The sequence below is a fragment of the Schistocerca americana genome, chromosome 1, assembly GCF_021461395.2.
Source record: "Schistocerca americana isolate TAMUIC-IGC-003095 chromosome 1, iqSchAmer2.1, whole genome shotgun sequence".
Lineage (NCBI taxonomy): Eukaryota > Metazoa > Arthropoda > Insecta > Orthoptera > Acrididae > Schistocerca > Schistocerca americana.
This window is the reverse complement of record NC_060119.1, coordinates 955,400,857-955,545,035: the sequence shown is the minus strand read 5'-3', so window position 1 is coordinate 955,545,035 and position 144,179 is coordinate 955,400,857. Positions and strand designations below refer to the sequence as shown.

Below are 144,179 nucleotides of genomic sequence, written 5' to 3'. Positions count from 1 at the left end.
CTTCAAATCGTTCCGCACGCATACTCCCAGATATTTTACAGAAGTAACTGCTACCAGTGTTTGTTCCGCTATCATATAATCATACAATAAAGGATCCTTCTTTCTATGTATTCGCAATACATTACATTTGTCTATGTTAACGGTCAGTTGCCACTCCCTGCACCAAGTGCCTATCCGCTGCAGATCTTCCTGCATTTAGCTACAATTTTCTAATGCCGTAACTTCTCTAAATACTACAGCATCATCCGCGAAAAGCCGCATGGAACTTCCGACACTATCTACTAGGTCATTTATATATATTGTGAAAAGCAATGGCCCCATAACACTCTCCTGTGGCACGCCAGAGGTTACTTTAACGTCTGTAGACGTCTCTCCATTGATAACAACATGCTGTGTTCTGTTTGCTGAAAACTCTTCAATCCAGCCACACAGCTGGTCTGATATTCTGTAGGCTCTTACTTTGTTTATCAGGCGACAATGCGGAACTGTATCGAACGCCTTCCGGAAGTCAAGGAAAATGGCATCTACCTGGGAGCCTGTATCTAATATTTTCTGGGTCTCATGAACAAATAAAGCGAGTTGGGTCTCTCACGATCGCTGTTTCCGGAATCCATGTTGATTCCTACAGAGTAGATTCTGCGTTTTTGCAAAAACAACATGATACTCGAGCAAAATACATGTTCTAAAATTCTACAACAGATCGACGTCAGAGATATAGGCCAATCAATCAAATTTAAAGGAACTCTCATTCTTTCCACTCGAGATCTACCTCTCCTCAATCCTCCCTTAGCCGTTGTGATATCATCAACCTTCTAGGGTTTCAGGGGGGCGGGGTTGTAAAACTAAGTTGGTTGGTTCAAATGGTTCTGAGCACTATGGGACTTAACATCTGAGGTCATCAGTCCCACCGAGCGAGGTGGCGCAGTGGTTAGACACTGGACTCGCATTCGGGAGGACGACGGTTCAATCCCGTCTCCGGCCATTCTGATCTAGGTTTTCCGTGATTTCCCTAAATCGCTTCAGGCAAATGCCGGGATGGTTCCTTTGAAAGGGCACGGCCGATTTCCTTCCCCATCCTTCCCTCACCCGAGCTTGCGCTCCGTCTCTAATGACCTCGTTGTCGACGGGACGTTAAACACTAATCTCCTCCTCCTTCTCCTCCTCATCAGTCCCCTAGAACTTAGAACTACTTAAATCTAACCAATCTAAGGACATCACACACGTCCACTCCCGAGGCAGGATTCGAACCTGCGACCGTAGCGGTCGCGTGGTACCCGAGTGAAGCACCTAGAACCGCTCGCCCATACCGGCCGGCTGTAAAACTAGGGACAGAACAATCAACCTAATGCATCGTAATTTCACGGCATTAACTTGTTTGGTCTCTCAGTCGATTAGGGTCTTCTATTGAGTTTTATCTGTGTAACAGGGATACATGAATGACCATAAAATTTTTCGACCTTAAAAAACTAAAGAAAAATCACATTTGTGCTCTGATTGTGTTACTGGGTGGACACACACACAATACAGATAACGCGCTATTTATGTGGCTGCAAGATTAATAACATCGCTGTAGGTTTACAATGGAGAGTCTGTTCTATCTAGTTACCATTTAATTCGTACTTGAGTAAGAGAAAATTTTCAGTGACTGCCAGTTCAAGGAGGACATTTTAACATCCAGTCTCTCGTAAGATAACAATAGATAAAGGGTTTTCTTACTGGCTTGGTGTGGCGGGAAAGAATGTTAAACCGTGTATTGTACTTCTTGTTCCGGCCATCTTTCTTCTCCCGTCGTCGTTATGTACTAATATAATGCTACTTCCTGTATGTCAATCTTCTCCATACTGCTGTACGTAACACCTTTGATCTATTCATTGGACAGAATATCAAGTTTAGATATATAGCCACTACTTAATTCATGTCTGACAAATTCCTTTCTCCTTTTTTCGTTTCCTAAACTTTGACAAACATGTCGAAACGACGGTCTGAAGGTTGACAACGTCGTACTTAGCTGTCGCGTTTCACCATATCAGTAAACTGTATCCAACAATTGTTATGGTCTCGTAGCGTCCAGTAGTGTTCATCTCTTCTACATGGGTTCTTATGTTGTAATTTATAAATTCCCTGATTTGTAGGCTTATGTTTTCTTTTTTCCTCGTTTGTCTTAGATTTTCACCTTCATTCATTGACAGAGCCCTTCCGCCCACTCTCTCCCAGTGTTCTGGTTATGCGAGCTGCATCTTCTTAATGGTTAGCGAAGATAATCCGCCCATCAGAAAAGTGAAGAGCTGTTGGGCAGTGCTGCTACATCTACTGATATCCCTTTCTTCTACAAAAATAACAGCTGCTTGAACATATATTAACTTTGGAACTACACCTAATTAGGAAATAAGTAATCTACCGCAATTACCAATAGTATAAAAAAATTAAAAACGTAGCTCAGTGGCTCAGCGTCAGACCACAAACTCGGAAGTCCTTGGTTCAGTCCTTTGTCGTAGTGCTTTTCCTCTCATCACTTCTTTCATATCTGGAAATGATTTGCATGTGCGAAAAATGCAAAGATGCACCGTCTCGGTAGATTCTGTTAAATTGCACGGCACCTCGAACTGGCTAGAGAAGTCATTTCAGATATCGTAGGAAGACAAGATCATACAGGACAATGCACTGCTGTGTTTACAGCATTCTTCAGGTTCAGAACAGCTTCGCCTTAAGATAAATAAAACACATATTCCCTTATAAGACTATCTGTTAACGAGCTTTTTAAAACGAAAAGAATAATATTCGCTGTGCTCAGTCGTTGCGTACAGCTGGATGCAGTAGTGTTACTCAAGGATTGTAATGAAAGAACAACTTGGAGGAACCGATGAGAAATTTTGTGAACCCGCGCGTAATTCAGAAGAGGTAAGATTTCCGATCTACGATGAAGTGTTCTCCTGTAAGTTTCCTGAGATCTCTCATGTCTGCAGCGAAGAAGAGGTAAGAATAAATATGACGATAAACGAAATATAAAATGAAGATTGTTTCCATATTTGTCAGTATACTGTAGGAAGGCCTTGCAGTAGTATCTGCTTCCTTTCAGGAGGAGAAAATATTCTTCTGTATCAACTGGTAGAACACGTGAAATAAATTTCGATTGAGGTTTAGTTAAGTAAGAGGTGACGAGGCCCCAAAGTAGTGGAAAAGGGCAACAATTACATCAATATTTAAGAAGGGCAACAGGAGGAATTGTATAAACTATCGTGGTATTAGTGTGATGCCATCCATGGTGAGAGTCCATGGGCGTATTCCAAAAAAAGAGGATAGTCGAAGAAATAACTGAATCTGAAGAACAAAATCGATTCAGATCTGGTCGCTCCTGTACTGTTGGAGTATTTACCCTCAAAAACCTAGTGGAGAAAAGGACAGCAAGGGGCCTTTCAACCCGTCTTGTCTTTGTAGACCTCCAGAAAGCCTATGACAGTTCCACAGAACAAGCTATGGACAAGTCTAATTGATAATGGTGTGTCACCGAGCTATGTGAAAGCTGTCAGACTCTTCTACCAAGGTTGTACGGCAATGGTTAAGGTGAGAAATAAACTATCTCGAGAATTTGAGGTGACAAAGGGACTACGCCAGGGATGCACACTTGCCCCTACACTCTTTAAGATCTACCTAGAGGAGGCGCTAAAATCATGGAAAAGGAAATGAAGAGGAATGGGTGTCCCTATAGACGACCAGATCGTGTTCGCTCTATTTTTTGCTGACGACCAAGTGTTAGTAGCTGGAGATGAGGAAGATGCAAATTACATGCTCCGCAAATTAAAAGAAGAATATGACAAATGGGGTCTTGTCATAAAGGTATCTAGAACAGAATATCTGAAAGTGGGAGAAAATACTGTTACCGACTTACAGCTCGGTTCTGATACTGTTAAAGGGTGTCAAAATTTTAAGTACTTGCGAGTGACACTGTCGTCCAATGGTAGAAGTATGGATGATGTAAACAATAAAATAGGCCAGGGCAAGCGAGCCATAAAATAACTAAATGGTATTGTCTGGAACAAAAGCATAACGCGCAAAACAAGACATACCACCTACCACACAATTATTGAAAGTATTACAACATATGGCGGAGAGTTGTGGGAACTAACTCAAAGGCAGAGAGATCGCCTGCTGGCTGTCGAGATGGATTTCTGGAGACGGAGTTGTGGATACTCCAGACTTGACCATATTAGAAATGATAGGATCAGAGAGATTATGAATGTCAAAAACACAATGCTAGACCACATAGAAAGGAAGCGCCTACTCTGGTATGGTCACTTACAGCGTATGCCAGACACAAGATCGCCAAAACGGGTATGGAAATGGACTCCACATCAAAGAAGAAAGCGCGGTAGACCTGCGAGATGCTGGAAAGACGACGTCAAAGAAGCAATGGCGGCCAGAAATCTTAATGAAGGAGACTGGAATGACCGTGAACGATGGAGATAGGGATGCGAGAGGCGGCGGCAGCCGTAGAAACCTCGCTCATAAATATATTTTCTGCTCTTATTTGATTTAAAAGAGCCTGCGGAAGGAATGCACCAAATCTATCAAGATAAAAGAGGGCACAGTTTGACTAAGTTACTAATATACACAGCGAGTGAATAATCACGCGGAAAATAAGTTGCAAATCTATTTCAGGTTGGAACGGTGGAACTCTCGTTCATAGTTGCATGGAAACTTGCTGTTAAAACTGTAGGCAATACTAAAAGTATGGGAAGCATGTATTCCGCACGCAGCTGCCCGACTATTTGTTCAGATGTTTATGGTCGTTAAATTGCGCTACTCCGGAAGTCTGAGCGTGCATACGTGGCTTTTCTTATGACTTTCGTGTTCTGTACATTTCAATAAATAACAATTAAGAAAGCTTATATGATTAAACTACTCCTTATAATACCTCTCGAATATCACTAAACATAGATTTGACATTCTGAACTGCTTATGATACATTACCGGTCTTTATACAATCTGATGATCGCAACGTAACACAAATATAGTAGAAAAAAGAGAATTGAAGGATCGGCAGTAGTATGACGACTAGAGCTAGGAATTTTATGAGGGGACATATACCAGGGGCGTTTAATAAGTAGTGCAACAGTTTTTTTCTAAAAGCAGGTTGATTTTATTCAGAATCAAAATATATCCTATTGAAACTTCCTGGCAGATTAAAAATGTGTGCCGGACCGAGACACAAACTCGGAACTTTTGCCTTTCGCTGGCAGATGCTCTACCGACTGAGCTACCCAAGCAGGACTCACAACCCGTCCTCACAGCTTCAATTCTGCCAGTACCTCGTCTCCTACCTTCCAAACTACACAAAAGCCCTTCTGTGAACCAAGCAGAACTAGCACTCCTGGAAGAAAGATATTGCGGAGACATGGCTTAGCCACAGCCTGGGGGATGTTTCCAGAAAGAGAATTTCACGCTTCAGCGGTGTGGGTGTGAGCTGATATGGAACTTCCTGGCAGATTAAAACAGTTTTAATGTGCCAGAAAGTTTCCGATGCAGAGTGAAATACTCATTCTGGATACATCCTGTTATTCCTCACTCTTTGGGCTACACAACCCTATTTATCAACTTAATCTCAATTCACTGCGATGGTCCTACGCCACCTTACTGGGAGGGCCTATATGCCCGCATGGTACCACTCTACTGGTCGACGTACGAGCCAACGTCTTGCTGCAGCAGTAACCTCCCGATCACCCATGTACTGCTTTCCCGCTGACGGCATCCTTTATTAGGCCAAACAGATGAGAGACCTCGCGGGTGCGCACACTTGAATGAGGTCTTACGTTGTCATGGAGAGGAAGTTCGTTTGCATTTTTGTGCCGACGAACACGCTTAAGCCGTTTGTTTAATTTCCTCAGGGTGGCACAAAATACTTCAGAGTTGATCGTTGCACCATGAAGGAGGACATCAAATAGAATAGCCCCTTCAGAGTCCCAGAAGACCGCCATCATGACCGGCTGAGGGTGCGTTTTTGAAGGTATTCCTCGGAGGTCAGGTGGCGTGGTGCCACTGCATGGATTGCCGTTTTGTTTCCAGTTCCATGTGATGAACCCACGTTTCGTCGCCTGTGACGATGTTCGACAAACATTTGTCACCATCAGCCTCGTCAGGTGCAAGCAATGCTGCACAGGTGGTCTGTTGCTCTTTGTGGTCTTCTGTTAGGCGGCAAGGTACCCAACGGACGCCTATGAATATCTGCGAAGGTTTCCACTAAAAGAAATTCAGTGACAGCTGTATGCTTGGAACGAAGCTCCGCTACAGGCGCCATCCTGGAGGCTACGTATAGCTCTGCAACCAGTCGAAACTTCGTAAAACTATAGTGGCTGAAGCGAGAATATTCCACGATGTCGCACAACAGATTCCGCATTTTCTTCAACTGAAATGGGCCGAGAGAAAAAAAAGTGTTGCATTGCTTACAGAGCGCCCCCCGCACTTTGCGGTAAGACTGACATCTTCCTGAAATACATATAAATGCTTGTTATGGAAAACCTAAATGAATTGCTTTATTTAATAAGTCATATTTATGCATATATGGCCATTTCTCTCTGATAGAGCATATTTTAGTGAGTAGGTGGCAATATTCGTTACACCTTTACTCTTACAAGAAGAACTTTCCTCGTGCAATTTCTTTCTTCCCTGTTGCATTTCTGCCGGTCGGAGTGGCCGAGCGGTTTTAGGCGCTACAGTCTGGAACCGTGCGACTGCAACGGTCGCAGGTTCGAATCCTGCCTCTGGCATGGATGTGTGTGATGTCCTTAGGTTTGTTAGGTTGAAGTAGTTCTAAGTTCTAGGGGACTGATGACCTCAGAAGTTAAGTCCCATAGTGCTCAGAGCCATTTGAACCATTTTTGTTACATTTCTCAGAGTTGCACATTTCATTTTTTTTTCTGGAAAATGATAAAAATCTACCTTCTTCTCCTATTTCGTTTTAACTCACAATATGCACTTCACCCTTACGTAACTGCGATTTTCTGTAACCTATAGTTACTCTATTAACTGCTTTTTCCATTCTGGACTCTGGACTGCAGACAACTAGTTTCTTGCGTTACTGGGTTGGTGCCTGCAACTATTACCATCAGAACTTCAACGTTGTGAAACGGTTGTGAGCTGTGAGGAAGCCGCTTTAATTGGACTAACACAAGAATTAATCCATAACGCTAAAATTTCAGGCAAACTTTCGTACCTAAAAACAAATTTCGGATTTATTTCTGCTGCCATAACAGCTCTTGAGCATTCAAAAGTGACACTAGTGAGGCGGACAGAAAAAAAATTGTGAATAAATTAGAAGCTGTTCATCGTAAAGTGAGAAAATAAGATGGGAAAGGCGTTAGAAAAAATATCGATTATCATACACTGTGTTCCATTTCAGTGATTTTGTTAGGTGAAACATTCTCTTTCAATCATTTATACGATTAAAACGATACTGTCCATTCTAATTATGCTCTTCTTGTGTCAACTGAAGTAAAAGTTTTTTTTGGACATACATGGCTTTCTTAGCTGACAATAGGGAAGACTTTTATTCGAAAATTTGCAGAAATTATTCATTGTACATTCCAAATCACAGCTCATAAGTTGAAGTAAAAATGAGGATGTACGAAAAACACATCATAGGTTAACTATTTTCTGATAATGTCAAAAAAAGCATACTAGAACATCAAATTCAGAAGTTCAGTTTGCTTTCTCCTGCGCATTTTATTTTTAAATATATAGTTCATTAATATAAAACGACTTAATTATTTACTTTACAACAGAAAAATGATCTCGTTTAAATACTGTTAAGTCATGTTTTTATTTTGTAAATATTTGGTCTTAAGAGCATGTTCTTTGTGCATATTATGGAGATTTTTAGGTCATTAAAATACTAGCCCTAATCACGACACATTTATAGAGAGGGTCAGAAGTAAACGACATTAATTTTGGTAACAAGAAAATTAATTTTCAGAATAGTCTTTTTTCAGCTGCAAGTGGCTCTTCAGTCATCAGCAGTTTACAGAATGATGTCTTATTGTTCGGTGGTAAAACTATAGAATGCCGTCAGCCTCATATTCAGATTGTGACAAAAGTTGTCATTTGAAGATTTATTAGCACCGGTTCATTTGCAAGTTCTATTTAAAAGGCTCTCCACCAGCCTCCAAGGCAGCTGTTCGTTTCACACCAGCGCTATCGCTGTGTAATTCTTATATCACATGCCGTAGAACGCTTTCACCGCTACACACATGCTTTCTACTTGCTGCTTCAGTTTCTACTATTAGCAGAGTACTGCCGTGCACTAAGGAAACTTTAGCAAAAACCACTGAAACGGGCTTGTTACCCTAATTATTATCATGGCGTCTAATTATGACAGCTTTTTTCACTGTACAGCCGTACATTTGACTTCAACGAAGTAAACTTGTATAATTCAACGACCACAGAAAGAGATTATTGTTGGATTACACTAATGACAATAATCTATTCACTACTACGAGAACTATACAATACTTTGAAGTATCCGTCCTAGGTGACAAAGTGGAATACCCACATAAAACAGATGTAGGCGAAGTAGATGCTAGTCTGACATTAATTGGTCGAATTCTAAGGCAATAGCCGGCCGGAGTGGCCGTGCAGTTCTAGGCACTACAGTCTGGAACCAAGCGACCGCTACGGTCGCAGGTTCGAATCCTGTCTCGGGCATGGATGTGTGTGAAGTCCTTAGGTTAGTTAGGTTTAAGTAGTTCTAAGTTCTAGGGGACTGATGACCACAGCAGTTAAGTCCCATAGTGCTCAGAGCCATCTGAACCATTTTTTTCTAAGGCAATATAATTGACCCACGAGGAAACAGTCAACAAAAAGCTGGTTCGATCGAGTTTTAATTTTACATGTCAGTCTGGGATCTTTACCGAGTAGCATTAATAATGGAGCTGGAGAAAATCGAAAGAAGAGCAGAGGGTCTCCGGGCGGGATCATATAGCAAGCCCGTGAACGTCACGAATCGGCTAATCAGACTCGTGAAGCAGAGTCTGCCAAGAAGCGTTACGCAGCGCGGAGAAGTTTATTTTTGTCATTCCCACAAAGTACGTTCCATGAAGAGTCAAGCAACATATTACCTCATCTCATATACATCATGAAATGAGGTGACGGGAAAATCAAAGAATCCCGAGGTCTTAATATGACTCTCTCATGGAATAGTAAGAGGCAGTAACACCAAAGTGTCCCCTCCCAGCCCCATAAGTTAGTTTGCTGATCACAGACGCAGATGTAGGTCACAAAACTCGTGTTTAGGAGACAGTGGGAAATAGTATTTTAATAATACTGTCATGTTGGCATTAAAGCCTATTGGATGCTAGGAGTAAGTCCCATATATAAATTTTGAGCAGCTGCGACAGTTAGAAAGATACATTATTTTCGGAATACGTTTTTTTTATTTCTTTCATTTTTCATGTGTAGTTCTGTCTCTTTTTGTGACTAACATACGATCCAGATACTTCTTTTGACCAATCAACGGTTTTTTCCTGTGTCCATGAAACCATTCTTACCGAAAACCTAGTGTACATAACCCGTCAATCCAGACCTCTCAAACGAAGCATGGACCTCACCACGGTGGTGTAGCTTTCTTGCCTCAACGACACATACAGCTTCATCAGTTAAAGCTCATGTAGAAGCATAAAACTATGAGATCTGATGTTTTGCCAGAGTTGCCACAGGACTTCAATGATCAATTGAATGGAATAGAGACTGTCTTGAAAAGAGATTATAAGGTGAATATCAACAAAAGCAAAACAAGGGTATTGGAATTTAGTCGAACGAAATCAGGTGATGCTGGGTTAAATTAGGAAATGAGATGCTAAGAGTAGTAGGTGAGTTTTTTTTTTATTTTTGTAGCAAAATAACTGTTGATGGAAGAAGAAAAAGGGGGTATATAAAACGGATCATGGCAATAACAAGAACATCATGTCTGAAAAACAAAAGTTTGTTCTCGTCCAATATCAATTTTACCGTCAGGGAGTATTTGCCGAAGGCACCAGTCTGGAGTTTAGTCTTCTACAGAAGTGAAAAATGGACGATAAACAGTCTAGGCAAGAAGAGAATAAAAATGTAGTACTACAGCGAACTCTAAAGATTAGATGGTTGGATCGGACAACTAATGAAAAAGTAATACACTGACTTAATAAATATGTAGCATAAAATGGCTAAATGAAGGAACTGGTTGGTGGGACATATCCTAAGACATTAAGGAATTGTCGATTTGGTAATGGCGGAAGTGGGGGAGTGGGGGGAGGAGGGGGGGGGGGGAGAAGGGGAAACCAATGGTTGTCTGTAACGAGCAGGTTCAAATAGGCCGTTTACTCTATTTATGCGGAAAAGAGGAGGACAGACTAACATGGAGAGCTGCAGCAGTACAAACTCGGACTAAAGATCACAATAAACTAAAAGACATCCGGAGGTAACATTAAGTACACACTTGAGGAGAAGGTGTCGAAACTGTGACGTGGTGGGGAAAGTTGACGTATTTGTGATGTCTTCAATATTTGAGATACTGAGAGCGGACACTTGGACTTCCAGCAATAGGTTAAACACGGACCTGGCTTGGCCACGCGGCCGTTCTTGCGACTGCGAATTTCACGGCATAAAGCGCCGTTGCGGGAGCAGTGACCGACCCGCGGACACTGGGACAACGCCCGATGTCGTCAGCAAGGCCGCCCAATGCGAGCAGCGTGGCGCCAGGGTCCGCTGCCCGGTCCAGCGCCCGGGGCGCAGAACGTGCGCGTGCGATGCGTAAAGCCCCTTTAACACGACAGACTTTCTGGTCTCAGCTGACTACTCGAGACAAGAGTGTCTACTTCAGTGGCCCTGGCTTTTTATTCCTGTACTGAGTCTCGCCTGCTTCGAACGGTCTGCCAAAAGCAGAGTTCGTACACTGCCAGAAGCAGAGTTCGTTTGGTTTGCAGATGACAAAAGTATTGCAATAAATAGTATGTCGAGTGTAGTTCTAGAAAGATCTGCTGATGATATTTTCATGGATATTAATCAATGGTTTAAAGCCAACTCACTGACATTAAACTTCGAAAAGACTCACTATATGCAATTCAGAACCTGTCAGAGGTTTCCACCCAGCATATGCATAAAGTATGAAGAACAGCAGATAGAAGAGGTTGACAGTCTTAAATACCTGGGATTACAATTTGATAATAAATTCAGTTGGGAGGAGCACACCACAGAACTGCAAAAACGCCTTAACAAATCTGTATTTTCAGTTCGAGTGTTAGCAGACATAGGCGACATAAAAATGAAAAAGCTTCCATACTTTGCTCACTTTTATTCCATAATGTCATATGGTATAATATTTTGGGGTAACTCTACAAGTCAACCAAAAGTTTTCAGAGTCCAAAAGCGTGTAATACGTATTATATGTGGAGTAAATTCAAAGACGTCCTGTAGAAACCTCTTCAAAGAACTGGGTATACTAACTACTGCCTCTCAGTATATTTACTCCTTAATGAAATTTGTCCTAAATAATATATCTTTTTTTCCAACAAACAGCTCAGTTCATACATACGATACCAGGAACAAAAATGATCTACACAAGGACTTAAAAGCACTTACTTTCGTTCAAAAAGGGGTCCACTACTCAGAAACACTTATCTTCAATAATTTGCCAGCACACATAAAAAATTTAGTTGCAAATAAAGATCAGTTTAAAAGGAGTCTGAAAGACTTAATAGTGGCCAACTCCTTCTACTCCACTGACGAAGTTTTTAATGGAAACAAATGATGTATTGTATATACTCATACCATTAGTATCGTTATTTCAGCTTAAAAATGATGTATTGTATATACTCATACTATTAGTATTGTTATTTCAGCTTTAAAAGCAATTGACATGTTCCACATCCACGACGATCTCCTCAGCACGGATCTATGGAACGAAAAAGTAATCTAATCTAATCTTCGTTTACGCGCCAGCGCCAAAATCTCGCGTATTGTGAGAGCTGTCCGCTGTGCAGTATGGCACCGTAACGGTGAAACTGAATTTATGTGAGACTATCCTGTTTCCAAAAATATAGAAATGCAGTAACAAAATATTGAAACAAGCAACCACAGTAGAGTTTATCAATGTGCACAGCGGAATTCATAGTGTAAGTTCTTGTAAAATGGCGTGTGGTAAATTCCTTACACTGCAGAGCAGTGAAAGACTAGGAAATGTGTCATTCAGACATTTAAGAACATACCGGTGTACGTTTATTCCCCCAAGAAAATATACAATTGCAAAATGCAAACACATCAAACAATATCCTGAACGCAGTAAACAGTGACTTTCTGCCTCATCCTTTACATCTTGATGTCTTGCTGGCCGGCTGAGGTGGCCGAGCGGTTCTAGGAGCTACAGTCTGGAACCGCGCGACCCCTCCGGTCTCAGGTTCGAATCCTGCCTCGGGTATGGATGTGTGTGATGTCCTTAGGTTAGTTAGGTTTAAGTAGTTCTAAGTTCTAGGGGACTGGTGACCTCAGCAGTTAAGTCCCATAGTGCTCAGAGCCATTTGAACCTTTTTTTTTTGTATGTCTTCCTAAGTGCCAAATAATATCGAAAATTTTTCTCTGTAATACGTAGAGACGTTGTTGGTTTCAGATATTCCGTCTTTCTTTTTTTCATTCTTTTGCTGGTGCCTTGTCCCGCGTATTCGCAAGGTCGGCACTGTTAAGAACGAATTTGGCAAGGTTAGTTTAAGGGGTGGCCGGATGCCCTTCCTGCCGCCACCCCGTACTCCCCAGGACAGAATTAGTGTACCCCAGCTGTCTGCGTCTAGTGTAACCTATGGAATAGTGCGAACGTGTTCACATGGCTGCGAGTCGTGTAACTCAGGTGGAACGTGGGGTCCAGCCCGGTATTCGCCTAGCGGGATGTGTAAAACCGCGTAAAAACCTCATCCAGGCTGGCCGACACACCGGCCGACGTCAGTAATCCGCCAGGCGGATTCGATCCGGGGCCGGCGCGCCTACCCGACTCCAGGAAGCAGCGCATTAGAGCTCTCGGCTGACCTGGCGGGTGGTTTAAGATATTTCGTCTATCTTGTAAAAAACACCAGTGGGAAAAAATGTCAGGACCTTGTGTAACTTTTCAATATGTTACCAAAACAAACGAAACAACACAATAAAGATTAATTAACGGAACACGAAAGTACAAAAGCCATTTCTATAACAGGAGTGAGCTCAAGCAGAATTGGTTAACTTTTGATTTTAGTAGATGCAGCCAAAGGCCTTTGTTTCTAAGCACGAGGAGTGTGCAGCATACTCGGAAATGTACAGGGCTATTATAATTAAAGTTAAACTTTCTGTGGATACAGCACCACTGGTCAGAATGACGTCAAATTGCAAAGGAAAATTATGGGAGAAGAGAGAAAATCCATGGCAGAAGAAAAAGAAATAGTTACAAAATATACCAATAGATGGCGCTGTAAGCATCATAATATAATAGTGGTCGACTAAAAATGGCAAATGTATCATACAACTATGTATAAGGTGTACGATTGACGCTAAACAAACTGTACTACTCAGTGTGCATGGATGTACAGGTGTGATACTGTTAGTTACGTAAGCCCATCCACCACGGAAAGGTCATATGAAATCAGATGCGAAAAATCGCTTTTTAATTGTCCTGATGCACAAAAAACGTCAGTCACATCGGTTTTTAACTGCCCTGAGCCCAAAAACCGCATAGAAAGCGTCAATCAAAATCAAATCGGATTATTAATTTCCGTGTGACTGGTGCGAAACATGTTCAAAATGCTGTCCACCGTTTCCTACAACAACTTGAAATCGAAAAACAGCATGTTCCACAACTGATCGAAATGTTTCCGGGTCACGTTCAGAATGTGTTGCGTAATGCGTGCCTTCAATGCAGCTAAGTTTGCAATGGGAACACTGAACACAACATCTTTAATATAGCTGCACAACCAGAAGCCACACGGATTAAGATCCGGTGACCGAGACGGCCAGGCTGTAGAGAAATGGCGGCTGATAAGTCTAGCATTTCCGACATGGCGCTTCAGCAGCTGCTTAACTGGATTTCCAATGTGCGGACGTGCGCCATCTTGCATAAAAATGATCCTATCCACACATCCATGCTGTTGAAGAACTGGAATGACGTGGTTGCGCAAAAGACACACACAGCGCTCACGAGTGACGGTACGGGTAACAGGACCGGAAGCACCTGCCTCTTCAAAAAAATATGGCCCTATGATAAATAATGCCGAAAAACCTGCACCAGAGAGAGATGTTTTCAGGATGAAGTGGTACTGGTTGATTTGCGTAAGGATTTTCCGTTGCCCACATTCGACAATTCTGTGTATTGGCATATCCTGTCAGATGGAAGTGCGCTTCGTCTGTCCACAAAATCTTCCACGGCCGATCATTTTCCACTTCCATGCGAGCAAGAAATTCTAAAGTAAAGGTCTCTCTTGCTGGCAGGTCAACAGGAAGCAGCACGTGCACATGAGTAATTTTGAATGGATAGGATGTTTCGTAGGATTATACCCACCGTGCTCACGGGTATGTCCAATGTTCGGGCTGTCCTCCGTGCGCTACACGTTTGCACACCACCACTCGTCTCCTCCTGCATTGCTGTGGCCACTACTTCCACTGACGTCGAATCAGTTTGTTTCCTCCCTCTACCAGGTTGCACACCAAAACAACCAATCTTTTCGAATTTCCAAATCATTTTCTCCAGACCCAAGGCAGTCATCGGACCAACGCCTTTTTTCCAACCCTTCAGTCTCCGGAACTTCTACAGAGCGACGTGTGTACAGTCATCATTCTTGTAATACAGCTTTACAAGCAGAGCGCGATCCTGCACTGAGACAGTCATGACGAACTTCGCAGACACAAAAGGAGGAAAACCGTTTACCCGGTGTGTTTATACCAACTTCAATGAGTCGTGCGCATTTGTTTCCATTTCCGTGCACAGTGTTTTCATTTACGTATTCTGACATATACGGCGCCATTTATTGATCAATTTTCACATTTTTTAATTCTGCCATACTTTTTCCCCTTCTCCGATAATATTTCGTTGCAGTTAGACGTTATTCTGACCAGTGGTGCTATTTCTACAGCGTTTCGAAAGTTTAATTATAATCACCCTGTAGAACTTCACACTCAGCACAATCTATAGATCGTTGACGACATAGACACACTCGGGCCGTGACTGGTTACTGATTTGCAAGTAGGCACAACAGGTGCACGCACTGTGAGTGTCGATTTTGACCAGAAAGTCGCTCGGGTAGAACGGGCTCCAGAAAGGGTACCTTAATAGTGGCCAGCGCGACAAGTGCTTAAAATGTACTCAGAATCTGCAGCAATTACAGCAGAGGCATCAAAGAGAGAAAGCGCTCCCACACTGCAAGACTAGAACTGCCAAGTGATCTACGCTCTTACACGCTAGTGAAGCTTGGAGGGGGAGGAAAGTGGTCACTGTTGAGTGGCCGATGATGGTACAGCAACTCTCAAGGAACTGTCAACAAACGGTAATACTTTGACAACGCTGTGTTAATGAGTTTTGGAGGCCGCAGCTATGTGAAACCAAACACTAATCATGAAAATTAAAAGGTGTTGAAATAGAAAGTAGTACATTAAAGCACACAGCTGCTATATCTAGCAAGCAAATATTGTGACCAAACGATTTAAAAAATCTTCGAGAGATTGCTTCATAGAAAGCGTCATTCAAAAGAAGTAAACTGGGTGCGAATCGACAACCTCTAGCCACTTCTAGCGAAACTCGCCTTTGAGTCTTTCGAATTATGAAAACGATCGCTGCGAATCATAGTCTCGCCAATATCACAAAACTCCAACTTAAGATAACGATTTCGTTGCTACCATGACGTAGACTGTCCGACACTCAAAAATTATCAATGTTATAGAAACGGCATTCGTATTAGACGTATCCGACAAAAGTATAACTTTATAGAGTGGTAAAAATAATGTTGGCTTACAAAATAATCATTTTTAATTATAAGGTAACACTAAACTAGTAAATACATTCCGAAACAATAGATTTCTCCATAAAATCAGAGAATGCAGCAAGAATGCGTTCGAATTTGTACATTCTATAACTCTGTGGACAACTGCCATAATCTTTTATTGATATCATGTAGGGTAAAGAGACACAGACTGAAGTACTGAATTGTACTGCTGTAAACTAGAAGATTCAGTTGAGTGAAAAGATCGTTCACTTATCTGTGAGAGGGTAATTAATTTGTTCCTTCTCTCTCTCTCTCTCTCTCTCTCTCTCTCTCTCTCTCTGTGTGTGTGTGTGTGTGTGTGTGTGTGTGTGTGTGTGTGTGCCGGCCGCGGTGGTCTCGCGGTTCTAGGCGCACAGTCCGGAACCGTGCGACTGCTACGGTCGCAGGTTCGAATCATGCCTCGGGCATGGATGTGTGTGATGTCCTTAGGTTAGTTAGGTTTAAGTATTTCTAAGTTCTAGGGGACTGATGACCACAGTAGTTGAGTCCCATAGTGCTCAGAGCCATTTGAACCATTTTTTGTGTGTGTGTGTGTTTGTGTGGGTGGGTGGATGGGCGGTAGGAGTCTGGAGTGAGGGGGGGGGGAGCAGTGGTAATTGACTGTGTGCTTATGCTAGAAAGAATAGTAGACGTAGAGAGAGAAAGAGAGAATGCGGGAGGAAGGGAGAGGAAGAGAGAGAGAGAGAGGAAGAGAGAGAGAGAGAGAATCGAGGCAGTTTACAGAAAACTCTGGACTTACTTTGTCTAGGAATATCACACGGTTGCATTCTGTTCAAAAATGGCTCAAATGGCTCTAAGCACTGTGGGACTTAACATCTGAGGTCATCAGTCTCCTAGACTTAGAACTACTTAAACCTAAGTAACCTAAGGACATCACACACATCCATGCCCGAGGCAGGATTCGAACCTGCGACCATAGCAGCAACGCGGTTCCGGACTGAAGCGCCTAGAACCGCTCGGCCACAACGGCCGGCGGCATTCTGTCAGTAACTTGCAATACGCATTATAACATACCCAGTCAGATAAGTGACGAAGAGTGATCGCTTTGATATCAGATTCCTGACTTTTTTTCTTTTCCTTATAATCTATTTACAATATAGCAACATAGACAAGCACGGTAAATCAAAGGCCTATAAATCAACGCTTCGAAGTGGAAAGCATAGTCAGTATATGAACTCAGGTACAAATATTGGCCAACACTCTCTAATGTATGATGGAAGCAGCTGTGACACTATACTGTTAGCCTGTTCCCCGCATTTGCATTAACTATGAAACGCTGAGAGAAGGATAAACAGGTATTCCAGGAACTCCTTCAACAACACATTGCAAGACGTCTAGGAATGTGTTTTTCTCTGTCTCTTGGACCATGAAAACACCGCTTGTGAATAAATTAATTTAATGTACCGAAAAATATTAATTTTTAATAAAGCCATATTTGTTTATATCAGAACAGCATACGAGTACAATATTTTTTTTAAAAAAAGCTCTGTTTTAAAACGGATTAAAGGTATAAAGTGATCTCTCCTCGGCCCATATGGATTCCTGGTTGCAGTCCAGAAAATTTGTGTTTGTCAATTTTTAATAGCTTTAACAGTACTTGTAAAATCTGAAACGAAAAACGTGGGGCGTGAAAACAGATAATTGATGCATGAATGGTTCACCTAAGCCACTAACAATTTTTATTGCAATGGAAATTATATGAATTATTGTGTGATTTTTCTCAACGACAGCGACTCTCTACACTCCTTACTGTTAGCTACTGCATGCGCCCCACGTTTTTAGTTTTAAATTTATGTAAGTAACTATTTTCTGCTTTTTATTCTTATGTGTGCAATTTTTTAACAGGTTTAAAATATTACAACATGTAATGTGCTACATTTCATCTTTATTTCACCTGAGTCAAACAATATATTGCTCTCTCGCACTATATCTCACGGAAAGACCTTGAAGCGAAAAATTAGGCTGGATAGAGCTCACGTGAAAGCTTACCAGCAATCTGTCTTACCGAGAAATATTCTCGACTGGAGCCGGAAAAGGGAAAAATAGCAATGGTACACAGAGTACCCTCCACCACACACCAGACATGAAAGCGAGTTAATTTTGGATTTTCATTCAGTTCTGAGCTGGTTCATCGAGAAGCTAGTTTAAAATCAATTGTAAAATTTGTACCGAACAGATAAACAAACAAGAAAGCGACCTAATAAAAATATGATAATGTTGCAAGCTTATACAACCGAAAAATCTCCTTTCTGAACCTTGACAGACGCGATAAGTAAGGACAAGTACACAGACGTGCAGAACGCTAGCGCAATTCATGATCTTTATAGCGCAAGGCCCTTTTCTGCGAGGCCAAAAGGAGCGCGACAAGGTCAAACATTCCGAAAGAAGCTTAAGATATCAAGAGCATTGCTTCATGAAAGTAAATTCTTAGCGCGGAAGAAGCCGTCTCTGTCCAAGTAAATACAAAGAAACGGTGTAGAATCTGTTATACTCCACCGTAACATGAAAAATTCGTCCCGTAATTAGACATACTAACAAATCAGCTTACGTGGGCAATATCAAATTAAAGGCAATCAGTGATATTCATCCTAATGTAGAAACTATCAAGTCATGAATTTACCAGGCCGTATACCTCGGCTTCCACAATAGTTCCAGTAGCACTACAGCACCGCCAGTTGATGATCGCTGATTTGATGAAGAATGGCAATCCATTTTTTAGTCCTACACAAACCAATTTTTTTCGCTATGTGGTGGAGTCGACATTTTAACTCTGTAACGACCACGGCCTTATATTCACTATGTGTAAAATCAGTATACCGGCTAAGGCCAAAACTTCAAACTTTCCATGTGGATGACACTTGTGATTACACAAAATCTGAATATTTTCGGCAGGTTTTCTTATATATATGGTTCGCTCTTTCAAGTAAAGACTTCATTTGGGAATCGTTCTTTTAGTTTTTCTGTTGATGTCAAAGCAAGTTATTATGACATAATTCGTCAGTGAATTAAAAAATCAAGAAACTGTATTGGATCTCCTTTACATAATAGTAATATGCCTTCCGGACTACAATACAGATTCATCATAAAGCTACAATCTGCAACAACAGCCTACAGAGGTACACGGCGAAAGATTCATTTCAAAAACGACCTGTAAATTGTGGCTAACTCATTTTCCGCTATATCGTTTCTCGAGATTATAGCGCCAAATATAGGTTCTGTGGTATTTTGAAGAATACGAGAGAGATAAATGGAAGACTTCGAGTTTTTGAGATACATCATGAACAGAGAACCCTCAAAATCAAATGTTTTGGTTGCAGTTCCGATTCGGCAGATAGACATTATAAAGTTTCGAACTATTCTCCTCGACAGCAAGAAAGATCCGTTCTGGGAAAAAGCTACGGTGTTCGTATGTTTACATATTAGCAATGTGGCTTCTGCATTAGAATCCAGATCCATGATAGAGCTACACCACCTTAACGTTGGTGGGGAGGTTTGCGTGTCTTAGTAATCCACTATGCCAGGGCTTCCCAACCTTTTCAGCAGGTGGACCCCTTCTTCAGTCGAAAATCGATGGCGGACCCTAGACAGTCAAGAGCACAGTAACTTTCAATTTCAGAGCGAAACCCATGGGAACTGAAAGCTTCTAAATACAAGTTTCATGTTCCCAGTGATCCCCCCCTCCCCCCCCCCCCCCTCCCACCCGAAGTATGAATAGTCTTTGGTTTAGAGATAAATGAAAACAACTTGAAGGTCAAAAATCGACTTATGAAATAGGTAGTGCACTGACAAAGCAAATTTAACATTTAATGATGCCTAGATCCGCATACGTACCAGCGAGTGCTGTGATTGGTCGACAAAGCTCGCTTCGCCATGCGTAAAAGTTTTCAGCGCATCTACCACCGTGAGTCAATAACCCCCCTATTATTGCGAAACAGTCAGAGAAGCCGCATTCTCCGACACTAAACTGTGTATGCGTTATCATTTAGGAACCGCAATGGCTGCTTGGGAATACGACCTGAAGTAAATGTACACATGTTTTTCACACGAAAAGAAAGTGATGAACTCGAATTTCACATTTTTATTCAATAATTTTACTCATTATTTTACACGATTTGGTGAAGCGTGGCCACAGACCCCCTAAAAAGAGCCCTAAGGGGTCCGCAGACCACACGTTGGGAAGCCCTGCACTATGCTATGCTGGCGGGAGCTACGCTCCTGGTAGGGTCACCCATGCCAGACAGGTCAGCCGATGACATTCCAGACAAAGAGTAGTTCCCCCAAGGGGGCCCCCGCCTTGGGAGTATGTGGGTGGCAATCACATGGGTCCTTAGCTAAGTCTGACATTACTTCCACTTACTTGTATCAGGCTTCTTCTGTTTTCTTTCCTATCCGCCTCCCTTGGCCAACTCTTACATTTTGGACCCCAACTATATTAGGTTTAGAGGCCCAAGGGTGTTTTTTCTTTTCTATCTCCAGCGAAGAGAGCAGGGAAGGCTCTAGAGGCGTAGTGAATCCTGAAAAGAGATCCTGCCCACTCAGGGCAGAACACTGGCAGCCCCACTACTGGGCTAACCCTGCGCAACGCCTGTAACGTGGCCAGGGGACATTTTACCCCCACAAAAAAAAACTCACAAATGTGCCGCGGAATAGGGTGGAGCCCCATAAGTCGAAAATGGCTAGGTACACTGGTTTAAGACTTGGCACATGGATTATTAAAAGTCTGTATAGCCCTGGAGCTGTTAAGACAGTAGTCTCTGAACTAGAACAGTAAAGAAATGGACGTTACTGCATTACAAGAAACAAGATGGCTAGGGGAAGGGATATTACGTGAGAAGAAATCAGTAATCTTTTATGGAGGTTCTGAAGAAAATGGTAAGCATGAACATGGAACGGGATTTGTGGTGAGTGAGCGTGTGATAGGGTTAGTGAAGGCATTCAGTGCAGTCAGCAACAGGATATTGTGTCTAACTATTAGACATAGGTATGGCGACCTCACTCTTGTGAATGCATAAGCACCAACAAACGTAAGTGATGAAGAGGAGAAGAGTGAAATCTATGAAGAACTGGAAAGAACAGTGTAGAGCATTGGGAGACTTCAATGCCAAAGTGGGACAAGAAGAGATGTATAGACCAACAATTGGAAAAGAGAGTTTAATGCGAAACCAAATGAAAATGGCCTGCTGTAAATCAGTTTTGCGTTAAGTCTGTGAGCTCAACATCTTTGCCCCACAAAAAGACCCACAAAGGCACCTGGATTTCCGTAGATGGTAGCACCGTCCGTGAGATAGATCATCTACTGATAGATGAGGCCACTTCCTAGTCGTAGCCAAATTACGGTTACAGCTGTGCTACAAAATGAAAAAGAAAACATGGCCAAAAGACAGTTTGATATTGAGAAGCTTAAGGATCCAGAGATATGACTTCAGTATAACATTAAAGTGCGTAAAAGTTTGAAGTATTGGCATCAAACCACGCTGATGAAATAAGTGGTAGCAAGCGATGGGAAGAAATAAGAACCTCTGTAACTGAAGCAGCTTAAGAAATTCTAGGATAGAAAAAGGTAACAATTAAGAAGAAATGGTTCAGTGAAACTTGTGAACAAGCTGTGAAGGCCAGGAAGAGAGCAATGGCGGTGCGCATGCTGGACAGACAACGTGCAGAACAACAGGAAGCACTCAAGACCGTAACAAGAGAAACAAATGGGATCATGAAAACAGAAAAAAGAAAGGTCATGAACAATATGACTGATGAAATCAAAAAGGAAAATACAATATCTGACAGCAGGTAAACGTTGCAGATGTTGAAGCATGTGAGGAATGGTCACAGAATCGTAGCTTTAGTTATTAATGATGAGGATGGAAATGTGCTAACAGACAAGAAAAAATTCTGAATATTTTGAAGAGTTATTAAATGCTGAAGATCCATAGAGTGTCTTTCCACATGAGAGTAATACAGAGGATGAAGGAGAAGCCGCAAAAATTCAAGTGACTTAACAAGATATAGAAAGAGCAATGAGTAGACTAAAGAATAATAAGGCACCAGGAGAAGATAGGATGAAGGCAGGAGAAACACTTCAGAAAGAGCTATACAATCTCATAAAAGAAATATGGGAAAAAGAGGAAATCCCAGAAGAGTGGAAATCAGCCGTCATTATCCCACTGCATAAAAAGAACAGGAATACGAGTTGCAACAACTACAGAGACATTTCTCTGCTAAGTGTACCTTATAAAGTTCTGCCTTTAATAATACTTGAAAAACTTAGACCATTTGCAAAAAATATCGTAGGAGAGTACGAGGTAATGCTTCCAGGAAGGACGATCGACCATCGATCAAATTTTCACCATGAGGCAAATCTGGGAAAAGTGCTAAGAATTCAACCATAGGTTTCTGGTGGCGTTCGTGGACTTATGAAAGGCCTATGACAGTATCCACAGATTAAGTATGTACAACATCCCGAGAGAGCTTGGTACACCAATGAAGTTAATAAATATGGTCAAGGTGCGCACAGCGGAGACAAAAGTCAGTGTCAAATACTAAGGGTAGATGTCCAAGGAATTCCATATCAGAACGGGTGTGAGACAAGGTGATGTTATTTCACGACTGATATTTAATCTGGTGCTAGAGAAAGTAATCCGATAAATGAAAAGAGAAAACGAAGGGATGACGCTAAATGGTAGGACAGAATTATTGGGTTACGCAGACGACATAGCAGAGGAAGAGCTGGCAGAATCTCTAGATGACCTTGCGCAAAATGCATGTAAGATCGGGTTATGGGTCAATGCGGAAAAGACTGAGGTAATGGAGGTATCAAGAGAAGCCCCAAATGACATCCCATTACAGATAGGAATATGGAAATTTGCTAAAGTGGAAAATTTTAAATACCTTTGTACACGGTTCAACAAGCGAAATAATTAAAACAGGAAACAAACCAACGTATTGTGAATAGGTCTAAAACTTATTTCAGTCTAAAACAGATAATGCCATCCAAGAATCTGACCATGATAGTGCCAGTATTGTTGTATGGGGCTGAATCGCTAACCACAACAAAGAAGGATTAAGAAAACTTGTTGGTCTAAAGAAAAATTGTGAGAAGGATCTTTCGGTCTGTCCAGCATGGGAGCTCGTGGAGACGTAGAAAAAAACGAGAATTATATGAGCTGATGAGACAACCGAACATCGTTAAAAAACTGAAAGCGCGGAGAATAAGCTTGGCGGGCCACATTGCTAGTCCAGCCACCCCTCTGGCAAAAGCCGTAATATGAGAAAACCTGATGGTACCCGTCCTAAACGGAAGACCCAGGAAGCCATGGGAGGATGAGCTACAGAAAGAGTCCGTGACAACTGGATCCAAAGTGCACAAGATTGCCATCTGTGGAGGAGCATTGTGAGGTCGGCGCTTGATCTACAGGGTCCACGATCGCCGATTTCATTATGATGTTCGTATGTTGCACCCAGCATTCAAATGTCCATCACGAAAAGACTTTGCTACAGGCAGAGGCTTCGATTTTTTATTTTATTTTATTTTTTTTCACAATCTGCACACACCTACCCCACCGGCAAACAATTCAACGTGAGAATGAAACAAACTAGAACCTGTAATTGGCGTTGACTAGTAACAAGTATGCCCAGAGCAATTTGAAATGAATTAGTTGAACACTTCCGTAATTCACCGTGAAACTAACGTGTGTCGTCCTGCTCCCCGTTTCTAGCTTATTGCCTGGGTACTTTGTTGCGAAGTAATGTATGAGCGCGCACACATGTATATGTGTGTTGGTGGGTAGGTAGGTGGATGGGTGAGAGGGAGAAGCTGCTTGCTACTTGCATTCTTTTCTAATAAATGGAAACACAGCCTGAACACAATTTCACTACCGGTTTCGATCTGCCATGTAGATCATCTTCAGGTCTGGTGCAGTTCGCAATAGTAGTAAAAATTTGTTTTTTTGTCTGTTACAGCAACTGACAAAAAGGCATTTTTTTCTGTCTCTTATCTGAGGAACGTACATGGCAAGACACAAGAATCAGCTTCACAAGTGTGAAGAAAGCTTCAAGCTCTAGCCTCGTGTACAAGTGCAAGGTAGCTAATTGTGTCATTCGATAGATTCCTCGTTCACTTCCAGGTTTAGTAAGATAATACTCATACAATAGGCAACTCACTATTCTATAAAACTCAGGGGGAAGATACGAGGCGTGTTTTTTTTTTTTTTTTTTTTTTTAAGTAAGTACCGTTTTGAACTTAAAAAAGACGTGCTAAGATATCCCAATAACGTTATTTTTACATGAAAGCCTGTGCCTTAATCGAGTCATTGACGCCATTACAGTCTGATTCTTCCCTGTTTACGTTGTGTACTGAGTGTTTAAGATGCCTCCGGTAATCGTGAGTCCCGCCGACTGTGAAGCACGGGCTGTTATACGATTTCTTAGTGCTAATGGCCTAAAAGCGATCGATGTTCATTGTGAGATCTGTGCAGTTTACGGAGAAAACATTATGAGTGATGGCATGGCAAGAAAGTGGGTGAGAGCATTAAAAGATGGCCGCACAAATGTGCATGATGAACAACGGAGTGGGCGTCCTTCGGTCGTTAATGAAAGTTTGGTGCAAGAAGTGGACAATAATGTGAAAGAAAACAGACGCTTTACGATTTCCTCCTTGCGGGATGACTTTCCTAATGTTTCTCGTAGTGTTTTCTATGGCATTGTGACCGAGCACTTGAATTTCCGAAAATTGTGCGCACGTTGGGTACCGAAAATGTTGACGGATGTACACAAAACCAAAGGTTGACCGATACCACAACGACGGTGATTATTTCTTAAGCCAAATTGTTACGGGCGATGAAACATTGGTGGCCTTCGTCGCACCAGAATCAAAGCAACAGTCCATGGAAGTCGAACAAGGGCATCGTTTTGCTGCAAGACAATGCCCGTCCGCATGCGGCGAATCAGACCAAAGATCTCATCAAATCTTTTCGATGGGAAACTCCAGATCATCCTCCGTACAGCCCCGATCTAGCGCCCAGTGACTGTCATCTGTTCCTGCACTTTAAGAAACACCTGGGCGGTCATCGTCTTCAAGACGACGACGAAGTCAAAACAGTGGTGATGCAGTTGTTAAAAAGTCAGGCGGCGACTGCTATGAGGAGGGTATTCAAAAACGGGTACAATGTTATGACAAGTGCCTCAATATTGGCGGAAATTATGTAGAAAAGTAGATTAAGGTACAGGCTTTCATGTAAAAATAAAATTATTGAGATATCTTAGCACATCTTTTTTTTAATTTCAAAACGGTACTTACTTAAAAAACACGCCTCGTACAATTTTTAATAAAATTTTGCTATTCTTTTGCGGTTTGTGTTAACTCTCGACGATTTTACAGCAGGTAACGTTGCTCGTAACTCAAATGCTCTAATGGCACGATAATGATCTACGATAACAAGTGGAGTGGCACTTTTATCTTCAAGCACACTCGCTACAGTAGTCCCGCCAGCGGTCATTGACCGCGGGAGGGCGCAGGCGGCCTCCTCGCACGGGCCGATATCAGCAGTATCGGGACGATCATCTGTGACGAGGACGGCGGATGAGATAACCGTGGCGGCGTCCTCGCACTTCCCCTTCCCTGTCACAGCGGCAGCGCCGTCCCTCACATCGCTCCTAGCGGCTAACGTCCGAGTCGCAGGCTGCACTGCTGGCGGTGAACTCGTGTTTATAAAAGGCTGACACCGGTGACAGGGGGCAGGTAGGTGCCGACTCTGCAGTCGGCGTGCAAGCGAGCGAGCGTACGTGGGTAGCACAGCCTTCCCAGTCCGTAGCATGGCCGATGCGGAACAGCAGCTGCCGCAGCAACAAGTGCCCGGGGAAGGGCAAGAGGAGGAGGAGGTGGACCAGCCGCTTCCTGCTATCGACGAACCCTTCCTCCAGGGTGTGCTGCGGAGCCACCTCCGGGACGACGGACTCGTCGTGGACAAAGTCGATGTCGGTCCGGGCAGTGGACCCGGGGACAACTACATGAGCACTGTGTACAGTGCCGTAGTGCGTGGCAAGACGGGACGACTAGAGGGTGAGTGGCCGAACGCAGCGACGCGCCTGTCGATCGCATGGGCTGTGTGTGTGTGTTTGCAGACGCATTGCCTATAGATTTGCTCTGTGTTACACTTACGCAAATAAGACACCAAATGGTGGGCGGAAGTCCGAAATGCTCATTGCTGTGCACATTTAGCTAACAAAAACATGTGCATTAATAATATTATGTGGTTGTCCCCAGCCATTTACATACAGCTACAGTCAAGGATAAATAAGAGCCAATATAGATCACAGTGTTGCTCGTGCGGAACTGTCAAAGATCCTGACTGTACCTCTTGCCAAACAGTCGTAGCTTACGTGTCCCATTTACAGGCTAAGTTTGTCCCATTTGCAGGCTAAGTTCAAAATGGCTCTGAGCACTAAGGGACTTAACATCTATGGTGATCAGTCCCCTAGAACTTAGAACTACTTAAACCTAACTAACCTAAGGACATCACGCAACACCCAGTCATCACGAGGCAGAGAAAATCCCTGACACCGCCGGGAATCGAACCACAGTCTAAGCGAAAGACAAAATTCAGTAAAAGTACAAAACTGTCAAAGTTGCACCGAAGTTTGTTTTCATTTAAATAGCGACCAGTTTCGGACTTAAGTCCATTGTCAACCCATCTACATAAGTCCTACAGTAACACCATGATGTATGTACGATGCGCACATTGCTTCTATGAGTGGCTAGGTGCAACGCACCGATAGACTGTGGTGTTTAAACAGTACGTTGCACTTAGCCTTCGCAAAAGCAATGTGCCAGCGTGCTCACATTGCCTTATGGTAAGACTAATTTGGATGGCTTTATAATGGACATAAGTCCGGAACTGGTCGCAATTTAAAGAAAAATGAATTTCTGTACTACTTTGACGGTTTTGTAACTGCCTGTTTACATCCAGCATACTGGAAGTGAGTGAAAGCAAAATTATTCTCGAGGAACCGTGCAAGGAAGTTGTTTCTGTTTAAACACCAAACCTGACAGCAACAGTCCCCTCTTAGCTGTACGTTTTTGCGCTTCCGCGTTACTCGTGCCTCTCGTGTGTCAGGCGCTATCTGCAAACTAGCTCCACCACATTCTCATGTAACACGTAGTTTGACGTCAGCTAACCTATGCAGGCTGAAGCGGGTCAGAATAGTATCGAAACAGGTCTGACGGTGGCTAACAGCACTTAAACCCGACCGTAAAAAGTTGTTATAGCCATAAAGAGTGGCAATTTTGTTAGACTGCTGCAGACAGTCCTCCTTTATTTCGCCTTAAAACATCGAGCATGTCAAACACTGCTTTCCATTCATTCACTTTCTCGTAAATACAGTGAACGACCTGACTTCTATAGGCTAAAAAACAGTTTTTTACCTGCACGGGAGTTGTCGTGCATTTGCAATAGCAGCATGACAAGAAATTGTCAACGGTTCACAGATAGAGGGTCAGAAACCGCTCTCTTGCCGACAGTGTTTCCGACATTTTCATTTCTCGTTATCAGGTATCAAACAGTATCAGTTAAAGTGATAATCAATTGATTACATTCCGTTTTTCTATCGCCTCGAGACTGAATATTTCTCCGTGCATGGGAACGCATGACGTAGTGCAACTGACATTGTTTGTCGTGCCAAGACTGCACTTAGAACGATAGTGCGTTTCCTGCGGAAGCCAAAGTTATAGATTAAATTACCGCTAGCGTACACACTTATTATCGCAGGCGTCTTCTCTGTAACATCTCATGAGCGTATGTGTTAATATGAAATGCCTGAAACTATGGAACTCGCCTGCCTCGTCTGTTTTAATAGCATCGACCAAGTACGGTCTAAAACTGTACATCCGATTTTATCAATGGAGAGGAATATACCCACAGATATTTTGTAATGAATTTGTGTGTACTGAGTGCCGTAAACTAGAAGTTAGATTTTTATGCGACAGCTGTAACAGAATAAACAAGTGTCTTACCCTAAATCTACTCGGACGAAGATTATTGTTGCCAGTACGGGCCTGCTGGGAATGCAATACCATCATAAACGAACATCCTAAGGGTATGTTGTTATACGTACTAAATAAACATACCTAAAACGCGGGATACTGAGCATTATTTGTCACAGAGACTAAAGTATCAGTCTTCTTACTCTGGTAATCCGGAAAGTATAACTTGTCACCGAACGGGGTGCCATTTACGTTATAATGAAGTACGGTAGTATCATTCCTTTTCCTACTGAACATCATGATATTTGCATAATTGTATATTATCTTCAATTTAAGATCTGATAAGCCATAATGTTTGTACAGACTGATGTGTACGGAATCGTAAACAATCTTGTACTTCGCATGTTAAAAGCAGGGCGTGGCAAATGGTAATATGTATGTGGACTATCGTAATTCTTTGGTCGTCGCAGAACGATTTTGTAAAAAAATTTCTGGCTTATTGCTGACTAATAAAGTCTGATTGTCATGTCCTTTTCTTACAAAGTTTCTTTTCATGAAAATTTTACTAACGACATTGTAAACGCTTAGGCGGCTGGAATTTGTAGAGAAAATTAGTGATCAGTTCCAGGGGTGACCGTATCAGAAATTCTGTAACACAACACTGAAACACCGGCGATTTCGGTTTTCGTTCCAGTTTGGGTGGAATTTCAGCAATGTACTTATTACAACAGCTACCAGAAATGTCTCTTTTTGACAGGAGTGGCTTTACAGCACGGCCACACACAACTTACAGAAACGTTGTCTATGATGTTGTCTATGATGTTGTCTATGCAAGTGAACCTTCTTCCGTCTTTTTTCTGAATCTAAAATTAAATCTGTTTAAGTAAATCGGAAACTTGATATGTTATGTTTAACAAGTAGCAGAGTGTTGCATAACCATGTGGTTAAGACTCAAGCTAATAATTGTTACTAGACATACAATGATATAGAATGTTCAACCATATTGTCTTCTGAACAGAGAATAACGTTCCTCTGTTTTTACAGTATAGGTTGCGACTTTTAAACTTCACTCACGGCCGTGTTATGGAAAAAAATTGAAAATATTTTAAGAAACAAAAAATTAAAGCTTTGGCAGACGTAACATTTGATGGAAACTCTTTTTAATCTGCATCGTATTTCATAACTTAGAAGTCTGGAAACTGGGCAGAGGTTACCGGCTCTGCGTAACCTTTAGCATTTCACTGCTTTCATTTTAATAAAATTGTTTAGCCAGTTGCATATGATTTCAGAGTATCGCAGTTAGTGCGTCGAATGAGCTGTAAATCGTTCCACACCTCTGGGTCTACAGTAGCCGCGAGCATTGTTGTTTGTGCGATGGATCTGATTAGTTATTTCATAGCAGGCAACCCCAAATCAGCTGAACTAGGAGTACTTTCAACGTAAATTCTATTCGCCATAAAGAAACTAATGAAAAGTAATAGTTATTGAGTATGAAAATTTTGTGAATAAGACTTTTCCGCTACCTATTCTTTAATAACGTGTACCTTAGAAATATGTACATATGCGGGAGAAAATGTCGTAAAACTTTCCACTTAAACAAGATTGTGTTAGTGTCCATACCATACATACTGGAATTCAGGAAAGAAAAAGCAGCTCTGAAACTTTGTTTTAAGCGAGGAAAAGCGACGGTACGGTAGTATTACGAATTAATTCTTCCTATAACTCCTCATTCACTTTGGCAACTAAGATTTTTCATATAAACTTTGTCGTGGCAATACGACAATAACAGCGGAGTCATACAGTGTCTATATACTTGTATTCTAAAAATCGAGTAATTGAAATCGAACGAAGACTAAATCTCGAGCTTTTCATTTGATAGTCTCATACACCGACCCATAAGTGTGTGGTCCTGCTTAGCTACTTTTAATGGTTTCTTAAACGAAATTTCAGCATCATCCATAGGATCTGACAATGCAGCCAGAAATTATTTAGACAAAGATCAAAGTAAAAAAAGAATGTATATGTAATGAGTACTGGGCACCATGATTACATACAAAGTTTTTTTTTAGTATGTGTTGGATTACAGTAAAGTTTAAATAGGTTGAGGCACTGGTCTGAGAAATCTTCTTAATTAGTCGTCTTATAAATATATATACATTCTTTTCAAGAACTATTTTACGATCCGGTTCTTGTTATATAACATGGGACGCGAAAAGTTTCATTCTCATTTCAATCTTTATTTGCTAGAATTTTCTTTAGAGAAGGAACTACAATTTGTCGTATGCTCTATCTATTTCAGCAAAATTCTTACTTAAGGCTCCTCCCGCAGTGCTTAATTTTGGCACAAAAGAAATATACTCTAATAATTATGTACTGTCTAGTAAAACTAATCAGTTATTGAACGTTATCCTAGATTTCTGACTGAAGAAATCACTCAAGCAATAATATGTGACGATTTATTAAAGATATTTCTGTGTAATTATACTATACTTGCTAAGGATCAATCACATGTTTTCTTGTAATCGTTGCATCGAAAGACTAGATATTTACAGTAGATGCTAGTTTCACCTAAATTTCATGCTGAGAATTTTCCAGCAGTTAGACTGAAGATAAGAAGGAAAAACAGCGCACTATATTTGAAACAATAAAGTTTATTCACAGGAACCTGTCATTTCACTGCGTCTGTGAAAGTGTGAGAACGGCATCCACGGCTACAAACCAAACCAAACCAAAAGAAATAAAAAAAATCATTACCACGAGAACGAATCATTGAAACCTAAATAGAAAGACCCAACGCTCCCTCACAAACAGAAAAAACTAAAAACCAGGAAAAAATAATCGTAATAAAATTCAATAAGAAAAATAATACTTAGTAAGAACGATATACTCCAATCTTAAGAGAACCATCAATAAGTGTTTACGTTTAGAAGAAAAAAATGTAAACACCAGCATAAAATAATCACTGTTAATTTCTCTCCACTGAACAGCATTGTGGAGAAAGAGGTACCTTTCCCAGTTTCCCTCAATGCCATTTGCAAGCCCAGAAAGATACAAAGTAGTGACATCCTATGCGAAACAAGTCTCCTAAAGGCGACTTTACGCATGTTATGAAGGATTCAGGTCCGGCTAACATGTAAGTCATCGCATATGGTCGATGTCCTTCCTCTCTAGTGCTCTAACCGGCCGATGTGGCCGTGCGGTTCTAGGCGCTTCAGTGTGGAACCGCGTGACCTCAACGGTCGCAGGTTCGAATCTTGCCTCGGGCATGGATGTGTGTGATGTCCTTAGGTTAGTTAGGTTTAAGTAGTTCTAAGTTCTAGGGGACTGATGACCACAGATGTTAAGTCCAATAGTGCTCAGAGCCATTTGAACCATCTAGTGCTCTAGCCACGCAAGCCGCGTGTTATCGTTCATGTAAATTGGCAAATTTCATTGAAGCCTAGGGAAACCGAATCTGTCGGCTAACTGAGGAGGTACAGCAATCGACCTCGCCAAAAATACAAATAATAGAGAGATCACTATTGCACGATCACGTAATTGTCATATTGCAATAGCTCTGTGCGATGAAAAGTGTGCTGCACCCTTAGCTAAGCAAAATCGCCCGTTATAATTAACCACGATTCAGCTGAAATCATTCTGGCTTGTTGACGCTGGTATCGATCATTATTGCCATCAAAATACTATTCTGGCAGGTAATGCGGACAGTCGTGATTCTTTGATGACCGCCAATCCGACCGATAGTCCAGTTAAAGTGAATAACAGTGGACGCCTTGTAGCCATTCATCTAAGAGATCATTCACAGTACGCCGGAATATCGCACAAGAACTGCCGCTTCTCACAATCTCCTGCAGCAGACACTACTGATAATTCTACTAAGATAGCGTTCCCAAGTGTGCCGTTAAGGAAAGTTCACTTGTCACTACTCACCACAAGTAATTTCATGTAAATATAAGTTCTGACGCTATGCAGAACGCAAAAATCTCTTCGTCAAGAAAATTAACAGTAAATTCTTCTTATTTGCTGGTGATACAAATAGTACAAATACAATTTTCAAACTATGTTATGCGTCATGTTTGGAGATACATATAAATTTAGAATAAAATGTAGCTCAAGGGAAAGTGTACACATTTTCATATGTCGCCCAAAAAATTATACTCTAGGGAACAGGTATCCTGTGAGTGGAGAGACTGAGTTGCCCATCTCAAAATAAGCGATAAGTGTGGATCTTTAACGTAGCGCCGGCCACGGTGGCCGAGCGGTTCTAGGCGCTCAGTCCGGAACCGCGCGACTGCTACGGTCGCAGGTTCGAATCCTGCCTCGGGCATGGATGTGTGTGTTGTCCATAGGTTAGGTAGATTTAAGTAGTTCTAAGTTCTAGGGGACTGATGACCTCAGATGTTAAGTCCCATAGTACTCAGAGCCATTTGAACCATTAACGTAGCACGTAGTTTGTCATGCATGATCTTCCTGAACTGTCTTTCTGTTTTCTGTCATTACAACATGCAGAAGAAAATTCTACTATATTTCATGCTCTTTCCGTTTTTCTGCTGTTAACCCTCTGTGCTCATAAAGACCGTTATCGAAAATGTATTCAAAACGACTGAGAGAAGTGCACTAAAAAAGAATACCGGACCTCAATATTTACGTGCACAGAGGGTTAAATCCGCTGAAGTTTTCTCTAAAATTATGCCGGTTAGTCAGTACACGACTTTGTACACTTCGAAGAATTTTCCATTTATTGGACCGAAAGCAATTCCATATGCTAACCAACGTGTGTTGATTAAGACAGATTTGCAGCAGCCAGGAGGTACTTGACGTACCAGATTTGTTTTAGAAAATTTCATGTTCTCTCAGAAGGTTCAAACTGTTTGCAAGTGAGTAGCACATGTTTAATGGACTACTAGAAAATGACACATTTAACAGCTGCCATGAATTTGCCTGAAGCTGATCTTTTGTGTTAGCCCACGTGCTGTTCCTTGTTTCCCGACTCAACAAGCGACTTGCGTAATAATTATGGCTGTTCCTTCCTGGTTTCACAACTTTGGAGCACCAAATCATAAGGATACATATGTTAGTCCCACATATCTCTTCCAGGGTGACGTGGGTGAGCACCTGAGAATTATTACTGCACCTATGAAAGAGAGTAACGTGATGCTGGCGCGATCACCAATATACGTTGAGGAGTCCTATTCTCACAGCCACCAACAAATTGACTGTGTAGTTTCTTTGAAGCACCTGTTTTCCTTTACTCTTTGTAATTGATTTCGCAACCATTTAGTTACAAGCCAGAGGTTCATGTTCGTGCTACTGACAGAATTGTCTTCGGCCTCAGGTCCGCTTCACTGTAGGAGCAAATGAAAATATTTCTTTTCAAAGATGCGTTATCGATAGAAAATCTTAGTAAAGTTTGAAATACTGGCTGTCAGAATAACAAACTCCACGACAAAAAAATTCAAAAACGTAATTTCGAACCGATTGTCTGAAAATTTCTAACTGATCCCGGTTTCGCAGTTAATGTGTATCATAAAAATTTCCTATATTAAATCATAACACACACACTACAACAGCAGTAGGATGAAAATGGTATATGAAATATTATAATAATAATAATTATTATTATTATTATTATTATTGTAGTAAACATGACAAATGACTACTACACTGGATCATTTTACCACTAGTCGAGCACTGTGTGATGCTTCGCTGGATAATTCGTACAGAACCCAGTAAGTCGGCTTTTTGTAGTTGTCAGATGTGTATTTTATCAGTGTCAACGCATTGCAAGTATCCATTAACATTTTTAGCAGTGTTTCCAGTGTGCCGAGAACCAATGGGAGCACTTTCATTGGTTTACACCAGCATCTCTGTTGTTCGATTTTTCAAGTCCCGTACCTGAAATTTTTGAAGCTATTTCTCGTGGACTCTGCTGCTACCTGGGATGTCAATGTCAGTGATCTACATTTCCTTATTGCATAAAGTTATGATGTCAGCTGTATTGTGTTCCAGAATTCGCTCTATCTAAATTCGGATGTATCTTCTCCGTGTTACCTAAATAATCCTTTACTGTTCGAAGAAAACTGATAACAGATGCAAAGTGTCATTTCCCGTATGACACATACTTTCACCTCAAAACTGGTTTTCTAAATCCGGTAAAATGTTAACGTTGTGTGTCCTCATTGAATATTCTAGTCGTTCACTTAACTATAACGTCCAGGCGTTCGAAGACAACTGCATAGCTTAAGAATAGAACTGCGTATGGTGTTATATCGCTATTTTGAGTAGAGTTTACCATTTTCTCGAGTAGCTCACTTGGTGGCGGGCATTTTCCTCTCTGGTATACAGTTGACCGTGTCACGTTTAACTTACAGTGTAATCTTGAAAAATAAAATGTTTTTCAAACACGGATGGAGTTAACACTGAAAACGTTGCTACGTTTAGTCCACTGCATCAAATAATACGCCATTCAGCGGAATTCCAGAAGACTTTCACTAAAATTTGTGATTGTATCTATGGTATGTTGCTTAGAGAATACCTATTAGCGACTTATTGTTTCATCACTAGAAGAACTGCCTCTAGTACGCTCTATAGCGTAACTATAGGAGGACGAGAGAATTAAAGGGAATGGCATAAAATTCCAGTATAAAGCATCCACTTTAGTTTGCCACAGATATCATGTGCGCTCTATAAAATGAATCGTGTATCTCATCAAATGCTACTCTCGCAAAATACATAAATGGCAAAGATTTCAAAAGTTTCGCGAAGCTATTCCGTGAGCTGTACAACGTAAGACAGAAAAATGTGGACTAGAAAGATGTTACGTTTCATCTGCTAAAGAAACACTGATAAAAATAATTATTTTCAGAAATCCACCGTAATCCCATTGTAACGATTCTGAGGATTCGTGACTGTCGAAACCTTTTAGTATTTCCATATTTGGTACGCGAAAAAGAGACACGCAACGTTTAACATCCGAGAGTTCGAAGTACTTGGTGTCAGTCAGATGCGTAGACTAAGCGGAGGTAGTTAGCGAACGACCCAACAAATTAATTCGTCTTTGTCTCCTGCCGTGGCATCGATCCACATGAAGCATAATTTGTCATTAATTCACCTGAATAGTCCTAAAACCCTTCCTGTTATTAACAAAAAACATAGTATTGATAAGTGATACGCCGCGCGCACACACACCGGGCTTTTTCCAGAGTAAAGTATGTCTCTAAGCACTTATTGTTAATAGTTGATATTCTTAATTGCTGAAGGAACATTAGAAACACAGACAGAATAGACAGAAAGGACAAGTTCAAGATCCTGCTTTTAGAATCCAGTAGGCATTCTAATTGCTCATCAAAAATGATTGATTCATCTACTGAAGGAAACATCGGCTTATCGTAGACAGATATGTGCCGTAAATCTCTGATTTTTCCAAAAAATTATCAATGGTACTCGTTACCAAGGTCTATCTCGTTATACTGCTGCAATGAAGGACAAGCTACATCACAATATTTGATCTGTGGATGCATTTTGATGTAATCCCTAGCAGATATTTATTCCTATTTTTATAGTACTTAACAAGACTATACTTTTTTAGGATGTATTATGTTTTTTTCTCACTTTGGTACTCTACCCAGTGCTCAGACCGCAAATAGAAATGTCGAAAATGAAATGAAACGTGGTCTCATTGTTAAATTCGTATTTCTATAGAAGTACAGTAAAATACGTGAGATTTCTACCGTGATTAATTAAATGAGAGATGGTTTTCGGTCTCAAAAAAAAAAATGGTACAGACTAAAAATGGCTCTATAATGCGGAAAGCAGTTTTTGAACAAATGGTTCAAATGGCTCTCAGCACTATGGGACTTAACATCTGAGGTCATCAGTACCCTAGAACTTAGAACTACTTAAACCTAACTAACCTAAGGACATCACACACATCCATGCCCGAGGCAGGATTCGAACCTGCGGCCGTAGCAGTCACGCGGTTCCGGACTGAAGCGCCTAGAACCGCTCGGCCACAGCGGCCGGTAGGTTTTAAATAAATAACTGCTTTTCACAACTTGCAGTCGATTTTAGGCGATCATGTTTCTGCACAGATGGAAATCAGCTAACGTGGCTTAACTGGCATGTTTTATTTGTAAACTAACTCTTATATACCGGTAAAATTAATTACTAAAGACATTGCATATCAACTACTTCGCAACAAAATTGTTCCCTGCACTAAGCGTACACAGCAGCGGATAAACGTTGTTGCGAGGTAGGAGCGGCAGCACCGCTTTGGCTGCGTTAACGCTGCCTCCGACGTGCTTTGGACGCAGCGTAAGCCGATACATCACTTTAATATGTTAATGCGGCCAAGCCTTGAAGAAAATGCGGCGGGAGGTCTCACGCTGTCTCTGCCACGTGTATCCGTTTCGCAATGTTATGGTACGTGCCGACACGTCCGCACTACGTGGACTGAAAAGCGTTATTATTCTCTCTCTCTCTCTCTCTCCCTCTCAATACAGTAAAATGCCAACAATATTTTTGTAAAAGTAGTGGATTCCACATTATTGTTCTCTCTACAGAGAGAGGCACCTTGTTTCCTTATCAAACACATTAACCCAAACAATATTTTGTGCAAGGTGTGACCTTATATCGTATACTTGAGGCTTCTTCCTCCACTGACAGTCTACATCGTGTTGCGCCACCACTGCAACTACATTAGTAGTGGTCATTGTGGTCATTAACATAATCCATTCGAGTAGAGCCCCAGAGAAGATCTTTACACTGATATGACAACAAGTATCAGTGATATTTAGTGATGCGTCATGAAAGTTTTTCATTCCCCAGATGAATTCTCAAGTGGACAACACTTCACTTAGCTGCTTCCATAGGCTTACCTCTATGGAACTCATCGTTTTTACTCAATTGGCGTCATTTAACTTTCTAACTTTAGATGTATGTAATGACGTGTCTAACGACATGGCTATAAATAATCTAACCACAGAGAAAAAAGCATTTAAAGTCTGTCGGTAGCGTCCCATGTAGCGAGAACTGACTTCGACACCGATAAGTGAATACATTTTATTGCCCTGTTACTGACTTCATAGTGAGATGGTTCGATAGTTGGAAGTGTTGCATGTTGTTTATTCCCTTGGTGTGTACCACAGCTGGCTAATGCAAGCTTTTCTTGGAGTAAGAAAGGCTCTTCGTGGACACCAAGTGCATGGTACGTATCAGTCGAAGTTGACCTGATCTGCTCAGTAAGCTTAAAGTACCCATATCATATGATGGAAGACTATCTGAAATTGTCACCTTAAAAAAAATAGTTGAACAGCAGCTGCATCTTCACTTGAGGAAAGTGTTTAAGACAAGACAGACTGGCTAGAATCCACAATAGGCCAATATCTCATAACATCAACGTCGAAACGAGTCATAGATCTAAAGATCTACTACTGCGGCTGAAAATTGTAATAAGCCTGTTCTAAACTTCTAATATTTTAATTGTAATAATATTTAAGCAGAGGAAGCAGAAAGCGGACGATACTACCATACTAATAATCCAACGGGTTCATATGTTTAAAAACACCTAAAAGGCGATTTAATATCCTAAAAGACTCATTGTAAACAACTAACAAGCCACCTCTAAGTCGTAGTTAATATGCGATAAGCACGTCTCTGAGCGTAGCGTTGGACGCTTTTGGATAGGCCCTTCTGCCTCGTTTGCTTTTAAAAAGATCTCTGCTACCGAAAAGCAATGAGCATCAGATTTATTCGGAAATGTCCGTGTCCCGTCCTCACATATTCATACATTGTCTTATGCTAAATTCCTCTTATAAGCACCTCAGACATGTAGAGAACACCGAATAGCAACTGGTGTGAAGAGGTACGTAGCCAGAACATGCGCCGATTGTACAACAAACAATTTAATCGATCCCAGCGTTAACGTGATAGGAAGCGTCAGAGGACCAAGAAAATCTTTCCAGAATGAAATCAGCCGAGTGTGCGCTGATATGAAACTCCCAGACTGATTAAAACTGTGTGCCGGACCGAGGCTCGAACTCGGGGCCTAGCCTTTCGCGGGCAAGTGCTCTACCAACCAACAAGCCATTCTTAGGTAGCACAGTTGGTAGGGCACTTTCCCGCGAAAGGCAAAGGCCTCAAATTCGAGTCTTGATCCGGCACACAGTTTTTAATCTTCCTAGAAGTTTTAAGAAACAATGTGTAGAATTACAGTTTCCATGTAGATTTCAGGAGTGAGCTTGTTACTACATTAGTTCAATGTACAGATGTACTAACTACGCGAGACACTGCGGTTGCCGGCCGAAGTGGCCGTGCGGTTAAAGGCGCTGCAGTCTGGAACCGCAAGACCGCTACGGTCGCAGGTTCGAATCCTGCCTCGGGCACGGATGTTTGTGATGTCCTTAGGTTAGTTAGGTTTAACTAGTTCTAAGTTCTAGGGGACTAATGACCTCAGCAGTTGAGTCCCATAGTGCTCAGAGCCATTTGAACCATTTGCACACTGCGGTTATTTTGCCCATAGCACTTCACGCGTGGAGCGTTGCGTGTCCGTTCAAATAATTGTTTACCAATGACATATACGCCCGTTAAAGATATATAATGCAAATTAAGAAGTACCGTGTGTTCATGACACAAAACTATTCTGTGATACGAATAAAACATAATCGTTTCTGGATGACATTTTATTTTCAGGTTTCTACAGACTCAGAAACAGAAAATGTGAAATTAGGAAGGGCTTATATACAGATACTAAATAAGCGGCTAGTTAAACAAAAACAAATGTATAGCATTTTTCCACGATCCAATCCATTTGCTTAAATTTTCCTCCCGTGTAATCGATGATGAATTCTATTATTGTACTTAACATAACCATCATAAAATTTATAAGGAAAACGGTAGCTATCGTTTACAGTGGGGAGCGTCTGAAATGCTACGAGGCCTCTATTACCCCAGTAATAGAAAGAGAAACAATATTGCCACACACTATTAGTTAAAACGTATTTTGTCCCACCACTCGGTCGCTCTTAAAATATGACTTAATAAAGTGTCTAAATGAAAACAGGCTCTTAAATAAAGAGGCGCATCACGAAGGAGTTATGTAAATAGGTCACAAATTGGTTTTCATACAAGTTTCGACAGAAAATGCAAATCCATAAACTTCGGCAGACGATGGATGAATGTGTTACGCTGCAGCACAATTTCACCGAGCAGCTGGCGGTGGTAGTAAAGAGGGGAGGTGTAATACCAGAGCATAAAGTATCTGCGAATTTCATGAATAGCCCGACGTGCAAATAGTGCGTAAGTGAGCACTGAGCACTGTGGACTCACCTCACCGTGCTATCACGTAGTTACGCACAGATGCCCCTCTAACTATACACATTAGAACATGGAGTATCATTAATGACTTGAGAATGTCACTACATTGTTTTTGTACGTTTGATGTTAAATGAATAATGCAGAATATCCACTGTCCCCCAAAGTGACTAATACCAATTGTGCTCGTGCACAAACGCCATAGCCCGCATCTCGTGGTCGTGCGGTAGCGTTCTCGCTTCCCACGCCCGGGTTCCCGGGTTCGATTCCCGGCGGGGTCAGGGATTTTCTCTGCCTCGTGATGGCTGGGTGTTGTGTGCTGTCCTTAGGTTAGTTAGGTTTAAGTAATTCTAAGTTCTAAGGGACTTATGACCACAGCAGTTGAGTCCCATAGTGCTCAGAGCCATTCGAACCATTTGAACAAACGCCATATTGAAATTCTGATAGCAATTCTAATTTATTAATTTAAAAGATTCGTGTTTCTTGCCACACAAAATAGCTTACTTCGATCAAAACAAAATAACATTGTATCGAGTTCTTCGTTTAGTGTGATTACATAAGCAGCTGTTACACAAGATTTGTTCTGCAAAAGCCGGCGGGAGTGGCCGAGCGGTTAAAGGCGCTACAGTCTGGGTTAGATGGCCTTGGGCAAGTACAGAAAGGGCAACAGCCTCAACGGGTGCGGGGCAAAGTCAGGACATGTGGGGACCAAGCAGCAGTCGGTATTGTAATTGTAAACTGTCGAAGCTGCGATGGTAAAGTACCGGAACTTCAAGCGCTGATAGAACGCACCGAAGCTGAAATCGTTATAGGTACAGAAAGCTGGCTGAAGCCAGAGATAAATTCTGCCGAAATTTTTACAAAGGTACAGACGACGTTTAGAAAGGATAGATTGCATGCAACCGGTGCTGGAGTGTTCCTCGCTGTTAGCAGTAGTTTATCCTGTAGTGAAGTAGAAGTGGATAGTTCCTGTGAATTATTATGGGTGGAGGTTACACTCAACAACCGAGCTAGGTTAATAATTGGCTCCTTTTACCGACCTCCCGACTCAGCAGCATTAGTGGCAGAACAACTGAGAGAAAATTTGGAATACATTTCACATAAATTTTCTCAGCATGTTATAGTCTTAGTTGGAGATTTCAATTTACCAGATATAGACTGGGACACTCAGATGTTTAGGACGGGTGGTAGGGACAGAGCATCGAGTGACATTATACTGAGTGCACTATCCGAAAATTACCTCGAGGAATTAAACAGAGAACCGACTCGTGGAGATAACATCTTGGACCTACTGATAACAAACAGACCCGAACTTTTCGACTCTGTATGTGCAGAACAGGGAATCAGTGATCACAAGGCCGTTGCAGCATCTCTGAATATGGAAGTTAATAGGAATATAAAAAAAGGGAGGAAGGTTTATCTGTTTAGCAAGAGTAATAGAAGGCAGATTTCAGACTACCTAACAGATCAAAACGAAAATTTCTGTTCCGACACTGACAATGTTGAGTGTTTATGGAAAAAGTTCAAGGCAATCGTAAAATGCGTTTTAGACAGGTACGTGCCGAGTAAAACTGTGAGGGACGGGAAAAACCCACCGTGGTACAACAACAAAGTTAGGAAACTACTGCGAAAGCAAAGAGAGTTTCACTCCAAGTTTAAACGCAGCCAAAACCTCTCAGACCAACAGAAGCTAAACGATGTCAAAGTTAGCGTAAGGAGGGCTATGCGTGAAGCGTTCATTGAATTCGAAAGTGAAATTCTATGTACCAACTTGACAGAAAATCCTAGGAAGTTCTGGTCTTACGTTAAATCAGTAAGTGGCTCGAAACAGCATATCCAGACACTACGGGATGATGATGGCATTGAAACAGAAGATGACACGCGTAAAGCTGAAATACTAAACACCTTTTTCCAAAGCTGTTTCACAGAGGAAGGCCGCACTGCAGTTCCTTCTCTAAATCCTCGCACAAACGAAAAAATGGCTGACATCGAAATAAGTGTCCAAGGAATAGAAAAGCAACTGGAATCACTCAATAGAGGAAAGTCCACTGGACCTGACGGGATACCAATTCGATTCTACACAGAGTACGCGAAAGAACTTGCCCCCCTTCTAACAGCCGTGTACCGCAAGTCTCTAGAGGAACGGAGGGTTCCAAATGATTGGAAAAGAGCACAGATAGTCCCAGTCTTCAAGAGGGGTCGTCGAGCAGATGCGCAAAACTATAGACCTATTTCTCTTACGTCGATCTCTTGTAGAATTTTAGAACATGTTTTTTGCTCGCGTATCATGTCATTTCTGGAAACCCAGAATCTACTATGTAGGAATCAACATGGATTCCGGAAACAGCGATCGTGTGAGACCCAGAAAATATTAGATACAGGCTCCCAGGTAGATGCTATTTTTCTTGACTTCCGGAAGGCGTTCGATACAGTTCCGCACTGTCGCCTGATAAACAAAGTAAGAGCCTACGGAATATCAGACCAGCTGTGTGGCTGGATTGAAGAGTTTTTAGCAAACAGAACACAGCATGTTGTTATCAATGGAGAGACGTCTACAGACGTTAAAGTAACCTCTGGCGTGCCACAGGGGAGTGTTATGGGACCATTGCTTTTCACAATATATATAAATGACTTAGTAGATAGTGTCGGAAGTTCCATGCGGCTTTTCGCGGATGATGCTGTAGTATACAGAGAAGTTGCAGCATTAGAAAATTGTAGCGAAATGCAGGAAGATCTGCAGCGGATAGGCACTTGGTGCAGGGAGTGGCAACTGACCCTTAACATAGACAAATGTAATGTATTGCGAATACATAGAAAGAAGGATCCTTTATTGTATGATTATATGATAGCGGAACAAACACTGGTAGCAGTTACTTCTGTAAAATATCTGGGAGTATGCGTGCGGAACGATTTGAAGTGAAATGATCATATAAAATTAATTGTTGGTAAGGTGGGTACCAGGTTGAGATTCATTGGGAGAGTGCTTAGAAAATGTGGTCCATCAACAAAGAAGGTGGCTTACAAAACACTCGTTCGACCTATACTTGAGTATTGTTCATCAGTGTGGGATCCGTACCAGATCGGTCTGACGGAGGAGATAGAGAAGATCCAAAGAAGAGCGGCGCGTTTCGTCACAGGGTTATTTGGTAACCGTGATAGCGTTACGGAGATGTTTAATAAACTCAAGTGGCAGACTCTGCAAGAGAGGCGCTCTGCATCGCGGTGTAGCTTGCTCGCCAGGTTTCGAGAGGGTGCGTTTCTGGATGAGGTATCGAATATATTGCTTCCCCCTACTTATACCTCACGAGGAGATCACGAATGTAAAATTAGAGAGATTAGAGCGCGCACGGAGGCTTTCAGACAGTCGTTCTTCCCGCGAACCATACGCGACTGGAACAGGAAAGGGAGGTAATGACAGTGGCACGTAAAGTGCCCTCCGCCACACACCGTTGGGTGGCTTGCGGAGTATCAATGTAGATGTAGATAGACCGCTGCGGTCGCAGGTTCGAATCCTGCCTCGGGCATGGATGTGTGTGATGCCCTTAGGTTAGTTAGTTTTAAGTAGTTCTAAGTTCTAGGGGAGTTACGACCACAGCAGTTGAGTCCCATAGTGCTCAGTCATTTGAACCACTTTGTTCTGCCAAAATGGTAGCTAAAAGGAATGCGTTCCGCATCTTCTGATGAATATGGTCGGGTTTGTTTTCCAGGAACAAGACTGCGTAACCACTTCACTGTGGGTGATTATTGGCTCTGCGGTTAACCTTCTTCCCTGAAGCTCTCACGTGACACTCTGTGCTGTTGCACGCAACGTGACGTACACGTGATTATGATTGAGTAACCACCACAGCAGAAAAATTTTGTAGCGGAATTAATGTTTATTCACCATTTTTCATTTCTGACGAGTGGCAGTTTTTCAGAGTGTTATTTTGAAATTCTGCTTTTTACTTCGGGGTGATGGTTATGCGCATGTCTTTCAAAGCAATAATATTTAACTCTAAGATTAAATTTAATGTGGTTGTACACAAATTGCTGTAACTGGAGGACTCATTATGATATTAATAGTTGTTAAGATAAGGGCTGTGATGACAACAATCAATTTTGGACTTTCTCCGCTCTCTCGTTTCGCGGCACCAGTCTTCCTTTTACGACATCCACGAGAAAGTATTTTCATTGTCCAGCACTGAATTAATCTGGCACCGTACTACTTAGATGTCTCCTACAATCTGACCCGTTGCAGTGCACGAACATTCAAGAACGGGCCACACAATTAGCCTTCTTGATAGATGTGCTATGCTTTCCGAGACGTATCCCAACAAACCGATGGCGGATATTCTATTCAATGCCGTCTGCAACGTTACCCTCGGATATTTAATCTGCGTGACAGAAGCAAGCTATTCCATTGATACAGTATTCGAACATTACAGAAATGTCACCAACGGCATCGACATAAATACACTACTGGCCATTAAAATTGCTACACCAAGAAGAAATGCAGATGACAAACGGGTATTCATTGAACAAATACACTCCTGGAAATGGAAAAAAGAACACTTTGACACCGGTGTGTCAGACCCACCATACTTGCTCCGGACACTGCGAGAGGGCTGTACAAGCAATGATCACACGCACGGCACAGCGGACACACCAGGAACCGCGGTGTTGGCCGTCGAATGGCGCTAGCTGCGCAGCATTTGTGCACCGCCGCCGTCAGTGTCAGCCAGTTTGCCGTGGCATACGGAGCTCCATCGCAGTCTTTAACACTGGTAGCATGCCGCGACAGCGTGGACGTGAACCGTATGTGCAGTTGACGGACTTTGAGCAAGGGCGTATAGTGGGCATGCGGGAGGCCGGGTGGACGTACCGCCGAATTGCTCAACACGTGGGGCGTGAGGTCTCCACAGTACATCGATGTTGTCGCCAGTGGTCGGCGGAAGGTGAACGTGCCCGTCGACCTGGGACCGGACCGCAGCGACGCACAGATGCACGCCAAGACCGTAGGATCCTACGCAGTGCCGTAGGGGACCGCACCGCCACTTCCCAGCAAATTAGGGACACTGTTGCTCCTGGGGTATCGGCGAGGACCATTCGCAACCGTCTCCATGAAGCTGGGCTACGGTCCCGCACACCGTTAGGCCGTCTTCCGCTCACGCCCCAACATCGTGCAGCCCGCCTCCAGTGGTGTCGCGACAGGCGTGAATGGAGAGACGAATGGAGATGTGTCGTCTTCAGCGATGAGAGTCGCTTCTGCCTTGGTGCCAATGATGGTCGTATGCGTGTTTGGCGCCGTGCAGGTGAGCGCCACTATCAGGACTGCATACGACCGAGGCACACAGGGCCAACACCCCGCATCATGGTGTGGGGAGCGATCTCCTACACTGGCCGTACACCACTGGTGATCGTCGAGGGGACACTGAATAGTGCACGGTACATCCAAACCGTCATCGAACCCATCGTTCTACCATTCCTAGACCGGCAAGGGAACTTGCTGTTCCAACAGGACAATGCACGTCCGCATGTATCCCGTGCCACCCAACGTGCTCTAGAAGGTGTAAGGCAACTACCCTGGCCAGCAAGATCTCCGGATCTGTCCCCCATTGAGTATGTTTGGGACTGGATGAAGCGTCGTCTCACGCGGTCTGCACGTCCAGCACGAACGCTGGTCCAACTGAGGCGCCAGGTGGAAATGGCATGGCAAGCCGTTCCACAGGACTACATCCAGCATCTCTACGATCGTCTCCATGGGAGAATAGCAGCCTGCATTGCTGCGAAAGGTGGATATACACTGTACTAGTGCCGACATTGTACATGCTCTGTTGCCTGTGTCTATGTGCCTGTGGTTCTGTCAGTGTGATCATGTGATGTATCTGACCCCAGGAATGTGTCAATAAAGTTTCCCCTTCCTGGGACAATGAATTCACAGTGTTCTTATTTCAATTTCCAGGAGTGTATATTATACTAGATCTGACAGGTAATTACATTTTCAAGCAGTTTGGGAGCTTTGATCCTGAGAAATCAGTGCCCAGAACAACCACCTCTGGCCGTAATAACGGCCACGATACGCATGGCTATTGAGTAAAACAGCTACAACACCATAACACAGTTCATCAAGAGTAGTGACTGGCGTATTGAGGCGAGCCAGTTGCTCGGCCACCATTGACCAGACGTTTTCAATTGGTGAAAGATATGGAGAATGAGCTGGCCAGGGCAGCAGTTGAACATTTTCTGTATTCAGCAAGGCCCGCACAGGACCTGCAACATGCGGCCGTGCATTATCCCGCTGAAATGTAGAGTTTCGCAGGGATCGAATGAAGGGTACAGCCACGGGTCGTAACACATCTGAAATGTAACGTCCACTGTTCAAAGTGCTGTCAGTGCGACCAAGAGGTGACCGAGACGTGTAACCAATAGCACCCCATACCATCACGCCGGATGATACGCCAGTATGACGATGACGAATACACGCCTCCAATGTGCGTTCACCGCGATGCCGCCAAACACGGATGCGACCATCATGACGCTGTAAACAGAACCTGGATTCATCTGAAAAAATGACGTTTTTCCATTCGTGCACCAAGGTTCGTCGTTGAGTACACCATCGCAGGCGCTCCTGTCTGTGATGCAACGTCAAGGGTAACCGCAGCCATGGTCTCTGAGCTGATAGTCCATGCTGCTGCAAACGTCGTCGAACTGTTCGTGCAGACGGTTGTAGTCTTGCAAACTTCCCCATCTGTTGACTCAGGGATCGAGACGTGGCTGCACGATCCGTTACAGCCATTCGGATAAGATCCCTGTCATCTCGACTGCTAGTGATACGAGGCCATTGGGATCCAGCACGGCGTTCCGTATTACCCTGCTGAACCCACCGATTCCATATTCTGCTAACAGTCATTGGATCTCGACCAACGCGAGCAGCAATGTCGCGATATGATAAACCGCAATCGCGAAAGGCTACAATCCGACCTTTAGCAAAGTCGGAAACGTGATGGTACGTATTTCTCCTCCTTACACGAGGCATCACAACAACGTTTCACCAGGCAACGCTGGTCATCTGCACTTTGTAGGCGTCGGCACCGGCGTCAACCTTGTGTGAATGCTCTGTAAAGCTAATTATTTGCATATCAAAGCATCTTCTTCCTGTTCGTTAAATTTTGCGTCTGTAGTACGTCATCTTCGTGGTAATGGTAGCTGAGTGGTCAGCGTGACAGACTGGCAATCCTAAGGGCCCGGGTTCGATTCCCGGCTGGGTCGGAAATTTTCTCCGCTCAGGGACTGGGTGTTGTGTTGTCCTAATCATCATCATTTCATCCCCATCGACGCGCAGGTCGCCGAAGTGGCGTCAAATCGAAAGACCTGCACCAGGCGAACGGTCTACCCGACGGGAGGCCTTAGCCACACGACATTTCCATTTATCTTCGTGGTGTAGCAATTTTAATGGCCAGTAGTGAATATCCGTTTATCCCCTGTACCATCAGACTTTCGGAAAAACACCATCCACACACTTCCGAAGATTGCGACAGCCAAAATGTTAGAATTATAGCGCCATCAACTCAACGGATCATTCAAACAAGCTGCGGACAAGAATAATATACAGAAGAATGGAAAAGGAAATTGAGAATCTGTTAGTGACTATCAGTTTGGCTTTAGGAAAGGTAAAGGCACCATAGAGGCAGTACTGACGTTGCGGTTGATAACGGAAGCGAGACAGAAGAATAATAAAGACGCGTTCAAAGGGATTATCGACGTGAAAAACGCGTTCGACAGCATAAACTGGTGCTGTATGTTAGAAATACTCATGAAAATAGAGATAAGCTATAGCGAAAGACGGATAATACACAACTTGTACAAGAACCAAGAGAGAACAATAAAAGTGGAAGATCAAGAACGAAGTTTTCAAGAAGGGTCGTCGAGCAGCTGCGCAAAACTATAGGCCTATATCTCTGACATCGATATGTTGCTGAATTTTAGAACATGATTTTTGCTCGCGTATCATGTCATTTCTGGAAACCCAGAATCTGCTCTGTAGGAATCAACATGGATTCAGGAAATATCGATCGTGTGAGACCCAACGCGCTTTATTTTTTCATAAGACCCAGAAAATATTAGATACTGGCTCCCAGGTAGATGCCATTTTCCGTGACTTCCGGAAGGCGTTGGATACAGTTCCGCACTGTCGCTTGATAAACAAAGTAAGAGCCTACGGAATATCAGACCAGCTGTGTGGCTGGATTGAAGAGATTTTAGCAAACACAACACAGCATGTTGTCCTCAAAGGACAGACGTCTACAGACGTTAAAGAAACCTCTGGCGTGCCACAAGGGAGTGTTATGGGACCATTGCTTTTCACAATATATATAAATGACCTAGTAGATAGTCTCGGAAGTTCCATGCGGCTTTTCGCGGATGATGCTGTAGTATACAGAGAAGTTGGAGCATTAGAAAATTGTAGCGAAATGCAGGAAGATCTGCAGCGGATAAGCTCTTGGTGCAGGGGATGGGAACTGACCCTTAACATAGACAAATGTAATGTATTGCGAATACATAGAAAGAAGGATCCTTTATTGTATGATTATATGATAGCGGAACACTGGTAGCAGTTACTTCTGTAAAATATCTGGGAGTATGGGTACGGAACGATTTGAAGTGGAATGATCATATAAAATTAATTGTTGGTAAAGTGGGTGCCAGGTTGAGATTCATTGGGAGAGTAGTTAGAAAATGTAGTCCATCAACAAAGAAGGTGTTTCACAAAACATTACTCATCAGTGTGGGATCCGTACCAGGTCGGGTTGACGGAGGAGATAGAGAAGATCCAAGAAAGAGCGGCGCGTTTCGCCACAGGGTTGTTTGGTAACCGTGATAGCGTTACGGAGATGTTCAGCAAACTCAAGTGGCAGACTCTGCAAGAGAGGCGCTCTGCATCGCGGTGTAGCTTGCTGTCCAGGTTTCGAGAGGGTGCGTTTCTGGATGAGGTATTGAATATATTGTTTCCCCGTACTTATACCTACCGAGGAGATCACGAATGTAAAATTAGAGAGACTCGAACGGGCACGGAGGCTTTCTGGCAGTCGTTCTTCCCGCGGACCATACGCGACTGGAAAGGGGCTAATGACAGTGGCACGTAAAGTGCCCTCCGCCACACACCGTTGGGTGACTTGTGGAGTATAAATGTAGATGTAGATATGGATGAAGTGCTCGGATTAGAATGGGTGTAAGACAGGGAGGTAGCCTTTCGCCCCTACTGTTCAATCTATACATCGAAGAAGCAGTAACGGAAGGTTCAAGAGGGTGATTAAAATTCAGGGTGAAAGGATATCTCTCATAAGATCCGCTGGTGACATTTCTATCCGCAGTGAAGGTGAAGAAGAGTTAGAGGATCTGATGAACGCAGTGAACGGTCTAATGAGTACAGAATATGCACGTACAGTAAATCAAAGAAAGACGAATGTAATGATAAGTAGCAGATATGGGAAAAGCGGGAAACTTATCATCAGTGTTGGTGACAACGAAGTAGACTAAGTGCTGTGGGAAATCATTGAACATTCCCGCTGTTGCCCCCATAGTGTCATGAAGTTCCGATAGGTGGCGGTGCTATACGTGGCCTTCAAAATGACATCTGTAATGAAGGTGCGCTGCAAGCATAGAGCTCTAGCAGTGAGTTTCTTTCGGCAGAAAACCAGAGTATCGAAGATATTCATAATCGCTTGCACATCTGGCAGTGAACAAAAGCACAGTGAGTCATTGGGCGAGGTATCTGCCAAAATCGTAACAAGGTTCCGCAAACATATCCGATTTCCCGCGTGCGGGCCGGCCGCACACAGCTGTGACTCCTGCAACGTTGGAACGTGCGGACACTCTCACTGTAGGTGACAGACGGATCACAATCAAACACCTCGCTACACAACTGGACGTCTCTGCTAGTAGTGGTTCAAATGGCTCTGAGCACTATGCGACTTAACTTCTGAGGTCATCAGTCGCCTAGAACTTAGAACTAATTAAACCTAACTAACCTAAGGACATCACACACATCCATTCCCGAGGCAGGATTCGAACCCGCGACCGGAGCGGTATCTCGGCTCCAGACTGTAGCGCCTAGAACCGCACGGCCGGCACTCCGGCCGGTTCTGCTAGTAGTGCTGACACACTCGTCCACCAGTTGTAGCACCGAAAGTGAAGTGCCCGCTGTGTTTCTCGCCCCACAACAGAAGACCATTAAGAGCAACGAAAGACCATCTGTGAGAACTTGCTTGTGCGTTACGAGGCGGCTGATGACAATTTTGTTGTGTTGGCAGAAGAGCCAACACCGTGTTACTAGAGGAGGCCAGAATGCACGCGTTTTAGCTCACCCAGGCTGGCGTGAGGAGGGAAGGGCTATACTGACGTGAGGTCTGGAACATTACAAGGAATTAGAATTCAGAAAGCGGACGTAATTAGTTTGATACTTAACTTTAATCCATTAATGATGAACGTCGCTCTTGACGTTACACGATTCACAATATTATCTTTTCAGAATAGTAACTGAATATGGCGCCTTGCTAGCTCGTAGCAAATGACGTAGCTGAAGGCTATGCTAAACTGTCGTCTCGTCAAATGAGAGCGTATGTAGACAGTGAACCATCGCTAGCAAAGTCGGCTGTACAACTGAGCGAGTGCTAGGGAGTCTCTCTAGACTAGACCTGCCGTGTGGCGGCGCTCGGTCTGCAATCACCGATAGTGGCGACACGCAGGTCCGACGTATACTAACGGACCGCCGCCGATTTAAAGGCTACCACCTAGCAAGTGTGGTGTCTCGCGGTGACACCACAAATTTTTAGTCGAACATTGTCACAGACGATGAAATATGGATTCATCACTTCGAACCGGAAAGAAAACGGCAATCCATGTTGTGGCGCCATACCACCTCTACTCCGAAGAAGTAGGAAGAATAAAATGTCCAAAGCTGCACCCTCAGCCGATAAAATCATGACGACGGCCTTCTGGGGCTCTGAAGGGGTTATTCTAAAGGCTCTCCTCCCTCACGGTGCACCACTCAAATCTGAAGTGTACTGTACTGCCGGCCCGGGTGGCCGAGCGGTTCTAGGCGTTATAGTCGCAGGTTCGAATCCTGCCTCGGGCATGGATGTGCGTGATGTCCTTAGGTTAGTTAGGTTTAAGTAGTTCTAAGTCCTAGGCGACTGATGACCTCGGAAGTTAAGTCGCTATTGCCATTTGAACCATTTGTACTGTGCTACCCTCAGGAAATTGACGAAACGACTTCAGTGTGTTCGTCGCCATAAAACTGCAAAAGAACGTTTGCTTCTCCAAGATAACGGAAAGCCTCTCACAAATCTGCGCACTCGAGAGGAGTTCGTTCATGCGTACGAATATTCTAGTCTTGACCACTCCAGTTCTCAAGTTGTATTGATAGAAGTAATTGATGTCACGAGGCAGAGACGTGCGCGCAATTATCGGCAAAAGTCAACAGTGTGTGTGAAACATGTAGCACAGAGTTATCTGGCGTCCCCGAGGACGCGGGACCGCCTCAACTGACAGTGCGCAAGCTGTTGGGCGGCGGGCCACGAGATAGCGGCTTGCGTCAGCCGCCGGCGAGTCGTTGACCGCGGGCGCATGCGCACATACCGCTCTGCCGTCCAGGCAGTGGGTCAGTGGGCCTCGCACCGCGCAACCGCCTTATCAACCGTCTGTCGCCTGTACCGGACAGTGCGCTCTCCATCAGGACACGCCCCTCACTCTGCGTGTCTGCTAGCCGCGCCAGCTTCTCCTTCTAAAACGCAGTGTTCCGGCGTAAAAAATGGTTCAAATGACTCTGAGCACTATGGGACTTAACATCTGAGGTCATCAGTCCCCTAGAACTTACAACTACTTAAACCTAACTAACCTAAGGACATCACACACATCCATGCCCGAGGCAGCATTCGAACCTGCGACCGTAGCGGTCGCGCGGTTCCAGACTGTAGCGCCTAGATCCGCTCGGCCACTGCGGCCGGCCCGGCGTAAAACGAAACACTGTTATACGAAGAGCAGCCGCTGTGAATCGAAGCCCTCTCGTCAGAAAGGCAGTCTCGTGTAGCTGCTGGTTTGCCCTATTTCGCATTATTTATTATGATTTATAAGTTTAAGCCGAAAGACTTTACACCAGATACAGTATCCTCACATGATGAAAGAAAGATTCCATCATAAAATACAAAATACTATGTGCTCTGAGATGAAAAGTAGAGTCTTCGGATAGCGATACACACATTTACAGCCGTAGCTTCGCGTACACAAGATATACACTACTGGCCATTAAAACTGCTACACCAAGAAGAAATGCAGCTGATAAACGGATATTCATTGGACAAATATATTATACTAGAACTGACATGTGATTACATTTTCACGCTATTTGGGTGCATAGATCCTGAGAAATCAGTACCCAGAACAACCACCTCTCGCCGTAATAACCGCCTTGATACGCATGGGTATTGAGTCAAACAGCGTGGATGGCGTGTACAGGTACAGCTGCCCATGCAGCTTCAACACGATACCACAGTTAATCAAGAGTAGTCACTGGCGTCTTGTGACGAGCCACTTGCTCGGCCACCATTGACAAGACGTTTCCAATTGATGAGAGATCTGGAGAATGTGCTGGCCAGGGCAGCAGTCGAACATTTTCTGTATCCATAAAGGCCCGTACAGGACCTGTAACATGCGGTCGTGCATTATCCTGCTGAAATGTGTGGTTTAGCAGGGATCGAATGAAGGGTAGAGCCACGAGTCGTAACACATCTGAAATGTAACGTCCACTGTTCAAAGTGCCGACAATGCGAACAAGAGGTGACCGAGACGTGTAACCATTGGCATCCCGTACCATAACGCCGGCTGATAATGGTTCAAATGGCTCTGAGCACTTTGGGACTTAACATCTGAGGTCATCAGTCCCCTAGAACTTAGAACTACTTAAACCTAACTAACCTAAGGACATCACACACATCCATGCCCAAGGCAGGATTCGAACCTGCGACCTTAGCAGTTAAGCAGCTCCGGACTGAAGCGCCTAGAAGCGCTCGACCACGCCGGGTGATATGCCAGTATGGCGCATACGAATACTGGCTTCCAATGTGCGTTCTCCGCGATGTCGCCAAACACGGATGCGACCATCATGATGCTGTAAACAGAATATGGATTCATCGGAAAAAATTACGTTTTGTCATTCATGCACCCAGGTTCGTCATTGAGTACACCATCGCAGGCACTCCTGTCTGTGATGCAGCGTCAAGTGGAACCGCAGCCACGGTCTCCGAGCTGATAGTCCATGCTGCTGCAAACGTCGAACTGTTCGTGCAGATGGTTATTGTCTTGCAAACGTCCCCATCTGTTGAATGAGGGATCGAGACGTGGCTGCACGATCCGTTACAGCCATGCAGATAAGATACCTGTCATCTCGTCCCGCGCGGGATTAGCAGAGCGGTCTGGGGCGCTGCAGTCATGGACTGTTCGGCTGGTCCCGGCGGAGGTTCGAGTCCTCCCTCGGGCATGGGTGTGTGTGTTTGTCCTTAGGATACTTTAGGCTAAGTAGTGTGTAAGCTTAGGGGCTGGTGACCTTAGCATTTAAGTCCCATAAGATTTCACACCCAATTTTTTTTGTCATCTCGACTGCTAGCGATACGAGGCCGTTGTGATACAGCATGGCGTTCCGTATTACCCTCCTGAACCCAGCGATTCCATATTGTGCTAAAAGTCATTGGATCTCAACCAACGCGAGCAGCAATGTCGCGATACGAGAATCCGCAATCGTGATAGGCTACAATCCGACCTTTATCAAAGTCGGAAACGTGATGGTACGCATTTCTCCTCCTTACACGAGGCATCACAACAACGTTTCACTAGCAACGCTGGTCAACTGCTGTTTGTTTATGAGAAATCGGTTGGAAAATTTCCTCAAGTCAGCACGTTGTAGGTGTCGCCACCGACGCCAACCTTGCATGAATGCTCTGGAAAGCTAATCTTTTGCTTATCACAGCATCGTCTTCCTGTCTGTTAAATTTCGCGTCTGTAGCACTTCATCTTCGTCGTGTAGCAATTTTAATGTGCAGTAGTGTAAAAAGGCTCTGTATTGGCGGAGCTGTCATTTGCGGTAAGGTGATACATGTGAAAAGGTATCCAGTGTGATTAAGGGCGCACGACGGGAATCAAGACTTTGAGCGCGGAGTGGTAATTGGACCTAGACACGAGGGGCATTCCGTTTCTGAAATCGTTAGGGAATTCAGTGTTCCGAGACCCACAGTGTCACGAGCGTGCCGAGAATACCTAATTTCAGGCATTGCCTCTCACTAGGGACAACGCAGTGGCCCATGGCCTTCACTTAACGACAGAGAACACCGGCGTTTGCGTAGAGTTGTCAGACCAACAGATAAACAAGTGCGTGAAATATCAGCCGAAATCAATATGGGACGTACGACAGAAGTATACGTTAGGACAGTGCGGCGCAGTTTGGTGTTAATGGGCTATGGCAGCAGACGACCGACGCGAGGGCCTTTGCTAACAGCACATTAGCTGCAGCGCCTCTCAAGGGCTCGTGGCCATTTCGATTGGACCCTAGACAACCGGATAACCGTGGCCTTATCAGATGAACCCCGATTTCAGTTGGTAAGAGCTATGGTAAAGTTCGAGAGTGATTCTGACCTCAGGAAGTCTTGGATCCAAGTTGTGTGCTAACTGGTGATGGCTGCATAATTATGTGGACTCTGTCTACATGGAATGGACTGAGGCCTGTGGTCCAACTGAACCGATAGTTGACTGGAAATGTTTATGATCGGCTACTTCCTGACCTTTTGCATCTATTCATGGATTTCATGTTGCCAGACAACGAATATTTATGGATGACAATGCACCATGTCAGATGGCCGCAATTGTTCGCGATTAGTTTGAAGAACATTCTGCCCAATTAGAGCGAATGGTACGGCCACCCAGATCGCCCGACTTGAATCCGTTCCAACATTTATGAGACACAATCGAGAGGCCAGTTCGTGCACCAAATCCTGCACCGGCATCACTTCCCCAATTACGGACGGTTATAGAGGCAGCATGACTCAATGTTTCTGCAGTGGACTGCTAACGACTTGTTGAGTCGATGCTACGTCGAATTGCTGCGTTAAGCCGGGTTAAAGGAGGTCCGAGACGATATTGGGAGGTATCTACATCTACATCTACATCCATACTCCGCAAGCCACCTGACGGTGTGTGGCGGAGGGTACCTTGAGTACCTCTATCGGTTCTCCCTTCTATTCCAGTCTCGTATTGTTCGTGGAAAGAAGGATTGTCGGCATGCCTCTGTGTGGGCTCTAATCTCTCTGATTTTATCCTCATGGTCTCTTCGCGAGATATACTTAGGAGGGAGCAATATACTGCTTGACTCTTCGGTGAAGGTATGTTCTCGAAACTTTGACAAAAGCCCGTACCGAGCTACTGAGCGTCTCTCCTGCAGAGTCTTCCACTGGAGTTTATCTATCATCTCCGTAGCGCTTTTGCGATTTCTAAATGATCCTGTAACGAAGCGCGCTGCTCTCCGTTGGATCTTCTGTATATCTTCTATCAACCCTATCTGGTACGGATCCCACACTGCTGAGCAGTATTCAAGCAATGGGCGAACAAGCGTACTGTAACCTACTTCCTTTGTTTTCGGATTGCATTTCCTTAGGATTCTTCCAATGAATCTCAGTCTGGCGTCTGCTTTACCGGCGATCAACATTATATGATCATTCCATGACTTTTGTCACCTCAGTGTATTACGTAGGCAACAGTTAACGTTCCGCGTTCTGGCCCTGCACTGGCCAATCGGGCTCGAACGACCACTGTGTCATCCTCTGCCAATGGCGTCTATGTGGTATGGAGAGGCATGTTGTCAGCACACCGCACTTCCGGTAGCTATTTGTTTTTTGAACATGGGACAGCGAATAATCGGTCGAGTAGCTTCTCAGTTGTCCACAGAAGCTGAGCCCACCCGTACCAGTACTCCCACCAAGAAAAACTCACAGGCATGCCGGTAATCGAATCCAGGTCCCGTCGTGACCACTCAGCAACAGAGTGGACGATGTATTGCATAGCCTTTCTGAATGAAGATAATCGGACAATGGTACGGTGTAACTAGTCTACAAGCTACATAAATCTAACTGCACCATTACAATAAAAACCACAGACTTCAAAACATACGCTCCTTAAATTTTAAAATTCACGTTTCCAGAGACTGAAGAAATCGAAAATACATTAGGCAAAGGACATATTCATGAAGAGCTACTCTAAGAGAAAAATAATCCTTACTTTTTAATATGTTGTAAGCATAATTGTTTTTGGATGAATGTCTTTGTCAGCACATTTGGAATGAAACAGGAATCTGAACTGGGACAATATATTAATTTTAGGATAAATTTCCTTTATTTTAATGTGTGATGGCAGAACTGTTGGGTCAGACTGCTGGTTTCTACCAGCGAGGACCATCTTCAGATATGTTTTAAAGCACGACCTAGTACAATGAAGCCATAGTGCCATCTTAAAAAGACGGTTTTAACAAACGTTTCATTTTATGAGTATTCACCTGATCTGTTCTTAGTCTCTTAATACACTGACAGAAAAAATCGCAATATCAAAAAATAAAGAATGAAGAACAACGAAATTATATGGAATACAAATGTCTAGACAACATATTTAATTGAGTCACATTGTAAGGTCACATGTTAATGTAAACGCGAGATAAACCACTGCAAATGAGAAATGCTCGTACATCAATAATCCGCGTTACCGCCAGAATGTTGAACGCAAGCATGCAACCAAGCAAACGTGCATACGTTGATTTGTTGTACTGGTGCCGGATGTCAGTTTGTGTGATGGAGTTGCAACCTGTTGTACTTGGTGTGTCAACACAGGGTTGTGGACGACACGTGCTTGATTGGAGACAGATCTTGTGATCCACCAGGCCAAGGCAGCATGTCGATTCTTTGTAGAGCGTGTTAGGTTGCAACATCGGTATGTGTCCGAGCGTTATCCTGTTGGAAAACATCCCTGAAATTCTGTTTGTCAATGGGGGCACAACAGGTCGAATCACTAGTCGTACACAATTGCAGTCGTGGTGTGTGGAATAACCACGAGAGTGCTCTTGCTGTCAAACGGAATCACACCCCGGACCATAACTCCATGTGTAGCTCCAGTTGAGTTGTTTGCAGGCTCTTAACTAACCTCCTCCTAACCAACACATGGCCGTCACTGGCACGGAGGCAGAAGCAGCTTTCATCAAAACACACCAGAGACCTCCTAGTTGCCCTCCAATGAGCTCTTACTTGGCACCAGAGGAGTTGCAAATAGCGGTGGTTGGGAGTCGGTGGAATGCAGCTACAGTGCATCTGTCTCGGCGCTGTTCTTGAAGTAACAGTTCGTTGTGTCACTGCGGTGCCAAATGATTCTCAGATTGCTGTGCAGATGCAGTACCATGAGCCAGAAAAAAGAGATGGGGGCCCCTCCACGTCCGCATCAACGTTGTGACCAAACCATAAGCTCTACTGTCACCTCCGTCAACATATCAGTTATCTAGTAGGTGGATCACAGGATGCTGGGCTATGATGTTATTCGTGCGTCTGGGTAAGACTACGCATTAACACGGTCCATCAGGTGATAGATAGTGGACGAAACGCGAATGAGGGTAGCAATTTGAAGAGCAGAGGGAAAAAAGTGACAAGGCTCGTGCCGTGGGAAAAAAAACCTCTGCGACAGTGGGAGGGGTAGTAAGAGCAGTAGTGGCTTACTAGCTGCGATAGTTCATGAAAGGTTGGGTTTGTTAGTATGGGTATCATGCATCATTACCGTGGCAGGCGATGGCGATGCATCCGACTTTGCTGCAGCTGCTGCATTCCTGGAACAATCAGGATCGTTATATACTAGTGGGAGATTGGCTATAGATCATCTCACTGCGTGTGTGTGTGGGGGGGGGGGGGGGGGGGGGGGAGATGGAGCTTGTCTTCGTGTAGTGTACGGTACGGCTTCCCTACGTGGTGCCAGTTATTCGGCAAGTGCGTTCCAGCTGGATATCCAGTAATGGTAGCTGATTAACAGGGGCTCACCTGTACCGTTGTGTTTGCGTGTACTTAGCCATAGATGTTAGGTCCTTACAAGTATGTCTTTTGGTCTTTTATGTTTCCATCTATGGTTGTGGTCGTAGTTCCTTAGATTCAGAATAAACGGGTTCTGCGAATGTCTGGAATTTCTGTAAAGTCTTGTGGTGAGTTTGTGGATTACCTTCGTGAGAGTCTCATGTCGGTATTCCTGGTGAAGGTCCGCGATACGTGTGTATCGTGGAGCATTGCTTATGATTTTGAGTACTTTGTTTTGTATGATCTGCAGACGGCGCAGGCATGAGCCAGAGTTACAGGCCGAACGCGATGGTCTTCGCTCTCAGTAGTGACAAGTGGACATCCGGAGCCTCGCCTTCTTGTGAATGTGCATTCTCGTGACAGCCGCTGCCAGCAGTACTGTAGAGGGTCTACATTCCTGAAATGTCTTTCTACAATATCGCAGACGAAACATCCAGCTCCTCGTAGCCCTGTTACACGACCTCGTTCAAACTCAGTGAAGTTTTGATAATGGCGTCTTTGCCACCTTAATAGCGTTCGTGACTAACATCAACTCACTACGTCCAATCTTAAAAGTAACTAACGCACATGACCGTCACAGAGTGTATTTAAAGCAAATCTGATTTGCATCCTCGTTGTGACGCTACTTCCGCTACTGTTATGCAAGTGGTGCGAAATGCGAATAGACATTATCTTTCAAATGTAGAAAGACCCCTACAAACTTTCGTTTACGTCGCATAACTCCTTCTTGACGTTGAATTTTTTTCCGTCGGTGTAGTTACAACTTACACTACTGGCCATTAAAATTGCTACACCACCAGGATGACTTGCTACTAACGCGCAGTTTAACCGACAGGAAGAAGATGCTGTGATACGCAAATGATTAGCTTTTCAGAGCATTCACACAAGGTTGGCACCGGTGGCGACACCTACAACGTGTTGACACGAGGAAAGTTTCCAACCGATTTCTCATACACAAACAGCAGTTGACCGACGTTGCTTGGTGAAACATTGTTGTGATGCCTCGTGTAAGGAGGAGAAATGCGTACCGTCACGTTTCCGACTTTGATAAACGTCGGATTGTAGCCTATCGCGACTACGGTTTATCGTATTGCGACATTACTGCTCGCGTTGGTCGAGATCCAATGACTGTTAGCACAATATGGAATGGGTGCATTCAGGAGGGTAATACGGAACGCCGTGCTGGATCCCAACGGCCTCGTATCACTAGCAGTCGAGATGACAGGCATCTTACCCGCATGGCTGTAACGTATCGTGCAGCCACGTCTCGATCCCTGAGTCAACAGATGGGGACGTTTGCAAGACAACAACCATCTACACGAGCAGTTCGACGACGTTTGAAGCAGCATGGACTATCAGCTCGAAGACCATGGCTGCGGTTACCCTTGACGCTGCATCACAGACAGGAGCGCCCTCGATGGTGTACTCAACGACGAATCTGGGTGCACGAATGGCAAAACGTCATATTTCTGATGAATCCAGGTTATGTTTACAGTATCATGACGGTCGCATCCGTGTTTGGCGACATTGTGGTGAACGCACATTGGGAGCGTATATTCGTCATCACCATACTGGCGTATCACCCAGCATGATGTATGGGGTGCCATTGGTTACACGTCTCGGTCACCTCTTGTTCGAATTGACGGCACTTTGAACAGTGGACGTTACATTTCAGATGTGTTACGACCCGTGGCTCTACCCTTCATTCGATCCCTGCGGGCGAAACCCTACATTTCAGCAGGATAATGCACGAGCGCATGTTGCAGTTCCAGTGCGGGCCTTTCTGGATACAGAAAATGTTCGACTGCTGCCCCGGCCAGCACATTCTCCAGATCTATCACCAATTGAAAACGTCTGGTCAATGGTGGCCGAGCAACTGGCTCGTCACAATACTTCGGTGACTACTCTTGATGAACTGTGGTATCGTGTTGAAGCTGCGTGGGCAGCTGTACCTGTACAAGCTATCCAAGCTCTGTTTGACTCAACGCCCAGGCGTATCAAGGCCGTTATTACGATGAGAGGTGGTTGTTCTGGATACTGATTTCTCAGGATCTATGCACCCAAATTGCGTGAAAATGTAATCACATCTCAGTTCTAGTGCAATATATTTGTCCAATGAATACCCATTTATCATCTGCATTTCTTCTTGGTGTAGCAATTTTAATGGCCAGTAGTGTATTTTCTCGTGAGCTACGAGCTGAGAAAACAAGGGTAGCGTGGAATCTGTTCCTGAATCGCCCAATACGATCTGCCTTTGATATTATGAGCCATGTCCACTAACACCGTCCATTCCGTTTTTCCTTGGTCCGTACTTTCGTTGCCTGCTTAATAACAACAAGCCCAGTAATCTTTATATACGACTGAGTTGACGCACCTCCTACGCTCTATTAAAGTCTACGTGTACTGTGTGCATTTCGCACTTCTGAAAAGGACTAAACAGCAATCTAACTTCAAGTTGGTAAAACCATTCATGAAATAGAGCTTACACTAACATTTTCCTTTCTCGAATGTTTTGTAGAACATAAAAATGTGCCCTTCCAAATTCAATCACATGATATTACCGACAAAACGCCGTCTAGCAAGTACTATTGTAACGACCGGTTTAGGCCGAATTAGCCATTTTAGTTTAAAATGCAGAGACCTGCCATGAGCGTTGCCGTCAGCCTTCCGTAATTTAGGAATCTCAAATTTAACAAAAGCTGCTCTTTGCAGTAAAAAAGTAATTTATTGTGTGCTTTATTAATTAAACTATGAAACAAGTTCGCCGTTTCCTCATGGCGGGACACAATACTACCTTTCTGTGACGAATGGCAGTTTGCTTTAAATGTGCAAAAATCAAAGCTAGTGCAGGTCAAAAGGAAAAACAGCACTGTAATGGTCGAATACAGCAATGGTGGTGTGCTGCTTGAATACAGTAACGTGCCGACAAGCCTCATAACTTGACACATTAAGCTCCTCCATATGGTAAAAGCCAAAGAGTTACATATAACTAGGGAAATGACTGAGAATTTAGTACATTTGGAAACCTGTTCCCCATTCGTATTTAGTACATTTGGAATCCTGTTCCCCATTCCATCTGGTGGTAGTCCTCTTAACGACTAGTGATACTCCCGCCGACTTTTAAACGAAATTGGGTGGGGTATCTTCGATCTCGTTGTTGCACGCTGAAGTCTTCGGCCAGAGAAGTTGGCGAATCTGTAGAAGCCCTTTCTACCGAAGTTGACAATAACAAGGTAACGGTAAAACCACGCAGGCGGGAACCACTAAGGGAGCGAGAGGTTTCTCCAGCGGTCAAACGACACTTCCACTTTGGCGGCAGTTAAGATCGGACACAAGTCCAATTAGTCTCCACAGGTAAACTTTGGTCCAGCTTGAGGAACTGGTATGTCTCTTCCATATAGAGCTCTGAGTGCCTTTTGACTGTTCAAAGTATCGCGGCAGTGTTTTGACTATCGATTTCGTATAGATTCCGATTTAATTACGTAAACTGATATTGTTTTATGTAAGTCTGCAGGCTTTCGTGGCCGTTGTCACTGAAGTTAAAATCTTCTTGGTTATTAGGCCGACTCATATTTCCTCTAAAATAAATGATGTTTCGACCCCGCTGCAGTTTTCTAGCAGTAGTAAATACCGGAAGATCCTGAGGAAGATCCCACCAGAGGGGTCGAAACGTCGTTCATCTTACAAGAAATGTGACGTTGCCTAATAACCCAGAAGATGAAACTTCCTGGCAGATTAAAACTGTGTGTCCGACTGAGATTCGAACTCGGGACCTTTGCCTTTCGCGGGCAAGTGCTCTACCATCTGAGCTACCGAATTACGACTCACGCCCGGTCCTCACAGCTTCCCTTCTGCCAGTATCTCGTCTCCTACCTTCCAAACTTTACAGAAGCTCTCCTGCGAACCTTGCAGAACTAGCACTCCTGAAAGAAAGGAAACTGCGGAGACATGGCTTAGCCACAGCCTGAGGGATGTTTCCAGAATGAGATTTTCACTCTGCAGCGGAGTGTGCGCTGATATGAAACTTCCTGGCAGATTAAAACTGTGTGCCTGACCGAGACTCGAACTCGGGACCTTTGACTTTCGCGGGCAAGTGCGCTACCATCTGAGGTACCGAAGCTCAGGAAGGTAGGAGACGAGATACTGGCAGAAGTAAAGCTGTGAGCACCGGGCGTGAGTCGTGCTTCGGTAGCTCAGATGGTAGCGCACTTGCCCGCGAAAGGCAAAGGTCCCGAGTTCGAGTCTCGGTCAGGCACACAGTTTTAATCTGCCAGGAAGTTTCATATCAGCTCACACTCCGCTGCAGAGTGAAAATCTCATTCTGAACCCAGAAGATTTTAACTTCAGTGGTGTTTTCTTTGTAGATTGAACCACGTGGATATATATTAGCCTGTTCATATCGTAACAGCAGTAAATAACTCCTAACTGGTTTCATTCATTATTTAAAACATCACAGGAGTATTTTGCTTAATAATTTCATGTATATTACGCTTAACTTTTGTGAAATTACGACACTTTTCGTTGTGTGCTGATAAATGTGCCTTTAGTTCCATTAGGATCTGCTAGTATACGACTGCAAGCTTCGTAACGCTTGTGTTGCAATGCATTCTGTTTCGCAACGTTCCACGTTATTCAGTAGCAAACAGTGATTTCTCCAAGCTCTTCCACCTGAATAAGCAGTCCAACCGAGTAATATGTAACTTTTCCTTTCCACTTTTTAGACGTGTGTTGTATTAAATTGGTTAGTACGCTGTCCCTCGAAATATATTTTTCATTACTAATAGTACGTTTTCTGTCGTCTGAATGAATGTCATTGAATTTATGTTCTCGGTATATTCTGTCTCACCTTAAGGTAAGGGACTTAAGATCCTCGTACAATAAATGTCATAAAATTTCATTACTCTTTTGGTATACAACCAGTACGGTACGAATTAATTAAAACTGAATTGTTGAGTGGCCCGCCTGTCATTCTCGATTCTCATGAAGACTATCTCTAAAAGTTTTAAGCGGCCTCTTGAATAAAATGGCAAGTTTTGCTACGATTTTGCAATGAATTAAGACCACCAAGTTTAGCTTTTTGCATATAATGGCTATTCCACCTAAGATTTTGTTTAGGCTTCTTCAAACGTCAATTAAGTATCGAGATTTAAGCGACGGGAAATAGAACGAGCGCTTATGGTCAGTTGCAGGAAAGGGGAACGATTGACTTCAGTTTACTCGGAGAATTCTAGGAAAGTATTGTTCTTCTTTAAAGGAGACAGCATAAACAGTGCTTGTGCGACCCATTCTTGAGTTCTGCTCAATTGTTTGGGATCCCCACTAGATCGAATTAGAGGAGGACATCGAAGAAATTAAAGCGCATAGGTGTGATAAAACGCAAGTACTACGAAATTTTCCGTAGAAAGGGAATAACAAGTAGTACTACAAAGTAAGTTCCTCCACCATATGCCATATAGTGGCTAGCGGAATACATATGAGGCTACATGCAGTTATACCAAGAACTATTTTTGCAAAATCTCGGAGTTATTTAATCATTCTCCTAGAAACTGAGCAGTGTCTCCATCCTCACACACACGCTATCCCCACTCTTCCTGCTCCTCAAGTGGCCCTCTCCCCTCCCCCGCCCCCCCCCCCATCCCCCCAACACACACAATATATAAGACGAAGATTTTCTTGTTCCCATTCGTTTTTGTGCTCCCCAAGAGCAAGCGAGAGTGGAATAGATATGGAGAGATAAAGTCGTAACAGCCTAATCCCCTATTAAGTGTACCTGGGCAACTATCAGATACTATTTACAATACTGACAGACGGTACCATTATTCCACCAGGAGAACGTATTTCCTGGAAAAAAAATTGGAATTTTATGATACAGTCACTGGCCCGTTTAGACTGGAGGTCACATAAATCTGACGTTCGAAATCAGTTCGCTGAGTGCGAGTATCTTGGCATCTGCTATGTTAGGTGTAGGTGTACTATCTATTAGTGACATATAAAAATTTGTGCCAAACCAGGAATTGAATCATCCGTAAACGCCTCCTGGACCGACCCAAGCTTCTGTATGTCATACTGCCTACATCCTTAGGGGTTAGAGTCCCAAACCGCAACAAATTTGTATATCACTTACAGGAAGTATATCTGTATTAGCACAGCCGATGCCTAGATATTCGTACTCGGCTAATATATTTTGAACCAATTTGGTAAGGCTGTCGGTCGTCTATGAGTCTATTCTTGTTGACATGCAACTAAATATATATCTGATGGCTGCTTGATGTGTCATCAGTCGATGTATCTCAAAGTCAATGACAGTCTACGTTTTTGGTCATTATGACCGCAGCGTATATGTATATGTACGTGTTTTCCTTGAATATGGCCTTCAGGACAGAGACAGGCCAACAGTGTAGTAATAAAATTCAAAATTTTGTAATAATCCAGAGTGAAATTTTTCACTCTGCTGCAGAGTGTGCGCTGATATGAAACTTCCTCGCAGATTAAAACTGTGTGCCGGACCGAGACTTTAACTCGGGATCTTTGCATTTAGCGGGTAAGTGTACAAGTTTCGAAGGTAGCCGAGGTACTGACAGAAGTGAAGCTGTGAGTACAGGTCATATGTCGCGTTTGGGTATCTGAGTCTGTAGAGCATTTGCCCGCGAAAGGCGAAGGTTCCGGGCTCGAGTTTCGGTCCGGCACGCAGTTTCAATTTGCCATGAAGTTTCGTAAAGTAATAATTTTTATTGCAGAAATGGTTCAATCCGCAATGTTTGTGGAAGCAAGTATACAGAAACTGATTAAATTATTGACAGTAATAGGATTCAATATTCGAAGATAATTACACTTCTAAAGAAGGAAGTGTAATTGCCCAACCGTCAGAAGGTGAGGCAACCAGATACCGTTTGCAGTAACATGTGACATGCAGCTGTCTCATATTACAATAAGTCCTTACAGACAATGTATTATACGTCAATGGAAATGCTTAGAAGCTCACGGTGGTTACGGGCCCTGCGTTTGTGCTCTAATATAGCCGCATTTGTTTCCATAAATGCCAGCGGTGAGCAACAAATTAACGTTACGGACGCATGAGATATTGTTGGCAATGATAAATTACGCTTTTGTCAGAAAATTAATGTCACGCTGGAATTTGGGGAAAGGCAAGGCAATTACTACGGTGTGAATGATGTAATGCCTACATTACAAACTAGGAACTATTACACAAGTCGCTATTTTGCCAGTAAAAGCCATGCGACTGTAATTCATTGTTCAAAATCATCGTTTAGGATTCTCGCTCATTAAACAATTTTTGTGTGTATGTGGTATATGCTTATTTGTGTCACATAGCGTTGCTGAAATCAGTAGCAAACTCTTTCTGAATAAGCTCCCTCTTTAAAGACAGAAAGATGTCTACCAAATATCGCTCTAGGCAAGCTAGTTTCTCTTATCACACGGCCTTCGACCGTTGCACCGCCATACGACGATTGTGACTGAAAGCTTTTAGTTTGTCTGTAACAGCACCTCTTCACATTTTCCCGACATTTCGTACGGGAGGAATTGATTTGTTGCTTACATCACGCTTGGTGTTGCTAACCACGTTATTGCTATCAATGTAAAGGATCCGACCAGCAACTGAACACATAACAGAAAACTATTATAATAAATTATTGTCTAGATCGTGCTATTCGTAATCACGCATTTTATATCTGATCATGGACCTTAAAAAATTCATACGTTTAAAAAAATACTTTCTATGGAGACAAAAATAATAACATTGGGATCGATACAATCCAGTAATGGCACCGTTTAAAATATGCTATTGGATTGTTCCTGAACGTTCAGAGCATTTCTGAAGATGCCAGCAGACTATATTGGAAATTTACTACACTAATCTGTATACTCCGACGTGAAGAAACAAGAAAAACGTACAGAATCGACAATGACATGGAGGCACGAAGAGAGTCAAACTGTGTCTATCCAAGTAGTATAAATGTAATTCGTAATTCGGTCTCTTTTTCCAAAATACCTGAGTGAAAGTGAATGTAAAGCTAGATGGTATGATACATTATATCACGGGATTCTTGGCACAAATTTTAGTGTTCTGCGTACATTGCTTTCCGGTATTGTCATTGTCTTCTTTAAATATTTTCTTTCTAATATGATGAGATACGTAAGAATGATAAGAGAAATGCTTATTTTGTCAGTGTTTTTATGTTGCGGTTAAATGAAAATATGGCGTGTCTGCGTGTTTGTATGTGAGTGTGCGTGACAGAGAGAAAGGGAAAGCGAGAGGAGGAGGGGAGGGGACGAATTCAATAGAAAATAATCTCACACTTCTGTTGCTGTTGTAAGGTTCGTTAACAGGACACATTTGAATGTGGATGAGAAGAGTGGTCTGAACTCGTTAAATATACGTAGTCTGTTCCTGATGAAAGGCTGCTGTCGAGCTCACTGTGTTCCTCTTGTGCTTTGTGCCAACATACCGACAGAACCGTATTGTAACAAACAGTGCCACAATGTTCGGTAAAATAATATTTACAAGGGTTAGTTGGAGAGTACATTAAACGAAGACAACGAATAGGCAGAGGACTGATAGAGAAAACTCCATCATGGTCTACCTAAGAATAGATGTGATCGGAATTTTTGACGAGAGATTCATGACTGGTATTTTCTAGAGAGTTCTTTCTCAGGAGGGCATGAAATTACGGACTTGGCTATTTCTTTCGTGGTGTATAGCTGATCAGTGTTGGGAGAAAAACCTGTTTGCAGAAATCATCAATATTTTCATTTAATAGATGAAACCTTCAGATTTAAATATTTGTACCTTGAATTTAATTGATGAAAGGAGAAAATATAAAAATGCAGTAAATGAAGCAGGCAAAATGGAATACAAACGTCTCAAAAATGAGATCGACAGGAAGTGCAAAATGGCTAAGCAGCGATGGCTAGAGGACAAATGTAAGGATGTAGAGGCTTATCTCACTAGGGGTAAGGTAGATACTGCCTACAGGAAAATTAAAGAGATCTTTGGAGAATAGAGGACCACTTGTATGAATATGAAGAGCTCAGATGCAAACCCAGTTCTAAGCAAAGAAGGGAAAGCAGAAAGGTGGAAGAAGCATATAGAGGGCCTATACAAGGGCGATGTGCTTGAGGACAATATTATGGAAATGGAAGAGGATGTAGATGAAGATGAAATGGAAGATACGATACTGCGTGAAGTGTTTGACAGAGTAGTGAAAGACCTGAGTCGAAACAAGGCCCCGGAAGTAGACAACATTCCATTAGAACTACTGACGGCCTTGGGAGAGCCAGTCATGACTAAACTCTACCATCTGGTGAGCAAGATATATGACACAGGCGAAATTCCCTCAGACTTCAAGAAGAATATACAGGGTGTTACAAAAAGGTACGGCCAAACTTTCAGGAAACATTCCTCACACACAAATAAAGAAAAATGTTATGTGGACATGTGTCGCAAACGCTTAATTTCCATGTTAGAGCTCATTTTAGTTTCGTCAGTATGTACTGTACTTCCTCGATTCACCGCCAGTTGGCCCAATTGAAGTAAGGTAATGTTGACTTCGGCGCTTGCGTTGACATGCGACTCATTGCTCTACAGTACTAGCATCAAGCACATCAGTACGTAGCATCAACAGGTTAGTGTTCATCACGAACGTGGTTCTGCAGTCAGTGCAACGTTTACAAATGCGGATTTGGCAGATGCCCATTTGATGTATGGATTACCACGGGGCAATAGCCGTGGTGCCGTACGTTTGTATCGAGACAGATTTCCAGAACGAAGGTGTCCCGACAGGAAGACGTTCGAAGCAATTGATCGGCGTCTTAGGGAGCCCGGAACATTCCAGCCTATGACTCGCGACTGGGGAAAACCTAGAAAGACGAGGACTCCTGCAATGAACGAGGCAATTCTTCGTGCAGTTGACGATAACCCTAATGTCAGCGTCAGAGAAGTTGCTGCTGTACAAGGTAACGTTGACCACGTCGCTGTGTGGATACTGCTACGGGAGAACCAGTTGTTTCCGTACCATGCACAGCGTGTGCAGGCACTATCAGCAGCTGATCGGCCTCCACGGGTACACTTCTGCGAATGGTTCATCCAACAATGTGTCAATCCTCATTTCAGCGCAAATGTTCTCTTTACGTATGAGGCTTCATTCCAACGCGATCAAATTGTAAATTTTCACAATCAACATGGGTGAGCTGTCGAGAATCCGCACGCAATTGCTCAATCACGTCATCAACACAGATTTTCTGTGAACGTTTGGGCAGGCATTGTTGGTGATGTCTTGATTGGGCCCCACGTTCTTCCACCTACGCTCAATGGAGCACGTTATCATGATTTCATGCGGGATACTCTATCTGTGCTGCTAGAACATGTGCCTTTACAAGTACGACACACCATGTGCTTCATGCACGATGGAGCTCCTGCGCATTTCAGTCGAAGAGTTCGTACGCTTCTCAACAACAGATTCGGTGACCGATGGATTGGCAGAGGCGGTCCAATTCCATGGCCTCCACGCTCTTGACCTCAATCCTCTTGACTTTCATTTATGGGGGCATTTGAAAGCTCTTGTCTACGCAACCCCGGTACCAAATATAGAGACTCTTCGTGCTCGTATTGTGGACGGCTGTGATAAAATACGCCATTCTCCATGGCTGCATCAGCGCATCAGGGATTCCATGCGACGGAGGGTGGATGCATGTATCCTCACTAACGGAGGACATTTCGAACATTTCCTGTAACAAAGTGTTTGAAGTCACGCTGGTTCGTTCTGTTGCTGTGTGTTTCCATTCCATGATTAATGTGATTCGAAGAGAAGTAATAAAATGAGCTCTAACATGGAAAGTAAGCGTTTCCGGACACATGTCCACATAACATATTTTCTTTCTTTGTGTTTGAGGAATGTTTCCTGAAAGTTTGGCCGTACCTTTTTGTAACACCCTGTAATAATTCCAATCCCAAAGATAGTAGGCGTTGACAGATGTGAAAATGTCAGTTTAATAAGTCACAGCTCCAAAATACTAACGCGAATTCTTTACAGACGAAAGGAAAAACTGGTAGAAGTCGACCTCGGGGAAGATCAGTATGGATTCCGTAGAAATGTTGGAACACGTGAGGCAATACTGACCTTACGAATTATCTTAGAAGAAAGATTAAGGAAAGGCAAACCTACGTTTCTAGCATTTGTAGACTTATAGAAAGCCTTTGACAATGTTGACTGGAATACTCTCTTTCAAATTCTATTGGTGACAGGGGTAAAATACAGGGAGTGAAAGGCTATTTAAAATTTGTACAGATACCAGATGGTTGTTATAAGAGTCGAGGGGCATGAAAGGGGAGTAGTGGTTGGGAAGGGAGTGGGACAGGGTTGTAGCCTCTCCCCGATGTTATTCAATCTGTATATTGAGCAAGCAGTAAAGGAAACAAAAGAAAAATTCGGAGTAGGTATTAAAATCCAGGGAGAAGAAATAAAAACTTTGAGGTTCGCCGATGACATTGTAATTGTGTCAGAAGCAGCAAAGGACATGGAAGAGCTGTTGAACGGAATGGACAGTGTCATGAAAGGAGGGTATAAGATGAACATCAACAAAAGCAAAACGAGGATAATGGAATGTAGTCGAATTAAGTCGGGTGATGCTCAGGGAATTAGATTAGGAAATGAGACACTTAAAGTAGTAAAGGAGATTTGCTATCTGGGGAGCAAAATAACTGATGATGGTCGAAGCAGAGAGGATATAAAATGTACTCTGGCAATGGCAAGGAAAGCGTTTCTGAAGAAGAGAAATTTGTTAGCATCGAGTATAGATTTAAGTGTCAGGAGGTCGTTTCTGAAAGTATTTGTATGGAGTGTAGCCATGTGTGGAAGTGAAACATGGACGATAAACAGTTTGGACAAGAAGAGAATAGAAGCTTTCGAAATGTGGTGCTACAGAAGAATGCTGATGATTAGATGAGGAGGTATTGAATAGAATTGGGGAGAAGAGGAGTTTGTGGCACAACTTGACAAGAAGAAGGGATCGGTTGGTTGGACATGTTCTGAGGCATCAAGGGATCACAAATTTAGCACTGGAGTACAGCGTGGAGGGTAAAAATCGTAGAGTGAGACCAAGAGATGAATACACTAAGCAGATTCAAAAGGATGTAGGTTGCAGTAGGGACTGGGAGATGAAGCAGCTTGCACAGGATAGAGTAGCATGGAGAGCTGCATCAAACCAGTCTCAGGACTGAAGACTACAACAACAACAACAACAACAACAACAACAACAACCTGATCCCCGATCTATCGTAGGAATATAGAGTACAATATACATTAATATATTTCACGCGATGAAACGTTTTGCTTTTTAAAAAATTTTCTTGACCTCTGGTTGTTTTTCTAGGAGTTTTTTGCTGAATTTTTAAAATCTGTGGAAACTGTTCCTTTCTGTGTTCGCAGAGACTTTCAGGCTAGATTGAACATCCGTTGTCAGATTGACCAGTGTAATATGACCCAGCACTCGTACATCTACATGCCCCTTGTTAGTAGAGGTGACTCAGGCAGCATTTCACATTGATATATATGCCTACATTCTCGCAAGCTGTTTAATTTCTTTGTATTTTCTAACGGTTAGGATTCTTTTCGTTCAAGAGTATTTCCTTGTCATTCACTTACTTACTGTCTTGAAATTCCAGTAGTTGACCTACGCTCCAAGCGTTTCTTTCTTAAAAACGTGAGATTTGGCACTAGCTGCAGCATTTTCCATATTTTTAACTATCCATAGATGATTTTCTAGTGCGTGCACATTGTCGTGACTTGGAAATCTAGACTCCGAGTCTAATGACCGTTCAATTTAGAACTTAATAGTTTGATGGCAGATCAGTGGACCATTTTAGTATAACGAGCTTGCTTCTTTATCTGTTTCTTGTAATATGGGTGTTACGAAGAAAACTCTCACAAAAAATCTATTTTGTTAAAAAAAAATGGTTCAAATGGCTCTGAGCACTATGGGACTTAACATCTATGGTCATCAGTCCCCTAGAACTTAGAACTACTTAAACCTAACTAACCTAAGGACAGCACACAACACCCAGCCATCAAGAGGCAGAGAAAATAGCTATTTTGTACTAACAGCGAAGCATACTGACAAAACGTTGAACTTCTTAATAGTTATGTAATAACCTTTACTTCGAGTTGTCTCTTTGCCACTCAATCAATATAGACTTTCTCAATGCCAAAGTTGTCTCAAAAATAAAGGTTACCTTCCAAAATAATTATAGGTCGTAATATAGATACATTAATTAGACGAATTCTTTAGTAGTAATATATTACATTCCCTTCTATTTGTATATTAAGTGAAACTCCTATGGATTTGTTGCACTTGCTTTAAGGCTTGTGCCTTAACACTGATTGCAGAACGTCACTTATTGTCTCACCTTTGACAATCACTGCTGTTGGTCGCACTTCCTTTCCAAGGTGTTGAAGCATTTATTAGCTTCGTAAATCACATGCTTTCTTAGATAAAATTTTGCGCCTGCGATGCGCAGGAAGAGCGGGGCTTTATTTCCACTGCACAGTTTCCGCGATAGTATGTGTGCCGGATACGGTTATTGTTCCCAGCCGCCTCCGCTTAACGTACCGGTACCACGCGAAGGGAGATAGCAGTGTCGACGGAAGGACTTTTCGAAGGAACCATCTCTGCTTTCAGCATTTGGGGACAACCACCAGTTACCTACGTTTGGGTGCACGTAGTCCTCCCATACACCAGCCGAGTGTGCTAACTGGAGAAGGAAGAGAGTAAAACCTGATGGCATCCTGTAGCCATATCACAGATAAACCAAAGGTGATTGCCAGGCTTAATGCTATAATCCGTAAAATTCAATCCAAGAAACAGCAGAGAGGCTTAGAAGTTCAGACAGTGCAAGGAAGTGAATTCTGGTGGTCGGGAATGTTGTCACCTCATGTTCTTCCTCTATCTCGCCACTTTTCGTCCGGCGTGTTTCTTAAAATATCACAATTCCGAGGCTACCCTGGCCTCCTCCCTTCCCTGTCCCCTCTAGCCGACTGAGCAAGTCAGTTCACCTTAGAAACACCTGTAAATGTGCGGTGTGGTATTCTCGTCCTTCTTCGAACTTTTTTCGCTTTACCCAGGGGTAGCGACCCAGAAAAATTATCGACACTTCCTGATATCTACTACTGAGCGAGGTGGCGCAGTGGCTAGCACACTGGACTCGCATTCGGGAGGATGACGGTTCAACCTCGCGTCCGGCCATCCTGATTTAGCAAGCTGCATCGTCACGAAAAAACACAGTGACCCGTATATGTAGTAAGTTTCCTTTAATTTACGTCTATGGTCACAATCTTTTTTGTTTAACAGATTACCGGTTTCGGTCTTTAATGACCATCATCAGATCTGTTTCATTAAAAACAAAGTCCTAATGTACTGCAGCCATAGTGGCATCGCATCAGCATTTAACATTTGACGATGCCATTATGGCTGCAGTACATTAGGACTTTGTTTTTAATGAAATAGATCTGATGATGGTCATTAAAGACCGAAACCGGTAATCTGTTAAACAAAAAAGATTGTGACCATAGACGAAAATTAAAGGAAACATCCTGCTTTAGGTTTTCCGTGATTTCCCTAAATCGATCCAGGCAAATGCCGGGATGGTTCCTTTGAAAGGGCACGGCCAACTTCCTTCCTTAATCCGATGAGGCCGATGAACTCGCTGTTTGGTCTCCTCCCTCAAAAACAACTACAGCCTGATATCGACTACTTCCGTCTCGATATCAGTATTGTTACACTCGATACTTTTCAACTGATACTCTTACTCAGTTCCTTATAACAGGTATCGTAGGAACGCTAGTAGTTATGATTTATTTCGTTTTCAGTATTTATCCAAAATTTTGGCCTCATGACCCAGTTCCAACACTTTCAACAATCTAGTTGCAAATGCTAGCATTTAAACGAACGCTGTTGGTGTAAGTGCAAGAATTACTGATTCAGCTGACGGAATGGCACCTATCAAAAGTGAAGCTTGGCAGTATTTTGAAAAACTGGTTAATAATGGAGTGAGGTGCAAAATCTGTTTCAAAAGTGGGAAATCTTCAGGAAATACTTACCACATAGAAAGTCATTTAACTAACTTAGAATTATCCATTTAAGAATATGAGGTAGCGGTTGTTATATTTTACAGTAGAAAAGATTGCACTGAATCGTTTTATGTATTACATACAACTCAAAAATGCATTTCGGGAGCTAATGCTTTCATCAGCAGGTTGTCAAATTCAACTCGTGGGATGAAATCTGTAAAAAATGAATCAATAGTACTGCAAAACACACTGGACTTGGGTCCTCGTCTAACGATAGAATCGCCGACTTCCGCTGTAATGCCATTCAGATAGTACCACGCATCCCACCGTGACAGTGCCGGCCGATGTGGCCGTGCGGTTAAAGGCGCTGCAGTCTGGAACCGCAAGACCGCTACGGTCGCAGGTTCGAATCCTGCCTCGGGCATGGATGTTTGTGATGTCCTCAGGTTAGTTAGGTTTAACTAGTTCTAAGTTCTAGGGGACTAATGACCTCAGCAGTTGAGTCCCATAGTGCTCAGAGCCATTTTTGAGCCACCGTGACAGCAAGGTAAAGTTAGTTGCTAAACAAGATAATAAGAGTGAATAGAGTATTACATATGGGTTAGTTTAAATACATGAGGATACCAACGGAGGAATTGTGTAATTAAAAACTGTGGTTTTGAGATAGTCGATGTTCAAACATCTATTTAAAAAAAAAAAAAAAGCTATCCTAGCAAATCAATCTCAGTAGCGCGACCTCCCATGATAAATTTGAGTATCCGTAAAAATTCACTTTAAATACTTCTATAAATCCGGGACATATAAGCTGTGTTTTGATTCTGAGTTATGCCCTTCTGCCATAAACGGACACATTTTGTACCATTTAACAAAAAATAAAAAAATAAAAAACGATCACAGGCAGAAAAGTGTGCGTGTGTAAAGTTCCTAAAATATCAGTCTGTTGATAATACATCCAAATTAAACCTCAAAGCTGCGATCTCGGTTTCTTAATTTTTCACAAATTTTAATAATGTTGGAATTCGAAACTCATAAAATATCTAAATCATATGAATGAAATTTCGTTTACAGGTAGCTCTCCAAACTTTTAATCAACGACAGTCATTGATATCTCAAAGTATCGATACCTTCAAAAAAATGGTTCAAATGGCTCTTAGCACTATGGGACTTAACATCTGAGGTCATCAGTCCCCTAGAACTTAGAACTACTTAAACCTAACTAACCTAAGGACATCACACACATCCATGCCCGAGGCAGGATTTGAACCTGCGACCGTAGCAGTCGGCCGGCCGCAGTGGCCGCGCGGTTCTAGGAGCTACAGTCTGGAGCCGAGCGACCGCTACGGTCGCAGGTTCGAATCCTGCCTCGGGCATGGATGTGTGTGATGTCCTTAGGTTAGTTAGGTTCAATTAGTTCTAAGTTCTAGGCGACTAATGACCTCAGAAGTTAAGTCGCATAGTGCTCAGAGCCATTTGAACCATTTTCGTAGCAGTCGCGCGGTTCCGGACTGGAGCGCCTAGAACCGCTCGGCCACCGTGGCCGGCCGATACTTTCCTTTCATCTTTTATAAGTTCGACACTTTTCGTAAGACACTACTCGTCTAAAGTAAAGACTCTTGTCGTTCGATACCGTGTAATAACACAGAATATGAAAGGGAGGAAGAGGGAAGAAGCTTATTTCTCCGACACCTAACACGACTGTTCGTTCGTCTCTGTACGTAGCTTGTAAGTGAACTTGGGGGAAAATAAATATTTGTGCAAAACTTAAGGATGAAATAGATAAAGTAATTGGCGCGAATGAGTGGAAGTGTGGGCACATGTTGTCGGAAGTCTCCCTATAGTGCACAGAAAGGCGGACATCACATGGCGTGAAATCAGCATGACTAGAGAGCCGATGCGGATGGCAACGCGAGGCAGTTGAAAGAAAGAGAAAACACAGTATTTGTCAATCAGCGAGCAGTTCCGGTGCACTCATACGGTATTCATCATTACAATATGGCTCGCAGACATCTGCATTTTCAGGGATTTTCTCTGCCTCGTGATGACTGGGTGTTGTGTGATGTCCTTCGGTTAGTTAGGTTTAATTAGTTCTAAGTTCTATGGGACTGATGACCATAGATGTTAAGTCCCATAGTGCTCAGAGCCATTTTAACCATCTGCAGTTCATGGGGGGGAGGGGGGGAGGGGGGGAGAATCATTGGGAAAACGGAAGATAGACAGAGTCACGAGGGTTTCCCAGCTGTTTGGTATTGTTCGCAGAATTCTTTCACGTGCATGGAGAGCGTTCCGTACCATAAACACTGCTGCCCGAAGGCCAAGAGATGGTCAATCAGGATCAACTACGGCAGCAAATGATACCTACTGGAACAGGCAAGTAGGGACCCATCTCAAACAGAGTGTGCAGTTCCAATCAGGTTTAACAGGGCTCCGAATCAAGGAGTATCACGCTGCACAAGTGCACTGTAACTAAATGGGTTTCGTCGGTTTGCCCGATTGCCAGTACTTGCAACCTACATCCTGAATTATTTGCTGGATTTAATCGAGTCTCTGTCCCTCTACAGTTTTTGCCCTCTACAGCTCCCTCTAGTACCCTGAAAGTCATTCCATAATGTCTCAACAGATGTTCTATCACCCTGTTCCTTCTCCATGTCAGTGTTTACCACATATTCCTTTCCTCTCCGATTCTGTGCAGAACCTTCTTATTCCTTACCTTATCAGTCCACATAATTTTCAAAATTCGTCTGCAGCACAACATTTCAAATGATAATATTCTCTTCTGTTCCGGTTATCTCACAGTCCATGTTTCACTACCATGCAGTGCTGTACTCCAAACGTACATCCTCAGAAATTTCTTCATCAGATTAAGGCCTATGTTTGATACCAGTACACTTCTATTGGCCAGGCATGCCTTTCTGCCAGTGCTGGACTGCTTTTGATGTCCTCCTTGCTCCGTCTATCGTTGGATTTTGCTGCTTAGTAAGTACAGTGCCTGAACTTCATCTACTTCGTGACCGTCAATCCTGGTGTTATGTTTCTCACTGTTCCCATTTCTACTAGTTTTCATTACTTTCTTCGATTTACTCCAAATCCATATTCTGTACTCATTAGGCTATTCATTCCATTCAGGGGATCAAGTAATTCTTCGCTTTCACTCAGGGTAGCAATGCTGTCATAGATCCGTATCATTGATATCATTCCACCTTAAATTTTATCCCACTCCTGAATCTTTCTTTTATTTTCACCATCGCTTCTTCGAAACGTAGGTTGAGTGGTAGAGGAGAAAGACTACATCCCTGTCTTACACACTTTTTAATCCGAGCACTTCGTTCTTTGTCGTCCACTCTAATTATTCCCTCTTGGCTCTTGTACATATTGTATATTAGCCGTCTCTCCCTATAGCTTACCCCTATTTTCCTCAGAATTTGCACCATGTTGCACCATTTTACAGCGCTGAACGCTTTTTCCAGGTCGACAAATTCTATGAATGTGTCTTGATTTTTCTTTAGACTTGCTTCCATTATCAACCGCAGCGTCGGAATTGCCTCTCTGGTGCCTTTAACTTTCCTAAAGTCAAACAGATCGTCATCTAACACATCCTGAATTTTCTTTTCCATTCTTGTGTATAATTGTCAGCAGCTTTGATGCCAGAGCTTTTTTAGCTGATTGTGAGGTAATTCTCGCGTTTGTCAGCTCTTGCAGTCTTCAGAATTGTGTGGATGATATTTTTTCCGACAGTCAGATGGTATGTCGCCAGAATCATACATTCTACACACTAACGTGAATAGTCGTTTTATTGCCATTTCCCTCAATGGATAAGCGCACTGAAAAAAATCTGTCAACTTGCCATGCCGGCCGGAGTGGCCGAGCGGTTCCAGGCGCTACAGTCTGGAACCGCGCGACAACTACGGTCGCAGGTTTGAATCCTGCTTGGGGCATGGATGTGGTTGATGTCCTTAGGTTGGTTAGGTTTAAGTAGTTCTAAGTTCTAGGGGACCTCAGATGTTGAGTCCCATAGTGCTCAGAGCCATTTGAACCATTTTTGAACTTGCCACACTCACCAGTCGACGCTATTGTGACGCTGTTGTCCTTTCCAATATGCGTCTTTTCATGACCGCATTCGGCAGTGACTTAATTTTTATGGGTGAGAATGCGCGATCGAATCGAACGGCACAGGTGGGGGATGTCTTGGAATGACAAGCTATTCGGCAAATTGACTGGCCAGCCCATTGCCCAGACTTGAATCGCATAGAGCAAATTTTGGGATGCGCTGGGCAGACCTATTGCAGCACGTCCACATGCAGCAGCGATCATCCAGGAGCTGTCAACCCCGCTAGTGGAAGAATGGGCTGCCCGAACACAAAAACATCTTACCAACCTTGTAGCACGTTGCAGAGCACGAATTGCCGTCCGTCGTGAGCACACATCCTATTAGGAACAATGTGTCGCCTTCTGTAATGTCCAGGGTACCATAATAAATCACCGTGATTCAGTGTCTTTGCGTAAAGGTGTCATCTCTGTTCGCCTCATTGAATATTTCTTTCAGTTACCTTCTGTACGGTACTATACTCTACTTGACTATACTATACTGTATCAGTTCTATGTATGATCTAACAAGGGGACGCCACGACGTTTGGAACGCGGATTTACTGCAAACTTCGTACACTCGTAGTCCTCCATGATGGCAACAAAATGTGTAAGCAGTAGCGCGTACTTCTCAAGCGTTGCTGAGAAAATCGCAAGATAATTTCGGTCGTCAAATATATACCTGTGTGTGGCCTTTTCTACTAGGAAGCAGCGGCAGCCGACTGGTGTAGTAAAAAACTGAGTGGAAGGCTCAACAAACGAATTTGAACCGATGTCATGTGATGTCCGCAACGACCAAATACAACGATCAACAACGGACCCTTTAAAACAGAAAAGAAAGTGGTTAGCGCTCAAGTCCCGTAGTCGCTGGATTGCTGGATCGAGTCCCGTTCGTCAGTTTTTTTTTAAATTTCTAACACACTCATTTTCTTTACCAGTTATATCGCAGTTGATACAATAGGAAAAATACGTGTAATGGGATGAACTTCTACTAAATTCATTTGGCGGTCTACAAATTTTTATCATCATCATCATTTAAGACTGATGATGACTTTCAGCGTTCGGTCTGGAGCATAGCCCCCTTACAAAATTCCTCCACGATCCCCTATTCAGTGCTAACATTGGTGCCTCTTCTGATGTTAAACCTGTTACTTCAAAATCATTCATAACCGAATCCAGGTACCTTCTCCTTGGTCTGCCCCGACTCCTCCTACCCTCTACTGCTGAACCCATGAGTCTCTTGGGTAACCTTGCTTCTCCCATGCGTGTAACATGACCCCACCATCTAAGCCTGTTCGCCCTGACTGCTACATCCCAGCTTTTCTTTGATTTCCTCATTGTGGACATCCTCCTGCCATTGTTCCCATCTACTAGTACCTGCAATCATCCTAGCTACTCTCATATCCGTAACCTCAACCGTGTTGATAAGGTAACCTGAATCCACCCAGCTTTCGCTCCCATACAACAAAGTTAGTCGAAAGATTGAACGGTGCACAGATAACTTAGTCTTGGTACTGACTTCCTTCTTGCAGAAGAGAGTAGATCGTAGCTGAGCGCTCCCTGCATTAGATTTGCTACACCTCGCTTCCAGTTCTTTCACTATCCTGTGAGAATATGCATCCTAAGTACTTGAAACCGTCCACCTGTTCTAACTTTGTTCCTCCTATTTGGCACTCAGTCCGTTTATATCTCTTTCCCACTGACATTACTTTTGTTTTGGAGATGCTAATTTTCATACCATAGTCCTTACATTTCTGATCTAGCTCTGAAATATTACTTTGCAAACTTTCAATCGAATCTGCCATCACAACTAAGTCATCGGCATATGCAAGACTGCTTATTTTGTGTTCACATATCTTAATCTCACCCAGTCAGTCTATTGTTTTCAACATATGATCCATAAATAATATGAACAACAGTGGAGACAGGTTGCAGCCTTGTCTTACCCCTGAAACTACTCTGAACCATGAACTCAATTTACCGTCAACTCTAACTGCTGCCTGACTATCCATGTAAAGACCTTTAATTGCTTGCAAAAGTTTGCCTCCTATTCCATAATCTAGTAGGACAGACAATACCTTCCTCCTAGGAACCCGGTCATATGCCTTTTCTAGATCTATAAAGCATAGATACAATTCCCTGTTCCACTCATAACACTTCTCCATTATTTGGCGTAAGCTACAGATCTGGTCCTAACAACCTCTAAGAGGCCTAAACCCACACTGATTTTCATCCAATTGGTCCTCAACTAATACTCGCACTTTCCTTTCAACAATACCTGAGAAGATTTTACCCACAACGCTGATTAAAGATATACCTCTGTAGTTGTTACAATCTTTCCTGTTTCCATGTTTAAAGATTGGTGTGATTACTGCTTTTGTCCAGTCTGATGGAACCTGTCCCGACACCCAGGCCATTTCAGTTATCCTGTGCAGCCATTTAAGACCTGACATTCCACTGTATTTGATGAGTTCCGACTTAATTTCATCAACCTCAGCTGCTTTATTGCACTGCAGTCGATTGACAATTTTCTCCACTTCCTCAAATATGATCCTATTTCCATCATCATTCCTATCCCATTCTACCTCGAAATCTGAAACATTACTGATCGTATTTTCACCTACATTGAGCAACTCTTCAAAATATTCCCTCCATCTGTCCAAGGCATCCACAGGATTCACCAGCAGTTTTCCTGACCTGTCCAAAATACATGTCATTTCCTTCTTACCTCCCTTTCGAAGACTGCTAATTACACTCCAGAATGGTTTTCCAGCAGCTTGACCCAATGTCTCCAACCTGTTTCCAAAGTCTTCCCAAGATTTCTTCTTGGATGCTGCAATTATATGTTTGGCTTTGTTTCTTTCTTCAACATAACTTTCTCTGTCTACCTGAGCTCTAGTATGTAGCCATTTTTGATACGCCTTCTTTTTCCTTTTACAGGCTGCCTTGACTGTGTCATTCAAGCTGTTTGCTTCATCCTACTTTTACACACTACTGTTCCAAGACATTCTTTAGCCACTTCTAGTACTGTGTCCCTGTACCTTGTCCATTCCTTTTCCAATGACTGTAATTGACTACATTTTGCTAACTGGTACCTTTCTGAGATCGCTGTTATGTACTTGTGCCTGATTTCCTTATCCTGAAGTTTCTCCACTCTTATCCTCCTACATATGGACCTAACCTCCTGCATTTTCGGCCTCACAATCCCAATTTCACTGCAGATTAAATAATGATCAGTGTCATCAAAGAATCCACTGAATACACGTGTGTCCCTCACAGCCTTCCTGAATTCCTGATCTGTTATTACATAGTAAATGACAGATCTGGTTTCCCTGCCTTCCCAAGTATACCGGTGAATGTTCTTATGTTTAAAAAAGGAGTTTGTGATTACTAAGCCCATACTGGCACAGAAATCCAAGAGTTGTTTCCCGTTCCTGTTGGCCTCCATATCCTCTCTAAATTTACCCATAACCTTTTCATACCCTTCTGTTCGATTTCCAATCCTGGCGTTAAAATGACCCATGAGCAGAACACTGGCCTTGTCCTTTACTCTAACAACTACATCACTGAGTGCCTCATAAAAACTATCCATCTTATCTTGATCTGTCCCTTCACAATGCGAATATACTGACACAATCCTAATTTTCTTGCTAGACACTTTCTAATCTATCCACATCAGTCGTTCGTTTACATACCTCATTGTAACTACGCTCCATTTCTTTCCTGATGTAAAGCCCTACACCCCATTGTGCTATTCCTGCTTTGACTCCTGACAGGTAGACCTTGTCTTCTCCCACTTCCTCTTCTTTCGCACCCCTTACCCGAATGTCACTAACAGCTAAAACGTCCAGCCCCATCTTACTTGCAGCCTCTGCCAGCTCTACCTTCTTCCCAGAGTAGCCCCCATTGATATTAATAGCTCCCCATCTCATTACCATATGTTTGCCAAGTCGTATCTTAGGAGTCCCTGGTTTATCAGTTAGAGGTGGGACTCCGTCACCTCCAAAGGTCCGAGGCATTATGCTCTGATTGTTGCCAGCATCATATTTAAAGTACCAGGGAAGCAGGTTGTTAGCCTTACTTGCCCCGAGTCCCATTGGGTTTTACCCCTAACGGTTGAGGGTCTAACCGGTGGATTTGGTAGTCTTTGCCGTATGAGCACAAAGGTGACCACGACTCAGAATATGTCCGAGATGCCCAGCCTTATTCCAAAGTAACTGTTATCCCGACTGTCGGGACCACTTACTTGGCCACTCATACGTTGCCCGTTGTTCAGGAACTAGGACATGACTACAGGAACCCACACCATGAACCACAGGTATGTATTTGACGACCGAAATTATCTTGCAATTTTCTCAGCAACGCTTGAGAAGTACGCGCTACTGCTTACACATTTTGTTGTCCTCATGGAGTACTACGAATGTACGAAGTTTGAAGTTTGAAGTAAATCCGCTTTCCAAACGTCGTGGCCTCCCGTTGTAAGTTCATCGAGCTTTGTTGCTTGACAGTTGACACATCAATGCGAAAGCTACTTTCGTCCTTAAAACTTTGCACAGCATAGTATTAGAGCGCGTTGCGCTGCCGGAACGGCATCTAGCAACAGCCCACACGGCGCGGTGCAGCTCTGAGCCCATTAGCCGCAGTGGAGTGGACAGCGGGCGGTCGCGGCGGCCTTGAGCGAGCGTCCCGGCTCTAGCGCCGGAAATGCAATTGCAGGTTGCGCAAGTGCGCGCGCCGCGGCCTTGGCTGTGCAACTGCGCAGCTAGCGCGGCCGCGCGGAGCGCATTCATAACAGGGGACAGGAGCTCCCCGTCGCACGTGGCTCACGCTGAGCCTGCCGCATAATCGCCCGGCCCCGTTGCGCCACAGCCGCTGCTGAGAGTCCCGGTGCACGTGCCGCGCGTCGAAGGCCTGCCATTCAGATAACGCGACGGGCGGCTGCTTCCGTGCTGCGAGCAGGAAGTGCAATCGCTATAACTGCACGGTCGCAGTGTAGCGAAGTCGCATAAAGGAGCCACGTGCACATGTTACACAATATCCTCATCCGAATACTGTCAGACAGAGTCAAGATAAAAGTAGCGAAATTACAGAACGCAGTCTTTCCTGGCGTATAACACTGATAAAAGTCCCTCGGTTTTCCCGCCTGGTGGCCGTGTTGACTTACCCCGCAAAATTGTAACGGGTATTTTACTTATCATCGTCATCTGGCGATATTTTCTTCTTCGTCAGAAGACAATGGTTATGATATCCGTCGGAGCCTGATGGTATCACGACACTCATGCCCAACTGGAAACCCAAGCTTTCATCAGGAAAGCTGTAGTTAGGTTTCGTATTCACGTCGGAGGGGTGGCTTTGCGCTTGTGACTAGAGAGCAGGTAAATTCCGTAACAACAACAAAAAAAAAGGTTCAAATGGCTCTGAGCACTATGGGACTTAACATCTATGGTCATCAGTCCCCTAGAACTTAGAACTACTTAAACCTAACTAACCTAAGGACAGCACACAACACCCAGCCATCACGAGACAGAGAAAATCGCTGACCCCGCCGGGAATCGAACCCGGGAACCCGGGCATGGGAAGCGAGAACGCTACCGCACGACCACGAGATGCGGGCAAATTCCGTAACAGTAGAGACATTCTACATCTACATACTTACATTGGGGAGCCTGTTGAGTTAGTAGTTACGTATCAAGTTTTTCATTGGTACACGCGTGTACGGTGACAGCCAAAATCCAAATGGGCGTCTTTCACGTGGAACTTCAATTGGAAATGAACATCTTCAGGAGTACAAAATTTTGAAAAACACAGCCCGCAATCGCGAGCACATTTAATTTGTAACCTAGGTTTCGGTGTTACAAGGGACACCTTCGGACAAAATTAAAACTAAATTTTATAGCATAACGTACCAAAAAATACGAAAGCTGCGGACATACCTGGCAATGTCAGTTAGTCAGAATTAAAATAAAATGCACCAGAGGTGCATGCCCCTAGGGACTGCCATGTGTCCTCTGCTACAGTCAACACAAAACTGAAACACCCTGTGGCTTGTGCGTCACGGCAACGTCAAGACAATACCGCCATCTAGTGGCTAGTTGGTAAAACAAGGTATTTTGTAAACACCTCATGTAACTGCACAGAGGGGAAATAAACAAACACCTGAAAGATGTACATGAAGTAATTACAATTGCGGGATACTGAATGATATAAAATACGACAAATGAATGACTGGCTGTAGTACAAAAATTCCAGAATAAATGCATAAAGAAGACATATACGAAATAATCCATTAAATGACATTACTGCTTGCTATGATAGATACGTTATAAAAACCAATTTTTTTTAAAAAATTTACGTATATGAGCCGTAAAAAGTAGAAAGAAAAGGTATCGCTGAATCTGCAAGAAGTAGTTGGTACATCAAAGTGTTAGATCTCGTCAAGCAGCGGCTTTATACCATTGAAATAACTTCTTCCGCGCAACTGCATCTGCTCGTTGAGAAAAAGTCCGTCATTCGAAAGTAAATGCTTGAAAATTTCCAGCTCCTCCAAAATATCAAGTTTACGCCCTTTTTTTTCAATATACAAAATTTCCCACTTCTCACCCCTTTAGGAGAGTGCCCTGTGATTAATAGGTGATCTGCAAAATAAGAATTAGAGGCACACGAACCTTTTTTCCTCAGTAAATGTTCTTTACAGCGAATTTAAAAGGCACGACCAGTGTGACCAATATAATAGGCACCGCAAGAGTCACATGAAATCTTGTAGACACCAGAATTCTGCAGAGGGCTAGTAGTTGACTTTAAATTATGGATGACATTTTTTCTCAAGTTGTTATTTGTAGAAAAGGCAATATTACATTTGTATTTAATCTGAAGCAACCTCTGAGTCTGGTATGGCACTGGACCTAAAAATGGAATTGACAAGAATTTTTTCTCCGATTCTTCTCGAACGCTGATGAAAGAACCAGTCTTCTTTCTGAGAATATCATCTACCAACCGAGCTTCATAACCTAGGTTAAAATTCTTCTCAATTCCATTTTGTATCATATAACAGTCGCTGATTGACAGCCATGAGCCGGCCGGAGTGTCCGTGCGGTTCTAGGCGCTACAGTCTGGAATCGAGCGACCGCTACACTAGTGCTCAGAGCCATTTGAAACATTTTTTGACAGCCATGTTAAAAACCTTATGACTTAAGGAGAGCCTAAACCGCACCTTTAAAGCTACATTCCTCTTCGGTGCAACAAAGAACTAATTTAGAATCCATATCCTTAAAACTCAGCTAACACCTGTAACTACGGGACACCGTTGTGACCATGAAGAAGTCGCTGTCTTTTGGAATCCCCATGAAAATGTGCACGGACAACTATTTGCGAATTAACCACGAGCGACTCCTATGTTTTACAATGAGTACGACGATTGTTACATTACACAACCATCTATAATCTCCCGATTGTGCTATGAGTATCTAAGGAGGGAAAAGTCGAGGTCTCTCTCAAGAATGGATCAGATGCTGGAGACAGAGACCAAGCTTCGAAAAACCAATTGTACCTACTTTCATAAATTCTCAGTTATTTGTTTTAAATCCTTCACAGCAGATACAAGTACACGAGGTTGCATCAACTACATAAAAATAGTGCATAACACATTTGGGGACATTAGACACCACCTAGTACCTGAGTGATAGGAAGCTGATGTAAGAGACTGTCACCTAACTTTGGACGATCGAAGGCTAACTTGAATAGTACAAGCGAGTAATTGAGAATCTAACTGTGAGTGAATTAACTGAACAATGTGCGTGCGATACAAATAATTTCAAAGTGAGAATCAAGAACGAGGATGTCAAAGTTTCAACTAAAATGTTTCATTTGGTAAGTATCGAGGGAGGAAGGAAGGACACTCATATTAAGAGTGTGACATTATGGTCAAAGGCAAGTCCCCGCTGTAGGAAACAAAGGCAAATAACGTTCAGAGAGGTACTAAATAAGAGGGGAACAGAGGGTCGTGACTGCGGTTGACAAAGCCACTCCAGGTAACATTGTTTGGTAACAGTGTTTGTACTTGCTCATGGGGGTGCAGCAGTTTCTGTATTCTTCATTTATTCTCTATGACGATCGCGTAGAGATAAATGTCCTAGCGAACGTACTAAGGTTTAACGTACCGTATCTACGTGATGCAAATGAGAAAACCCAAGTTCATCACTATCATACATGTGGATTTCCATTCGGAGAATTCATCATATCCACTTAAACATCACTCTCTAATCCTCTTTGTTCCTCTGGTTTCAAAGTGTTGGTATTGCGATTTTAAACGTGAGCGGACAGCTATCACTTACATACAGGGTGGCCAGGAGGCATGGTCGATATTGAGGGATATGACAGAAACGATCAAATGGCTCTGAGCACTATGGGACTTAACTTCTGAGGTTATCAGTCCCCTAGAACTTAGAACTACTTAAACCTAACTAACCTAAGGACATCACACACATCCATGTCCGAGACAGGATTCGAACCTGCGACCGTAGCGGTCGCGCGGTTCCAGACTATAGCGCCAGAAACGATCATCTGAAGCAAAACAACTTCATATGGACGTATGGTTGCGAGATAAATAACAATTTGCTTTAAATGATTTTCTGTATTATTAAAAACTTTGCCAGATTGACACGCTTACAGCAGTTTAGTAATCATTACAAAATGCTTCTTACATGATATCAAATAAAAATACGTTTTTCACACAGTCACCTCTAAACATGATCCTACACTATCATTACAGATGTCGCACAGTTCTCATTAAATGCTCGACTATCCCACTGTCAACTTCAGTGCGTTAGTATACTATTGGAAATGAAGTCGCATGCTTCTTGACAGAGCGTAGGGGAACGATGCCGGAGACCCGCACCGCCGTACCAGGCAAGATCCTAATGGAGGTGGTTTGCCGTTGCCTTCCTCCGACTGTAATGCGGATGAATGATGATGATGAGGAAGACGACCCAACAACACCGAGTCAACTCGGGGCAAGTGAAAATCCCTCACCCCGCCGGGAACCGAAACCGGGACCCCATGCTCGGGAAGCGAGAACGCTACCACGAGACCACGAGCTGCGGACTAGTATACTACACTACCTAGTATACTATTATTCTTATTGTGGTCTTCAGTCCAGAGACTGGTTTGATGCAGCTCTCCATGCTACTCTACCCTGTGCAAGCTTCTTCATCTCCCAATATCTACTGCAGCCTACATCCTTCTGAATCTGCTAAGTGTTTTCATCTCTTGGTCTCCCTCTACGATTTTTACCCTCCATGCAGCCCTCCAGTACCAAATTGGTGATCCCTTGATGCCTCAGAACATGTCCTACCAACCGATCCCTTCTTCTGGTCAAGTTGTGCCACAAACTCCTCTTCTCCCCAATTCCATTCAATATCTCCTCATTAGTTATGTGATCTACCCATCTAATCTTCAGCATTCTTCTGTAGCACCACATTTCTAAAGCTTCTATTCTCTTCTTGTCTAAACTATTTATCGTCCATGTTTCACTTCCACACATGGCTACACTCCATACAAATACTTTCAGAAACGACTTCCTGACACTTAAATCTATACTCGATGTAAACAAATTTCACTTCTGCAGAAACACTTTCCTTGCCATTACTATTAGGAGAACAGTTTGTATTGCTTGTCTGAGCGCCTCTACTCGTTCCCTAATGAGGGCAACAGCGTCCATGATGCAAGCTGCTCATCTCGCTTATTCAACTTTCGTTTCTACACCTCAGACTTCATCCAACGCCATAAACACCTGGTGGTCTTGGTGGCTACATCGAACAACGAAACACAGCACAGAAAAGGAAACACAGTACTAACGTGACTACAGCAGATGTTGAAAGTAACCACCAATCACTTCTGGTCTGTTGGAACTGCAGCAGTCTCATCCTAAATGTTCTGCTGCAATTCTTGAAGACTATGCAAGGTTGTTGTGATACACCTTAGACTTGAGGGCTCCCCACACGACGTCGTCGCACACTGCCACATCTAGTGCCCTGGGTGGCCAGTTGGGGCAGCGACCAGATTGACCTGTGCTAACAACCGTGTGAGGCTGAAGATTGTGTAAATGTGCTCCACGGTTCTGTCGGCTGCAAGGGCAGCTGCTCCATCCTGTTGGAAGTAACAGGCTGTGGTTATGAGCATACCTTCTCGTCCAATCGTATCGACTCATCCGGGCCACTTTTATATGTCACATATCGTACTACCACGACCAGTCCAGCGATTTGGGTAAATGCGGTTGAAGTGATCCCTTATGATCCCTTACACGTCTGGTAAAATAAAACAGAGGAGCTCTGTAATTTTGGAAGGAGAAGCACACTGCACCAAAGGAACGTGCTCTAGATGTTCAACAAAACAGTTTTCCAAAATGTTCCAACAATTCTGTCCAGGCATTCTTCTAAAATGACTAAACGTGTCAAAATGTTACCTATCATGACGCATAACACTGATCGTAAAACGCACTTATAAATCTGTTTCCACTATAGCATGTGAATTTTCCTGCTACCATCGATGATTATCACGTGAATTGTCGATTCCATTCCGTGTAAACGTGACTTCTTTAGCGAATAGTATTAATGGGAAAAAATGGCGACTTTCATTCAACCAGTGACAAAATTCAAGTCGTTTAGCGTTGTCGACAGCGTGAAGATTGTAGACGCGCTGCATCTGAAATAAGTGAAAGTTTTCCGCATGTAATGCCCGCCGTCCACTAATCCGTCTGATATGTGCAGAGAGTCGCCGTGTGCTGGTAGGAGGACTACGCTGTACCATTTCAATAACTTGTTGCCGTTGCTGCATAGATTGTTCAACTAGTCGTTCAGAAGAAAAATGAGAACTTGGAAGAATGTGCAGCGTGCTGAAAACTCTGCTAAACATTCTGCGATGAGAAACTCGGCCTGTCGGAAACTGCCTCCGGTATTATTACACAGCAGCAGGGGCAACACCATCACAGAAGCTGTAAACATACACCGTACCTTCATATTCGTAATTAGTGGCATTTTAGCTAGCGTGAGTACACACATAGTTAACCGATGCTTCTTTCTAATAGACTCTGAGCCCCTCATACTACTTCACTCACAACACATCGTGGACTACTGTGCTTTCGATGAGTTAGTTTAGTGGCAGAAATACATCCCTAGCGAAGATGTTGAAATCAATAAGACTAATAAGATGTTCAAATCAATAAGGTCGACTGGGCTAGAATAAAACATCTTTTTTTTATTTTTTTTATTTATCGGATTTCGGTATATGCTTACACAGCCATCTCAACAGTGGAATGTCAGATACGACGATACAAGCGTAAGGACAACACAACACCCAGTCCCCGAGCGGAGAAAATCTCCGACCCGGCCGGGAATCGAACCATGGCTTCTTCGGTTAGCAATCTGTTACGGTGACTACGTAGCTTCTGAGACGAATGCCAAAGTGTTTGGATGAGTAAGACACTACTAGCACCCCACCCCCCCCCCAAAAAAAAAGGAGATTAAATGTGTTTTATCACGAAAACCATTCGGAATAGGACATATGTCAATATCAAGATTTTGATTCAAATTAGCGTTCCTGTTATATCCATGAATATTGAACATTTCTCCTAAGACACCCTGTATAGTGGTGCACTATGGATCTCCTGATAAATTTAAGCAATCGTACGGAGACAGACCATACTGAGATCCAAAGTAACAGACGTGCATCTATACAACAATGCAGGTCTGTCTCGGGTTCTTCGACCGACGTTCATCTAGTGATTTTACTGACTTTTCGCCAGCACGAGTGGCTGGCATTGTCAAAGCTACACCCTCCGTTGCCGGTGGTAAACCTCTGGCAACGGAGGATGAAACTTTGACAATGCCAGTCACTCGTGCTGGCGAAACGTCAGTAAAATCATCAGATGAACGTTGGCCGAAGAACCCGAGACAGAAGTCAATAGGCAGTTTGTTCTTTTAGACCGTTAGGGATCCGTATGTCCTATCAATTATAAGTGGTTCTCTGCAAATGGACTCTCACTAAATTTTGAAGAAAACACAGTTTATACAATTCTGTACAGTAAATGGCATAACACCACTGATAAATATAGACTATGAACGGAAGTCTGTTGCTAAGGTAGACTATTCAAAATTTCTGGGTGTGTGCATTGAAGGGAAATTGAATTGGAAGAAACACATCAATGATCTTCTGAAATGGTTATGTTCAGCTACCTATGCTATTAGGGTTATTGCAAATTTTGGTGATAAACATATCAGTAAATTAGCCTACTACGCCTATTTCATTACCTGCTTTCATATGGAATCATATTTTGGGGCAATTCGTCACTAAGACATAAAGTATTCATTGCACAAAAGCGTGTAGTCAGAATAATAGCTGGGGTCCACCCAAGATCACCTTGCAGATATTTATTTAAGGAACTCGGGATATTCACAGTACCTTCAGAATACATATATTCACTTATGAAATTTGTCATTAATAAAACATCCCAATTCAAAAATAACAGCGAAGTGCATACCTACAACACTAGAAGAAAGAATGATATTCACTATTCTGGATTAAATCTCAGTTTGGCACAGAAAGGGATGAATTATGCTGCCACAAAAATCTTTGGTCATTTGCCAAATAGTATTAAAAGTCTGACAGACAGCAACCATCATTTAAAAGCAAATTATAAGAATTTCTGAATGATACCTCCTTCCACACAGTAGATGAATTCTTAGATATGAAGTAGTAACTGTAAAAAAAAAAAAAATTAATTATTTGGTGTAAAGAAAACTTACGTTAAAGTGACACGTTCCACATCATTACGAGATGTCGTATTCATGATCTGTGGAACAAGGATTAATGTATGTAATGTATATACGTATGTACGTGACACAAATTTAAATCTGATACGCCTCCCACTTCCCGCGGTAAAGGGGTTCTTAAGAGTCTGACAGGCAGACGGACGAACAATGAAGCCATCCTATAAGAATTCAATTTCACTGACTGAAGTACGGAACCTTAAAAAAGTGATTTTTTACAGTTACACACCACACACACACACACACACACACACACACACACACACACACACACACACACACGAAGCCTAAAATATTTTACAGTTTCATACACACCAGTGTGGATTTTCACTCTCCTCCCCAACGCTGCTTCAAGGTTGGACAGATAGATTTACTTTTCTGACCAAACTGAAGAGTTGTCTCCTGCGTGTTGAAATCTCTTCGTACGCAGTCTCCTGCGTACGAAGAGATTTCAACAGAACTTCTGCTAGATGATTTTTAGTTGTGCTTGTTGTATTATGTATCCTGCAGCTTGTCTCTGATGGATCTTTCTGTAGCTATTCCTTCTCTACAGAAATTTCAAACAGTATTTGTTTTTTCCTCTATCATAAGGTATTCTGTCAAATTGTGAAACAGATATTTGTGTTCCATTCTGACAAAAACTACTTTCAAATCCAGATAAAAATAAACTACTAGTTAGTCTTCTGTTTCAGCCTAGGAGCACTGATTTCCCTATTTTTCCCTACAAGGATAAAGGTCTAACTTCCTTAGAATAAAGTTTATCGCTGAAACAAAACACAGACTACCGTATCGGCAACACGTCAACAAGTTATTGGGAAACGATGCCTGCACCTGGGCAAGACAGCAAAACAACAAATCTTTAGACGTGAGTCCTATAATATCTTGCCGTAGATAAGAACACAATGCCACTGTTTGCTTCTGCGATGGATTACTGAACGTAGCACCATTGCCAAACCCAACTCCCATTGTCATCAAACAAGCGTCGGAGCATTGTTCCACAAATGTCGTATTAGTCGTGAGCCGGAACCGTCTACGCAGTATGAGATTCTATTCATCCAGACTGGCAGAAGGGAGTAATGCACAGACAAACAAAGCTACTGTATACGTTGCGTTCTGAGAATTACCTCTGCTAGTGTTTGTTTCTCCAAGTGTAATTACCAAGTTCAGCAGAGATCCTTTCTTAGATTAATCGCTAGCTCTTAATAGAAAACGATGCGAAACTGATATCCTACTGAAGAAAAGAGATTAAATTTTCGCCACACAAGATGTTTGTAAATAATTAACACAGGTATGGTTGAAGTCTTGCCTGGAAGGAAAAGGGATCAAATTCACAGCCAACCATACTGACACACGGCTGCTCGTGAATTTGAACCGTGTTCCTCCCACATAAGAATTTAGTGTCTCAATGTATTTCTCTGCGATGTGGACAGGTAACTGTCGGTCTTCATAAGTCTGCAGATCACTTGAAACTGGAAGCAAGTAGTGGCCTTGCTCGTTTCAGATACTTACTGTGTATAACTGTACATAAACATTTTGAAAAAAAAACTCCCTTTGCGGTGCGTCATTTCGAAACAGCAACATTTCTGCCGAAGTTCCAGCGGTTTTCTCCCGAGGGATTAACATGCTTGATTTCTGGGCATAGTATTTCCTATGTACGGCCTAGTTCGGTGACAACGTGAAACTGTCGTCAAGACATGCCTCTGAAAAGTTCAAAGCCATGATGCCTGTGGAGAGTGCTTATACAGAATGCTGTTGCTGTGCCTCTCTAGCGGATGATCGGCAAACAGAGAATCGCTTACACTTAAGGTTCAAATGGCTCTGAGCACTATGGGACTTAACGTCTGAAGTCATCAGTCCCCTAGAACTTAGAACTACTTAAACCTAACTAACCTAAGGACATCACACACATCCATGCCCGAGGCAGGATTCGAACCTGCGACCGTAGCGGTCACGTTGTTCCAGACTGAAGCGCCTAGAACCGCACGGCCACACCGGACCGCTACACTTACGGGCTATGTTTACTTGCAGCAGGGCGTCGACACAGCATGACACTTCTCTAGTGACCATTTGTTTCTGCTCGTGGACACGAGTCTTGCGAAGCAGCTGGCCGAGTAAAACGTTGGATTGCGACAGGCCATCGGCATCTTGCAGCTATCCTTCATATTCATGCACAGCAATCCATTCAAGCAACAGGAAAACAGAAAAATTAAACTGTGAAATGGGTGGAATATTACCATACTACACGCTGCATTCATCCTCCTTAATGGCATATCTCGTTCTATAGGGAAATGAGTCATTCATAAGTGCGACTGTCGCACAAGTCGTTGCTATGTCATAAGGCGGTATTCACGTAAGTGTATCATCCATAACAGACAATCCTAATCATAACGGCTGGTTGATGCCTTGCCAAAGCAAATCTTACGAAGCATTTGTTGTTCGCTCCGCAATAAAACTTCCTGGCAGATTAAAACTGTGTGCCGGACCGAGACTCGAACTTGGGACCTTTGCCTTTCGCGGGAAAGTGCTCTACCAACAGAGGTACCCAAGCACAACTCACGCTCCGTCCTCACAGCTTTAATTCCGCCAGTACCTCGTCTCCTACTTTCCAAACTTCACAGAAGCTCTTCTGCGAACCTTGCAGAACTAGCACTCATGGAAGAAAGAATATTGCGGAGACATGGCTTAGCTGCAGACTGGGGGATGTTTCCAGAATGAGATTTTCACTCTGCAGCGGAGTGTGCGCTGATATGAAACTTCCTAGCAGATTAAAACTGTGTTAGGGACCGAGACTCGAACTCGGGACCTTTGCCTTTCGCGGGCCAGTGCTCTACCAACTGAGCTATCCAAGCACGACTCACGCCCCGTCCTCACAGCTTTACGTCCGCCAGTACCTCGTCTCTTAGTTTCCAAACTTCACAGAAGTGTGAGCAGTTGGTAGAGCACTTGCCCGCAAAAGGCAAAGGTCCCAAGTTCGAGTCTCGGACCGGCACACAGTTTTAATCTGCCAGAAAGTTTCATTTCAGCGCACACTCCGCTGCAGAATGAAAATCTCATTATCGCTCCACAATATTTCAGACACTAGGGATACATACAAGAACTTGGTCTTACGGGCAGTAACGAAATAGTGAAATTCTGTTGCAGTAGTAAGCACTATTATGATACATGAAATAAAACTGAAACAATAGTTCAGTAAATAAATATATACATGTTAGAAATTAAGTTACATAAAGAGGTTTTCTAAAACACTCACCGGGGATAGTTACGTTATAAATCATCAGGGGACGGAGAGAGAGTTCCTATATTCTAGCACAACAAGTAAATGTAATTTCATTGGCTGCTAGTACCAACGCCTTAAGAATTTTGCTGAGCGTTCAACTAGCACGATTTGCATGTGTTACGTGCACAGGAGACTTACATAAAGAACAGAGCGTCACCTGATCCCAGTAACAGCTAAAGTGATCAGGGAGAAAGCTGACGCTAGAGGTTAGTTATTAATAAGGTGGCATAAATATGTTACGAAGGTAACACTAATAATGTGTTACCCTTGACAGTTATATTACATATGGTACAATTATGTGTACTAATAGGTAGATATAAATACTACATCATTTGGATAGAATGGAAACAGTTCTACTTTGCGTAGAAGGTGAATAATGCTATAACCGGTGAGTGCCATCTTTTGGCGGAACTGTATGACTTAGCAATGTATTTTTGTCCCACGAGATGCGATAGAACAGAAGTCATTCGTGGTGCGACTTATAAAACGAACATTATAATTGGAAATAATGGCATTACTGGATAATAATCTTCACCAAGATATAAATTCTGACAAAAAAGCTGCCGCATCACGAAATAATTATAAGAATGAGATGGAAGCTGGTAGATGACATGTACATGCACACAAACAAATGATTACAGTTTCAAAATACTGAATGATTCATTCTAAAGAAAGGGATTTGCAAACTAAGCAATTCGATAACACGCAAACAGTGCAAACAGATATTCAGCTTGACATTGAATTACGTCGTTGTTGGATGTCCTCTTGAAGGATACAGCGCCAAATTCTGTCCAATTGGCGCTTTAGATCGTCAAAATCCCGAGATGGTTGAAGGGCCCTGCCTATAATGTTCCAGATGTTCCCAGCTACGGAGAGATCCGGCCAAGGTACTGTGTGGCGAGCACGAAGACAAGCAGTAGACACTCTCGCCTTGTGCGGGCAGGCATTATCTTTTTGAAATGTAAGGCCACGATGCCTTGTCATGAAGCGCAACAAAATGGGGCGTAGAATATCTCCGATCTACCGTTGAGCTGCAAGGGCGACGCGGATAACAACCAAAGGAATTCTGCTATGAAATGGTATTCCAAGACCACCACTTGTGGGTGTCGGACCGTATGGCGGAGTGAGTATCCCACCGCTGCCCGGGGCATCTGCAGAAACGTCTTCGATAATCATAGGGACCCATTTCGAAACGGAAGTCATCACTTAAGACTGCTCCAGTCAATGAGATTCCAGGACGAAGATGTGCTGGAGTTCCCCCCCCCCCCCCCCCCCCCCCCAAATAGCGATTAGATACCAATCTGACTGTCGTCTCCCATATGGCCCGATAATCAGGATATATGGTCTGGAGCGCCATTTCATTACATAGCGGGATACCTTTGGGTGTCCGCGGCACCCTTAAAGCGCAGCGGTACGTCAGAGGTATCCTATGCCCACCTTTTCTTGTCCTTCAAGGCAGTCCATCCTAGGCTTACATTTTAGTAAGGTACTGGCCTGCCGCACACGACGAAAGGTTCTACTCCTTGTCTTTTGCTTGCCAAGCTGTATGTGTGTTGGTTAGCAAGGTCGTCGGATCTCTCCCTGCCAATCGATGCCAAGCCGAATAATGGTTGTACTGCTTGCACGTTACTGACTTTCTCCGTTTGCGAAGCTCTTTGTTTTGAATAAATAATTCAGTCCTTCTGAAATTGTAATCATTTGTTTGTACTTGTAAATCTCATCTCCGATTTCCATCCCATTCGCATAATTCTTTCGTGATGTGCCGCTTTTTTATTTATTTTAGTGTATATTTCGCACGGAGGTTTCTAATTTATTACCAAATACAAGAAATCAGCGCCATGGATAAGGCTATCTGTTATAACGAAAACTAAATGTGCTCCTGTGTGTGTGTGTGTGTGTGTGTGTGTGTGTGTGTGTGTGTGTGTGCGTGTGTGTGTAACGTTACTGTGTTGAATTTCTCGTTAATAAAGAGTACTGTACTGACCTGTGGTGTAGGGGTCAAGGACTCTTGTTCTCGATCCCGGGGTTCGAAACCCCCCAGCGCTTAAATTTTGATTAATAATCAGCAATGGCGGACGAAGGCTTCCAGCATAAGAAATTACCCTTATTCTGCCAACGGACTTGTCAAAAAAAGGGAGAAGCGGACAGATGTTCAGGGCATTCTCTTGCCGTTAGGGTGGGAAACTGCCCCTGAACGAGACAGAATCAGCAGTGATCAAAACCATGAGGACGCAGAGGGCAATGGAAACCATTGCATTAAAGACACACATCGTGTATCCACAGGACATGCGGCCTGTAATTGGAAAAGTATCATGATGATCTCTCCATTGACAAAAGATTCTGGAATAGCCCCCCATTTGGATCTCTGGGAGGAACTGCCAATGGAGAGGTGACCATGAGAAGAAGCATGAATAATCAACAAAAGGATAACGTTCTACGAGTCGGCTCGTGGAATGTCAGCAGCTTGAATGTGGTAAGGAAGCTAGAAAATCTGAAAAGGGAAATGCAAAGGTTCAGTCTAGATATAATAGGGTTCAGTGAAGGGAAATGGAAAGGACACAAGAACATCTGGTCAGAAGAATATAGGATAATATCAGCTGCAGAAAAAATGGTATAACGGGCGTAGGAATTGTTACGAACAGGAAGGCAGGGCAGAGAGAGTGTTACTGTGAACAGTTCAGTGACAGTTGTTCTTATCAGAATCAACAGCAAACCAACACCGACAACGATAGTGCAGGTATACATGCCGCCGTCACGAGCTGGAGATAAAGAGATAGAGAAGGTATATGAGGATATTGAAACGTTAATACAGTACATAAAAGATGAAAATCAAACAGTAAGAAGAAGAAAAGGTTATAGCAGAACGTGGACTTGGGATAAGGAATAAGAAAGGAGAAAGACTAATTGAGTTCTGGAATAAATTTCAGGTAGTAATAGCAAATGTTCTGTTCAAGAATCACAAGAGGAGGAAGTATACTTAGAAAACACCAGGTGTTACGAGAAGATTTCAGTTAGATTAATTACATCATCATCACACAGAAATTCCGAAATCAGATACTGGATTGTAAGGGGTACTTATGCGCAGATATAGACTCAGATCACAATCAAGCTGTGATGAAGAGTATCCTGAAGTTCAAGAGGCTAGTCAGGAAGAATCAGTACGCCAGGAAATGGGACACAGAAGTACTAAGGAATGAAGGAGATATGCCTGAAGTTCTCTAAAGCTATAGACACAGCAACCCTAAGGGAAGATCAGTAGGCAGTACAGTTGAAGAGGAATTGGCGTGTCTAAAAAGGGCAGTCACAGAGGTTAGAAGGAAAACCATAGGTACAAAAAAAGGTAACTGCGAAGAAACCGTGGCTAACAAGAAATGCTTCAGCTGATTGATGAAAGGAGAAAGTGCAAAAATGTTCAAGAAACTTCAGGAATACAGAAGTATAAGGCACTGAGCCTTAATTAAATAAATAAGAAGTGCAGGGAAGCTAAGACGAAATGGCTGCATGAAAAATGTGAAGAAGAACTGACTCTCGGTGACATTAAAAGCAACGGTGGTAACATTAAGATTGCAACGGGAATTCCACCCTTAAATGCATAGGAGAGAGTGGATAAATGGAAAGAATCCATTGGAAGCCTCTATGAGGGGGAAGATTTGTCTCATGTGATGGAAAAAGAAGCAGGAGTCGATTTGGAAGAGAGAGGGGATCCGGTATTACAATCAGAATTAAAAAGAGCTTTGGAGGACTTAAGGTCAAATGGGGCAGAGGGAATAGATAACATTCCAGCAGAATTTCTAAAATCATTGGAGAAGTGGAAACAAAACAACTGTTCACGTTGTTGTGTGGAATGTACGATTCTGGCAACATGCCATCTGACTTTCGGAAAATATCATCCACACAATTCCGAAGACTACGAGAGTTGACAAGTGCGGGAATTACCCCACAATCAGCGTAACAGCTCTGGGATTCACGTTGATGACAAGAATAATATACAGATGAATGGAAAAGAAAATTGAGGATGTGTTAGATGACTGTGTGTTTGGCTTTAGGAAAGGTAAAGCCACCAGAGAGGCAATTTTGACGTTGCAGTTCATAACAGAAGCAAGACAACAGAAAAACCAAGACACGCTCATAGAATGTCTACCTGAAAAAAGCGTTCGACAATATCAAGTGGTGCAAGATTTTCGAAATTATGAGAAAAATGGGGGTAAGCTATAGGGCGAGACGTGTAATATACAATACGTACGAAAGCCAAGAGGGAATAATAAGAGTGGACAGCAAGAGCAAAGTGCTTGGATTGAAAAGGGTGTAAGACAGGTATGTAATCTTTCTCTACTACTGTTCAATCTCTACATCGAAGAAGGAATGATGGATGTAAAAGAAATGTTCACGAGTGGGATTAAAATTCAAGGTGAAAAGATATCGGTGATACGATTCGCTGATGATATTGATATCCTGAGTGAAATCGAAGAAGAATTGTATGGTCTGCTGAATGTAATGAAGAGTCTAGTGAGTACGGAATATTGGTTGAGAGTAAATCGAAGAAAGACGAAAGTAGTGCGAGGCAGCAGAAATGAGAACAGTGAGAAACTTATCAGGATTGATGCTCATGAAGGAGATGAATTTAAGGAATTCTACTACCTAGGTAGTAAAATAACCATTGACGGGTGGAGGAAGGAGTATATCTAAAGTAGACTAGCACTGGCAAAAAGGGCATTTCTGGCCAAGAGAAGTCTGTAGATCTTAATTTGAGGAAGAATATTCAGAGAATGTACGTTTGGAGCAGTGTTGTATGGTAATGAAACGTGGACAGTGAGAAAACCAAAACAGAAGAGAATCGAGGCATTTGAGATGTGGTGCTACAGACGAATGTTGAAAATTAGGTGGACGGATAAGTTAAAGAATGAGACGCTTCTGCGCAGAATCGGAGAGCAAAGGAATATGTGGAAAACATCTACAAGAAACAGGAACAGGATGATAGCACAGCTGTTAAGACATCGGGGAATGACTTCTATGATGCTAGAGGGATTTGTAGAGGGCGAAAACCGTGGAGGAAGAAAGATATTGGAATACATCCAGCAAATAATAGGTTGAAAATGCTTCTCTAAGATGGAGGTTGTCAAAGAAGAGGAATTCGTGGTGGGCTGCATCAAACCAGTCACAATACTGATGACTCAAAATAAAAAAAAAATAAAAAAGGAGCAGCGTCACAGGAATCACATGACTCTAATGAAGAGTATTAGCGGACTTGTAAATCATTCGAATTTCGGTTCTTTAAATTTATGAGGAAGAGAAGCCTGTTTTGAGCATAAAATGACATAATTAACAATTTAATCCGATTTCCAGAAAACAAATGCCGTGCTGTGGGAACATACGTAACCTAACGAAGAGCATGTAATATGACACTATTTTGTTTAAAGCAAAGAGATTTAGTTTGGGAAACATATTTGCTATAGTAAAATGCATGTAAATTGCCTTAACACTGAAATTAGTCCGTAAAAGACCGACCTGCCTTTATCGCATTTACTAATGTATTTGAATTCGAATAATGAAAAAATTTAGGTAGCGATATTCACAAGTGTGCGCAAAGAAAATGAGGACGAAAGAGAATAAATTATAGTGGGCCCACCAAATTTAGTCGTGGAATGAAACACAAAGCATAAGGTTTTGTAGAGCGTAACGAAAATCCACTCAACCCAAGCAACGAACTCTCACCTCACTGCTTAATAGACTATAACCATTCAAAACTAATGGAACAGTTGGATTTCGTGGACTAAAACTGCAAGAGTCACTTCGACAACAGATAATGTAACTGATACATAGCCCACTGACATGTAGTTCATACATGAAACCCTACATCAATGTTTTTCTCCCTTCTATGAAGCGTACAATCGCATTTCACCATTGACACTTCATTTGTTCAGATATTTCTAATGGGGATGAGGGGGTGGCGGCCAACGTCTTAACAGTTCGTTCATCTTGACAGTTTTCTTTTAAAAATCACTATTTACCTCCGCCTTTGCTAAAACAATAAATATACTAGAGTATTCCGTATCGATCAGAACACAGTATTGCTCAAGGTGTAATCCTTATATTTAAACTGCTTATAATGTACTGAGATATTGTGCGGCTTAGGTCAGGGTCTAGTAAACTGTTTTACGTTGCCTCACGCAACACAAAATGTCGTTGTACACCTGCACGTGGACGTCTCCGTCCTTCTTGAAGTAGATAATATTTTCTTAGCTAGTGCATCTGACGTGTGAGCTTACGTGAGCGAGTATGGAAAGATTTACAAGGCCGTTCACAATCACGCATGCATAATTATTCGTGGAAATTGCCTAAGCGACCTAGCTGCACCGTCATTGTCTTAAGGTAGTAACCAATCCACCAGCTCAGTTCTCATATACTTAATATTTTAAGTACTATGATAAACTGACACTTTGTTTCGTTCAGCATATACACTACTGGCCATTAAAATTGCTACACCAAGAAGAAATGCAGACGATAAACGGGTATTCATTGGACAAATATATTATACTAGAACTGACATGTTTTCACGCAATTCGGGTACATATATCCTGAGAAATCAGTATCCAAAACAACCACCTCTGGCATTAATAACGGCCTTGATACGCCTGGACATTAAATCGAACAGAGCTTGGATAGCCTTTGCAGATACAGCGGCCCATGCAGCTTCAACACGATACCACAGTTCATCAAGAGTAGTGACTGGCGTATTGTGACGAGCCAGTTGCTTGGCCACCATTGACCAGACGTTTTCAGTTGCTGAGATATCTGGAGAATGTGCTGGCCAGGGCAGCAGTCGAACATTTTCTGTATCCAGAAAGGCCCGTACAGGACCTGCAACATGCGGTCGTGCATTATCCTGTTGAAATGTAGGGTTTCGCAGGGATCGAATGAAGGGTAGAGCCACGGGTCGTACCACATATGAAATGTAATGTCCACTGTTCAAAGTGCCGTCAATGCGAACAAGAAGTGACCGAGACGTGTAACCAATGGCACCCCATACCATCACGCCGGGTGATAGGCCAGTGTGGCAATGACGAATACACGCTTCCAATATGCGTTCACCGCGATGTCGCCAAACACGGATGCGACCATCGTGATGCTGTAACCAGATCCTGAATTCATCCGAATAAATGACGTTTTACCATTCGTGCACCCAGGTTCGTCGTTGAGTACACCATCGCAGGCGCTCCTGTCTGTGATGCAACGTCAAGGGTAACCGCAGCCATGGTCTCCGAGCTGATAGTCCATGCGGCTGCAAACGTCGTCGAACTGTTCGTGCAGATGGTTGTTGTCTTGTGAACGTCCCCATCTGTTGACTCAGGAATCGAGACGTGGCTGCACGATCCGTTCCAGCCACGGGGAAAATAAGCCTCTCATCTCGACTACTAGTGATACGAGGCCGTTGGGATCCAGCACAGCGTTCCGTATTACCCTCCTGAACCCACCGATTCCATATTCTGCTAACAGTCATTGGATCTCGAGCAACGCGAGCAGCAATGTCGCGATAGGCTACAATCAGATCTTTATCAAAGTCGGAAACGTGATGGTACGCATTTCTCCTCCTTACACGTGGCATCACCACAACGTTTCACCAGGCAACGCCGGTCAACTACCGTTTGTGTATGAGAAATCGGTCACATCAGCACGTTATTGGTTCGCCACCGACGCCAACCTTGTGTGAATGCTCTGAAAAGCTAATCATTTGCATATCACAGCATCTTCTTCCTGTCGGTTAAATTTCGCGTCTGTAGCACGCCATCTTCATGGTGTAGAAATTTTAGTGGCCAGTAGTGTAGTACTTATATCTGTCCAAAATGCCATTCCGATCAGGGACGTAGTCTTTGACCCCTACTGTTCAATCTACAGGTAGCAGAACCAATGACGGAAATGAAAGACTATTTATGTTGGCGTTTAGGATATAAGTATGGTGATATATGAGTTGTATCACAATGTAGCAGTGATGAAGAGTAGGCTGAAGTTTAAGAGACCAGCCAGTCGGAATCATTCCGCAAAGAAGTGGAAGGAATTACGAGGTACACTTGAGGTTCTCTGAGGCTATAGAGGAAAGAGCGAATAGATTGAAGGTGTACACTGAGAGTTTTTACGAGAATAATGAACAGCATGATGGGACAAAAGTGGAATGGGAGCCGATATGGAAGATACAGGAGATCCGGTGTTAGAGTTCAACAGAGCTTTGGAAGACCTGAGATCAAATAAGGCAGCGGGAATACTTAACACTCGATCAGAAGTTCTTAGCGCATTTGGAGAATTGGCAAACAAGAGCCTATTCAAGCTGGTACATTGAATCCATGAGACCCGAGACATTCCGAAAAATATCAACCGCACAATGCCCAAGATGTGTAGGTCAGATAACAAAGAGAACTATCGCATAATCAGTTCAACATCTCGTTCACCCGAGTTTCTGACGTGAATAACACACAGAAGAATGAAAAAGGAAAAACTGAGGCTCTGTTAAAAGACGATCAGTTTGGCTTCAGGAAAGTGAAAGTATCAGATGGGCAGTTATGAGGCTCACCTTGATAATGGAAGCAAGACTGAAGAAAAATGCAGACGGGTTCACAGAATTAGTCGACCTGGAAAATGCGTTCGACGATGTAAAATGGTGCAAGTTGTTTGAAATTCTCTGAAAAACGAGCGTAAGCTATAGGTACGGTCGAATAATGTACAGCAGGACGATGAGAGAAACAGGCTTAGGAGTGGAATTAAAATTTAGGGTGAAAGGATATCAATGATAAGACTCGCTGATGACATAACTATCCTTAGTTATAATGAAGAACAGCTACAGTACCTCTTGAACGAAATGAACAATCTAATCAGCACACATTGTAAGTTAAGAGAAACTCGAAGTAAGACGAAAGTAATGAGATGTAGCAGAAATGAGATTACCGGTAAATTAAACATCAAAATGTAATCGTAGTGTCGTCGAAGTGAAGGAATTCTGCTACCTTAGGAGCAAAGTAATACATGTCAGACGAAACAAGGAGGACATAAGAACTAGATTAGCACAGGCAAAGAGGGAATTCTTTACCAAAAGAAATGTATTATTATCAAATATCGGCCTTAATTTGAGGAAGAAATTTCTGAAAATGTACATTTATTACACATCATTCCTTGGCAGTGGATCATGAACTGGGGGGAAACGGGCAATGAAGGGAATCGAAATGCTTCAGATACGGCGCGACAGAAGAATATTAAAAATTAGGTGGACTAATTAGCAATCAGATGGTTCTCTGTAGGATCAGCGAGGAAAGGAATACATGGAGAGCAGTGACTAGGAGGAGGGTCAGGATGGTAGGACACCTTTAAGACATCTGGGAATAACTTTTATGGTATTAGAGGGAGCTGTAGAGGAAGACAGAGAATGGAATATGTTTCAAAAATAATTGAGGTTGTTCCTGTGCAAGTGCTAGTCTGAGATGGAAAGGTTTTCAAACGAGTGAAAGTAGTGACGGGTCGTAGCAAATCAGTCAGAATGCGGATGGAGGAAAAAAGAAAAAGAACATAATGACTTACTTCAAACATGTTATGGTTGTTAAGCAACACAGAAAATTTTGAAAAAGATGTAGTATGCGCAGGAAGAATATATCTTTTTATGCACAATGAACAGTCACAGACCTGTGAGGATTAGAGCTTGTGAAATGGTGAGTAATGCAAGTTAAATTGTTATTTCTCTTCGCAGCTTCTATACACTATGTTACTGCCTGAACTGAATGAATTGGCAGAGAGAAAAGGAGAAGTCTTCATCCACACGATTAGTCTGCAATCCACAGTTAAGTTGTTAAGAGTGTGCATAGAATCACTTCAAAACTATTTCTTTACCGTTTCAGTCTCGACTAGCATACGGGAAAAAGAGAACACTCACATGTTTCTGTGTGAACTCTGATTTGTCTTATTTCATCATGATGGTCATTTCTCCCTACTTAGGTGGGAGTAAAATATCTTGGTCTTGGAGGAGAAAGTTGACGTTTGCATTTTCTTGAAAAGTCAACGAATAACATCTTTATTTTAATGATTTCTATCACAACTCTCTCACCACACACGTCAAATTCTCCCCTGTTTGTTGAAAACACGAAACGAACTGCACTTCCTTGAATTTTGTCTATATTCCCCGCAAAACCTATTCGGCATAATTTCCATACCGCACTGCAGTGCTTCAGAAAAGGACGGACAATGGGACTGCAGGCAGTCTTAAGAAGCTTTCGAGCTTTTCTAAGTGTTACGCCAATGAAACGTAGCTTTTCGTTCGATTTGGCAACAAAATTTTCTATTTCACCGTTCCGATTTAAGTTGTAATCCCTGATATTTAGTTGAATCGGCTGACAACGTTTGGATAAAAAGGAAAAATTATTCCCATAGCTTACGTATTTGAGAGGGATAAACCGCTTCCTGTTTTCTTGCGTCCCATAAAATATCTGAAAATCTGAACTTTCTATTTTGAAACGTTTTCCATATCTAATTTATTATTAATTTCGAGTTCTTTTTCCTTTTTTTGTGTCACTGATGCGAAGAAGCTTTCTTTTCTCAGCCAGAAGCAGAACAATATCATCACATTGAATAAAAACCTGCAGAAAATTTGCAAATTTGTTGCCTTTTTTAAAACTCACACGACTTGTAGAAGAAAATCACTTTTGAATTTAGGTAAGCACTAACTTCCCTGCTATCCCCTGTAGGTAACAGCACAAAGTACAAAAGAAAGAGAATTCACGTACAAAGAATGTTGTTTGTACTGTGTATGCATTATGCAATTTCGGGTGTGTTGGTGTGACAGTGTGTTTAGACACATGTGTCTTATGGAAATAGAAAATACCCATTGCAACCTGAATACGTATAATATTCACTAAGCGATAATTCCTCGTACGTCAGATAAAACAGGTAAGTTTTCTTTGGTTTTAAAGAATGATGGATTTTCGAAAATTATTATTTAAACATTGCTTTATGTAAGTAATGTACACTTCCGATGCTCACTGATACTCTCTCTGATAAGATCGTACACTCAATGGCAATTCTTCTGCAATAGATTTTTTTCTTTATTGACGTTCGTGGCAGTAGGCTACTCATCTCTTAGTGAAGAAGACATGAAAACAATGTCAATAACCGCGAGACTTTGAACAAAAGCGCAAATTAGCTCATACCTCATTAACTTGATAACAAACGGTATTTGATCATTGTCAGTCATCATTATAATCCCGGAAACCACAATTTCATGCGGCGCTTACATATTTAAGCCACATAGTTGCAGCTGCTGCACGCTGATGAACTTCGGTATAGCTATCAGCTGGAATACAAATTAATGACCCTGCACTAATTTGACTTAATCTGGAATACGATGAGTGTCACACTAAAGCTTCAGTTGTAGATTAAATGCTCTCGGGGGTATATCACATTTTCCAAGCTGTTTTAACGCGACACAAAATGAAAGGTGTAACAAACGGTACTTGAAGTTTTGTTTTCAAACTTATGGAAAGAATTTCTGCACATGTTTGATTCAATCGAGTTAGCGTTGCAAGTATCTTTTACGTTTTGTGGGCAATTATACCGTAAACAGAGGTTTGCTTTTATGAAGAAAACACTAAATTATTTATGCCGTCCGCTTAGAGTACATCACCTGTTGATATACATTAACCTTTTAGTTGCGGTATTATGCCTCGTTATACCTTTAAAAATCCTGTCATCACTAACCGAAACTGGAAAACTTACACGTATCAGCTACAGAAATACATACAGCATCTCAAAGAAATCGTCGTCAGCGAGGTTTTCTAATTAATATGAAAATTGTTCATTCATTATAGAGGTTAAATATCTAATGCTTTGCATCTTCAGCGGTAGATGATATTTTGTTCCTGGCCTCTGGCTATCGCTCGTTAAACATCCTACCACGCAAATGGTGAAGGCAACAGAGTTTCCAGTATTCATCATACGCGGAACGAGTGACTGCAGAGGGTTTTGTTTCACATCTGCTAGAAATAAAGCACATTTCTAGAGAGCAGAAATCCTTTTTGACTTGGCGATAATGTAATCAAAAGGAAGCCATTGAAATGCAAATCGTGTCTTCAGTATTTGCAGCTCAGTACGTGCGAGTGAGTCCGAGAATACAGACATTCGACCACTTCTCTAATGAAAACTGCCTGCAGCAGTACTCAGACTGGAAGTAAACATTGTTCTCGGTTACAGACAAAACACAAATTTGCAATGCATGTAAGGAAAACAAAATATGCAAGCTATCGTAATTAATGTTCCACATTACCTATCTCGTCCGCATAGAGCTACATTGGCATGTACATTTTCTCTCTTTTAAATTTAAAGCTGCATGCGTATTTAAAATGCATAAATAGTTTTTTTTCCAAATTTCATTATTGGATTATTACATTCAAAACAGCAACATAACACTCATATTAGCCGGCCGGTGTGGCCGTGCGGTTCTAGGCGCTTCAGTCTGGAACCGCGTGACCGCTACGGTCGCAGGTTCGAATCCTGCCTCCGGCATGGATGTGTGTGATGTCCTTAGGTTAAGTAGTTTTAAGTAGTTCTAAGTTCTAGGGGACTGATGACCACAGATGTTAAGTCCGATAGTGCTCAGAGCCATTTGAACCATTTTGAACACTCATATTATTCTATGTATGTCTGAATGATACTACGGGAATTACTTCTCCTAATATCGCTCACAAACATTATTATCGTGTCTTCATACTGAACTGTCCGCCCCGATAGCTAAGTGGTCAGCGTGACGGATTGCCGTCCTATGGGCCCGGGTTCGATTCTCGGCTGGGTCGGGGATTTTCTCCGCTCAGGGACTGGGTGTTGTGCTGTCTTCATCATCATTTCGTCCCCATCTGGCGCGCAGGTCGCCCAATGTGGCGCCGAATGTAATAAGACCTGCACCAAGGCTGCCAGACATGCCCCGCAAGGGCCTCCCGGCCAATGACGCCAAACGCTCATTTCCATTTCCATACTGCACTTGAAAAGAAAATAGTTACAGTTTTTTATAGTTTCAAAACACCAGGCAAATATTCCATCGACATTTTTCAAAAGTTGTAAGTTGTTTTTATCTGACAATGCTTTTGTTTTCTTTTTTGTCGTTCGGAGAATTATATTTTGATAATATGCAGACTTAATATTTCAACAGTTTTGTGAATGTTCTAAGACACGTAACTTAAGTAACGTGAATCTTGACAACGTACTGTCAGCGCTGTTTTTATGAGAAGAACTCCTAAAAATAGATCAACACGTTAGGCAACAATTATTTTAACTCAGAGCTGCATGAATTCTGGGTGATGATTATTGAGGAAAATTGTTCCAGGAGCGAAATTAGTTTGAATTCTACTTGCAGTGCTTGCTAAGATCTTTTATGGGCTTGGAGTATTATGTGTGTGCTACCTTTATTCGAGATTATTTTCTAGTATCTTTTGTATGAAATCACTAGCTCTGTTTCAACAGCCACCTATATTTTTATGTCGATTAAGGGGAATCGTACCGCCCAAAATGACAAAATTTGACATTTTTACTATTGTGAAGATGATGAAAAACTGGATATTTATGCTTAATTTGGCGCCAGCTTTATTAAAATATTCGAATATTTACTATTTTAAATAAATATTTGAAAATAATTCTGCGCATAGGTTTCCCGAACACCAAAGGAAACTGCAACAGTGTAGGAGGCTCAGATCGGAAGTGTCACGATGCAAACCTGGATGGTTTGAGCCGTGGTTTTACCAACTGTTCAGCAGTAGGAACATCCCTTCACATCTTATCCAGGTTTAGGACTGACTATGCGCATAGTACATAGGCATGTTTAAACGATTTTGAATTTTTAGTATGATTATATGAGTTCTTGTATTCTTGCTTGTCAAAAATTTCCCGATGGTGTGGTTAGGCAGGAACCCAAGAGTACAGCTTGAACTGCTGAGAATCAAACGAGCAACGCTGATGATACATCTCTCAGTTGCTGTGTCAAAGGAAGCCACAACTGTGAGGTATGCTCTGGTTTTCAAATGCCACGGTGCTTGAGGCAGTTGCTAAATGGTCGTAAACGTAACAGTCGGAAAGTCCACAGAACAGAATGTAGGCTATCTTAATAATGCGATTGCGTCTCCTGACTGTCTCCGTAACTGTCGATTAAAGATCGTATGACGCAGTGAAGGGCTGCCTTAACGAGAACGGCGTGATACCACCTCTTTCACTTAACTCGACATCAAACGGAGAAGAATTATCGAATCATTTCGAAAATGCTCATTACTATAATCAGTCACGTATAATTCTCTTCCCACGACGCGTATTTGACGTTTATATCTTCATCATCAGGTAAGTCAAGTAATGAAAACATTTGAGAAAACAGAGTAAACTGATGCCTGAATAAACTAGAAGTTTTTTGTAATTTTTTATGCCTGTGAGAATTAATACTTATGAAAAGACATCATAAAAATAGGGTATGAACTGTGATTGCTTATTAAATTTTCCAGTAGATAACCTGACCTAAGAGATTTTAAAACTAGATGAACATCGCTTTATTACTGTCGCGTGAAAAAACAAATTTCATACTCATATGATTTATTTGTGTGTTTGTTCACTTTGAGTATGAAAAGTAACGTTTGAAGTACCAATATTTTCTGCCCAACTTTTCACAAGAAAAATATTTTATACATAATGATACATAGAACTTGTTTCTTAAATGACAGCGAACATGAGAATTCCCAATTCACTCCTTGCAGTGCTATTCCAGTTCCATATATTATTCCAAAAATTTCTAAATTCCTCCTCAAAAGGCAGGTATCCCTTCAGCTTTCTAGGAGACTCTATTTTCTTTCTACTGTATCAGTTGGAAGGTTACTGGTGTATACTATCATTTTTTGTATCATAATGATGCTTAGAGCACAATTTACAAGTCTGAATTTGTGGCGCACAAGGCCAATAATCTATCGGCTGTCTGATTATGCCAAAATTATTTCTCGAGTAAGGATGATGATTACATTATGATACTTCCTCACCCCAAGGTTATGCTTTACCGTGGAATTCAACACACAGGGCAGATTTCTTTCATAAGAGAAGCCACCAGGTATTATTAGCAACAATATTATTATCTACGATGTTGACTGTGAATATATCACTCCTAGATGCATAAGTAACCATTGACACATACTCCTTCAGTGTGTGTACCCCGTCACATTGTAACGTTGTTAGTTTAATTGCTATGAAAGCGGTGCTGAAAGACAATAAAAGCGGGTTAAAAGCTGTGAGATGTCTGGCGAAGTTAACCTTGCTGAGCAACTGTTTCACCAGGTATCCAGTCTAGCTTACCAAATCCCCAACCAGACTAACATTAATTATAATATTTTAGTAGTCATACGGCAACCGGTGATATGTATATAAAAAAGAGAATTTAAATAAAAATAAATAAATCAGTTTATATTTGGAAATTTATTTTAGCATTGATCATTGAAATTTCAGCATATTAAACTCGATTCATAACTAAGCTGGTGCCTCATTTAGGATTGTGAAAATGTGAGATTGTAATCTTATGGAATACATCAAATATGGAGCCAAGAATGGGAGACTGCATACAACACTGCATTCATAAAATAACACACGAAGAACGTTGAAACATATGCAAGAAGAAATTAACCACAACCAACCGATTCAATTTTCACCCAAAGAAGTTACGTTCGTAGTACAATCCTGTCCGTCATGTAATTACCACACACTGGTATACTAAATTCATACTAACTCTCTGTGAAATCTTCCCGAAAAGAATAGCTGAGGGCTACTTTGATGAATACACCACACGCTTCACGTGGTCAACTTGGTTTACACAAAGAGTGTAACTCCACAATAATTTTGATAGTTAAAATAAATTAGATCGAAAAGCAATTTACAAAAGAAAAACCTCGAACTGGTTACTGTCGTCTTACTATTAACCTGATGGGTCAAACAATTGTATAAGCACGTGGCACTGGTCTCACAAAGTACACCCCACGTGGGTTGAACATAAAGAAAAGTTGCTATATTGAAAAATATTGTCAAGACAAGACGTTATAATCTCACGCACATTCGCATTGAAGATTGATGATGCTAGTTAGAGTTACTGATCAACACGTGGTTCCACTTTACTCACAAAGTAGTGACAAAGCAACTACCGGAATATATTCTGAACTTCACACTCGAATTACACTGCGCTGCAATTTAAGATAACATTAGATATTTTAGAGCTAAACATGAAATAAAGGTGATTAAATTTTCTGTTAGGCTGAACTTACGAAATCCATTGTCCTACGGACTTAGCAGACACGCGCTTAGCCGGAGATCTTACCACTTCACACGCTCGCCGCGGACAGACTGACCTGGTCCCTTCCTGAGGGTGGCTCACAAATACAAGCGGAAGTGGCCAGAGAGGCAGCTTCCTATACCAACATGACAAGGGATGGACAGGACCATACTAAGGATAGAAACCTCTTTGCTTTTAGAAAGCGTAGCTACCTGTTCCGACGTTGGTCCGACTGTTCTCTAGCAGACAGGCTTGTCTGCTACCATCCAGCATGCAACTAGAAATACATTTGCTCATTCATACTCTCACACAGACGGGAAGGGGGATGACAGTATCTTATCATATACAGTATATAAAAGAAACCAGATGTAGGTTCAGTATGAGACAGTGTGACATGAATTACGTATAAACTGTGTTTTAAAGTGTAGTAGTGTGACAGATCGTTATTGTTTATGTGTAAAAGTAACACGTTTCACTGCTCAGTCTTCTCCCAGATAGTCAGAAACACCACAGTAAATTTAGAAGAGGAATTTATGCTGTAAATGACAACAGATTTGAGAAATTAACATGAAAGGAATCCAACAGAGACCTTTCAACATGTCCTGTCACCCAGTATTATGAACAAATCAGTAGATCAAAGGTTGTACTGGATATGAAACGGATTATTTTTCGCCAGTTCCAACACGGGACGCGAAATGATTTGAATTAGTTAAGGTATTTACAATAAAATTATGTTTCATTAGTAACAGACTAATAAAACTTATTTGGAAGGAACATCCCAATTCCGTGGAAGCACTACTTTATTGTATCCTACATATGGAGTCCGTTTCACTCCCGCTGTTTTTATTACACTGAAGTGACCAAAGACATGAGATACTTCCCAATATCATGTCGGACTTGCTTTTGTCCTATGTATTGCAGAAGGTCGACGTGGCATGGACTCAGTAAGTTGTTGGAAGCTCCTGCACAAATACTGAGCCATGCTGTGTCTATAGACGTCCATAAATACCAATGTGTTACAGGTGCAGGATTTCGTGCACGAACTGACCTCTCTTTTATGTGTCATAAGTGTTAGATGGGATTCATGTCGGTCTATCTGGACGGCCAAATCATTCGCTCGAACTGTCCAAAATGCTCTTCAAACCAATCGCGAACACTTGTGACCCAGGTGAGCGGCGCATTGTCATCCATAAAAATTCCACCTTTGTTTGGGACCATGAAGCCCATGAGTGGGTGCAAATGGTCTCCAGTTAGCCGAACATAAACATTTCCAGTCAGTGATCGGTTCAGCTTGACGAGAGGACTCACTCCACTCCATGTAAACATAGCCCACTCCATTATGGAGCACCCTCGGCCAGCACAGTGCCTTGTTAACAACATGAATCAATGGCTTTGTGAGGTCTGCTCCAGTCTGGAACCCTACCATCGGCTCTTAGCAATTGAAATCGGCTCTCAGCTGACCAGACGACTGTTATCCAATCGTCTAGAGCCCAACTGATACGGTCACGAGCCCAGGAGAGGCACTTCATGCAATGTCGTCAAGTTAGCAAAGGCACCTGCGTCGGTCCTCCGCTATCGTACATAGTCTATTAACATCTCATTTCGCCGCACTGTCCTAATGGATAAGTTCGTCGTACGCCCAATATTAATTCCTGTAGTTCTTTCAAGCAGTGTTTCTTGTATGTTAGCAATGACAACTCGGCACAAATGCGGCTGCTTTCGGCGGTTAAGTGAAGGCCGCCGGTCACGGCTTGTCCATTGTGAGAGGTAATGCCTAAAACGTGTTATTATTGGCACACTCTTGACACTGTGGGTCTCGGAATATTGAATTCCCTGACGATTTCCGAAATGTAATGTTCCGCGCGTCTAGGTCCAACTACCGCTCCGCGTTTGAAGTCTAAATTCCCGTCTTGCGGCCATAATCACTTCGAAAAGATTTTCACATGAATTACCTGAGTACAAATGACAGCTCCGTTAATGCACTGTTCTCTTACACCTTGTGTATTACCGACATCTGTATCTGCTCATATCGCTATCCGATGTGTGCATCACATCATTGCATGTTACAATTATATACATGTGTGTATCAAACTTCTTTTTTTCTTTCCACGTCTACTACTCTTCATCTCAGAATAGCACTTGCAATCTACGTCCTCAATTATTTGCTGAATGTATTCCAATCTATGTGTTCCCTTACAGTTTTTGCCCGCTACAGCTCCGTCTAATACTATAGAAGTCATTCCGTGATATTCCGTCAGATGTTCTATCATCCTGTCCTTTCTCCTTGTCCATGTTAACCAAACATTCCTTTCCTCTCCGATTCCGCGCAGAACCTCCTCATTCCTCATCTTATCAGTCCACCTAATTTTCAATATTCGTCTGTAGCACCACATCTCAAATGCTTCGATTCTCTTCTGTTCCGGTTTTCCCACAGTCCATGTTTCACTACCATACAATGCTGTACTCGAAACGTACATTCTCAGAAATTTCTTCCCCAAATTAACTCCTATGCTTGATACTAGTGAAGTTCTCTTGGCCAGGAATGCCCTTTTTGCCAGCGCTACTCTGCTTTTGATATCTTCCTTGCTCCGTCCGTCGCTGGCAATTTTCACCAGCTGCGACATAGTCGTGAATGTGAACAGTGAGCCAATACTGTCAAATGTTTATTTATCACAGTCTTTGATCACAATATTGTCCGCCCCCGGTAGCTGAATGGTCAGCGCGACAGAATGTCAATCGTAAGGGCCCGGGTTCGATTCCCTCCTGGGTCGAAGATTTTCTCCGCTCAGGGAATCGAAAGAATTGCACCCGGCAGGCCGGGGTGGCCGAGCGGTTCTAGGCGCTTCAGTCTGGAACCGCGCGACTGCTACGGTCGCAGGTTCGAATCCTGCTTAGGGCATGGATGTGTGTGTGATGCCCTTAGGTTAGTTAGGTTTAAGTAGTTCTATGTGCTCAGAGCCATTTGAACCATTTTGAACTTGCACCGGGCGAACGGTCAACCCGACGGGAGGCCCTAGTCACACGACATTTACATCACAATATAAGTTCCTTTGATGATGACCGGTTTCAGTCAGTAATGGCCATCTTCAGATCTACAATATATAAAAAAAGATGTGAAGGTAGCCATTAGTGACTAAAACCGGTCGTCGTCAAATGAAATTGTATTGTGATCAAAGACTGGAATAAAAAAAAATAAAACATTTAAGTGGTGATTATGCTGCCTAGGAGACAGAATTGCTTAATTTCATCTACTTCGTAACCATCAATCCTGGTGTTAAGTTACTCGTTGTTCTCATTTCTGCTACCTCTCATTTCTTTCGTCTTTCTTCGATTTACTCTCACTCCATATTCTGTACTCATCACACTGTTCATTCCATTCAGCAGATCCTATAATTCTTCTTTCGCTTAACTCAGAATAGCAATGCCATCAGCAGATCTTATCATTGGTGTCCTTTCATCTTGAATTGTATTCCCGCTCCTGAACCATTCTTTTAGTTCCAATACTGCTTCTTGGATGTACAGACTGATCAGTTGGTGCGAAAGGCTACATCCCTGTCTTAGACCCTTTTTAATTAGCACACTTCGTTCTTGGTCGTCCACTCTTATTATTCCGTCTTGGCTCTTGTACATATTGTATGTTACCAGTGAACCATAATTTATTTTCAAAGAATATTCTTAAGAATTTATTTTATTTACTAGCGATTCATCAAGAACATTAACACGTTTAATCACACTATGTGAGCATGTAAGTAGTTTCCAGGGAGTAACTGATGAAATCATAGCCAAATTCATTTTAACAAATGGGAATTTTATTCACTTTAATAGTGCCTAAAACATTTTTTAGAAGAAACAGATTTAAAATTATAATCAGAAAGCACCTTCTAAATATCAAAGTTACAATTTATGCAGAAGCAGAAAGAAACAAGTTTTGACTGTATGAGCTTTCGGGCAGAAAACCTTGCCGCTCCCTTTTGACACGGCTGTAATTACGACCGCTCACAACAGCCTCTGGAATACTACACTGGTGCAAATCTGCAACACACCAGATAACTTTAAACTAAGACTTTTAACAATTTACACAAGCACACAAACTATGCACCTTCCGTAGGAGGGATGGAAATGGTACAAAACACTAACAATTAAAATAATAACCTTGCCACCGAAGGTGCAACTTGATTTTAACTTCTAAGAAAAGTCTTACGGTGGAAGGGTGGCAACTTTATATACTAAAATGACCATTTAAATAAAAGCCCATGAAATGCAATCTTACATAAAATTATACAAGGTTGGCCAAACATGCTCTACAGTACACATATACCTCCTCTCAAGATAATAGGCAAGATAAAAACACATTTCAGGAATTAAGCCGTTACACTCCAGGCAATAAATTCGTTAACACACCGAATCCGACAAACATGACAGAGGCAACTATTAACGTGTGGCAGAGTGATAGGAAGATTACCGAACAACCCGAACCGCAGGTTGCTCTAACTCGCCCCTACTCCACAAGGGAAAAACGGACAACCCAATTCATAAATAACCACCTTCCCGCGGGAGGTGGAACGACCCAAAAGCAAAGCGGCTGGTGACCTCACCAAGCAAACAAGTAGAATTTAACAAGTAAATGAAACAACACATCACCAATCACTTAACTCCTAATAAACTGCAGTTTCTGGCGAAGACCTGGCGCAGCACCTCGAAAACGCTCTCCCGAACCGTCCGCAGCCAGCCGCTTCAACGGAAGCTGATCTCCCGTCTCACGGCGTCGCAGCTCGCACCGGCCAGACCGATGTCGTGGGTTGACTCCTGCTGCTCTCGTATCAGCAGCGAAGCCACTACCCCTCGATATACGCCGCGGCCCACTGGACTCACGTGGCGACCTCACATGCAGCGACGCTCAAGACGGACAAGTCATCTTGTGTCTCAGTGCGTGACCGATCAACTGATCGATCCAACTGCCAATGACCATTGCCTGAGCAAACTCGAGCAGACTGGCGGCCTAACGCCCAGACTCAGATACAGGAACTAAGCCCCGACCGAGCGACCACTCGCTGAATTCTCTTACTGAGGGAGTCGAAGGTCATTTTGCCGGCTTTAAAGGTTGATCCGAACGACAGACAGATACTAACTGCCTAACAAATGCGGACGAGAGACGTACCCAGACTGACCGACTGGCGAGCTCATAGCGCCCCTTAAATACACGTGAACAGGCAACGTTTCCCCTTTCCCACCAGAGGGAGACACCTAAGCTGTGATTGCCACAGCGGCGCCACCGCCAGAAACGGAGGGCGACTGCTTCACAAAATGGTTCAAATGGCTCTGACCACTATGGGACTAACTTCTGAGGTCATCAGTCCCCTAGAACTTAGAACTACTTAAACATAACTAACCTAAGGACATCACACACATCCATGCCCGAGGCAGGATTCGAACCTGCTACCGTAGCGGTCGCGCGGTTCCGGACTGTAGCGCCTAGAACCGCTTGGCCACTCCGGCCGGCACTGCTTCACACAACGGGCTGCGGCGCGCTCTTCAAAACAGCAATTTTTACCACGGCTCAACCAGTCTCTCCCTATTTTTCTAAGAATTTCGAAGATATTCACCGATCTTGCGTTGTCTAACGTTTTTCCTGGTCGACAAATCCTATGATCTTACAATAAACGAAGAACAGTGTGCTTCCCGCGATTAGTGAAATTCGCCTTAGAACGTAAGCTGATGCTCACAACGTTCTCTAGCAGTAAAACGGTTTTACTTTGTGAAATCCCTCAAGTCAGTGAAGTGGAAGCACAGTGATGTATATTCCCATCAACTATGAGACACAAATGGAATTTTCAAAAAGAGTGACTTACGGAGCTTTAAAAGTAACCGGTTCAGTTAACAGTGCGTGGGTGATTTGTTTGCACGATTTCTGTGACCGGCCTGCGGAATTTTCGAGTGGTCAGAGGGTGCTCTTCGGCTGCTGACAGCGTTCGAGGAGCAGCTGGTGGTGAAGCTGTGGCCGGCGGACGCGAAGCGGCGGCGGCTGTTCCGCTGCGCGCAGGCGTTCAGCCGCGAGGCGTGCGGCTACGGCGAGGTGGTGCCTCGGCTGGGCGCCGCCGCCGCCGCGCTCTTCCCGCGCTGCCTGTACGCCTCGCCCGCCGGCGTCGTCGTGCTGCAGGACCTGCGACCGCTCGGCTTCCGCATGGCCGACCGCCGCGTCGGCCTCGACCTGCCGCACGCCGAGCTCGCGATCAGGGTGAGTAGCGCGGTCTCATCTTGTTCCTCTCCGCGGCTTTTCGCGGCTCATTCTGTAGTATACAGCGAAGCTGCAGCATTAGAAAATTGCAGCGAAATGCAGGAAGATCTGCAGCGGATAGGCACTTGGTGCAGGGAGTGGTAACTGACCCTTAACATAGACAAATGTAATGTATTGCGAATACATGGAAAGAAGGATCCTATATTGTATGATTATATGATAGCGAAACAAACACTGGCAGCAGTTACTTCTGTAAAATATCTGGGAGTATGCTTGCGGAACGATTTGAAGTGGAATGATCATATAAAACTAATTGTTGTAAGGTGGGTGCCAGGTTGAGATTCATTGGGAGAATCCTAAGAAAATGGAGTCCAAACAAAGGAGGTGGCTTACAAAACACTCGTTCGACCTATACTTGAGTATTGCTCATCAGTGTGGGATCCGTACCAGGTCGGGTTGACAGAGGAGATAGAGAAGATCCAAAGAAGAGTGGCGCATTTCGTCACAGGGTTATTTGGTAAGCGTGACAGCGTTACGGAGATGTTTAGCAAACTCAAGTGGCAGACTCTTCAAGAGAGGCGCTCTGCATCGCGGTGTAGCTTGCTGTCCAGGTTTCGAGAGGGTGCGTTTCTGGATGTGGTATCGAATATATTGCTTCCTCCTACTAATACTTCCCGAGGACTGCACGAATGTAAAATTAGAGAGATTCGAGCGCGCACGGAGGCTTTCCGGCAGTCGTTCTTCCCGCGAACCATACGCGAGTGGAACAGGAAATGAAGGTAATGACAGTGGCACGTAAAGTGTCCTCCGCCACACACCGTTGGGTGGCTTGCGGAGTATAAATGTAGATGTAGATGGTAAAGGCCATTTACCAAAATTCACAACAACAAAGCAAACAATGAAAACTAACGCCTGTGTCTTACCACCGGTAAGAATACGACTCTGACCACAGGTCACACTTGCAATGCACTAAAAACATTGCACAAGTGCCATTCCTGCTCAAATACAACAGTTTCACCTGCAGGCTTCGCTAGCATCTGCGTTTATGTTTAAAAAGAGCGTTTTTTTCGTCATTTTTTCTGTTCTCCGTCTTTCCCTTAGCTGCATTAAATTCTTGGAGGTATGTACAGTCTATGCAATTTATTGAAGGCAGTTTGTTTATTGCCAAACGTCTTTCGCTTCTTTTATTTGGGAAACATCATCAATGGCGATTTCCAGCGCTGTTAATTGATGTGTGTGGTCCTGGAGATGTATTCCTTAGTTTCAATACTCCAGTTGGCCAATTTCTGGCGTTCTTTCACCCAAGTTTGTCATTAAGTGTGTGTGAATTCCTAAGGGACCAAACGCTGAAGTCGTCGCTCCCCAGACCCGAGGTAGGACTCGAACCTCCGGCGGGAGGGGCCGCGCAATCCGTGACATTCCCCCTCAAACCCCACGGCCACATTTGTCACATCGCGTATATCACTTGCAGTTTCCATTTTGTGATATGTAAGTGACACTGGCAGGTGACAGCCATGCGTTAGTGGATACACCGGTTCCCGTGAGATCACCGAAGTTAAGCGCTGTCGGGCGTGGCCGGCACTTGGATGGGTGACCATCCAGCCGCCAGGCGCTGTTGCCATTTTTCGGGGTGCACTCAGCCTCGTGATGACAATTGAGGAGCTACTCGACCGAACAGTAGCGGCTCCGGTCAAAGAAATCCATCCTCAATTGAGGATGACCCGGCGGTCGGATGGTCTCGATGGGCCACTTGTGGCCTGAAGGCGGAATGCAAGTGACACATGCGATGTGACAAAAGTGGGTGAAAGAACGCCACAAATCGGCCAGCTGGAGTATGGTAACTAAATAATGCGTCTCCAGGACTGCACGCATCAGTTAACAGCGCTGTAAATCGCCACTGATGATGCTTCCCAAATAAAAGAAGCGAAACACGTTTCCCAATAAACAAACTCCCTTCAATTAGTTGCGTAGACGGTACATACCTCCGCGAAAAGCGTTTTCTCTTGACAAAAATGCAGTTGCCAGCCAAGATCGCAGATGGCGCTGTTGCATTTGACCACGAACGGCACCTGGCAATAACCTCAGCACCTTGTAAGTGTCAGTAGCTATCAGAACAGAGGTCTGTGTAGCTATGAGTGCCTTATACCAGAGCTAAGTGAAGCTGAATGTTAGCAAGTTGTTGCGAGTTCCCGCATAGAGCAAAAGCGGAGGAACATAATACGCTAAATTTATTATTAAAGTTATATTCCACGGTCGCTGCACAGAAAGGGAACCTTATGGAGCCCAACATTCAAAAGTCACAGCGCGGACGGAAGTGTCTATTGAATGATCTTGACAGGCAGTCGTTGAGCAGGATTTTGACGAAAAACAAGACAACGACAACTGATAAAGCTGTCCTCGCGAAGCCTGTCAGCAACAAAATGAGACATTTGGTTGGAGGACTCTTATTTGACACTATTCCCAACTTCTGACAGAGTTTTTACGTAACAAGAGTGAAACCTGGCGAGGGGTGGGAGCGGAAGTGGGGGAGGGGGGAGGGAGACGGTGATTTTGGCAGCGATATCGTGGAATTCCATGGGACACATGGTTCACGATCGCATTACTGCCAAGGATCAAGTGACCATTTTGGTTCAAAAAATGGTTCAAATGGCTCTGAGCACTATGGGACTCAACTGCTGAGGTCATTAGTCCCCTAGAACTTAGAACTACTTAAACCCAATCATCACACACATCCATGCCCGAGGCAGGATTCGAACCTGTGACCGTAACGGTCGCGCGGTTCCGGACTGAAGCGACTAGCACCGCTCGGCCACGACCATTTTGGCTGAGAAGGTCGACCCCATTATACAATGTTTGTTCCTCAATGGTGATGCTGTGTTCCAAGACGAGATAGCTCCTGTCCAAATAGCTCACATCGTCCAGGACTATTCCCGGCGGGGTCAGGGATTTTCTCTGCCTCGTGATGACTGGGTGTTGTGTGATGTCCTTAGGTTAGTTAGGTTCAAGTAGTTCTAAGTTCTAGGGGACTGATGACCATAGATGTTACGTCCCATAGTGCTCAGAGCCATTTGAACCATTTTCGTCCAGGACTGGGTTTCTGGGCACAAGGACGAGCTGTCCCATCTCCCCTGGCCGACTCAGTCACCAGATCTCTATTTTATTGAACCTTTGGGGTCTACTTTGGAGAGAAGGGTGCGTGATCGCTGTCCACCGTTCTCATAGTTATCCGAACTTGCCACTTTTTAGCAGGAAGAACAGTAAAAATTTACCTTGAAGACTATACGAGGCCTGTATTTGTCCATTACGAGCAGTCAGGAAGCAGCTTTGAGTGTCAACGCTTCGAAAGACTGAAGTGTTCGCTTTTCTCGAGTACTATTCGACACTGGAACGGCAGAGAAACAGTGTGAAAGCACTTACGCCAAGCACTTACGTGTGAATTGTAGGGTAGTCATATAGATGTACATGCAGATAACCTATGATGTTTAATACGTGTAGAATGCCTCTGATAAGCACTGAAGACATAGTGGTGAAAATATTACCCTGACGCAATATTACACTAACGCAGTATCCATCTTCAGCTTCGTGAAACTGGATTTTCCATTTATGGAAGATTTAGAGGATTGTGTCGACTCCATTGAAACCTGAATGCATCTTTTAGGTCGTAACTGCAGTTTCAGTAAACTGGTTACCTACAGTAATCACTGTCATTAACGTCATCACGAATGTCGCTGACATCTCATAAGTCCGATGACTCTGTTGCTTCCTCCTTATTTCTGGTTTTCATTTTCTTTTTTCGTGGCTACTCGGTAAAGCACCCACATGCAGCATTCCCATCGTCGTTCTTCAACCCAGTCTTTCGTTTCTTTTCATTTACTATTTTCTTTTTCATCTTAGCGTCTTTCACTTATTTTTCACATAGGTTCCCCAGAGATCAACTCGGAGAAGCGACGCTGTTGTCTGTTTTCTACTATGCATACCCTGATGTGACTTCACTCCTTCCGGCACAATGGGGGCTATGTTGCTCACAGCTCACAGCGTACTGTGCGAACATAAAGTATGAGGGATTTTTAAAGGTCTGTTCTCATGACTTCACCCATCAAATGTGAAGGCAACCTGGTATAAAGCAGTTAATAGAAAAGAACAGACTTAATTAAGACTTTACATTGTCACCTAGCAGATCCACCGTCACGTCCATCTTTTAATTTAATCGACATTGAAGACCAAAGCTTTGTATGAAAAAAGTAACTGAAATTTGGCGAGCTGTCAGATAGAAACCATCGAGTACAAAAGGGACAGCTCCCAAATATACTACACCATCAGATTTTCTAAACCCCGATGACGTTCCACACCCAATCACAAAACGCAATGCTGTTAACTTGATCAGAGAACGTACAATACACTACATACTGACAGAAGAAAATATTTTTGGCTCTATACCACTACACAGCCTCACAACCTAGGGAAAACCAAAAAATGTAAATACTAATGCAACGAGAGGGGTGACGCAGTGATCAGCACATTGGACTCGCATTCAGCATGGCGACGATTCGAATCCCCGACCGGTCATCCAGATCTATGTTTTCCGTGATTTCCCGAAATCACTGTAGGCACATACGGACTGGTTTCTTCGAAAGAGAGCGGGAAATTTCCTTCCCCATCCTTATCCAACTTGTGGTCCTTCTCTAACGATTCCTTCTTTGACGATCACATTAACGACGGTAAGTTCAATTCCACACTTCTTTTCATCCTTACAGAACTAAAGTGAACAGGTTACATTTAGAAAGCAAATCCATGTAATGATTCAATGAATTACACGTTTTAATAACATATTCAGGTAGAAGTAAATAAATATTATCTGGAAGTTTAGCGATACCTTCCTTTCTGCTGCCGTCCGCTGTGGCCGAGCGGTTCTAGGCGCTTCCGTCCGGAACCTCGCTGCTGCTGCGGTCGAAGGATCTAATCCTTCCTTGGACATGTATGTGTGTGATGTCCTTATGTTAGTTAGGTTTACGTAGCTCTAAATCTAGGGGAGTGATGACCTCAGATGGTAAGACGCATAGTGCTTAGAGCCAATTGAACCATTTGAACAGATCTGTTATATTTGCCTTTCATTCCACAGCTCAAATGTCGGCTTTATTTTTGTTCCTCTTAGTTACTTTCGAGAATTAGAAAGACGCAGCAACAGTCTCACTTCGTCAACATTAAAGTGAGTTTAGAATGTGGAATGGCATTAGAGCCGGGGGACAAGTCCGCACTCTGTCAAGAATGGGGAATTAAATCTGGTGGGTACCGAATGCGCGGAAAAGCTTTACTGTTTGCCCTAGTGCACGAGAGCAGATTCAGCATTACCTCAGCAAACAGGTAGACTGCGCGCAAGTGTTTTATTTGCTACTTGGTAATGTTTGCATTGAACTGCTGGCAACACTTACCGTCAGTCACAATCTCAGTGTGTGTAAAATGGTGTGCCGTATGTGCCAGTGCCTTCTCCTCGTATGTGAGTAATAGATTAGAAATGGTTTGTGGCATTCCAGTGAAGCATACGGCAAGTGAAAGCACTAAATTTCGGAAAGATAGAGAAACACAACTTAGAATAGCGTGGAGGTGTTAAGTAAAACCATGTAAGTCAATCATTAACTTAAATGATCCTTCAGCTATATTCTGTATACTAATAATAACTATGAAGCCACTGATAATTTATACAGCCAGATAACTTCCAGTAGTGTAAAATTAAAGACTACCACTGAATCATGTGAAAGATCATACGTATGACTAGTCTAGAATAGTAGCGATAGAGTCCTAAGACTGCGAAAATAGGAAGGAAAATGCTATAATGGCAACTTCTGCTTTCGTCCGCGCCCAGTTGACTTGATTCAAAAATTGACCACCTCGTGCAGTTGACCTATTTCGAAAAGTGACAACTTAGAGAGTACGTAAAATATCGGGTCTGCGTGCAGTTGAGATCACCGGATTAAATCAGTCGTAACCTTTCAAAGAAACCATCTTGGTATTTTCTTGGAGCAAATTAAGTAAATCACGGAATTCTTCCAATTCATATGTGGCATACAGCAAACCAGTGCTTAACAGTATCGGTTAAAATAGACTTGGTTGCAATTTCAGTTTTCTTATTATTCAACGACGCGTTTCGCCTTATTTAGGCATCTTCAGGTTATCTACATAGAAAAAAGAGAGCAAATACATCTATTTAAGAATCTCGATCGCGTTGTACAGATTTGAATAACCTATAAGCATGTATAAACAGATCACCTATTGAAAGAGCAAATACCTTAGTTTGGTATTTCTTAGAAGAATCCTCTAGTCAGTGTAGCCAAAGGGCATCGTCAAATGTATCAGGCCAACATCGCCTTCGTTAAACTCAGGTGTTTAAACGCTATTCCTACTTTTGTCAAAAAAATTTATTTTATCGGCGTTATGTTGACGACATTCTCGTTGTGTTTAATGGCGATGAATCAGAAATTTCGGGTTTGGTTGATGAATTTAATGCCCTTCACCCAAAGATGATTTTCACACATGAGGATATGAATACTGACGGAGTCCTCAATTACCTAGATCTGTGGTTACAGCTACGTGATAACAAAGTATCCATAGCTATTTTTAGGAAACCCACGAACACAGATGCCATTATTCATGCTTCTTCCTGCCATCCTCGCCAGCATAAGATTAGTTTTTTTAGAGCTATGATCACTCGTCTATGCGAATTGTCATTATCTGAAGACACAGTTAATAGAGAACTTAACAATCCAAAGTATATCACCCGTAATAATGGCTATAGTGTTGCGCTCGTTGATAAGATATACCAAGACAAAACAACAATGCCATTTCGGAGTTCCCCCAATGCACCTTCTGTCGCGCAGCACAATTACATTTCTTTGCCATTTATGGGCAATTTTAATTATGAACTGGCAAAACGTTTCCGGGCAGTGGGCTCTCGTATAGTATTTTCCGCGGTCACCAATCCCCAGTTTATGTACATACATAATGAATCATCTAAAACGAACAACCTTTTGGCATCGGGGGTATATCTGCTGGAGTGTCGCGATTGTAATGCAGGATATATTGGACAAACAGGCAGAACCTTCAAAATCAGATTGCAAGAACATCTTCTTAATAGATGGGGACAGGTAAAACAGAACTCTGCCTTTGCCCAACACCTTAAAGCCAGTGGCCATAGCACTCCGCAAGTACAAAATCTTAAGATTTTACATTTTGCGCAAAAGGGTAAGAAGTTAAACATTTTGGAAGAAATTGAAATATTTAGGCATATGGAAGATAAAGATTTGTCTCTCCTTAACGGCCAAATATTTGGTGCCAATCAGACCTTTTTAGAAGTTATGAAATCGGTGTTATTAATGTAATCCTGGAGCTCTCGTAATTCTGCCTAAACATGAGCCCTGTGCCTCTCTGGTCTTATGTCGTCTTCTTAGCCATGCCATTAGGGTTTTTTTGTGACTCAAATAGGATACTTGCGAGTTTGTCGCTTTAAATGGTGACGCATTTTACACATTTCAATGTATCTATAAAAAAGGGGGGAAAAGTTTATCCGCATAACGTCCACGTTGGTGTGTATTTTTTAGGCCTAATAATTTCACTTGTATTTTATAAAAAAAAGTTTTCTTGCTAGAAATTCTAGCGCCGAATGACGCACTATTGAGTGTTACATGGGCGGCCTCTTTATCTGAAATTACAGTCCTGTGTTTTTAATGTTCTTGTTCTAGTGGTATATAATACGAAAAATCTGTTTATGTACTGCATCTGTGTGTTGTATTACACACCTTGTTTTCTCATTTTAAATTTACCGCCTTCATTTATATTTTTATTTCGTCAAAATTTTAGGATAAGTTATGCGCAGGTGTTGCCCCTAGTAATTCCATCTTATCAATGTTTTATGTGCATTACATTTATAAAGTTGTAGTGGGTATGCATATCCAGTTTACGATCTCTCATTTTTAGAACTGCTGCGTCGCAGCGCCACCTCTTGAGGTGACTCTGTATTAGGATTCAGTACTGGCACACGACGCTGTGGCGCATTATGCTTACTACCTGTGCCCCCATCTTACTCTGTTACTCGCTCTAGGTAATGATTTTATTATTTTATATTTCTAGTTTTTACTGAGTGTAACGAAGGCAATGTTGGCATGATATATTTGACGATGCCCTTTGGCTACACTGATTAAAGGATTCTTCTAAGAAATACCAAATTAAGGTATTTGCTCTTTCAATAGGTGATCTGTTTATACATGCTTATAGGTTATCCAAAACTGCACAACGCGATCGTGATTCTTAAATAGATGTATTTGTTTTCTATGTAGATAACCTGAAGATGCTTGAATAAGGCGGAACGCGCCGTTGAATAATAAAAATGAAAACTAAACTGCTACTAAGACTGTTTTTTTCCAACACTAAATCACGGAAACCTAAATCTTGGTAGCCGTTGGACCATCGCCGTTCGAGTACTGAAAGCGTAAGATTGCCCGTTGGATACAGATCCCTAACTCTCCCTTATTTGGCCCGCACAGAAACTGGCCCAGTTCCACGCGACTACGTTGGTTCTGAAGAGGGACAGCCCGGAGACGGCGGAGCGCCTGAGGCGGATGCTGCAGCCGGACCTGACGTTCGCGACGGCGGCGCGCCTGCTGACGAGCGACTCGGTGGACAACGCGTTCCTCATGGCCGAGGAGTCGCTGAGCGACGAGCGCCAGTGGGACGAGCCGCTGCGCGCCGCCGTGGCCGCCGTGCGCCCGCTGCGCGACCAGCTGTACGACCGGCTGCGGCGGCTGCTCGCCGACGTCGACGAGGCCACCGCTGTCGTCTGCCACGGCGACAGCAACGCCAACAACATGCTCTTCCAGTACGACGACCAGCGGCGCCCGCAGGACCTGCGCTTTCTCGACATGCAGGTGGGCAAGACCGAAGTTCAGTGGGTACAATATCCCGCCCTATACCTCCTTCCTTACAGTGATAGTAATCGCAACTAACTGAATCTCAAGTTAACATCTTCTGCAAATTCCTTCCAAACGATCATCGTTTCGGCCCCCCTGCTGGCATCTTCTTCAGGACCTTGTGGCGTCCACTGCAGATTGAGCACACCACAAAATCTTGAAGGAGATCCCAGCAGAGTGCTCGAAACTTAGATCGTTTAGAGAAGTATGACGTGGCCCAACAACACAAAAGATTTTAACTTCAGTGACATGGGCCACGAAAGCCTACACATAAATTGAACATACTAATTTTACGTACATTAATGGAACTGTTTAAACATATTTAAATTTTATAATTATTAGTTTAACATTGTGAGGAACAATTTATTTTTTAAAAAAATGCTAATATCGTCGGGAATCGAACTGGAGTGCACTCACTGTTCTGTACTGTAGGTCAGTTTTTTTTTCTAACGGAATAACGTTACACAGTAACATAACGACCAAGTGATCAATTTATGAATTGTTGTGCACTTCATAACATATCCACATTTTAGTCTTGAGTATGGATAGTTATGGGAACACACTTACTGTTTGCTTGATCAGGACTTGTGCATGTAAATTGTCATCAACTTTTAATGTACATGCATTCTCGATGAACTATCAGGTTTGTGTATATCTATCGAAACTCTTAAGATCAACGTTTATTCAGGTTTTTTTTTCTACTCGATTTCAGTAAGTTAATTTTTTGTTGTACAATCGTAAGTTATAGTAAATATGCAAACATTTCCTTATATTTTGTTGGTTTTTCCTTAGTTTGTGAAGCTGGGTAGTAATATACACCCAGAAACCTTTTCTTCTGACAGCATCTAGTGTACTCTATGTCATTTGATCTAGTTGACGGCACTGCGACTCACTACCATACAATGCTGTGCTCCAAACGTACATTCTCAGAAATTTCTTCCTCAAATTAAGGCCTATGTTTGATAGTGGTAGACTTAGTTTGGCCAGGAATCCCCGTTCTGCCAGTGCTACTCTACTTCTGATGTCCTCCTTGCTCTTGTCCGTTACTGATTATTTTTATGCCTAGGAAGTAGAATTCCTTGACTTCATCTCCTTCGTGACCATCAATCTTGATATTAAGTTCATCGCTTTTCTCATTTCTGCTGCTTCTCATTACCTTCTTCTTTTCTGTCGATTTGCTTTCTATGCATATTTGACAGTTCATTTCATTCAGCATATCATGTTATTCCTCTTCACTTTCACTCGTAACAGCAATGTCACCAGCGAATCGTATTGTTGATATCTTTTCACTCTGAATTTTAATCCCGTTCGTGAATCTTTCTTTTATTTCATCATTGTGCCTTCGAAATACAGATTGAACAGTGGGGGTGAAACACTAGATTCCTGCCTTACATCCTTTTTGATCCGAGCACTTTCGTTCTTGGTCGTCCTCTCCTATTATTCATGTTGGCTCTTGTACATACTGTACTTTATCCGTCCCTCCCTATAGCGTACCCCTATTTTTCTCAGAACTTCGAACATATTGTACCATTTTGCATAGTCGAATACTTTTTTCCAGGTCGACAAATCCTATGAACGTGCCTTGATTCTTCTTTAGTCTTGATCCATTATCAAACGGAACGTCAGAAACGACTCTCTGTTGCCTTTACCTTTCCTAAAGCGAAACTGGTCATCATCTAACACCTCAATTTTCTTCTCCAGTCTTCTGTATATTATTCTTGTCAGCAACTTATATGCATGAGCTGTTAAGCCGATCGTGCTATAATTCTCGTACTTCTCAGCACTTGCAGTCTTCGGAAGTGTATGGATGATATTTTTCCGAAAGTCAGATGATATGCCGCCAGACACATACATTCTACATACCAGCGTGAATAGTTGTTTAGTTTCCGCAGTTTCCACTAATTAAATACGCTGTCCCTAGACCTTCATTACGGGCATGGAAAACCCCAACAACACACATTACTGCTGTCAACAGAATCATCACTGAATACAACTTTCGTTCGTCTATGGATTTCAGTTGCTAGCACGTTTGCTGCGATTAGAAACTCGATTAGAGCACGTTTCTCACAGACGTAGTTCCACGCTAGAATTCGGAGACCTCTAGTGGCAGATGGTTGCTGCTCGCGTCAGTGAAGCGGGAAAGTCCACAGAGTGCTATGCCTGACACGTGATACCTCAACTGATACTGAGGACAGATTAAAAACTTCAAAGGCATTACTTTTCAGCACGTTTTCGTACATACAATACACAAGGAGAGTTCAAATGATACAGCGCCGCCTGCAGCTGTCATTTATCCTTTATTGGTTACACAATTGCACATTCGATTTCAGCCCATTAGCAAGTATTTTCTATATATTCATCAAGGGCATTTGTAAATTATTTCACATCTACATCTGCATGGATGCTCTGCAAATCACATTTAAATGCTTGGCAGAGGGTTCATTGAACCACCTTCACAATTCTCTATTATTCCAATCTCGTATAGTGCGCGGAAAGAATGAACTATTATTGAAAAGCAGGTAGAAACGTATTTTAGACGATAAAAACAAAAATTATATTTTTGGATGGTCTTAGATTCACATTTAAAGATTTAAAAATATAAAAGAAAGCTGGAAAAACCTGTATTTATGGAATAAGAGATGCTATTCAATACTATGACGACATGTGCTTTAATACAAGCAGGCAGCAGAATGTCAGGGCAGAAAAGTTCCTTTCCCAGTTCGGCATTTTTTACAATCGTGTCAAACGACAAAGCCTCCGATTCTCAGTTAAACAATTTTAAATATCCATCTTTATTCATATGAATCTACAAGCAGTTATAATACTTTAAAGCTGCTTTTCTCTCTGGTAAGTTTGTGTTAGGACTTGACTATCTTATTGTCTCCTCTTTCATTTATTTAAAAAACCTTTAAATCGAAGTGAAAGTGTGCCGACTGCTCACTCTTTAAGCTCCCGACAAACGAACATAAGATAGTGTCTCTTGTCAAACGTCGAAGAAAACAGTCTTCCGATAACTTCCTTCAAGTGCTCAGAGGGCAAATGCGTACTCTGCACAGTCTGTGTGTATATGTGCGTTCATGAGTAATCTCAAAAACAAATATTCCTGTGTAAATCGATGAATAGGATGAAAGAGCACAGAGGGAATATTGGAGCTGTTTCTTACTACTTCATCATCGTTTTTTCTTACATTGCATTTCGGTAGTTTACTGTGGCCCAACGATATCAATGTCATCTACTTCCTAGGAGCAAGGTGAGTAATAAACGTATGTGTAGTAGCCACTAGAAGTTGCCTCATCGAATATATCTGCGAAATTTCAGTGCAATATACACAATACCAGGCTAAATAAGCGACACGAATACTTCACCCCAACGCTGCGATTCGTAGGATGAGTTACAGCAACAACTCGCAAATCCATATGGTAATGGCTCTGAGCACTATGGGACTGAACTGCTGAGGTCATTAGTCCCCTAGAACTTAGAACTAGTTAAACCTAACTAACCTAAGGACATCACAAACATCCATGCCCGAGGCAGGATTCGAACCTGCGACCGTAGCGGTCTTGCGGTTCCAGACTGCAGCGCCTTTAACCGCACGGCCACTTCGGCCGGCTCCATATGGTAATGTTTTGCGAATAGAACCGTGTATGTCGCCACATTAATTTCCTTTTTTAACACTCTATTTCGGCTGCTACCATCATCAGGTAAAAAAATCTTTGATCTTGGAAAACGAGGTCTAGTATTAATGTTAAAACCTATGCGTAATCAAGGTGAGGTTATCTCGGTTGCTGTCCAGATTAGGCATATACGTGTATTTTAATATTGGCTCTGAACCTTGTTTCGCGAGTTTTTTGATCCCTGACGTTGGCAGTAGCCGAAACATGTAATAAAAAAGAAATTTATTCAGCGAGCTAGACAGTTTTCTTCACAAAACACAATAATCGAGGACTCTTAGAGTAAATTTATTACCTTTATCGACATTGTAATGTTGCTGAAACAGTGTAATATGGCACATAGAAATTAATCTAGTTTATAAATTGAGTTTGACAATACTCCAAAGAGAAGATATCTGGTATATGGATTGAAAATTTTCTTATGAGCTCATGATTTCACTTCTTTCAACATGTAGTTCATTTCTAATTCAGAAGATGCTTTTGTCCATGACCGCTCTACGGGAGACTCGTTGATAAGAGCTGCTGTGTTCAGTTTCCAGATATTCGTGTCAATTTTATAGTAGCATTAAACAAGATGGTGCTGTGGGTAATACAACAACAGCAACAATTAGATAACAATAATAGAAGTAGAAAATATGCAGAGTTGGGGCTTGCCGTCTTGGTTCTGTGTCAGTTAAGCAATGTAGATAGCGAATTACAATATTAGAACAAGTGATTAGGACAAATAAAGGGAACCGAAACTGCACGAGAATGAATGACTTCATAACTCCAGGACAGAAGGTGTGGAATCGTGTAATAATTCTACGATGTAAGGCGAGTGGTAACTGAGAAAGAAAAACACAATCAGATCATTCATCTCAAGTATTGACACGGGCTTGAGCAAATTATTTCGGAAACAATTGTTTGAGAACATAGTATTGTAAGTAAATAAGAGACCGTTGTAAAAATAAACTGAACACATTTTAAATATTAAACCTTCAAAACTAATCTGACAGTTTCAGCCCGAAGTAGAGAGATACGACAAAGTGATAGACGAGGGTGGAGCATGTCTATTACGAGGAGGGCAGGTTTTAAAGCTCGAGGTAGCTAAGGCGGTCGGAAATTATCAAGAACAAGTACGAGGGTCACTCCAAAAGAAATGCACAGTATTTTTTTAAAAATCCATCTTTTATTCTACATGTTTTAAAGATTTACAGTGTGTAGATACATCCTTTAGGAACAATATTTTCATTTCTCTACATAATTTCCATCCCTCTCAACTGCCTTACGTCATCTTGGAACCAGCACCTGTATACCCGCACGGTAAAATTCTGGACCAACCTGATGGAGTCACTGTTTGGCAGCGTGCGCAAGGGAGTCATCATCTTCAAACCTTGTTCCACGAAGAGAGTCTTTCATTTCCTAAAGGGATGATAGTCACATGGAGCCAGGTCAGAACTGTAAGGCGGGTGTTTCAGTGTTCCCCATCCGAGTTTTGTGATCGCTTCCATGGTTTTTTGACTGACTTGTAGCCGTGCATTGTTGTGCAACAGCAAAACATCCTGCTTTTGCCGAGGACGTCGAACACGACTCAGTTGAACTTGAAGTTTCTTCAGTGTCGTCACATATGCATAAGAATTTATGGTGGTTCCACTTGGCATGATGTCCAGAAGCAAGAGTCCTTCGGAATCGAAAAACACCGTAGCCATAACTTTTCCAGCAGAAGGTGTGGTTTTGAATTTTTTTTCTTGGGTGAATTTGTATGATGCCACTCCATTGATTGCCTCTTTGTCTCTGGTGTAAAATGATGGAGCCATGTTTCATCACCTGTCACAATTCTTCCAAGAAATTCATCTCCACCATTCTCGTACTGTTCCAAAAGTTCGCTGCATACAGTTTTTCTTGTTTCATTGTGAGCCACTGTCAACATCCTGGGAATCACCTGGCACAAACCTTTTTTAACGCCAACGCTTTCAGTATTCTGCAAACACTTCCTTCCCCTATCCCAACATAGCGTGACAATTCGTTCACTGTGATGCGTCTGTCAGCAGTCACCAATTCGTTAACTCTCTGCACATTGTCTGGAGTGTGTGCAGTACGAGTCCTGCCGCTGCGAGGATAGTCTTCAAAATTTCCGTGCCCGCTTTCGTCACGTAACCTGCTTGCCCACCGACTAACTGTAATGCGATCGATAGCAGCACCTAAAAAAAATGGTTCAAATGGCTCTGAGCAGTATGGGACTTAACTTCTGAGGTCATAGAGCGACGAGCAAAATGTTTCTGTTTGGCCATAAATCCAAAATCGATATGCCACTCAGATAAAATCGCAGAGGCAATCATCCTACCGACGCACCCGTTTGAAGGCACCCATTTGGTAAAACACGTGCCCTGCTACGTGAATAGGTCCGTAACTGCTTGCTGCACATCCTCCTCCCACTGCAATCGTCAACACTTGAAAGTTGCGAGGGTTGTCCACAAAGTAAGTTCCGTTTCTATTTCTTCTCCTTGAGTCAGAGTAACTGCCGCGCATGCTCAGAACTGCGATCGTAGCGCTGCCACAGATAGAAACGGAACTTACTTCGTGGACGACCCTCGTATTTTTAGGGGACCGAAAGCGTGATAATCGAATGGGGAGAGAGCAGGGCTGTAGAGTGGGTACTCGAGTGTCTCCCACTCAAGTTGGCGTAACTTCTGCGTTGCGACATTTGCGACATGGGAACATGTGTTATCATGAAGTAGCAGCACACCACATGGAACTTGGCGCACCATTCCACAACGATGGTTTCCGACATACCTGCTGCTCCATACTCACTCTTCATTCTCCGATGGCTGTCTACCGCTATTTTTCCTTCGGTAGCCCACAAAATAATGACACCACATTAGTCCCCACATTAGTCCTGTTTGGACACATGTGGTAGGCAACGTCGCCATGGTTCACGTTTTCGCATTTACCGCTCGCCTTCGAAAGAACACGAATGTCACTAATCACTTGTCTATTTGTCGGTGTTTATATACCTTCCTCGGAGTCGAGCTACTTCGTGTATCGGTTCCAGCAACGCCCTCAAACGGAAATTTGTTGATCGCCACTTATGGATGTACTAATGTATATGTACCGTTACTTATTGTTGAGGATGTGGAGTAAGACAGATGAAGTGGGGGAAACATTGGCACAAAACAGTAAAGAAATTGATGATGGAATGAAACTAGTACGAAGATTAAAAATCTCTCGCCTCCCACTGCGCTTCAGATCCCGAGTTTGCTTCCATGGTGCTTTTCTTATTACAAGCATATCCAGTTCGATGGATTTTACATTAGCTGTTCCGTCCCACTGACCTTCCCAGGATTACTATGTTTATTGTACTGTGTTGAGCCTGTTGTACCCGCTTACCAATGATATGGGTCACGTGGCAGGTGCTGCGGTACGCATCGGCGGCTACCGACGTGATGTACCTGCTGTTCACGACCGTGCAGAGTGCCGTCCTCAGCGAACACCTGCAGGATCTGGTGGGCGCCTATCACCAGCAGCTGCAGCACGAGGCGGCCGGCGCCGCGGACCACATCACTCTGGACCATCTGCATTCGGAGGTACTTTCATGGGCTACTCACCGTTCTCGAGGGTGGCATACACTAATCGGTTACCGATTTCGTTCATCTTTCGCTCCATTGTAGTACATAAACTGCCAGAAGTAAAAGTAAATCACACGGGCGGATACGGTGAAACTAAGTGAAATATAACTCATTGTTAGGGTAGGTTAAGTTCTTCCCCTGTTTACAAAATCGAGTCAGATTTACAAAGAAATAGGCAGAATAAGCCCACTGGATGATTCGATTTGGGGAAGGGTGTCAAAGCTGTTATATGCACTCCTAAGGCAAGCTGACGCACAACTGTTGCAACTGGTCGTCGGTACCCTGAATACCGCTACTGGGACGGAGTTGATGTCCGAGCTGTTCCCACAAGTGTTCAGTCGCTGTCATATCTGTGGATCTTGCTAGTCAGGGGAGTACCTCAGCATTACCAAGAATGTTCATAGAGACATGTGTCATGTGTAGACCAAGTTTTGTACTGTTGGAAAGTGGCACCCCGCTACTGTCGCGTGAGGACACAGGATATCTGTGACATACCATTGTGCCATCAGAGTTCCGTCAATCACTACCAGTCCTGTCCTGAAGTCATACCCAATCGCTCCCCGAACGATGAAGCAAGGATTATACCGCTGCGCCTCCCGAAAACATTAGAAAACTAGGATCTATCACAGGTCACTGCCGGATTCGCAGACAATGGTCATCCGGGACAGTGCAAAACTGTGAACTGTCGCTGAACATAATTCGACGCGTTCTTCAGCAGTCCACGCTTACTGGTTATGGCACCACTCGAAACAGAGCTATTTGTGTTGTAACGTTAACGGCAGCCTACGCATGAAACGTTAGTTCCCTACTCCAGTAGCTGCTAGTCTCAGACTAATGGTGGGACATGACCCAGAATGTTACAGAGTGTCCATTGTTTTCGGAGATGTTTTGAAGGGGGTCAGATCTGCTTGGTGTACAACAAGACAATCCTGCCTTAAAGTCATCAGGCGTAGTCGACCGGAACCTTGACAACGAATATTCCATCCCGAATATTCCAGTGTTGTCCAACATCAGTTCACTATCACATACGACCACACCTCAAATCTGGAAGCACAATTCGACCATGCGGTCAAAAGGGCACCCACAATGGGGCCCCTTCCATACTCTGCCAGAAGCAGATAACACTGTCTCCCACGAGTATGCGGAATCTACTTGTCCTTCAGTGAGCACTCAACATCTGATACTACTCAAACCCCATTTCGACCCCACCACGCTTGGTAACAACACTAAGCACTAACTAAACTAATGCACTCTGGCAGCCATTCTACTTGCCACAGAGAACTGCAACTAGAATCGTTTACATACCCGCCGACAGTGTGTACGAGGACAAAATTTCATTGACGTATGATCTTGTCTCCTGGGTTCTTCATTTTTAACAGTCAGTGTAATTTCAGTAGGCTAGTAAGTTTCGAATAACTGCATACTTACCTGCAGTTAGAATTCAGATTCGCAACAATCCCTTAGGCTGTGGTTATGCCATTTCTCCACAATATCCTTATTTCAAGGAGTATGCAGGATAACATCACTGAAGTCTGAAAGTAGGAGAAGGCGTATTGACGAAAGTAAAGCTATGAGAGTGGGTTGTGAGTAGCGGTTGGCTAGCTCAGTCATCAGAGCACTTGCCCGCAGAAGGCAAAGGTCCCAGTCAGGCACTCAGTCTTGATATTTCAGGAAAATTCAATGTGCACTTTATTTATGCCGCTTTTGCGACAGAATGCACCTGTGTGCCCTGCTCGTGGAATGAGCCAGGGTTGCCTGCTCGCCTACATGGTCCGTTGTAAACCACTTTATGTCGATCCTACAGATGATGTAGCCGTTAGCTAATTGTCCAGTTCAAGAACAATCAGAAGAATGGAGAAGCAGGCTCATGAAGCACTGAATATCAATTTTTCAAAGCGCATCGTACTAGAGCACCATTTGTAACCAGCGCAGTGTCCCCAGATAGGATCGGGACTCGAACTCAGAACCTTTTTTTAAAAAAAAAAATCTCATTTTGTTCGTTATTGAGTGTTTATTGGGGGCGGACCTCCCATGACGCTCGTTGATCCATTCCCTCAGTTTTTTTTATTACAGAGGGCAGCTATCCCTCTGACCGAACACGCTGAGCTACCATGCCGGCTAAGCTATTGGAGGCAGGTGCTCTACCAACTCAGCTACCCCGGCATCGTGATAGAGTAAATCAATTGATAGAGCACTTGCCCAAGAAACGCAAAGGTTCCAGGGTTCTTTCCAGGTCTGGCACGCAGTTTTAATCAGCCAGGAAGTTTCAGCATTTGGAAGAGTTCTGTATGTACTACAGTAATGCGAAATACGAACAACTTCGGAGCCCCTTGGGTGTATGCTTCCCCTGAAAGTTAAAATTCTGTATCAAAAGCTGACATTCGTCTTTTCAACATCTTGTATCAGCCCTACTGTGTAGTGTAAGAACCTAGTGTGTAATAATCCTGTGCTCCCATCTCCTCCCAAACCTTTCGATACAGCGATCATGCCGCTGAAGCTATGAAGTGAGATGAGCAGTCGATATGATACTTTCACAAAGCTGGAATAGACAGAGGCACTTTATGTATTGCAGTAATACTGTCGGTAAAAGAAAATCACGACGATGAACCAAGGTTTAGACCAACTAGCCTGTTCCGCCTCAAAAATATTGACGCTTTTTGAGAAGTGGTCATACTTCGTTTCCCATTGCGATTATATTGCAAAGCCGTTGGTGATCCTACTGCCTACCTTCCGTTCAACATTTTTCCTCCAGCTTATTCTGTTTTCTGTGTCTAGATGACTCCAAATTTAATGCCCGACAACTTTCTTCTTACGATGGAGGGGCGTGTAACAATCCCTACAAAGCGGAGAAACCTCATTTCAGAGTTTTCAGTTTGTCTTAGCTGGTCAGAAATTAGTTCAGAGATTAGTCCAGCTTTCACATTCATGGATCAATAAGCGAAGAGCTTCAGATAAGTATGTTTTGCGTTGGGTTCCCTCTTGAAAGTAAATTTTAATATTGGACGCAGTGTAGCTTAAAACATTGAAATTTCATTTCAACATCGTCTGATTTCATATACTTCTAGATTATGCCTCAGATATTAAAATTTACTTGTGTGCGCTGTTATTTCTTCATTTGCCACTGTTTCTTTTGCTCTTAGTTGTTCCTTTTACCAAACTGACTGTAATTTTTCTTATGAAAATTTCCATACCGTGTTCTATTTGTGTACTACTACGTACATTACATTTAAACAGACAAACTGTTAGACTGCTACAAGAACAGGTTGAGGGAACGTCATAAACACCAGAATGAGGTGTTGTTTGAATAAAGATGATTCGTGGAGTACCAGTTACGGCTTCAGACGTCATCAGATCCATCGTTTCACGTATGTGACAGACGTCTTTTAAGCATTATAACTATGATACCATACAACGGAATATGATTGTAAAAGAATCACTCAGATTACACTTTATTATTGTCATTACCGTAAGTGCATTAGACTCACTTATGATGACATTGGATATCGAAGATGGTATACTCAAGAAAACCTCTATACTAACTACCAGCTTATCATGGTGAACTATTTACAAGCTGCGGCGCACCACCTACATGAAATTCACTGAGACTAGAGACGGTTGCGATCAAAATCGTTCGTTTTTTTTCGTTCTATGGAAGTTATTTTATGATACATAGGCTTTACATAGCATACTTTCACAGAGCGAAAAAGTGGTCAAACTAAAACACTCATATTTCTTTACGTACCACACGAATATGTAATAAAAATGGGAGTTGCTATTTTTAAAAAAACGCAGTTTATCCATTTGTCCTATGACAGCGCCATCTAGCGGGCCAACCATAGCGCCATGTGGTTTCCCCCTTCAAGCTAGACAAGTTTATTTCTTCGTAGTTTTTTCGTTTGACGCTTATTTCGTGAGATATTTGGCCCGGTCACGATCAATGGACCACCTTGTATATTCTAAGGCCTTGGACAGTACAGGAGGAATCCAAACAAGTCGGCAATCAGAGGGTGCTGTGGCAGCGTCCTTTTTACGTAATGGCTTAACTGGTCCACGTTTCCATGCCTCAGTGAAACTACCTATGGTTACGGAGTAGTTGAAGATGTATGTGACTGTGCGCAGAAGTGGCTCAATGATAAGCTTCATCATTGGGACTCTGACGTCATCGTGTCCAGTAGATGCTGATGCCTTTTTTGTAGGTGCTGCAAGTAACATTGCTTAGACAGTATTTTTCGTGGCTATAGTCGTTTACCCACACGAAGTAATCAATGACTGCGTTTCGTTTGTGGTTCAATTGTCGTTGGTAATGTGAAGTATCGGTTCTGTTCTTGGCTGGGACAATGGGATCAGCTGCAGCTTTTACTTTGTCTATACCAAAACCACGCAGGTTTTTCCATAGCACAACTGGTCTTTTTCTGTCTTGAGTTAATGTGTGGGCATACCTGAGTTTTTCATTTTTGTCTGAGGTTCATAAACTGTTCTATTTGATCAGTTAGCCAAGGTGTTGGTTTCCTCCGTACTTTTAGCATCTTCAAGAGGCATATTCGATATGAGAAAGTTTGTTAGTAAAGCCATGAAGTTTTCTTCCAATTAATAAATGTTCACAAGGTGCCATTAATCAAATTTTTCGTCATTTTCGTCACTGTCGGACTCCTTAGATGTTAGGTGAAGTACAATTTGTCCACTATGAGACATTTTGTGCTGTTAGTGTGCAGAAAATTGTTCTGTGGCGTGCAAAAACTTTTCGCCCTGTGCGTATTTTCAGCAGGAAATGGACGTCAGAGGTAGGAAATTTGGCAACATGGTAATACCACGTTCGATAAGAATCCTCAAACAGCTCTCAGTAGTTGTACTGTCCATTGTGCACAGTGGCTGCGGTTCTCCGTTTGAAAACTTGAATTCGAGAGTAGTTTCGGGTCAAGGTGTGTCAGTGGATTTTTTTTTGTCTTTCTTTATCTGACCAATATTGCAGTAGTAATTCATTTCTCCAATACACACATTCATTTATAGTTAGTTTTTAACAATTAACAATGATCATTGAAAACACATGACAGAAATACTCAGTCAGTAAGGAAATAAATTTGCTTTTGACAGGACACCATAACTATAAATCCTATAAATGTGGAGACATTCTGCATGTTTTATACCTTCTTTTTGCATTGGTAGAAGGGAGATACCTGAATAAAAGAGAAGCAGTACAGGCAATGGACCGGAAAGCGTGGCTCAGCTTCAGAACGATATTTTCATTCCGCAGCGGTGTGTATGGTGAGATGTAACTTCCTGGAAAATTAAAACTGTGTAACACGAGACTTTCACCTTTCACGGGCAAGTGCTCTACGGACTTTTTTCTTCTTTTATCTTCATTTTGTTCGTCACGGTTCTCGTAATTTGGTGTGGGCGGACGTCATACGACGCCCCTAAAAGTACCTCATCTCCCACCTACCAAGAGCATTTGCCCGGGCGCTGGCCGGAGTGGCCGAGCGGTTCTAGGCGCTACAGTCTGGAACCTCGTGACCACTACGGTCGCAGGTTCGAATCCTGCCTCGGGCATGGATGTGTGTGATGTCCTTAGGTTAGTTAGGTTTATGTATTTCTAAGTTCTAGGGGACTGGTGACCTCAGCAGTTAAGTCCCACAGTGCTCAGAGCCATTTGAACCATTTGAACTTGTCCGCGAAAGGCAAAGCTTCCGAGTTCGAGTCTCGGTCCGGCACACGGTTTCAATCTGTCAGGAAGTTTCATGGAGGGGCTTCCTTGACACATGTTTTCAATCTAAAATATGCACGGAACTAAATTTTGTTACAGATATCTTTGTACTGTTAGCACACAACGAATCGCTCTGAGGCGTTAGAGTGCGCGAATTTTCATTCACACTGCACATTTACTCTATGATAACATATGAGAGTCCACGAGCACGATTACCTTCCATTTCTATTTTGCAACAAATTTGAGGTCAAGAGTGAGATGTGTGAAACATTACAGGTGCAACGCCACGCTCTCTGGGGGCTGCTGATGGGCTTCTGGCTGATGCCGGCGATGATGATCAGTCCGCAGAACGTACCCAGTATGGAGGGCAGCGAGTCGCTGTCCAAGCAGCGCATCGGCGAGTGGGCGCGCAAGCTGGGCCCCGACTACCGCGTGCGCATCGAGAGCATCATGCGCAGCTACATCACACTACTGAGGTCTCGGCCAGGTGCCGAAACTGCCTAGGGGCCGGAGCCGGGGGCGGGCCTCTCAGACCTTGCCGTGCACGATCGTTAAATTACAGTTTTAAAATCGACATTTTAATTTTAGGGAAGACGGTGTCTCGCCACAAACTGTTACCGAAATGAACATTTTAATAAGAAGTAGTGTTTAGGAAAGGGAACTGCCTCTGACAAACTGACGTATACTATTACAGTCTTACGTAAAACGTGGTTTTTACATCACTGACTCCTACAATATTTTATCGATGACACTGTTTTACCCACTCACATTAATCGAAGGGCGCTATTACGTTATATAAACGAGGATTAAATTCGTTTCTACTTATAAATCAATCGTACGCCAACAATTGCTAAAAAAATTTTTAATAGTAATTTCTTGTACGCATCATCTTGTTATTATTTAATTTTAAGTAATGCTACCCATTCAGGTACCAATGTTCACAAGTTAAGATCACGTTACCAGTCATTTTAAAGGTTCTTCGCTGATCACTTCGTGACTGAAAATCATTGTCTTTAACGTTTTACTATCCACAGAGTCAAGATGTTTTGTTTTGTTTCCTTACCCCTTTTATGTTTCCTTTAGATGAATGCGGTATAAAATGAAAAGCACTTTCTTGTACATATTGTAAAGAGCCTAGAATAAACATTCTTCACTGTTTCCATAGTAAATAGTCAAAAATATTTGCTCATATGGCGTAACAGCCAGTGAGTAAGTTTGTCAGACAGATAAGTAAAAAAGACCGAAAAGAAACTACCAACTAGTTCAAAAACCAGTCTCTAATAATTTCGACCTCACTTGCACATTGAAAGTGTTGCTGAGACGCCCTGCTAAACCCTCAGGACAGGGCAGGTCGTTTAAGTTGTGGAAAGGGGCCAAAATAAGCAACTGTCAGTTACACTCGAACATACAACCTTCTTTTTGATCAAATATTACAAGAACCAAAAAATTTTAAAACTGGAACTTAATTAGCGGTGAATGCGCAGTACAATCTCATGCCTTAAGACCACTTTAATTTAAAAACGACTGAAAGCCAATAACTTAAAGCTCAACCAAAATCAGAAATTTAAAAGGCAAAACCATATCTTAAAACAGTTCCTTAATTAGGCTGAAGGCCCAAGAATCTGGCACTTCAAGAGCAAACAACTTAAATTCAAAATTGGCTGAAGGCCCAACACTTAAGACTCAATAACACTAATTTTAAAAATGCCAAAGGCTTTATGTAAAACAATTCTTAAGTTAGGCTGAAGGCCCAAACCATCTGACGCCTTAAGGGCAAAACAACCTTAACCTAAAAGTCGGCTAGAAGCCATAGAAGTACAAACAACAAGAACAAACAAGCAAAGGCAGTACACCCAAGTGCGCTCAGAAGTTCTGAGGGTCAGCCTGGAATTCAAACACTGACACTCGCTTAGGTGAGATAGGCAGCAAGCTCAACCATTGTCGATCCGACGACAACTCAACCGACAGACAGTCAACGGACCCACCGACAAGATAACCTCCACTTCACCCGACCAGCACACAACAGGGAGTTCAATGGAACAACGTACGTCGTAGATGGTATTGGCGCCCACAACCAATTATACGCCGGCCGGGGTGGCCGAGCGGTTCTAGGCGCTACGGTCTGAAAACGCGCTACCGCTACGTCGCAGGTTCGATTCCTGCCTCGGGCATGGATGTGTGTGATGTCCTTAGGTTAGTTAGGCATAAGTAGTTCTAAGTTCTAGGGGACTGATGACCTCAGAAGTCCCACAGTGCTAAGAGCCATTTGAACCAGTTATACATTGAGCTGTCAAACTACACACCATGCTGGACAACGATAACACGATGTGCAAAATACATAACCTGAATATACGTCAAGGCCAAGGCAGGTAACCGGAAAATTAACGGCCACAAGGCAGAAGATTCCGCTGGTGCACTTCAACTCAAATAACCAAGAACAGTTAAACTCTACCGGAGGGTGGCTAAAATTTGCCAACTTGAAAACACATGTTGTTGCTCACAGGAATATGCCAACAGCTGACAACAAACTCCAAACGACACATTGTGAACAATCGTGACATGCTGGTAGATTAAGTCAAAACTCAACTTTCATGTCCAGGATCGGTGAGCCACAAACATTGTACCAATGGGGACAGCTCCACACATTCTGACACTGTATAGAGGCCGCCAGCGAGCCCGGCCTAACTACGTGTCGCGGAGATTTCCTCACTGCTCCACGCCAACCGACCAACTGCCAGGCCCAGAAACAGTGAATGGACCAAGTATACGGTCGTCCACTGCGGTCGTCATCTTCAACATTCGTTCTGTCTTCACTAAACATTTTATGCCAACGAAAAACTTAAGCTCTTTACATAACCTCCTCTCCAAAAGCCTTCTGAAGCTTATCGTAAGTTGTCGTCACGTTTTCACCCATTTTAACGCAAAAAGAAATGGCATACCGTTGCGCAATGTTGTGGGTTCCATTTCCGTGACGAGAGAAACAAACACGTGTTAACGTATTACAGCACAACCCCGCGATTGAACAGTTGCATCGATGTGCCGCTTGGACTAGGAGCAGCTTATAGACCAAGGTCAAAGATATTGTGCCTACGTAAGCCTGCAGGGTTGCCACATCTTGCAATGAAAACCAGTCTCATTACTTTATTGTCGCACCTCGTACGTTCGACATCGTCGTATCAGCGACATTAATGTGGTTTGTCAAACCAACATTAGCATCCAGTCTTCTAAATCACAATGCAACAGCTGTCGCATTTGACTGTATCTTGTGTAATTGGGAACCAGTGTAGATTTGACATAACATTTTGATGGTCGTGACATATGCTATGGCAAGTGCTTCAACTGATTACCATATCATAATAATGAATTACCCGAAACTGGCTGTAGAGCAAAAGTTGTGTTTCGTACAAAAGAACACAATAGGTAAACGGATGAATGTGTCATCACTTTGAGGACACCGATCTCGTTGCCCTCAATGCCACAAGTAAGATAAAGGTGCAGACATTTCCTGTGGCTTACTCTCCAGACAAACTTTTAAAGTTGACTCCATGTTGCTGGTATTCGTGCCAAATGAAGTGCTAACGGTTTCACTTAAGAGGACTGTGATAAATCTGTCTAGAATGTTGCGCCATACTTGGGTCAATGACGATAAGAGAATGGAGGGGCCGCAGCCTACTTTCGGGAAATGGATCAAGGACGACTCCGATTTAAACGTACCTGTTCGGCAGATCGCCATCAGCAATGTTGGAGTCCCTCTCTCTCCGTAAGTTAATGCAGAGTTTTGTAATTTAACCCACGACACTGTTACACCGTCTGTTTGTAACGTCAGGGCACCACCTCTGATCCCTCAAACAAACAAACAATAATTTTTGTTTCACCAGTTGGATTCGAGTAAACTACGTAACAGCTGAGCGCTACCATGAGAACGTCGGATTTAGGAGGAATAAGAACAATATACATAAAGATTTAAAATCACTTACTCTTGCCCAGAAAGGAGTCCAGTATTCAGCAACGCATATTTTCAATACGTTACCAGCAACCATTAAGAGTTTAGTTTCAGACAAGGCACAATTTAAACATAATTTACAAGAATTTTTGGTGGCCAACTCCTTTTATTCATCCATGAGTTTCTCAACAAGTGCACCAGACCATTTTAATGAAAATTTATTATATTTTAATTTTTGACAATACTTGGTTGTAACTGCCAAGTAACTACCTACTGTGTGAATGATGGATGTACGGAAAGCAGATGTAAGTCTTAAGTCTGTAATTAGTGTTCTTAACTGAGGATCACTGAAATGAAAAATATGCTTTAATTTTTACTTGGTTGTAATAGCCAAGAAACTAGCAAATGTCTGAATGATGAATTTAATGAAAGCAGATGTAAGTATTCAACCTGTAAATATTAGAAGTTTAAATTTAATTCATGTACATAATTTTACTGTTTATTGACTAAGGATCATTAAAATTAATGAAGCTCAAATTTTTCTAATTACATTTTTGTAATGTGTTTATCTGACATGTTCCACTCCCAGGAGGATTCTCTCTTCTATGGGTCTATGGAATGAATAATTAATCTAATCTAATCTCGTCTAATCTAATCTACGAATGTATACGTAGAGTTGGTTCATGTGTCTACAACGCTTGTAGACGTCTCTATGCATCACTATACATGTGGTGATGGTGGTGCTCTATGGCAACGCCTGTTAACAGTTCTATAGCTGGCTAATGTTTTCGCCTGAATCTGTTTGCGCTTCGCAGTTGAAACATGTCAAAAGTGCTGAGAGGTGTCAGGGATTTCTTTATGTTAATTCGATCGCAGGAGTGTCTTAGGAATAAAGAATAAATGTATTAAAACTTCATGCACGATGCGTCAGTGCTTCACGTAACTCACTGTTTATGACGTCATACCTCCTGAACAATGGTAGATAGGTTCTTACCCCAACAGCGATCGTTTCCTGACAGTAAGCGATATATGTACCAAGTTTGGTTAAGTTCGCCACTGGTTTAGAAGATGATGTGGAGAAAAAACACACACACTCGTTTTGATAATATGTACGTACGAATTTATTTATTTGATCTGGTTAGGGCCATCAGGCTCCTACTTAAATCAGACCTCAGATTGACTCGTAAACAACATTTTTTCACGTCTTATTTATCTAAGAAAAAAATTTAGTACGAAAAAATTTTAAAATTATTTGAGTGTCTCTAGCGATAATTTGATTGAATGAAACTAACCATGAATAATAAATATTAATACTGCCAATACTTCTATTACTGCTGTTGCTTCCACTAATAATAATAGTAGTAGTAGTAGTAGTAGTAATAATGGCATCAGTAAAAATAATGATTCTTGCAAATATAAAAAGAACTTGTAGGTGAACAAAATATATGATTTCTGGTGTATCGGGTTGGGGAAAAAGAAATTCAAGTAGACTGCATCAGCTAAGAATACTGGGAAAAAGAGGAAGATCTGGTTTGAAAGAAGTATGTTCAAGGATAACGAATGTGTACCGGTAAAATAATAATCACTATTGTTGATTTAGTAGATTTTTAATTAACCATTTCTGAAGCTGGAGATGTTATTCAGTTCTCTAATATAATGCAGGAAATTATTCCAGAGTCTGTTAAATGATACTAGACGGACGTGAAAAAAGTAGCTGAACGGTGGAATGGGAGAGGAAGGATTTTGCTCTGATGGGAATGTGTGTTTCTGCCATGTTGTTCAGACACGAGCGTTGAGATCGAAGAGAGAGATGAGGAACAGCGTAGATGATAAGACAGAAGACGGAGTGTATGAAAATCTATGTGCTTATCTGCAGCAACCAAGACAGCTGTGTGTATGATGGTGAAATATTGTCAAAGAGTCGAAAGCCACAGATATTAAGAACACAAGCACTCGTAACCAGTTTCTGGCGCCGTGGGCTTTTCTGAGAAAGACCTTGATGGATATCACTGATGTAATCAACAACTGGAAGTAGAAGTGTACAAGTTTCTTTTTCAGGTCAAGAGGGAAGACCTTGTTATGTTTTTGGGGGCCGCAAAGGGATGCTGATGCCTTCTTGTATATTGTAGTTAAGTGCTCAGTCCAGTTTAGATTTTAATCTTTGTAACTCCTAGACCCCTCGTAGAGAATTACAACACTTTTCTGCGAAATTACACCGAAACGTAGGTCCTCCCACTACTGAAGCTAAGGCGTGTCGAGACGAGAGCGCAGAAATCTCTCACGTTCTCTTCTGTAATTGACTGGAACATACTAAAGCCAACCAGCTCCATATATTTTTGTGGACAGCACGGATTTTCTTCCTTAAAGAGCGTCAAACCTACATTTATTTCAATCATTTTCCAAATTTACAATTTTCTGAAAAGTAAGTAAACTGAAAACAATCGACCTTCATTTGTCTTAAAATAGCAATAAAGAATTTATTTTTAGAATCCTTTAATTAGTTAATATACTGTAACCTGTATATGATCTACTGTGTAATCACACAGTTTGATTCAGACGCTCATTCTTCAACCATTATTAGCAAATTTCGAGATTTATGCGTCACCCCCTCCCATCAGTCATCTCGACGGCATGACAAATGAAAATAATATCAGGATACTCAAAATAGTAGCAACTGTCATGCACAAAAATAGTGTTCAATTAACTATATAATAAATTAATAAGCAACTAGCTGCATAAAAGAAGTTTAGTCTCTTTACCCGTTCTTCAGAATTTCATAAATGCTATAGGTATGATCTTCTCAAGAAGAGCGCTAAGTTCCCGAAACCGGTAAATAAATTAAATTTCTTTTATGCAACTGGTTGCTTATTATTTCGATATATACAACTAGAGTTCCTGATGATGGATAAAATAATAAAATTGATCATTCAGTGACAAGGTCGTTAGATCAAGCTAACCTTTAATGTGACTTCCTGGCTTATTGACACTATGTGCCGAACAGGGCTCGAAACTGGGATATTTGCCTTTCGTCGGGCAAATGCAGTACCGACTGAGATATCAAAGCACTACTCACGACCCGTCCTCACAGCTTCATCT

The 144,179-nt window shown here is 42.8% G+C and overlaps 1 protein-coding gene across 1 annotated transcript; it reads left to right on the top strand.

Moving 5' to 3' along the window:
* The first annotated feature begins 25,707 nt into the window (after positions 1–25,707).
* On the top strand, positions 25,708–138,304 carry LOC124595537. Its single transcript, XM_047134313.1, has 5 exons — positions 25,708–26,064; positions 114,938–115,206; positions 123,741–124,121; positions 131,224–131,397; positions 137,417–138,304. Exons 1-5 carry the CDS (start codon positions 25,818–25,820, stop codon positions 137,642–137,644), a joined length of 1,299 nt encoding a protein of 432 aa, XP_046990269.1. The 5' UTR covers positions 25,708–25,817; the 3' UTR covers positions 137,645–138,304.
* Positions 138,305–144,179: the final 5,875 nt, after the last annotated feature.

Bases quoted from the DNA above. Each gene is read 5' to 3' on its own strand.
- LOC124595537 (XM_047134313.1), top strand. From the start codon at position 25,818: ATGGCCGATGCGGAACAGCAGCTGCCGCAGCAACAAGTGCCCGGGGAA. The intron at 115,207-123,740 runs GTGAGTAGCGCG...TGGCCCGCACAG, and splicing joins ACGCCGAGCTCGCGATCAGG to AAACTGGCCCAGTTCCACGC. The intron at 131,398-137,416 runs GTACTTTCATGG...GAAACATTACAG, and splicing joins TGGACCATCTGCATTCGGAG to GTGCAACGCCACGCTCTCTG.